This window comes from Mobula hypostoma, chromosome 13 (genome assembly GCF_963921235.1).
Source record: "Mobula hypostoma chromosome 13, sMobHyp1.1, whole genome shotgun sequence".
Classification (NCBI taxonomy): domain Eukaryota; kingdom Metazoa; phylum Chordata; class Chondrichthyes; order Myliobatiformes; family Myliobatidae; genus Mobula; species Mobula hypostoma.
Window position 1 is genome coordinate 26430929 of NC_086109.1, and position 118687 is coordinate 26549615.

Genomic DNA, 118687 nt, shown 5'->3' on the forward strand with positions numbered 1-118687 from the left:
CCTCACTGGAAAATTACCCGCCCCTCCCCAAAACATCAATTCTGAACACTGCTGTAATGTCCTCCCCTGTCAAAAAGGCAACTCCCCCTCATCTCTCACTTGTACTTCTGTCATGCTTGTGTCCTGGAACCAGTTCTGCTTTTCTCTCAGCCCTATTTTTGTTCTGGCTGTTAATTCTCAGTCTCCAGATCTAATCCACATCCTGAAGAGATTCCAAGAACCTGAATCCCTTCTTCCTGCACCAGCACCTCAGCTGTGCAGGTCTATCTTTTTATTTCTGTCCTTACTAGCAATAAATAGGTTTAGCTTCATGTTTACCAAGGTGGGCAGGGACGAGTTGGGTGAACGTGCCTGTTCCCATTCTGTGTTACTCCATGGCTCTGATAACCTAACACACTCTTAATTCATACTTTTTAAAAGAAACCGCACAGCAGTGCCTTAATTTTCTGCTGAAGCTGGTGAATTTCAAAGAATCAGTGCACCAGTGGGTTTCAAGGAAACACAGGCACCAGAGCACCAGTGAAAATCAAGAGAGCAATGGGAATGGGACTTTTTTGCGTTTGTGTGGAACATGGGAAAGTTCAGCTTGTAAACCAGATGCCATGCCACAGGGATTTCCAAATCATAGTACAGCAGAAACAGATTTTTCCAATGAAACTGATCTGTTTCCAAAATATGCTTCATTCATGAAATTTACAGTTAATCTGCACAATATATTAATGATAAACTTGATTGTCTTAAATGAATATCAAGTCTAATCTAAAAGAAGGTATAACTGATGTTTATCGTCAAATCTTTATCAATTACGTATATCTTAAAAGTTTTCTTGAATTAATACAGATTATTGTTCCGCAGGCTTCAACACTATCAGCGATAATTTTGCAGTGCTTGGCTCTGCCAAAACCACTCCTTCCTTGTCTGTTCCTTTTGGAACTCATGCAAATTGTTGGAGACTGATTGGCAGCTGTATCACCACTCCCACTAGTAGTTTCAGAACTATTTCAGCAGTGAACTGTAATGAATTGAATTGGTATACAGTGGGACTGGCGTGCATTGGAGTAATGCTGTAGACTTATAACATGGAGTGTATAATTCTAATTGGAGAAAGGGATTACAGAAAGAAGTTTCATCCTCCAAGGGTTACTGCTGTGTGCTGTTGTATTGTTTTCTTTGCTCTTTTACCGGTGAGTGATGCCTGGAAGCAAAGTAAACCTCGCCTGAAGTTCTCATACAAAGGTAAAAGGCTCATATGTGTCAGATATTTCCAGGTCTTTTTTTAACATCTAGAGTAATATCAACCTCATATTCTTTACTGTTAAACTTGGAAAAACCAGCAAGACACTGTGTTTCTGACATGTAACATGAGAAAGTAATTATTTTGACACAAGATGCATATGGTTATAATTTCAGCTAAAATTTTTCTGAATTGCCATTCAAGCTTTAATTAAACTCTATAAAACTAAAAGATTCACAAAGGTTTTGTGTAAATTTACCTTAGAGATATCAAATAATGATTTAGTAATGGTACTAATTCCAGTCTTGAAGATTCCAGTAAATTCCTCAAAGCAAAATTGTAAGTGCAATTGTATATAAATTTGGACAAGTGACAAAATCTCACTTCCTGGGTAGAAGATTGCAAACTTTACGTTTACCTTTTATAGCATGAAATATCAATTTGGCATAAACAATTCCTGAGCCACTGGAATTATTAGCTTTCTAGTCAATGCTTGTTTCTACATTGTGGGATTAGAGATTGAGCAGATGCTTTGTGAAGAGCAGAAGCAGTAAATGACTAAAATCTATTTCAAGTAGAGAACTGTAATGAATTTGATGAAGGTGCTGAAGGCAAACTGCCTGGAGGTAATTGTAAAAAAGGCAATGGTCTGTCTTAAATATACAAAAAGCCTGGCTTCTTCACATGGAACGTTCATGGTTGATTTCAACTGTTCTTTCCTCACCTTGTCTTCAGCTGCTGCTGAAAACGTGACTGATTTAAATCATATTTATTACTTCTATTTTTTAAATGGATAAAATAAATTCAGAAGTGGCATAACGATCTGCTGACAGCAATAGGTCATAAGGTGTGGGTACATTGTTTTTTTAAACCATGGAAGCAATGTTTCAGTTCCACACCAGAATAAAAGCTCTACTTATACACATCTTGACATGTGTTACCTCATTATATGAACTACTTCTTAAATGTTTAACCTTCATTTTTTAATTTAAAAAAACAAATTATAGCATTATTTGACTTACAACATAGAAGCAAAGAATTTACCTAAACTTTGAATTTTTGCTTTTTCTAAGGAATGGTGACCATTAACATGAAATATTTAGTGTAACCTGACAAGCTAATTTCTGCTATATCTTGTCTTTAAGAAAAAAAATGTAATGCAAGCTGTTCTCAATCTTTAAATTGTAAACCACTTTTATGAGGCTTTTGGGCTATAGATCAGCAGAACAATGATAGAAATTAACTTATAATGTAAATTTCTGCACCCCTTTTAAACCAAAATAAAAATGAATGGGTCTGTAACAATCCTGTCAGGGTTAGGATAGAGTAAACTTTTCCCTTTCTCCTTTTTTATAATTAACTGTCAGCATTCTCTCTCTCTCTCTGTCCGTTGGAATGTATCTCTCTGTCTGTCTGTCTGTCTCTCTCTCATACACACACACACACACACACACACACACACACACACACACACACACACACACACAGATCCCACTTACATTCCCTTTGCTTTTTAAGCCACATTGGGAAATAGATTATTGGGTATTAATTATTGGATTTGCTGCAGTGACCTTCAACTCAACTATAGATGCCATGGCAATAATTATGCAGAAGAAACATTTGCTGCTGTTACTGATGTCACAACTCTCTCTCCCTCTCTCCTCTCCTTTTTCCTCCTCCTCTACCTCTTCCCCATCCCCTCTCCTCCTCTCGCCTTCAACCCTTCTCTCCCTCCCCTGTCCACGCTCCACCAACTCCCTCTTCCCTCCCTTTTCCCCTCCCTCAAAGTCTCTCTTTCTCACGCACACCGTCTCTTCATTCTCACACAGACTCGCTGCCTCTCTTTCTCACGCACTCTGTCTCTCTCTTTGTGTGACTTCACCAGTGTGGCACAAGAGAGGTTTAGTTTTTTTATGAATACCAGATTGTGATTTTGTGCTTTATATTTCCAATTTCTCAATGAAAAAGGTAACATTTAAAGCTCAGTACCTTATATGCAGCCTTACACGAAGCCCAGAGTTGCTGTAATAAATCAAAGTTATGCAGAATTTTCTCCAAATACTTGTTCTCCAGAGCAATGCAATCTATATATCTGACAGATACTAGACATTTGGCATCTGGTATAGGTCTGGAGGAAGGAGGTATGTATGTGAATTTTAATGTAAGGTTGTTACTGACAGAACAGGGGGTACTGTGACCTTTACTGCACAAAGAAATTATTCCGTTTATGCCATGAACTGATACATACATCATAAATATATCCAATAAAAGGAAACCTAGGGATGTCCATGGTATTAGGTATTAGATTAAAGATTGCATTAATTCTGTTTTACATGCTTTAAAAAATCTGTTCCCAAGGAATAAACCGAACTTTCAAAATAAAGACAATTCCTCCAAGTACACACATCTGTAACAAACAGAGTTTGCCGTCATCGCTGTTAGAACTGAGAATGTATTCGGTTCACAGAGCGACAAAATATTTTTCCACTCACACTGTTCCTAAAATAAGTTGGATGTAAAAGTCTGGTTGGTCTTGAGATTTTTATTTACAAACACAATGAGCGCTATGTTGCTGAAGGAGCTGTCAATCACTTATTCATTTATCTTCTGTGGCATATGGAATTTCTTTAGTTGAAAGGATTATGTTAATTGAAGGAACGCAGTTAGTGATCTTCTCATGACAGCATGCTTAGTGCTCGCAGCTGGTCATAAGTTGCCTTTGTCTTTCCCCCATCAAACATCACTGCTACTTTTAATGATTATCCAGGAAATAGCTAATTACCATATGAATCTTCAGTGAACATCTAGCCGCATTGTTTAATTAGTCAGCGATTGATTGCAAGGAGCAGCCATACATAACAGTTATGCTGTTGTCAAGGGAAGAAATTTCAGTTTTATTTTTGTTCCAGTGATTAGCTTTGTGCAGAGTTTGTTTAATAAAAACATAGACGCTGCAGTATCTAATCCGCATTGTTTAATTAATCAGCAATTCATTGCAAGGAGCAGCCATATGTAACAGTTATGCTGTTGTCAGGGGAATACATTTCGGTTCCAGAGATCAGCTTGCTTAATAAAAATTACAACAGCAATCGCAGGAGCAACAAGTGATGGGGAGCAGTAGTATTTTCTAAATCCACCGATTGTTGTATATCGCTTATCACTTGTATAATGGCGCTGGAAATCTTACTGTATTGCAGATGAGATTAACTAAAGATTTTACAGCTGTTCTAAACTCCCATGGAAAATCGTCTTCAGGGACATGCACATCTGCTCCTTATGAACACTCCTGGCATATTTTCTGAAGAATACATGTAGAAGAGAAAAAAAAATTCTATAGCTTTATTCATCATTCGGGATTTTTTTCCATAGAAAAAAGAAACTATATAGATTAACAAAATCTAAACTCTTGACAGGTTAAGGGAACAAATGAATGAGTTGTGTGGGTTGACAAACTTTCAGCAAAACTGGAAGATGCTTGAGATGAATGCTTTGTATTTGAGAACAAAGCCTAGGATGGGAATGGTACTAAGGAAAGAAAAAAATAAAATGTGTGGAAGTAGAACATGGGAATGGGGACCTGGCCAAAAGGATGATTGCTTCAGGAACGTGTAAATGGTTGGAATGGATTATAACTGGTGATTGAGGAGATAAAGGGGTAATGAAAAATCTAAATAAAATATAGTTGGACTCAACGCTTTCAGGATAGGGAAAAGAAAACTGGTTTGGAATGTTTCTTCAAAATCATTTCTGAAGAGAGTTGGCGTGTGCGAGTGTACATACATATAAATACATAAAATAGGAAGAAACATAGAGTAGTCAATAAAACTACGTATTACTGCAAATTAAAGAATGCAGTAATTTTCATTGCATATGTACTATTGAGAGACCAGCATCAGTGAGCAGTTAACAAAACCCAGCAAGAAGTCAGAATCTTCAGCAGTGCTGAAAGGAAACAAGATCATAACAGTAGGAAGTGAAAAGGTGTAGAACTGGAGATGGTGAAAATAAGATATTCTTGGAAATAGAGTTAATCTTTATTTTGATTCAGAGGATGCAGTGGATGCTTTCTCCACCACTGAGCACATTGAGTGAGAGAGAACTTCTTCACTCAGAGGTTGGTGAAAGTGTGGGATGAGCTGCCCGTGCAAAGTGGGGGATGTGCGTTCGCTTTCAACATTTAAGAGAAATTTGGATAGGTACATGGATAGGAGGGATATGGAAGGCAATGGTCCGGGTGCAGATCAATGGGACTAATGGTTTGACATGGACTAGATGGAGCGAAGGGCCTGTTCCTGTGTTGTAGTGTTCTTTGATTTTGTAATTCTTTTTACATAGAGCTTTGCTACAAGAAAAATGAATTCTTCATTAAGGGCCCAACCAACCAGACTATGCTTTCTTCTCACTACTACCAGGAGTACAGCAGGAGGTATGGTTTCTTTAGGTTCAGACAGCCATCAGCTTCCTGAACCGGCAAGAGTAACTTCACTCAACAAAACTCTGAATGGATTCCATAACCTACAAACTGACTTTCAAGCACTCTTCCAACTCATGTCCTTAGTGTAATTTATTTTCTATTTGCACTATTTGTCTTCTCTTCTCAGTCTTTACTTATGTACCATTTTGCGTAAATTCCATATGTTTCCTTATTTTCTTGTAAATACCTGCAAGAAAATGAATCTCAAGTTAGCAACATATATGTACTTAAACAATAAATTTACTTTGCATTTGACTTTGACTTAATGTGCATGATGCATCTGAAAGCTTCTAGGCACCAAAAAGGTGAAATCTTTTAAATATACAGTATATATTTTTAAATGAATAAATTTAATGAGTGATTTGTTCATGATGTCTAAACATCAGAAGCTGAGAAGTTTATGGTAGTAGTCTAAAGTGCCGAGAAGTTCTTTTTTCCTGCTCTCTCTTGAAAAGTGGTACTTCAATCCACTTCAAAATCACTTTTCTGGGATTTATGAACATAACTTTCTGCCTTGACAATCTTGAAATATGAAAATGTTACTGATCACATTGGTATCTTTTTGTGAGCAGATCTATAGAAAATGCTACTTCAGCCATAATCTCACGAAAGCTGGACATCTGAGTAATTAATGTGATGCTCATTACACATGATATTCAGAATAACATTCTAATAGCTATGATGATGAACACTTCAAAGTTGAACAAGAACAAATTGCCCATATGTGAGCTTCGCATATGATACAGTAGAAACATTTGATGGACTTTGAATTGATTATTTTGGACTTGGAACAAGAATGTTAATGCGTGTCCATTTACTTTGGCTAATGGCCTGTAGGACATACAACTCCTTTTGAGGTCCAATTTGTGAGATCCAAGGCAAACATCAGGAATGCAAATTGATTTAAAGAGAAAATCGTTTGGGTCACAGATTTAATAAGTTTTGGCTGAACATGGGACTTTCACGGTTCTTGTATCAGACAGTTGACTTGTTCACTGTTCCTTAAACATTTTAATTCAAGATGTTCCAGCTGTTGACTGTCGCACATCTGAGTTATAGTCATCAATGGTACTTACTCTGTGAAATAAAGAAATGAGTCACCTGTAGTACTTCAGCTGAATCATGATGTTCTTTCTGAGCATGGCACGAGAGAGATTTGTTCACTTATAAGCAAATTACTACATTACTACGGATTCAGATTTATTTATCATACGTACAGGGGAAACTGGTGGAGTGCATCGCTTGCATTGGTATCCAGCACATCTAAGGATGCTAGGGGCCGCCTGCAAAATGTCGCCATGCATTCCAGTGCCAACACAGCTCGGCAGAACAACAGAAAGCACAAAAAAACGGAATACAACAAGCAACAGACCAGCAACAGCAAAAGCAAAACAAGGCACCCACCCACCCACCCACACATACAAGCGGTCCTCCATCTCCAGGACAGGCCTCAGGGCTCCAATCAGCTATAGATCAGCTATCAAGCTTGAAATTCTGGACTTCTGATTTACCATCAGCCTTCGATCTTTGGTATCGACCCCTGGACAAGCCGATGGCAGGACCCCAGCCTCGAACTCCACACTTGCCTATTGACCAGCCCTCGTGCCACCTCTTGCTTCCTGCTTGGACATCTAATACAGGGTCCCATCGACCTGGGACAGCTCCACATCCCTTGATGCCTATCCACGTTGCTAACCTCTAAGTGCAGAGCAAAGGCCTGGACTCCAGATGTCCCATGGCCCATGTCCACATTGCATTCCTTCACACGTAGAGCAGAGCCTAAGCTCTGCATGTCCTTTATCACTCATCCATGTTGTTGACCTTCAAGTGCGGAGCATGGAGCAGAGGCCTAGAACCTGGCCTGATCTCTAACTCCTCCACACCCTTGTCCCTAAAACCTAATCTTACCCTTTATTCCCCTCTCTGTCTCCAAAACCATCCCTACAAACTTAAAAAAAACACTGGCATAAGGCATTGGAAAAAGTAAACTCTGTGGCTCTGATATATTCATCCAATGTCAGATGCTGAAGTATGCTTAATTCCTTGCGCAGTTAGTGCATCCTGCAAGGTCAAGAGTGTTTCATCAAAACGGAGAACAAACACAATAATTTAGTCTTACAACCTTCCTTTGTTTTTTAAAGTTATCAGAGGTCTAACAAATGCTAAATTGTGAAAACAGTCCTGGCCATTTTGCACCCTTCAGCTAAGATCAACACCTCACTTTTTCTGTTCATTACCACCTAATGCAGGGTTTCCTATCTTTTTAGTGCCATGGACCCCTTACCATTAACTAATAGGTCCATGGACCCCAGGTTGCTAAACCCTGATCTAATGCTATGTTGGAATTTGCTCTGCTTGAATTGTCCACATTTCAACAAGTACATTGCAGAAGTATCTTCATTGACTGTAAAGTTACTTAGGACACATAGGTGTGAATACAATTTTCCTTCTTTATGAAAATAGTAAAATAATTTGAGACTTTTGGTTGGACGACCCGTCACAATTGCTGCAAATCAAACAGATGATTAGCTGATTTTACGTTAGTCATGTGGCTTCAATTGTTGATGTTGTTCACTGTAAGTGGCAGGAGCCAGCTCCTGCAGAGCAGGAAAAGAACACAGAGTGCTGATCATCCCCTGAAAAGGATGGAAAATAGTGGAGCATGTTATTATGTGAACTGATCGTATGGGACTGTGCTGTAGAGAGGTTGGGTTGAAATGGTTGCCAAAGCTCAGTTGGTTCACAATTGTGCTCAGAACAGGAATCTTTTTTTTAAATCTTCTTATTGAATAAGTATACAAAAAGGTAAGCCATATAGACACTAATACACTGTTAGAATATAATAAAATTACAGAAGATATTAATACAAAAAAAAATACTACAAACAATGTAATTTAAACATAACATACCAAGGTAACATAATAGTATACTAATTTTATATATATATCAATAGAGAAAAGGAAAAAAAAAACACCAAAAAAAACCCACCGTGCAACTAACTAAAAGCAAAGCAAAGCAATGGGCTAACTTGAAACCAAACAGAGTTAAACTTAAAATCACGTCCTCAATCCCGACCTCCATTAAAAACAGTAAAAAAAAACAAGAAGGGTATATATTACATTAAATGAAAATATTGAATAAAAGATCTCCAAGTCTGTTCAAATTTAAATGAGGAGTCATAAAGATTGCTTCTAATTTTCTCCAGATTCAAGCATAATATCGTCTGAGAAAACCAAAAAAAGGTAGTTGGAGCATTAAGCTCTTTCCAATGTTGTAAGATACATCTTTTCGACATTAAAGTAAGAAATGCAATCATTCTACGGGCTGAAGGGGAAAGATTACTGGAAATTTTAGGTAGTCCAAAGATAGCAGTAATAGGATGAGGAGAGATATCTATATTCAATACCTTGGAGATGATATTAAAAATGTCTCTCCAAAAAGTTTCCAAAGTAGGGCAAGACCAAAACATATGAGTTAAAGAGGCTATCTGCCCCGGACATCTATCACAAAAAGGATTAATATGAGAATAAAAGCACGCTAACTTATCTTTGGACCCATGTGTGCTCTATGAACAACTTTAAATTGAATTAGGGAATGTTTAGCACAGATAGAGGAAGGATTGACTAATTGTAAAATCTGCCCCCAGTCATCCACAGAAATGGTAAACCCCAATTCCTGTTCCCAATCTACCCTAATCTTATCAAATGGAGCTTTCCTAAGTTTCATAATAATATTATAAATCATAGCCGATGCACCTTTCTGACATGGATTAAGGTTGATTATAGTATCTAAAATGTATGTAGGAGGAAGCATTGGAAAGGAAGAAAGTATAGTACTTAGGAAATTTCTAACTTGTAGATATCTAAAAAAATGTATTCTTGATAAGTTATATTTATTAGATAATTGTTCAAAAGACATAAGGGAACCATCTAAAAATAAATCCAAAAACCGTGAAATACCCTTAGTCTTCCAAATTTGAAAAACACGATCCGTAAAAGAGGGAGGAAAAAATATGTTACCTAAAATAGGAATCGCTAACCCAAATTGATTAAGATCAAAAAATTTTCTGAATTGAAACCAAATACGTAAGGTATATTTAACTATCGGGTTAGACACCTGTTTAAGGCGTTTCAAATCAAAAGGAAGAGAGGAACCTAAAATAGAGCCAAGTGTAAAACCCTGAACAGATTGTAATTCCAATGCTACCCATTTAGGAATGGATAGTATATCCTGGTCAAGTAACCAGAATTTCATATGTCGAATATTAATTGCCCAATAATAAAATCTAAAGTTAGGTAATGCTAAGCCTCCATCTCTCTTAGCTTTCTGTAAATGTATTTTACCCAGTCTCGGGTTTTTATTCTGCCAAATAAATGAGGAAATTTTAGAGTCAACTTTGTCAAAAAAAGATTTTGGAACAAAGATTGGTAATGCCTGAAATATATATAAAAATTTTGGCAAAAAAAACATCTTAACTGCATTAATACGACCAATCAAAGTTAAATATAAAGGAAACCATTTAGATGAAAGTTGAATAATATGGTCTATTAATGGTAAAAAGTTAGTCTTAAATAAATCTTTGTATTTACAAGTAATTTTAATCCCAAGATATGAAAAATAATTATTAATCAATTTAAATGGAAATTTATAATATAAGGGAAGTTGTTTATTAATTGGAAAAAGTTCACTCTTACTAAGATTTAACTTATAACCTGAAAAAAGACCAAATTGTGCTAATAGCTCTAAAACAGCCGGGATGGATTTTTGAGGATTAGAAATATATACAAGTAAATCATCAGCATAGAGTGATAATTTATGGGACTTTAAGCCCTGAGTTATCCCAGTAATATTTGGAGATTCTCAAATGGCAATTGCAAGAGGTTCTAAAGAACAGGAATCTTGTCATACTTACCCTTGAGTAGCTCACAGAACTGAGGCAACTCCTCTGAGGCAGAAAGCTGTATCAGACTTGACCATGGACTAACTTTGTCAGTCCATGGCCTCCTCTACTGCCACGATGAGGCCATGCTCAGGATGGAGGCTCAACACCTTAAATTTCGTCTGGGTAGCCTCCACCTGATGGCATGAACATCAATTTTTTTTTAGATTATGAGAACACACTCAGTCCTCTTTTATTGTCATTTAGAAATGCATACATGCATTAAGAAATGATACAATGTTTCTCCGGAGTGATATCACAGAAAACAGGACAAACCAAAGACTAACACTGACAGGACCACATAACTATAACATATAGTTACAGCAGTGCAAAGCAATGCCATAATTTGATGAAGAACAAACCATGGGCACGGTAAATTAAGTCTCAAAAGTACCCGAGTCGATTGACTCCCGAGTCCCCGATAGCAGGCCGCAAAAAGGAGAAAATCCCTGCCATAAACCTCCAGGCACCGTCAACTTGCCGATGCCTTGGAAGCAGCCGACCACAGCCGACATTGAGTCCATCCGTCCGAAAACTTCGAGCTTCCGACCAGCCTCTCCGATGCAGCCTCCCGAGCGCCATCCTCTGCCAAGCGCCTTCGACCTCGCCCCGGCTGCTGAATCACGCAAAGCCGAGGATTTCGGGGCCTTCTGCTCCGGAGATTCCGGTTACCACACAGTAACAGCGGCAGTGAAGCGGGCATTTCAGAAGTTTTCCAGATGTTCCTTCGTGCTCTCACGTCCATCTCCATCAAATCAGAATTGTGCACGGTCCCCTACTTGACAGATAACAGACATCACCACTGAAGTGGCCGCGCGCGCTGCCGTCGCGCCGCCATCTTCTCCTCCTACGAAGTTCCAATTTCATGAACTTCCCACAATTTCTCCCCCTCCTCCCCTTCACCTTTCCCCATTCCTGTTTTCCTCTCTCAGCTTATCTCCTTACCTGCCCTCTGGTGCTCCTCCTCCTCCCTTTTCTTCATGGTCTTCTATCCTCTCCTGTCAGATTCTCCCCTTCCCCAGCCCTTTATCTCTTTCAACCCCTCCCCTACATCCGGTTTCACCTAACACCTTGTACTTCTTCCTCTCCACCCTCCCCCTCCCCACCTTCTCATCTTACTTCTCCTCGATTTTTCCTGATGAAGGTTCTCGGCCTGAAACAGCAACTGTTTACTCTTTTCCACTGATGCAGCCTGGCCTGCTGAGTTCCTCCAGCATGTTTTGTGTGTCGCTTTAAACTTTATTTGAGAGGAAACCCAGTGGCTCCTAATAAGTGTCTGGTGCCATGCGCAGCCGACCGTTGTATCTGCCAGTGATCTCATATCTTCAGAAACAAAAATAAAAGTTCCAAGAAATCTGTGCTAGTTCTAAGAGAGATGAATTTCTTAGTAATATTTGCTGAGAATATATTACACAATGAAATGAACATATTTTTCAAAACATCAGAATTTGGCCTGAACATAAACGGCTGCAGATTGCACAGTTCTGAAATATTTCACACAAGTTTTAACAAGAGACTTGGCCTTTCTAATAAGATGTTCAGTAGTTATTCAGTGATTATTTAATGAAACTATTTTTAATCAAAACATACATTTGACATGTACACTCCTGTCAGAAAATTCAACTTGATTTCTCAAAGTAAAGTTAGTTACTTGTGAAATTATTTTATTACAAATATAGAATTCAAATGTGAGGGCATTTGAAATGCACTTGGGTAAGCAAGCAATGTCAATATCAGGAAGCAGTCTGGTGCAGTCTAGTTTAATGTAACATTTATTTTGTTTCAGTAAATCAAAAACTTACAGAATATCATTTCTAATGTTTTTGAAGAATTTACAGTGTTGATAATTCCAGCAACTTCCTGCTAATTAGAAAGTAAATTCCATCAGGTTGGTAGAAAGTAAAGCTTTGTACATCCAAGTTTGGAACTGTGCTCAAACCTCCATGATTCCTGTGGCCTGAAACCAAAAGAGCTGTCAGCAGTGTATCTTCAGTTTGCCTCTCCCATGCTGGTCCATGGAAACTCTGTTTCTTGGAGCATGACAGTAATTTACATGAAAATGATTAACTGATTTAAGCAATTAACTGACTTAACTAATTATTTCATGGAAAATTAAGTTGAGCTGAAATGGATTGATTGTTCCCTACTTTGATCAATGCTTTATGTCATGCTCTTTTCATTGGTAACATTCTCACTCAGGGGTTCCCAACCTTTTTTATGCCATTGACCAAGGGTCTGTGGATGCCATGTTGGGAAACCTTGGCTCACTTCTGTTCAACCATTTATCCTGTGCATGTTAACAAATTGGAACCTGATAGAGCAAAGCCTAGATCTTAAGAATCCCATCCTTATTTAAAATTTCCTACAAGGCATCACTACTTTCTTATCTTTAATTTTCTGGAGATTTCTGTGCCGCCAATTTAAGCCTCAGTCTTCCACAAACCCGTTCAGCCATGCCTTCAGCAACCTTAATGCAGTCTATCCCTCTCCTCTATTTCCTTTGTCAAGATACTCAATAAAACCTGCCTCCATTATCAAGCTTTTGGTGCTACAATATCCTTTAATGGTTTGCTATCAAATTTTGATTGATAATGCCCCCATAAACTGCTTTAGTGCACTTAGCCATGTTGTTGTTTTTGCTTTCATGATTTTTTTGGATGAGTTTTTAAACAGGGGCACCTCATCTTTCATATACAAAAAAAAACAGAATTTGTAAGAAATTCCCTTAAGTTCTCTCAGCAAGTGCCGTCAAAATTGGGGTACATGATTACTTGTTTCCTTGTTTTTTTTTTTGGAAGGTTATGGTGTCTGAGCTGGCGGCCATGTTTTCTACAGTGATTTAATTTGAAACATCAGACTCAATTGGATCTAAAGCACATTGGAACATATCACGATCTTAAAACGCACTGTTGTAGACTTTTATTAGGATAGGTAGATGATATTAGAAGAGGAAGATGGAAGGGTTATTATACCTTTAAGGGTATGGACCTGCTTTGAAATTGGGCAGCTTCTGAGGCCAAGGGTGTCACGTGTATCTGAATGACACCAATACTTTATGTGGTTGGCCATTGTGCTGAAGGAAGTCTCGGGTGAACCTGACACCAGTTGAAGGATTAAGGCCTCAGGAAGAGTAGATACCAGAGTCTCTTGATCAAGTAACGGGGAGTCAGGGGTGGGAGGGGTAGAAGGGGGGATAACAGGAGATTAGAAAGTTGGAGGGAGTGGTGCAGTTACACACCAGGACCTGAAGGTGTGGGGGAAGCAAGGATGGTAGTACCAGTCTTGAAAATGCATTGCTTAAAGGCAACTATAGTTCAGAATATTGTGATCTAAGATTCAGGTCAACTTTGCAAGCCCTGCAATGAAGCAATTTGACCCTAAGACTACCATAATCACCCTCCTCTCCAGAAATAACCAGCCTTCCTATGCACATGGAAAAACAGAACTTTGAGCTCATTGACTTTATTAACTTTGCCTCCAACTTTCACCCTGCCCTCAAGTTTACCTGGTCCATTTCCGACACCTCCTTCCCCTTTCTAGATCTTTCTGTCTCTGTCTCTGGAGACAGCTTATCCACTGATGTCTACTATAAGGCTACTGACTCTCACAGCTATCTGGACTATTCCTCTTCTCACCCTGTCTCTTGCAAAAATGCCATCCCCTTCTTGCAATTCCTCCGTCTCCGCCGCATCTGCTCTCAGGATGAGGCTGTTCATTCCAGGACGAGGGAGATGTCCTTTTTTAAAGAAAGGGGCTTCCCTTCCTCCACTATCAACTCTGCTCTCAAACGCATCTCCCCCATTTCATGCACATCTGCTCTCACTCCATCCTCCTACCACCCCACTAGGAATAGGGTTCCCCTGGTCCTCACCTACCACCCCACCAGCCTCCGGGTCCAACATATTATTTTCCGTAACTTCTGCCACCTCCAACGGGATCCCACCACTAAGCACATCTTTCTCTCCCCCAACTCTGCTTTCCGCAGGGATCGCTCCCTACGCGACTCCCTTGTCCATTCGTCCCCCCCATCCCTCCCCACTGATCTCCCTCCTGGCACTTATCCATGTAAGCGGAACAAGTGCTACACATGCCCTTACACTTCCTCCCTTACCACCATTCAGGGCCCCAAACAGTCCTTCCAGGTGAGGCGACACTTTACCTGTGAGTCGGCTGGGGTGATATACTGCGTCCGGTGCTCCCGATATGGCCTTCTATATATTGGCGAGACCCGACGCAGACTGGGAGACTGCTTTGCTGAACACCTACGGTCTGTCCGCCAGAGAAAGCAGGATCTCTCAGTGGCCACACATTTTAATTCCACATCCCATTCCCATTCTGACATGTCTGTCCACGGCCTCCTCTACTGTAAAGATGAAGCCACACTCAGGTTGGAGGAACAACACCTTATATTCCGTCTGGGTAGCCTCCAACCTGATGGCATGAACATCGACTTCTCTAACTTCCGCTAATGCCCCACCGCCCCCTCGTACCCCATCCATTATTTATTTTTATACACACATTCTTTCTCTCACTCTCCTTTTTCTCCCTCTGTCCCTCTGACTATGTCCCTTACCCATCCTCTGGGGTCCCCCCCCCTTGTGTTTCTCCGTGGACCTCCTGTCCCATGATCCTCTCATATCCCCTTTGCCAATCACCTGTCCAGCTCTTGGCTCTATCCCTCCCCCTCCTGTCTTCTCCTATCATTTTGGATCTCCCCCTCCCCCTCCCACTTTCAAATCTCTTACTAACTCTTCCTTTAGTTAGTTCTGACAAAGGGTCTCGGCCTGAAACGTTGACTGTACCTCTTCCTAGAGATGCTGCCTGGCCTGCTGCGTTCACCAGCAACTTTGATGTGTGTTACTTTGATTGAATATTTATACACTACTATTCCGTTCTTTATCTCTATGTTCTTATTAAGAAAGTTTATGCAAGTGGAATAAACAGGAAGGTAGTTAGTATATTTTGGAGTTTAGTTATGCCCATTTTAAATGATCAAGATTGGATTTATGATTGTCTCACATATATATACAAGTAATTAGAAGCAATATGTGAACTTGATTCTTCTCCTAATCTTTGGCACCAAAACTGCTGGGAGTTAAGACAGCAGAAACTCAACGAATGATATAACTTTACTGCAAATTTCTAAAACCACACAGCATGAAGAATTTTGAAAGTTCAATCCCAGCTAGAGCACTTATAAGAATTTGACTAAATTCCCTGCAGGTTCTGAACTAGTACTGTGCCTAATATGGTTCCACACGCACACACTACTGTAGGAAATACCTTCCCCACCACATGAATAACATGATCAGAGATTGTTTTTTAATTCTTCCCCATTGGAGAATTTGAAGCAAAGGGCACTTTCTTTGTGGAACAAATCTACATCTTTATTACTTTAGCTCTGTCTGAATTGGACCATATGGGGAAATAATCCTCTGCCTTCCATGGAGATCTTCTCTCATCAATTTTAGTCAGAGGTGTGGTACATCATAGGCTTCAAAGATAGAGTTGCACCAACTAATTGAAAGTTTAGACATCTCTAAATTTTGTGAGAATAGTGATGCAAATTTAACTGTTGAATTCATGCAGCTTCAACCCTGTCTGACTTCTTCAATGCTTATCTTAATGTCAATCTTGTTAAATTTATTTCCTGAAAACTATTTTTGTTTCTACCCAGGTGTGGGTTTTTAAAATCAGTCTGGCACCACTGCCCATGAAAAGCCGGAGATTGCTTTACTGTTGGGACAAGTCTGTGTCAACCAACAGTTCCCTGGCCAGAAAACCTCTGCAGAATCCATGCACAATTTACTAATCCATTTTGCAGCTTACAAAAGAATTGGTGGCAAATGGATAACACTCCATATTGGGTCATGTGCTTGGGGGCTTTGAACATACACTCAATAAATGGATCAGATTACAGCTTTCTATAGCTGATGTTTCAGCATCTTCTTACGTTGATGCAAGGCCTTGCAATTAAAAAATGCATCTAACTTCAGAGTCTATGGCCCTTTCAGACTTTCAATTGATGGATTTATTTTTGAGAATTACATAGTGACACCCATTTGAGCACCTAGCATTTTCATTTCTCCTTCCATCTTCAATACCGGTCCAATCACCACCCCCAACACTTACCCTTCTCCTCACCTACCCCACAGCCTAATTTTGTGTCCATGGAAACCATCCCATCGTATTCATGGAAAAAGACTCAAGCAATGATTACTATGAGGTCACCTCTCATGTCATCCTCTAAAACTGCAGAAAGCATCTTAATTATAAATCAATGTAAAAATGATAACTTCCAGAGTGCAGGTCCTCATTTTTATCCTATATATCTAAGGCTTAAAGGATCAAATGCTAGATTTAGATGATTGGTCCTTGCTGCAAATTTAGATGATTTTTAAATAGATCTTTCAAAATAAACTTCAGCATGATATGTATTAAATGGAGAATTTTAAAAGAGCTCCTCAGTTGCAATGTATTTAAATATATTTTCTAATATATTATTACCAAGCCTATGTTTCATGAGAAAGTGGATGAAAAGATCAGGTCAAGATTTTATTAAAAGTTGAGAAAATTAAAAATAGTGTAATCTTTGAGTCAGGATTGGTAGTGCTTCCAGTGTGAAATCTTTTTCTTTAAATTTCAACTGTAGATTTTTAAAAAAATTCTTTAAACTACATCCTTTCTAAAGCAATACTAGATTCACACTCTTTCTTTTTCTCTGATAAAGAATCATCGTGCGGTTATGAGCTGTGGCACTCCTTAGATCCATAATGAAAATGAAGGCCTGTGGGATTCCAAACTGTTCAACATGACGAGGATGTCACAACCAGGCTTAATCATACACTTGACTAAAATTCAGCTTACTGAGTGCTTTCCCACAGTGGTCAAAGGATAGGACAGAAACCTGAACCACATCCTGTTACTGAGCTGAAACCCCGCACCTCCATCCATTCCTCTTATGACCACGACCTTACCCCCTTCACTGAAGGTTTGGGACCTCCATCTGTCACAAAGGCTGCAATAACATAAGTCAGCATGAACCTTGGATCTGCATGGATCAATTTCACCTCATGTTTGCTTAATAAAATTGGGAAGAAAATCCCGAAATACTTGTCTTTCTGAAAGCATGTAATAAAAAATGTGCAAACTGTGATATTATCCTCACAGCTCCCAAGATGTTTTACAAACAGATTGGCTTTGTACACAGTTTCAACTTTTTATTGGACTTTTCATGCCTTTGCATCCATCACCTAACTTTTCCTAGACAAGTGGATGAAGTAACTGAGACAATGGGTTTCTCAAGGGCTGCAGTACGCTGCTGCTTTCTAACCAGATGAAGAAGGCATTACCAGACAATACTCCAAGGAGTGGCTGCTCCAAATTCCTTTGAATTATCCATTATTTAATTGATAAAATTTTCCCAGTTATATTAAGCGAAAATAAAAAGCCTTTGAAGAAAAGTTTATTAATATCATTCCAGGTCACAAAGTGCTGTTTTTTTGGTTCATTCTTAACAAGGTGGCAACTAGTAGCCTGTCTGATCTGGAAAGGGAACTAGAGATAAGTAATAGTGCTGTTCGGTGTTATTGCTTGCATAGTGCCAGAACATTTGCACGAGCTTAGAGGTGAATAAAACCTAAATGATGCAAAAAAGGCATCCAAGGATTCATTCAGAAGTAAGGACAGAAACTGATTAAGTTATTAATGACTTGACTTCCTCCTATATGGTGGAAAATAATCTATCAAATTTTATAGCAGGATGAAGACCAATATTATGTGGATAATTGAAGTAAGCTATGTTTGGGTTTTGCATCTTTCACTCTTTACTTTGTCATTATTTATGCCACATCCCAGTCATATTTACTTCTTGGGAAAGACCAATGCCAATGTTGAAATACCCTGTCTGTACTGTTGAGTTATGTGATCATCTCATGGGGGAACATGGGAACATAACATTAGTTGTTCATTCAAGTGTAAGACATCCCAGAAGTTTAGACCCTAACCCTAACCCTAATCCACTCCCAGAAAATTGTTAACCCTTGCAATGAAGTGTTGGTTCATGACGTTGACAGTGATTCTTTGAGTCCTTCATGTGTGACCTGGAGCTGTCACTCTTTATTTTAGGTTTCCAGAGTCTGCAGTTTTTTAAAAAATTACATTTACTGTAACGTTCTGACTGATTGCATCTTCCAGTCATTCACATGCTCATGGATACATGCCATGTCCCCTTAAGATAAAGATCACAAGGAAAGACTGGCTGGGTGGCAGGTTACCCCCTGTAGATGTGGGAGCTGCTTGTTATTCTCAGAGCAGATTGATTCTCTCCAACAGTTTGATTGTTCGAATTCAGGGTGATGGATGAAAGTCAGTGTTTCGGATTTTTATAGCTGAAAATTAATGTAGGAGTTTATTTGTGTTCCTACTCCTCCCATGAGTCGCACACTCAGAGTAATACAGTGCAAAAACAGGCCCTTTAGCCCTAATCACCCAAGCTGATTAAGGAGTCGATCTGCGTTAATTCCACTTTCCCATATCCTGCTGTTCCTTTTCTATGCAAGTACCTGCCCAAATGTTATTTTAAATGCTGCGACTGTATTTCCCTTTGGCTCTCCTAGCAGCTTACTGCATATTCCAGCGCCCTTCTGTGTGAAAATCATGCCCTCAGATTTTCTTTAAATATTGCTCCACTCACCTTAAACCTATGTCCCCTGGTTTTAGATCCACCCTGCTTTTGGAAAAGTTCCTTGGCTATCGGTAGATAGCCCTTTAATGCCCTTTATAACTGTATAAATCTCTATAAGATCACCCCTTAGACTCCTGCACTCCAGTGAGAACAATCCCAGCTTAACCAATCTCTCCTTGTAACTGAATCCATCCATCCTAGGCAATGTGCTTGCTAATCTCTTCTGCACTCATTCTAGTTCCACCACATCCTTTCTATAGATTGGTGATCAGAACAGCAGACAATATTCCGAGTGTGACCTAACCATTGCCTTGTGCAGCTGCAACACGATGACTCACCTGTGATACTCAACACCCCTTCCTATGAAGGAAAGCAAGCTAAATCCCTTCTTCCTTATCTTATCCGTCTGTCACCATTTTCAGGGAGCTATGAACTTGCACTACAAGGTCCTAAAATGCATCACTCTTCTATGCTCCTTGTCATTTACTGTAAATGTCTGGCCAGTATTAGTCAACACCAAATGCGTCAATTGTCTGGATTAAATCTCTTCTTCCACTGCTCCAACCAAATTTCCATCTGATCTGTGTTCCTTGGTATCCTGAGCCAAGCATCCTTGCAATCTACAACTCCTCCAATTTTGCGTCATCAGCAAATCTTTGGTATCAAACCACAAATGTTTAAAAGGACCTGAGGAGTAACTTCTTCGTACTCTTCGACCATGTGTTCATCCAGACTTGCTACCACAGCCACAAGTCCTTCCCAGGAACTTGCCCCGGCTGCCATCTTGTGCTACATGGGGGCCAGTCATTTAGTGTGTACTACTCCTGTTTTTCAGCATCTGCAGAATCTCTTGCGTTCTTCACACAAAGCCTGGTTTTGCTTATGCACTGAGCTGCTGGTAAAAGTGGTTGAGGCAGGTAGATTAACAATATTTAAAATTAATTTACAGAGGGACTTGGGATAGGAAAGGTTTAGAGTATGGGTTCCCAACCTTGTTTATGCCATGGACCCTTACCATTAACCGAAGGATCCATGAACAGCAGGTTGGGAACCCCTGATTTAGAGGGATATGAGCCAAATCTGGGCAAATAGGACTAACTTTGATGGATAACTTGGTCAGCATGGACAAGTTGGGCTGAATGGCCTGTTTCTGTGTTGGGCTACTCTATGTCTCTATGACTCCAAGGATTCATTCGCTAACAAAGTACCTGATATACTTTTCCTCCATTTTCCTGGTCAACCTCTCAACTTCCTTCATTAATCAAGTTTCTCTAACATTATCATCTTTCTTTCTTACCCTACAGGTTTTAAGGGTTATGAGTTTTTGATGAATTGGGGAGTATTTATGTATATTCTGATAGAACATGTGCTGCAATATGGAATCATATCTAGTTTTATTGTTAAGCAAATAAACAGGAGAGGTTCCGGAGGATTGGAGGGTTGCGGATGTTGTTCCATAATTCAAGAAAGGGAGTAGAGATAGCCCTGGAAATTATAGACCAGTGAGTCTTACTTCAGTGGTTGGTAAGTTGATGGAAAAGATCCTGAGAGGCAGGATTTATGAACATTTGGAGAGCCATAATATGATTAGGAATAGTCAGCATGGCTTTGTCAAAGGCAGGTTGCTCCTTACAAGCCTGACTGAATTTTTTGAGGATATGACTAAACACATTATGGAAGGTAGAGCAGTAGATGTAGTGCATATGGATTTCAGCAAGGCATTTGACAAGGTACCCCATGCAAGGCTTATTGAGAAAGTAAGGAGGCATGGGATCCAAGGGGACATTGCTTTGTGGATCCAGAACTGGCTTGTCCACAGAAGGCAAAAAGTGGTTGTAGACGAGTCATATTCTGCATGGAGATTGGTCACCAGTGGTGTGCCTCACGGATCTGTTCTGGGACCCCTACTCTTTGTGATTTTTGTAAATGACCTGGATAAGGAAGTGGAGGAATGGGTTAGTAAATTTGCTGATGACATAAAGGTTGGGAGTGTTGTGGATAGTGTGGTGGGCTGTCAGAAGTTACAGCAGGACATTGATAGGATGCAAAACTGGGCTGATAAGTGGCAGATGGAGTTAACCAGATAAGTGTGAGGTGGTTCATTTTGGTCGGTCAAATATGATGACAGGATATAGTATTAATGGCATAACTCTTGACAGTGTGGAGGATCAGAAGGCTCTTGGGGCCCGAGCCCGTAGGACACTCAAAGCTGCTGCGCAGGTTGAGTCTGTGGTTAAGAAAGCATACGGTGCATTGGCCTTCATCAATCGTGGGATTGAGTTTAAGAGCCGAAAGGTAATGTTGCAGCTATATAGGAACGTGGTCAGACCCCACTAGGAGTACTGTGCTCAGTTCTGGTCACCTCACTATAGGAAGGATATAAAAACCATTGGAAGGGTGCAGAGGAGATTTACAAGGATGTTGCCTGAATTGGGGTGCATGTCTTATGAGAATAGGTTGAGTGAACTCGGCCTCTTTTCCTTGGAGTGATGGAGGATGAGAGGTGACCTGACAGAGGTGTATAAGATGATGAGAGGCATTGATCATGTGGATAGTCAGAGGCTTTTTCCCAAGGCTGAAATGGCTAGCACGAGATGGCACAGTTTTAAGGTGCTTGGAAGTAGGTACAGAGGAGATGTCAGGGTTAAGTTTTTTACGCAGAGAGTGATGAGTGCGTGGAATGGGCTGCAAGCGACAGAGGTGGAGGCAGATGCGATAGGGTCTTTTAAGAGACTCCTGGACAGGTACATGGAGTTCAGAAAAATAGAGGGCTATGGGTAACCCTAGGTAATTTCTAAGGTAAGGATGTGTTGGGCACAGCTTTGTGGGCCGAAGGGCCTGTATCGTGCTGTAGGTTTTCTATGTTTCTATGTTAAACACGCATAAACCAGCAGGCACCTTTCAGTCTTCAACTGTTTGCATTTTTGTAAGTTATGATCCCTCCTCACACTGGAGGCACAGCGGCAGAGACTGTGAGTAGTTTCAAACTCCTGGAGGTGCGCCTCTCGCACATGTGCTTATGGTCCCAGAACACATCCTCCATAGTCAAGAAAGCTCACCGCTCCCTCTGTTTTCTGAGTAGCCTGAAGAACTGAATTGAATTGAATTTATTTCTTACATCCTTCACATACATGAGAAGTAAAAATCTTTATGTTACGTCTCCATCTAAATGTGCAATGTGCAATCATAGTAATTTATCATAATTTATTATAAATAGAGCAGTCAATGTAACATAGAGTACACTCAAATCAGCATGAGTTAATCAGTCTGATGAGCCTGTCGGTCCTGCGTTTTATGCTGCGGTACCGTTTCCCAGATGGTAGCTGCTGGGATAGATTAGGGTTGGGGTGACTTAGGTCCCCAGTGATCCTACAGGCCCTTTTTACACACCTGTCCTTAAAACTGTTTATCCTCTCAACCCCAGATCCATTGATGTCAATAGGGGTTAGCTCATCTCCATTTCTCCTGTAGTCCACAACCATCTCCTTTGTTTTTGCAACATTGAGGGAGAGGTTGTTTTCTTGCCACCACTGTGTCAGAGAGATGACTTCTTCCCTGTAGGCCACCTCGTTATTATTTGAGATAAGACAATGTAGTGTTGTCGGCAAATTTAATGAGCAGATTGGAGCTGTGGGTGATGACACAGTCATTGGTATACAGGGAGTAAAGTAGGGGGCTTAGTACACAGCCCAGAGCGGCTCCTGTATTGAGAGTCAGAGGGTTGGAGGTGAGGGAGCCCACTCTTACCACCTGCTGGCCATCTGACAGGAAGACCAGGATCCAGCTGCACAAGGCAGGGTCAAGGTCGAGATCTCTGAGCTTCTTGTCGAGCATGGATGGAATTATGGTGTTGAATGCTGAGCTGTAGTCCAAGAACAGCATTCTCACATAATCACCCTTCTTCTCCAGATGTGTGAAGACGGTGTGCAGAGCAGTGGCTATTGCATCGTCTGTCGAACAGTCGTGTCAGTAGGTGAATTGTAGGGGGTTCAGTTTGGGTGGTAGCAAGCTGCAGATGTAATCCTTGACCAGCCTCTCAAAGTATTTGTTTATTATTGAGGTGAGAGTGACAGGACACCAGTTGTTCAGGTATTTTACCTTGGTCTTTTTTGGTACAGGGACAATGGGGGATAATTTGAAGCAGGAGGGCACTCTACACTGGGAGAGGGAGAGATTAAAAATGTCAGTAAACACACCCGCCAGTTGTGCTGCGCACATCCTGAGTACTCGCCCTGGGATGCCATCTGGTCCCGCAGCCTTGCGACTGTCCACTCATTGGAAACATCTGAGTAACTCAGCCTCAGAGTTGACCAGGTTGCAGGTTGTAGCAGTGGCTTTCCTCGGAGGCTCAGAGTCAGCGACATTGAACCGAGCATAAAAGCGATTGAGCTCATCTGGGAGAGCGGCCGCGATGTTGGCGACCCCACAACGTTTGGCTTTGAAGTCTGCGATGGTATGCAGTCCTCGCCACAAGTCAGTGTGCTATTCATTGCGTATCTTGACTCAATTTTGTCCCTGTATTGTTGTTTCACAGCCATGATAGCTTTGCGCAGATCATAGTGCAAGGAAGGCTGGTCTATACACAGTTATACTCACAACCTTTTACAGATGTACAGTGAAGAGCGTCCTAACATGCTCATCACGGGCACTGCACGATGACAGATACGAGGCCTCTATAATGCGTAATTAAAACAGACCAATGCATCACCAGCACCACCCTGCCCTAGATAGGGTGGCCTAGGAGATAATGATTATGATATAGTTGGGATCACAGAGACATGGCTCCAGGGTGACCAGGGATGGGAGCTCAACGTTCAGGGATATTCAATATTCAGGAGGGATAGACACGAAGGAAGGGGAGGTGGGGTGGCGTTGCTGGTTAAAAAAGAGATTAACGCAATAGAAAGGAAGGACATAAGCCGGGAAGATGTGGAATCGATATGGGTAGAGCTGCGTAACACTAAGGGGCAGAAGACGCTGCTGGGAGTTGTGTACAGGCCACCTAACAGTAGTAGTGAGGTCGGAGATGGTATTAAACAGGAAATTAGAAATGTGTGCAATAAAGGAACAGCAGTTATAATGGGTGACTTCAATCTACATGTAGACTGGGTGAACCAAATTGGTAAAGGTGCTGAGGAAGAGGATTTCTTGGAATGTATGCGGGATGGTTTTTTGAACCAACATGTCGAGGAACCGACTAGAGAGCAGGCTATTCTGGACTGGGTTTTGAGCAATGAGGAAGGGTTAATTAGCGATCTTGTCGTGAGAGGCCCCTTGGGTAAGAGTGACCATAATATGGTGGAATTCTTCATTAACATGGAGAGTGACGTAGTTAATTCAGAAACAAAGGTTCTGAACTTAAAGAGGGGTAACTTTGAAGGTATGAGACATGAATTAGCTAAGATAGACTGGCAAATGACACTTCAAGGATTGACGGTGGATATGCAATGGCAGGCATTTAAAGGTTGCATGGATGAACTACAACAATTGTTCATCCCAGTTTGGCAAAAGAATAAATCAAGGAAGGTAGTGCACCCGTGGCTGACAAGAGAAATTAGGGATAGTATCAATTCCAAAGAAGTAGCATACAAATTAGCCAGAGAAAGTGGCTCACCTGAGGACTGGGAGAAATTCAGAGTTCAGCAGAGGAGGACAAAGGGCTTAATTAGGAAGGGGAAAAAAGATTATGAGAGAAAACTGGCAGAGAACATAAAAACTGACTGTAAAAGCTTTTATAGATATGTAAAAAGGAAAAGACTGATAAAGACAAATGTAGGTCCCCTGCAAACAGAAACAGGTGAATTGATTATGGGGAGCAAGGACATGGCAGACCAATTGAATAATTACTTTGGTTCTGTCTTCACTAAGGAGGACATAAATAATCTTCCAGAAATAGTAAGGGACAGAGGGTCCAGTGAGATGGAGGAACTGAGCGAAATACATGTTAGTAGGGAAGTGGTGTTAGGTAAATTGAAGGGATTGAAGGCAGATAAATCCCCAGGGCCAGATGGTCTGCATCCCAGAGTGCTTAAGGAAGTGGCCCAAGAAATAGTGGATGCATTAGTGATAATTTTTCAAAACTCGTTAGATTCTGGACTAGTTCCTGAGGATTGGAGGGTGGCTAATGTAACCCCACTTTTTAAAAAAGGAGGGAGAGAGAAACTGGGGAATTATAGGCCGGTTAGCCTAACGTCGGTGGTGGGGAAACTGCTGGAGTCAGTTATCAAGGATGTGATAACAGCACATTTGGAAAGCGGTGAAATGATCGGACAAAGTCAGCATGGATTTGTGAAAGGAAAATCATGTCTGACGAATCTCATAGAATTTTTTGAGGATGTAACTAGTAGAGTGGATAGGGGAGAACCAGTGGATGTGGTATATTTGGATTTTCAAAAGGCTTTTGACAAGGTCCCACACAGGAGATTAGTGTGCAAACTTAAAGCACATGGTATTGGGGGTAAGGTATTGGTGTGGGTGGAGAATTGGTTAGCAGACAGGAAGCAAAGAGTGGGAATAAACGGGACCTTTTCAGAATGGCAGGCGGTGACTAGTGGGGTACCGCAAGGCTCAGTGCTGGGACCCCAGTTGTTTACAATATATATTAATGACTTGGATGAGGGAATTAAATGCAGCATCTCCAAGTTTGCGGATGACACGAAGCTGGGTGGCAGTGTTAGCAGTGAGGAGGATGCTAAGAGGATGCAGGGTGACTTGGATAGGTTGGGTGAGTGGGCAAACTCATGGCAGATGCAATTTAATGTGGATAAATGTGAAGTTATCCACTTTGGTGGCAAAAATAGGAAAACAGATTATTATCTGAATGGTGGCCGATTAGGAAAAGGGGAGGTGCAACGAGACCTGGGTGTCATTATACACCAGTCATTGAAAGTGGGCATGCAGGTACAGCAGGCGGTGAAAAAGGCGAACGGTATGCTGGCATTTATAGCGAGAGGATTCGAGTACAGGAGCAGGGAGGTACTACTGCAGTTGTACAAGGCCTTGGTGAGACCACACCTGGAGTATTGTGTGCAGTTTTGGTCCCCTAATCTGAGGAAAGACATCCTTGCCATAGAGGGAGTACAAAGAAGGTTCACCAGATTGATTCCTGGGATGGCAGGTCTTTCATATGAAGAAAGACTGGATGAACTGGGCTTGTACTCGTTGGAATTTAGAAGATTGAGGGGGGATCTGATTGAAACGTATAAGATCCTAAAGGGATTGGACAGGCTAGATGCGGGAAGATTGTTCCCGATGTTGGGGAGGTCTAGAACGAGGGGTCACAGTTTGAGGATAGAGGGGAAGCCTTTTAGGACCGACGTTAGGAAAAACTTCTTCACACAGAGAGTGGTGAATCTGTGGAATTCTCTGCCACAGCAAACTGTTGAGGCCAGTTCATTAGCTATGTTTAAAAGGAAGTTAGATATGGCCCTTGTGGCTACAGGGGTCACGGGGTATGGAGGGAAGGCTGGGTTCTGAGTTGGATGATCAGCCATGATCATAATAAATGGCGGTGCAGGCTCGAAGGGCCGAATGGCCTACTCCTGCACCTATTTTCTATGTTTCTATGTTTCTATAACCTAAAACTAGATATGATACCATTTGCAATACATATTCTATCTGAATATATATAAAGAGACCCCAATTCATCCAGGGCATATGTACAGAAAGGTACTGGAAAAAGGCCAACAATATCACGAAGGATCCAACTCACCCTGTTTACGCACTCTTCGTCCCATTCCCATCAGGAAAGAGGCAACACAGTACCCACACCAGGACCGGTAGACTGAAGAACAGTTACTTCCTCCAAGCTGTAAGGCTGATCAATACTTCCACCCATTAACTGAACCCACCATCCACCATCACCACGACATACACATTGCCCAGTGTCACTTTATGTACGTGTGTCTATGTGTATAACAATTATACATTACATTTCATAGGATTGTTTTTATATTTATATTTATTGTGTTTTTTATTGAGTTCTTTATGCTTATTGCGATTTTGTTTTTATGCTGCATCATAATTAGAGTAATAATCATTTTGTTCTTCCTTACACTTGCATACTGAAGAATGACAATAAACAGTCTTAAATATGAAGCGTGTTTAAAACCAAACTAACTTGAAATATTAGAAGAATGGTAATTTTGCTGTGTTGATCATCATCATCATCACAGTTACAGGTTCCAGAACTGGGGTTATCTTTCTTTGATTCTCTTCCACATGATGGATATTTAATTTAGAAATCTTTACAGATTTCTGTAGGGTACAGGATTGAAATTCTTGCCCACAGTATTCAGTAACTCACCTGCTCTTGAGTCTAAGCCCTCGCATAATACATTTACCGGCATATACAATTGAGTTTTTAATTGTATAAATATATTTTGACATGTCATTAATTATTTGTGCCTGCTCTCACTTTGTAATGTTACAAATCTTCTGGGGTGATACTAGAACTAGGCACAAGTTGGACAAAGCAGAACAAAGCGTTTTGAGCTATTTATCTGAAAAACTGAGAAGCAAGAAAGTATAATGACCCCTTGGTAAAAATGTTTGGTTTACCCAGTGGTTGGAGTGATAATGTCTCCATGAACTATTTTATTATGTTGACAACAAATTTCAAGACATATGCCAGTGATTAAATCTGATTCTGATTGAAACTGCCGAAGCAAAGTAGTTTGTTAATTAACATGGCCACTCGGTCAATATAACCATTGATGTGGAATCATTAGAGTCTGCATTCCGAAAAAAAAATTTCTTTTATATAAACCATGTTTAAGGTAAGTATTTTCTGTTATGTTATTGATTTGTTTGATTAGCCTTTGCTAAACACATAAAGTAAAGAGTTCGATTTGATCTAAGGCATTAAACAAGTGCTGATGTATTGGACTTCTCCTGATCCCTCTTCCTGGTCCTTGTTTTTTCTTCATTATTATATTCAGATAGTTGTTAGAAAGGATTTGAAAACAAAGTTGCCATGAAAGGATTTGAAAACAAAGATAAGAAACTTCTTTGATCTCTAAAAGGCATCCATTAGTCTTGCGAGACCATGGATCTGCGCCTGGAAAGTCTTCTCTCTCCAGGGCGCAGGCCTGGGCAAGGTTGTATGGAAGACCGGCAGTTGCCCATACTGCAAGTCTCCCCTCTCCACGGCACCAATGTTGTCCAAGGGAAGGGCATTAGGACCCATACAGCTTGGCACCAGTGTCGTCGCAGAGCAATGTGTGATTAAGTGCCCAAGGACACAACACGTTCCCTCGGCTGGGGCTCAAACTCACAACCTTCAGGTCGCTAGTCCAATGCCTTAACCACTTGGCCACGTGCCCACTTCTCTATGCTCATCCAATTCATTTTTTAAAATTTTAGAATAATCCAAAATTGAGAAAAAGACATTGCAGTCCCATGTAGTATCCTCAATACTATATAGCACTATACATCAAGGCAACTGTTTGTGAAAGTAAGATTTTCCCATTGGTGTTCCATAGTACAGCATAGTTAATTAGGGGGTTGTACTTGGAATTAACAGTATATTAGGTGGCAGCTCATTAAAGCAGCTCCTTTGTACCTAGTAACATTAGAGGTGAAATACCCAGAGGTTTCCACTGCCATTACAGTTCAGGTTTGGTGTTCATTCAAACATCAGAAACAATAACATTTGAAAATCAACCCAAAGACTATTTTACATCTAAGTAGGCTGAGGTGATTGTGAAATCAAAATGGAAGCACTCTTAGTTTGGAAAGCTGAAACCTCCGGTATCTTCACTTCCGCTCCACAGCTGCAGTTTGCGTTTTATTTTCAGATATTTTTCATAGATCTGCAAGTTATGACAAGCTGAGGGTCAGTCACAAACAGTTTGAATGATATTTTATGTAATGAGGGAATTGACATACTTATTTTTAAATGAAAAAAATCAAACAATATTGTATAAAAGGTCAAACAAAAATCTTAATTATTCTCTTATGTGGATTTGCTAAGGCTATAACTGATACTACTCATGGTGCTTTTAAAAGTTACCATAACTTTCTTACTACACCGTAAAAGTCATTAAAAGTGCATCTATATAAAATTTGTGGAGCAATATATTCCCTGAGAGTATTCTTGACATGACTTTTGTGACTGTTAAAAGAATCAAGTTTAAATTGCAATTATTTTTGCCGTGAAATTGTATACCGATCCCTGCCTGAATTTTTGGCTTAGATTTTTTGATCTTTGTATCATACCTACCATACTAACTTTGTTCCATTCCCATAAATATATTTTAAAAGTTCCCTTGTTGACCTCGTGGCACACAGTTTAGGAACTCATTGTTGGTAAGATGAATAGAGTCATAGCAGTTGGAATTCCATACTGATCAGCGTGAAATGCTGCTCTTTGGGAGGATCGGACATAAACAGTGAATAATGATGCTGGAGGGGGTTTTGAGGAGCAGGGGGACCTAGATGTACAAGTGCAAAGGTTCCTCTAGGTGGCAGCACAAATAGATTGGGTGGTGAGGAAAGCTTCATGGGAATACTTGCCTTCATTAACTGGGGCACAGAATATAAGAGCAGGGAATTTAGGGTGCACCTTTATAAAACAGGTTGGACCTCACTTTGGGTAATATGCATAGTTCTAGTCGCCACACCAGAGGAGGCAAGTGATATCTCTGTAGCGGGTGCAGAGGAGGTTCACCAGGATGTTGACGGGCTGGAACATTACAATTATGTGGAGTTGTTTTACCTGGAGTGGAAGAAGCTGAGTGGGGGCGGAGGGGTGTATATACAATTATGAAGAGCGTAGTTAGGATAGAATGTAAGAAATATATTTAAAAAATGACAAGCAGAGATAGGGTAAATGGGAAACTCTTCCTCTAAAACCAGAGGATGTTGATTGACGGTAAGAATAACATATTTAAAGGGATGTCAGGAAGAAACGCTCACACCAGAGGGTGATTGGAACCTGGAATGCACCAGGGTGATCTCACAACACTGAAGTATCTAGACAAACACTTCAATCACCAAAACATAGACAGCTATGGACCACGTGCTGGTGAAAAGGAATTGTTAAAGATGGGAGAGCATAGTTATAGTGAGTTGAAGGGCCTGTTCTGTGTTGTACGACTCTATTAATCTCTGACTCAGGTGGAACTTCATTGTGCAATGAATTTGTTGAGATTATTCCTGCTAGCTTCCTGCCTCTAGGTCTCCCTTGGGTCCTTGACATGTGGTTAACCCACTAATGTATCATGTGGAATCATGCTGTCATTTTCTTTTTTTCTCTCAGGAACAATTTGCCACAATTTTCCTCAGTGTGACCACATTACAGTTGACTTTTTTAAAATACAACTCAAAGTTTTCATAACAAACTTTCAAGGCTACTTGCTCAGAATTTTGGCAGCAGCTCTAACCTTACTCTGATCATTTATGTGTGTTGAACTGTGTGCTAGTCTTTTGGCAATGATGATTAATATTTGAAATTTATACTGTGCTTCTCTGTCAGATCTGCTGATGAACGACAGTTGTAACCCATTTCAAGGATCAGCTGAGAGTTCAAGTTTCCAGTCTTTATTAATAGATGAAGAAAGAGGGAAACTTCTGGTCGGTGCTAAAGATCTGATTTATGTTTTGAATCTGGAAAACTTGAACAAGGAACCCAAAAAGGTACAAATCATCAACAAAGTAGTTAGATTATGGATATAAAACATTTGATACAAATCTAATTTCAAGAGCATTTATTGTAGATTGAACTTAAATCAGCAAAGTAGCAGATTTTCACTTGTTTTATATGTCAGTAGCAACCCATAAAATAGGGTTCTTGGCTTGCATGTTCTTTTTCAGTGTGGGAAGTAGTTATGCCAAACACTAAGATCATATAGCACTATGTTTTGGTATGTTAAGTGACTGAATAAAATGCTAATGGAAATTAGGACCTACTGTGTGTATCATGTGGTCTGCTGCTTTTATTATTTTCGAAATAATTATGCCGAAGTATAGGACGGGTCTTCAGTTGTAAATTGGAGAAAGGTCAAGTTTGATGACATCACAAAGGATCTGGTAGGTGTGGATTGGGGTTAGTTGTCTTCTGACAAAAAAAATGTTTGGTAAGTGGGAGGCCCTCAGATGTGAAATACTGAGAGTACAGGGTTTGTATGTTCCTGTCAGGAAAAAAAAGGCAAAGCTATCAGGTTTGGAGACCCTTGGTTTTTGAGAGGTATTGAGGCCGTGGTGAAGAAGAAGTTTTGGTGTGTAGCAAGTGTAGGCAACAAGAACAAATGAGATGCTTATGGAGCATAAGAAATACAAAAGAACACTTAAAGAAGGAAATCAGGAAGGCTAAAACGAGGCATGAGGTTGGTCTGGCAGACAAGGTGAAGGAGAATTCCAAGGGCTTCTATAGATATATTAAGAGCAAAAGGACAGAAAGGGACAAAATTGATTCACTTGAAGATCAGTGTGATCATCTATGCATGAAATCAAAAGAGATGGGGGAGATCTTAAATGGATATTTTGCATCTGTATTTACTCCGGAGACAGATGCAGGGTCTAAAATTTGAAGTATCATGTACAGTCCTGGTCATCCACTTGCAGGTAATATGCCAATAAGATTGAAGGAGCACAGAGAAAACTTGCAAGGCTATTGCTGTGAATTGAGGACCTGAGTTACATGGAAAGTTTGAATGACTTAGGATTTTCTTCTCTGAAGTGTAGAAGAATGAGGGTAGATTTGAAAGGGGCACACATGAGGAGTATATACGGGGTAAATGCAAACAACATTTTCCACTGAGGTTGAGTGAGACTAGAATTAGAAGTCATAGATTAAGGGCGAAAAGTGAAATGTTTAAGGGGAACATGAGGGGGACTTCTTCACTCCGAGGGTGGTGAGAGTGTGCAACACACTGCCAGCAGAAGTGGTGGATGCGGCTTGATTACAACAGACTAGGTTAGATGGGCCGAGGGCCCTGTTTCGGTGCTGTAGTGCTCTCTGACTCTGTGACTCTATTCTGCGATCTTCGGTTGGCCTAATGCCCAATGCACACAGTATCTGAAAAGTGTTCAGTGGCAACAAAGAACTTACGATAAAAATGTAAGAACATTAGAAATAGGAGCTATCTGGCCCATTGAACCTGCACCACAATTCACTAAGATATGCGTGATCTGGCCGTGAACTCAGCTCCACCCACCTGCCTTTTCTCCATACCCCTTAATTCCCAGCTATGCAAAAATCTATTTAACTGAGTCTAGAATATACTTAATGAGGCAGCCTCTACGGTTTCCCAGGGCAGTGAATTCCACAGACTTCATATTTAAGTTTACTGTCATTGGCCGAGTCAAAGGTGGGAAGGAGTCAGCATATAGGAGGAAGATTGAAAATCTTGTTGAGTGGTGCCACGCCAACATCAATCACTATCAGCAAGACCAAGGAGCTGATTGTTGACTTCAGAAGGAGGAAAGTGGAGGTCCATGAGTCCATGAGGTCCATGACTCCAGGAGGAGGAAAGTGGAGGTCCATGAGCCAGTTCTTATTGGGGGATCAGATGTGGAGAGGGTCAGCAACTTTAAATTCGAAGGTGTTATAATTTCAGAGGATCCGTCCTGGGTCCAGCACATAAATGTCACCATGAAGAAAGCAAGGCAGCACTTCGACTTCCTTAGAAGTTTGCACCAACCAAAATTCCTTTGGATGAAAATCCTACAAAAAGTAGTGGATATGGCACAGTCCATCACAGGTAGATCCCTCCCCACTGTTAAGCACATCTACTTGGGGTGTTGCCGCAGGAAAGTATCATCAAGGAACCTCACCATCCAGGCCATGATCTCTTCTGGCTGCTGCCATCAGGAAGTAGGTACAGGAGCCACAGAATCCTCACCACCATGTTCAGGGGTAGTTATTGCCCCTCAACCATCAGGCTCTTGAACCAGAGGGGAAAACTTCACTCAACATCACTCGCCCCCTCACTGAACTGTTCCCACAAACTTACAGACTCACTTTCAAGGACTTTTCATCATACGTTCTTAATATTTATTGCCTATTTACTTATCTTTTGTATTTGCACAGTTTGTAGTCTTTTGCACATCGGTTGTTTGTCCATCCTTTTGGGGGCAGACTTTCATCGATTCTATTGTGTTTTTTGTATTTACTGTGTATGCCTGCAAGAAAATGAATCTCAGGGTTGAATACGGTGACATATGTGTACTTCAATAATAAATTTGCTTTCAACATTGAACTTTGAGATTCACTACTTCCTGGGAAAAGCAGTTTCTCCTCTTCTCCGTTCTAATCTGAGTTTGGCACAGCTGGGATTTTTAGTGGTGTGTCAGTACTAACCACTGTTCTCAGGCCAATTATACAGAAGCCATCTTTAAGTGCCCCTGTAGAGAATGCTTCTGTGTAACCTGAAGTATAACTCCTTGACCAATTCTCTGCCTGGCATTGGAAGCCCAGTGTATATAGCACCACCACCCCCCCCAACTTACTTTGCATCAACACAAATGCTCACAGACTAGGGTTAAATTATAGGTGAATGTTCAGTAACTGTGATTATGATTAGACTCCTCTGTGCATTGGATGCATCAACAGTCCAGAATGAAAATGTCAGACTCCGCTGTGACTCCCTGAGCATAATTTCTTTATTAATTCTTCAAAGAAACAAGAAACAATGCAATCCACTTTTTAGATAGATTCTCCCTAATCATTACATAGTGCAGTAAGGTAGAACATGGTAAAGCAATAACAACGCTGAATAAAGTGTAGAGAGTTATCAAAGATTACAACACAATCTCAATCAACGGAGCAAGTGGTCTGCTGACATTCAGATGGAGGTTTCTACAGATCTTTGTTTTATCATAATTAAGTGGGCAGGATAAAGTGTGAAAGATACTTCATACTCTGCAGAATTTCTTTGTAATGTTCTGGGAAAGAATTTCATTTTGCAGTAATCTCAAAGAATGTCAACAGTCTGTTGTGAACATCAGAGCACAGATGTTTAGAAATCTCTACAGGGAAAACTGATGAAAGACAAAACTGACAGAATAAACTGTGTGGCTAATACAACAGTGAAGACAAGAAGGATCAGACTAGAATAAAAATGCTTGCTCTTACTATTTTCATACACACGTTATACACGTTATACACCATACACGTTACCCATTTCACCAATTATACCATTACCATCTCACACCACTCTTGCCCATTCAGATTTACCTGTATATTTCTGTCAGTGAGGAGGGTGGCTCAGAACAGGGGAGCTTCCTACAAAGATGTGGTTGCTACAGGATACTCGTTTGAAATGCTAAGATCGTACAACTGTGAGCAATTTGGGGTGATCCTTGTGTCATCTTCCTTCAGGGTGTGCGGAGTACCAGCCACCTGGTTAATCATCTCCCATGTAATCTCTTATGTCCAGACTTTTACAGTAACTGGCCAAAAGCTTAACATTGAGCCAGCTTATTCTGATCAATCTTCATTCAGATCTTTAAAATATCTTTTTTTTTCCCATCTTGACAGATTTATTGGCCTGCAGCTGAAGAGAGAGTGGAGCTTTGTAAACAGACCGGCAAGAAGGAAGTAAGAAATGGCTCGCACTGTTCCGTAATTTCCACAAGTTCAATTCTATTTCTTAAAAACAGTTTATCATATTTTTTGTCATGTTTATATGTTTTAAAAACTGCTTCCAACTTAATGTATATGAAGTAGTCTGAGTTTTAAAACTGTAAAAATGATTTGTTTTAATCAAGGGAGCCAGGCTTTCTTGGATTATTAGATGTTCCATTTAATATGAAGATGCACTTTTACTTCACATTTCATTAGAGAGTCAATTGAAATATATTTAGTATAGTAATTTTTCTAGCAATCCTGTAATTTTAAAGAGAATACTGTGAGTTTTAGGGGACCATGGAAACAAGAGCCCTGTTGTGTTAAAGGGACCACAAGAACCATGGCCTCAATGCATTTTTAATGCATTAATAAGGAATGCAGGATCTGGGCACCAGACTCTTAGAGAAAATACAGAAATTGGCGTCTGTGCTCAACAAACGTTGTTGACGGCCCTGGCATCTTAAAGAGACCACAAGAAATATGCCTTAAAGCAATAAAGAAGGCAAAAGAACTGGTTCCAAAATGTTTAAGCAAGTACAGGTACTGGCATCAGTGTGTTAAACAGAGCACACTGGTGTATTAAAGGGAGAACAGGATCCCAGTGTCTTAATTGGTGAGCCAGATATAAATATAAATATAAATATTCAATTATCAAATTATTGGAGTTTGATTGTAATAAGCATTAGGAAATAAAGAGTTGTGGAATGGGATTGATAGGATCAATTTCCCTCAGGATCAATGAAGTATGACTATGACTATGACAGCTGACATAGGCATGATGGGCCAAATGGCTCTTTCTGAACTTCAATAACTAACCAGGTAAACCAGTACATAAAAAGTTGATCTTTAACCTGCATCCCCTACTAAATAACATGACTAAGACTAATAATTAATGAGATATGGATAAATGCAAAAACCTTAGCCTGATGTTTAAATGGAAATGTCCAGTGAATTCAAAGATTGGACATGTTATTAACTGGAAGACTAGAGCATGGCTAATGTTGTGCTTTTACTTAAGAAGAGCTATACGGGAAATACAGGCTTGTGAACCCAGTAACAGTGGTGAGAAAGTCACTGGAGGGCATTCTGAGAGATATGATCTACTGATGATTGAAAGGCAGGAACAGATTAGGAATGACTTTTTGTGTGGAAAATCATGTCTCACGAATTTGATGAGTTTTTTGAAGCGGTAACTAAGAGGGGAGTGCGGTGGCAGATGTTTACATGGGCTTCAGCAAGGCCTTTGACAAGGTCCTGCATGGTAGCCTAGTCAAAAAGATGAGATCATGTGGAATCCAATGTGACCAAGCCAATTCTATGCAAAATTGCTGAGATAGAGGGAATCAGAGGATGGTAGTGGAGAGTTGTTTTTCAGAGTAGAGACCTGCAATCAGCAATGGGCAGCAGGGACTGATGCAGGGTCCACTGATGTAACAATTTGGATGAGAATGTAGTTGGCAATCTGAGGATGACACCAGAATTAGTGGCTTAGTGTGGAACTGAAATTGGTTTATTATTGTCACATGTGCCAAGGTACAGTGAAAAGCTTGTCTTGCATACTGTTCTTGGAGAAGAAATCATTTACAGGATTTGAGGTAAGAAAGGATAAAGTGATAACTATGCAGAATGAAGTGTAACAGCTACAGAGTAGGCAGTGGAAACAGTTGTCTAAGATTACAATCAGATCCAGATCAACTGAAAAAGTGGGCCAAGGGATGGCAGATGGAATTTAACTCAGGAAAGTGCCATGTGTTGCATTTAGGTCATTTTAAGCAAGGTGGGACATGCACAGTAAAAGACAAGTCCCTGGAGAGTGTTGTAGAACAGAGAGACTGAGGGTATATGTACATCATTCCATGAAAGTGGCCTCACAGAGAGACACTGGCAGGGAGTTAAAGAAGGTGTTTAGCACACTTGCCTTAATCAGTCAGGATATTGAGTACGGGAGTTGGAAACATCACGTCACAACTGTACAAGATCTTACTAAGACAATTTCAGGAGTGTTACATGTATTTCTGCCATTACACTCGAAAGAGAGAAGGAAAGCTTCTCCAGGATATTTTTGGCACTGGGGGGCTTGAGTTATAAAGAGATTTGATAGGCAGGGCTTTTGTCCATGGAGCTGTGTCACCTGAGGGGTGACATTATAAAGATATATAAAATCATGAAGGGTATATAAATAAAATGAACGGTCTTTTTCCCAGGGTAGAGGAGTCTAAAACTTGAGGGCATAGTTTTAAGGTGAGAGGGGGAAGAGGGAAGATTTAAGGGGAGGTCTGAATGGCATCTTTTGTGGAACATGCTGTCAGAGGAAGTGGAAGATGTGGGTACAATTGCCATGTTTAAAGGGCATTTGGATGGTATATTAATAGTTTAGTGGGATATGGTCCAAGCGCAGGAATATGGGACCGGCTCAGGTAGGCAATTTGGCCAGCATGGACAGTCAAGCTGAAGGGCTTTTATCTGTGTTGCATAAAAGATGACTATATGATGTTAAAACAGATAAAAGAATAATGTTATTATTCAATTCAAGATCTTGTATACCAAGAAAAAAAATTGGAAAAATAATTTTGAACTCTCAAGTTGAATTCTCTTGCTGAAATGTTCAACAATTCTCAAGACAATTAAAAAAAATGTAATAAGGTTAGTATTTAGAGTTGACATGGGACCATTCTTCTGATGATAAGCCAATTGTGATAGCCAATAAACTGAGAGCAAGAACAACTCAACTTCGGTCCAGTTTCATCTGTGGAAAATGAGAGCCTCGGCAGAAAAGAGAGAGAGGGGCAGAAATAAATTGACTCAAGAAGGGTTCTCAGTTATTCTTTTCAAATGGTGCTGTTTGTAAAGAAAATTAGACTTTAGATGAACAAACTTACGTTGCTTCTTGCTTTGTTGTCACGTTTAATACAGTAGCAATGTTTGGCTGCTTTTGTATGACATACAATAGTATGATTGTGTTTCTGCTTCACTGGAAGACCATATATTCCTGTTCATGATATTTATGTTACTATTAGGCAGAATGTGCAAATTTCATTCGAGTGCTGCACAACTTCAACAAGACACATGTCTATGCTTGTGGCACGGGAGCTTTCCACCCTGCGTGCGGATACATTGAACTCGGGCCCCCTGCACAGGTAATGCATTTTGACTCTGTTGAAGGTAATAGTCAACAGCTGTCACTTCAGTTATATCATATTCAAACTTTATAATCACCAGGGCACTTGAGTTCAAGTCTTTTAATGACTATAGCACTGCTGAGGCCAGAGAAGCAGCCTGTTTTCATTATTTGAATTTACAATAACAAAGATTCACAATAAAACATCTTTTCATCACCAGCAACAGATTTCTCTTTGTCTGCCTGTACCTCTTCAAATAAGAATGATCAAATGTATTAATTAAGAAAAAGACTTCTTTACTCAAAGGTGTGCAACAGATATAATGCAGTTACGTATGCTGTAAACTGATGCCTTCAGGATACAGAGAAACTCTATTATCATCCTGCAAAATTATCTACCAGGAGTTTCCCAGCATAAAATATCAACAGGGGAATCAATGCACCGACAAAGGCCCAGAAAGTTTGGATCCCAGCCAGATCTGTGGCACCACTACTACATTGCTACAGAAATTGCAGCTGGAATGCATTGTGAGAGCTGGGAATTTTTGACTTCAGATTGTTTTCTTTGTTATTTTAGTCTTTGTTCAGCCGCCTGGCATGCAACTGTACTAAATACAGTAGGTCCGGATGAAGAGTCCCAGCCTGAAAGGGTCCACTCTTTATTCCTTTCCCTGGATGCTGTGTGACCTGCAGAATTCCCCCAGCATTTTGAGTGTGTCATTCTGGATTTCCAGCATCTGCAGAATCTCTTGCGTTTGCTATATAGGTGAAATCTTTTGAGAAACCAAGTCAACAAGGTCTTGTATGCAACAAGCAGCTTGCTGAGAAATCGAAGGAGAATTCTGCAATGGGTATTTCACATTGGAGATTTTGTTATAAATCGAATGTTGTTGGTGCAGAATCTTGGAATGCTGCCTTAAGTTTATTAACATTTTTGGCCTTCATTTAACCACTAAGTTGTACTGTAAGTTAGCAACAGGAACTGATAATGGGCTGTTGCACTTTTGAACCAACTTGTTTGTTGTGCCACAGTCTCAACTGCAACAGGCACTATTGAAGATTTCATTAATCATAATGAAGAACACTTCAGACACTATTAGATGAGTGACTCCCAAAATCTGTTCAGTGTAGGAATAAATGTAAAGAACCACTTAACCTTTACAAGGGAACATCCATGTAAGTGCAAGCCCTTGCAGTTGATAATACTGCCCACTGTTGAAAGTTTCCAAAACTTTTAGTCATATTGATTTAATTTGCTTTCTGAAATAGTTATTCACGGAATTTTTTTAAAAAGCTATTGAAGGAAAGCATGCCGACAAGGAATAAACTGGCTGCGGAATATTGCGTAAGGCTATTCCCCTGCTGATCTGCAGGGGAATACAAACTTTTATCATACAACCTCGTACAGTCAAGATTTCCTGTGATCTTAACTGCTTACTGCAAGATTAGACTGATCTTGCTTTGAAGTAGTTGGAGGAGCTTCTTACCAGTGCTAACCTCACGTTGTAACATGTTGTCTTCCACATTGTTTAACTTTCCCGTATTGGCGTCTCATTTCCTCTTTCATAACATACAATATTCTTGCCACTTGTGAAACAGTGACTCACAGGGGATGCATAAATTAACAAAGGTGATAAAATATAAAACTCTCAAGTTGCTATCCAGAGGGGGGGGAAGCAATTTTATGTTATTAATTGTTTCATTAGCATGAAGTTATTGACTCTGATTGTACGTGTAAACGTAAGAATGTAGCTGCAGCATTTTGTTCTCTGGGTTGCTCCATTATTCTTCAAGATCATGGCTGATCATTTGCCTCAGAACCACTTACATAGACAAACTCAAATCCCTTTATTTCATTATAAGAACTGTTCATAATTGTTCCTATTGGAGATCTAAAAGAATTCTTATTATAAGACCATAAAATATAGGAAGAATCAGGCCATTTGGCCCATTGAGTCTGCTCTGCCATTTCATCATGGCTGATCCAATTTTCCTCTCAGCCACAATCTCTTGCCTTCTCCCCATCTCCCTTCATGCCCTGACCAATCAAGAACATATCACCTCTTCCTTCAATATATATAAAGACTTAGCCTCCACAGCTGCCTGTGGCAAAGAATTACACAGATTCACCACTCTCTGGCTAAAGAAATACCTTCTCATTTCCGTTCTAAAATGACATCCCTCTATTCTGAAACTGTATTCTCTGGTCTTAGACTCTTCTATCATAGGAAACATTCTTGCCACATCCTCTCTATCAAGGCCTCTCACCTTTGGCTAGGTTTCAATGAGATCACCCCTCATTCTTCTGAATTCTAGTGAATACAGGCCCAGAGCCATTAAACATTTTTCATATGACAAGGCATTCGATCCTGGAATCATTTTCATGAAGCTCCTTTGAACCCTCTCCAGTTTCAGCACATCCTTTCTAAGATAAGGGGCCAAAACTGCTCACAATACTCCAAGTGAGGCCTCACCAGTGCTTTATAAAGTTTCAACATTACATCCTTTGTTTTATATTCTATTCCTCTTGAAGTGAATGCTAACATCACCTTTGCCTTCCTTACCACGAAGTCAACTTGCAAATTAACCTTTAAGGAATCCTACACAAGGACTCCCAAGTCACCTTACACCTCAGATTTTTTTTGTATTTTCTCTGCATTTAGAAAATAGTCAACCTTGACATTTCTTCTACCAAAGGGCATGACTATACACTTCCTGATGCTGTATTCCATCTGCCATTTCTTTGCCTATCTCTCTAATCTGTCTAAGTCCTTCAGTTGCCTCTCTACTTCCTCAAAACTATCTGCCCCTCAACCTATTTTCATATTGTCTGCAAACTTTGCAACAAAGCCATCAATTCCATCATCCAAATCATTGACATATAACGTAAAAAGAATTGGTCCCAATACAGACCCCTATGGTCCACCCCTGACCACTGGCAGCCAACCGGAAAAGGCTCCCTTTATTCCTGCTCTGCACCCTGACAATCAGCCACTGCTTTATCCATGCTAGAATCTTCCCTGTAATACCATGGGCTCGTAGCTTGTTAAGCAGCCTCATGTGTGGCACCTTGCCGAAGGCTTTTTGAAAATCCAAGTACACAGCATCAACCAATTCTCCATTGTCTATCCTGCTTGTTGTTTCTTCAAAGAATTTCAACTGAGTTATTAGGTAAGATTTTCCCTTGAGGAAACCATGCTGACTACGGCTTATTTTATCATGTGCCTCCAAGTACTCTGAGACTTCATCCTTGATAATCAACTCCAACATCTTCTCAATCACTGACGTCAGACTAACTGGCCTCTAGTTTCCTTTCTTCTGCCTGTCTCCCTTCTTGAAGTGTAGAGTGACATATGTAATTTTCCATTCTTTCGGAACTATTCCAGAACCTTGTGATTCTTGAAAGATCATTACTAATGCATCCACAATCTCTTCAGCCACCTCTTTCAGAACTCTTGAATGCATACCATCTGGTCCAGATGACTTACCTACCTTCAGTCTTTTCAGTTTCCCAAGAATCTTCTTTCTAGTAATGGTAACTTCACACACTTCATGACCCCTGACACCTGGAACTTGCACCATACTGCTAGTGTCTTCCACAGTGAAGAAAGATGCAAAATTCTTATTCAGTTCATCTGCCATTTCCTTGTCCCCATTACTACCTCTCTAGCATTGTTTTCCAGTGGTCCAATAAGCACTCTCACCTCTTTTACACTTTATGTATATGAAGAAACTTTTAGTATTATCTTTAATATTATTGGTTAGCTTACGTTTATATTCCATCTTTACCTTCTTAATGACATTTTTAGTTGCCTTCTGTTGGTTTTTAATAGCTTCCCAATGCTCTAACTTCCCACTAATTTTTCCTCTATTATATGTCCTTTCTTTGGCTTTTATGTTGGTTTTGACTTCTCTTGTAAGCCATGGTTGTGTCATCTTTCCTTTAGAATGCTTCTTCCTCTTTGGGAAGTATATATCCTGTGCTTTCTGAATTGCTTCCAGAAATTCCAGCCATTGTTGCTCTGCCATCATCCCTGCCAGTGTTCTTTTCCAATCAATTCTGGCCAACTCCTCTCTCACGCCTCTGTAATTCCCTTTATTCCACTGTATTTCTGATACATCTGACTTTAGCTTCTGCTCAAATTTCAGGGTGAATTTGATAATTTTATGATCACTAGTTCCTTATGGTTCTTCTACCTTATGGTCTCGAATCAATTCCGGTTCATTGCACAACATCCAATTGTTGATCCCCTAGTGGGCTCAACCATGAGCTGCTCTAAAAAGCCATTTCTAAGGCACTCTAGAAACTCCCCCTCCTGGAATCCCACACCAACCTGATTTTCCCAAACTACCTGCATATTGAAATCCCCTCATGACTACTGTGACATTGCCCTTTTGGTATGCGTTTTCTATCTCCCCTTGTAATTTGTAGACAACATCCTTACTACAGTTAGGGGGATCTGTACACAACTCCCATCAGGATCTTTTTACCTTTGCAGTTCCTTAGCTCCATCCATGAAGATTCAGCACCTTCTGACCCTATGTCACCTCTTTCTAATGATTTGATTTCATTTTTTACCAGCAGAGCATGTCGCCCCCTTGGCCTTCCTACCTGCCCTTTCAATACAATGTGTATCTGGACATTAAGCTCCCAGCTATAGTCTTCTTTCAGCCATGATTCAGTGATGCCTACAACATCATACCTGCCAAACTGCAATTGTGCTTCAAGTTCGTCTATCTTATTCAGTATACTGGTTGCATTCAAATATAAAACCTTCCGTCCTGTATTCACCCTTTTCAATTTTGTCCTTTGCAACTCATCCTGTTGACTGCAATTTTGCCCTATCAACTACCTCTCTTCATTATCCATTGCCTCTGTTTGTAAGCCAGCCACCTCGTCTTCAGCACTATCATCCACCTGTCCTATGATACTTATTTCATTGAAATAGACCCAGCTCAGGACACTCGTTGCACCATGCTCAACCTTTCATTTACGAACTTTGTCTGAGGTCTTGCCAACATCTACCTCCACAACATCTGTCACTCTGGTTCCCATCCCCCTGCAGCTCTAGTTTAAACCCCACCGTGCAACATTAACAAGTCTTTCCACTAGGATATTAGTCTCCTTCCAATTCAAGTTCAAACTGTCCCATCTTTACAGGTCCCACCTTCCTTGGAAGAGAGCCCAGTGATCCAAATTCTTATCTCTCCCCCCTACACCAACTCCTTAGCCACATATTAAACTGTATTATCTTCCTAGCTCTGGTCTCACTAGTGCGTGGCACAGGTAGCGATCCTGAGATGACAACTTTGGAGGTCCTGACCTATAATTTAGCAACTAACTCCCTGAACTCTCTTTGCAGAACGTCATCACTCATCCTACCCATGTCATTGGCACTACATGGACCACGACTTCTGGCTGTTCAAACTCCCACATAAGAATGCTAAGGACTCGATCCAAGATATCCTGGAACATGGCTCCTGGGTGGCAACATACCATCGGGAATCTTGTTCTCGTCCACAGAACCTCCTGTCCATTCCCCTAACAAACAAATCCCCTATCACTACAGCATGCCCCTTCTCAACCTTCCCCTTCTGAGTCACAGAGACAGACTCAGTACCAGAGACCTGACCACTGTGACTTTCCTCTATTAAGTCAACACCCCGACAGTATCCAAAGTAATATACAGTACCTGTTGTTGAAGGGGATGGCCACAGGAGTTCTCTGCACTGGTTCCGTAATCCCCTTCCCCTTCCTGACTGTCACCCAGTTTACTGTGTCCTGCAACTTAGGTGTAACTACCTCTCTATATGTCCTATCTATCACCTCTTTGGCCTCCTGGATGATCTGGAGTTCATCCAGTTCCAGCTCCAACTCAATGCCGATTGTCAGAAGCTGCAGCTGGATGCACTTCTCACAACTGTAGTCATTAGGGACACTGGACATCTCCCTGCCTTCCCACAAATCTGCAAGAGCAGCATTCAACTATTCCGCCTTGCAACTCAACTGCCCTACCTAAGCAGATTTAAAGAAGGGAAGGAAAAAAAAAACTTAACTTCGAGCTTTTCTTTCCTTTGGTTTCTCTGACTGAAGTCTAGCAGACGTAAAGTCTCGAGATGGCCGCTGCACTTGCCACTGCCTTCTTTTAATTTGCTCTTGCTAATCAATCCCAATCATCACACATCCTGATAGACCCATTTTTTTTTGGCTACTCAGGCCACTGGTGTTTTCCACGGGCTCTACTCAAACTTGGAAAGAGTTCCTTCAGCCTCCATACAAGCTAACTCACTGGCTACTTTATCACGGATGGTATAAGGAACCAGACAGCCATTGTAAAACTTGGTGTTGCATTTTCACTTAAGACTATTTTACCCTTTATATGTTTCAGTTTTCCAATGCCATCCTTGAACACTGCTGCAGCATCATCCAGCGCCTTTCTAAATTCACTTTCAGTTGACTCCATTGCAGGGGAGGTGGCATGTAAATGGTGGATGAATCTCCAGTCAAGTTATAGTTGTCTCAGCCAATGATGGCCCCCCAATTCTGACCCTCCTGTTTCTACCATATACAAGCCCAATGGAGCTTGTTGGTTGTTGTATTTCATTGTTACGAATGTCATTCCCACAGGAATTATCTTTTCTCCAATATAAGTTCTTAAGTGGAAATCTGCAGGCTTCAGTTCAGTAGCTTTGAAATGCTGTTCAAACTCATTTTGTGGGGTGATCGAAGCAGCTGAGCCAGTGTCTAATTCCGTGGTGGCATAATGACATATGTCATTCATGCACTTCTTACATTTAACCCATAATTAATTATGTAAATAAACAAAGAATGCTTAATCAAACAATATATTTACAATATTACTCTAATATTACTGAAATATTGAATATACTACACCCTCCTCCCTTCTCAAGAGTGAAGTGACATTTGGAACCGTTCCAGAATCAGGTGATCCTTGAAAGATCGTTGCTAATGCCTCCACAGTCTCTTCAACTACCTCTTTCAGAACTCTGGGTTGTAGTCCATCTGGTCCAGGTGACTTCACACCTTTTAGCTCCCCAAGAACGTTCTCCTTTGTAACAGCAACTACACTCACTTCTGTGCCCACCCCAACACTCTCAACACAAGGTGTCGACTGTTAATTTCCCTTCATAGATGCTGCCTGACCTGCTGAGTTCCTTCGACATTTAGTTAGTTGCAAGGGAATAGATTTGAGTTGAGATGGTTAGCTTTCTGTTGTTAAGTGCTACATGGCAACTTCCGTGATCCAGGAAATTTTCTGTATTAGAGACAGTCGAATACATAACGTCAAGCCTCCTTCCATTGATGTTTCTTTTGTCTTGTGTGGTCAGCAGTTAGAGTGCCAGATGCTTATCTCCGTGTATCATCAGTATTAACGTGCATTTTACCTAGCTCCAGTTATTCTTCTCAATTTTTCAAAGTTATTTTTCTCAACCTGACAAAATTTGTGAAATGTTGCTTTTGCCAATATCAAAGTGGCATAATTAATGTGATTTATGTAAAAAGCGATAGGAAGTCATGCATGGAGTTTGTTTCTGAACCTCAAAAGACTTAATAATGTATGCCATGAATTGAAACATTTCACCATTTAGACTGCTGCCTATTGAGTCGGTCCTTGGATGGGTTTCAACTAATACCTTTCCTGTAACTCACTTTGTCAGCTATACAATATTAGTGTCAGGAAACAAAAAATGTTGCATCATGAAATTTAATGAAGATACAATATAATAGGTGATGAGTTGGTGAATTATCATAACTGTTATTGGCTATGAAATTGATTAATATTGTGTTTAAAAAGCCTACCTCTGAATACCTACTTCTATCTATCAACTAGCTAGCCTTAAAATAATCTGACATGTTATTCTTCTCTTATAACTCTTACTCGTGTATCTTCTAACTCCAAATCCGATTTCTAGCATAAAATATGTTTTAATACTATATTGTACAAGCAACAAGAGATTGGAATATTGACTATTAGTTTTTCGTTAATTCTGATCTCTATTTTCACTTCACTGACAGGAGCTTTCGTTGAAGTTTGACCTAAAAACCCTGGAATCTGGAAAACTGAAATGCCCTTATGACCCCAACCAACCTTTCACATCAGCTCTCATTGGTAAGCGATGTTGCAGATGTGAATAGTTAATGAACACATGAAAGAATTGATGCACTGATTTTAATGTGGCCCAACAATTAAAGTGTGCAGATAACTGGTAGCTTTTGAAAATTATGTGCTTTAGATATTATGCAAAATAAATTTCACTTTGAAAACTATTACATGGATGTTCCACACAAAGGATAGTGGTGGCACAGTAGTGTAGCTCATAGTGCAATTGTTTCATAGCGCCCGCAGTTACTGATAGGGGTTTGATTCCCGCTGCTGTCTTGTAAGGGGATTGTACGTTCTCCCCATGATCGCATGGGCTTCCTCCAGGTGCTCCAGTGTCCTTCCACATTCCAAAGAAGTATGGTTAGAGATAGGGAGCTGTGGGCATGCTGCGTTGGTACTGGAAATGAGGCAACATTCGCAGGCTGCCCTCAGTATAATCTTTGGACTGTGGTGGTCATTGACTTAAAACAATGCATTTCACTGTGTGTTTCAATGTTTCGATGCACATGTTACAAATAAAGCTAAGCTAATCTAATCAAAACTGACCTCTTACATTATGATAACAGACACTTTAGATTATTTCCATCTACAGGTCCGTAGACATCTGCTTGCATCTTTCCATAACTTCTCAACCTCTGAGACAGCATAATATTCAGCCATTTGCAGTGGAGTGTCTCACAGACTGAATGCTACATTACAGACCGAAGTCCCAATGCTAAATATCAGCTCAGTAATTTATCATAGATTTGCCATAAGGGCAGGACAACACGTGGCTCTAATTAGTCATATACGATGACCACAGTTGAACCTTGTTTAATCTTTTCACCCCATATATGAACTGTGTTTCCCTGTAAAGCTATGGCATTAATTACTGCAGGGTATTAAAATAATTGTTTTGTAACACACAGAATTTAAAAATAATGCACAAGGGAATGTTAACGTTTCTAACATACTTCTTCTGAATCACTATGAATTCCCCATTGAGCTATCTGATAAGTTATTATGTTTTCTTATACTCTCATAGCATACCTTTCATGCTAATAGCAATATCAAACTGGTTTCAAGTTCCTGCTCAATTGCACCATTTACTTCAGTGATTTTCCCCCCAGTTTGTGTAATCAGCACAAAAATTAGTAAAATTTTGAACACAAGTTCCATTCAGTAATATTTGCTCAAATTCTGCTGACTAGTTTTATGCTGGAAGTAGGTTTTAATTACAAAAGCACTTTGGGCTCAGGGTGAGTATACTGTACCATTGTTGGGTGTTTCTACTTTAGGTCCATTTATCAATGTATCCCAGTGTGACCAGAAAATAATTTAGCATATTTTAAAAATGTCATCTTCAGTAAATTAAATTTGGATGGTGATTGACAGTGAGTTCACATGCTTAAGTCATGAAAACTTACCTCTCTTAAAATTTCACATAATCTTTTTGCACTACTTTTTATTTAATTTAATTTGTTTAAACATTTATTATTGCAATTTGTAGTGTTTTTTATGTATTGCACTGTACTGCTGCAGCGAAACAAAAAAATTCAAGACAAATGTCAGTAATATTAAATGCGATTCTGATTATATTTTGTGGAGTAGATAATTTCTTTTTAACATGATGCCTGGTTATTCTGGCTCATGAAAGGTCTTGCATTTGGTATTATACAAATGAATTTGACTGGAAATGTACGGGAAAGTGAACCACTTTTCATAGCAGACTAAATTTTGGACATAGTTTGCATGCATACAAGACAAAAATACAACTCTGCTGTCTTTTCCATTGATTTTTGTTTAAGGCAGGGTTTCCCAACCTTTTTTATACCATGGACCTCTACCATTGATCGAGGGTCTGTGCACACCAGGTTGGGAACCCCTGGTTTAAGGGATAGTATATAGCATAGAAATTCCTTTGGGTGATTCCTCTATATCACTTTAAACCGTGAATGTTTGTAACATATTTGTAAAGCAGTTCTCTGCCTATATTATTTGATGGTGAAATTCACTTCTTTCATTTTATCATTAAGAGTCAGTCAGGAAAAGTTAGTTGAATGCATTTGAAATAGGATTATAGGCACTACAAATCTGATAAGCCTTGGTGAGTCAAAGCATATGATTTCCATTTTAAATAAAGCTGGGGTAATTGTACATCTTGACGTGCATAGATCTCCTTGGATCCAGATGGACTTCAAGGAAGCATGTGGCTAAAATGGGAAGGAAATTCCTCACGGGAAAGAAACAAATAATTGAAACCTTCTGTCTGTGGGTTTAAGCTTTATTAAATCTGGGAGCAAAGGGATAAAGAAATCTGTGAAACTTCTGCTGATGGCATGGTGGTGGATTCATTGGAACTGGGCAGCAGATTTCTGCTTGCAGAACTCCACGTTCCAATTCTAAAGTGAGAATAGATTTCTGTGTTGCCTTTTTGGACTTTCATCCCACTGCATGCTGCTGCAGTTAATGAGTTTTTGGCCAGCATATTGATGGATTGTTACCTTGCTACTTGAACCTAACAGTTTCCTGCCAGTAATGGAAATAACTTAACTAAGTGAATAGATTTGCTATCATTCTGCACCTACCATCTCACTCAAGTGGCCCATTCTTCATGCGTAACCTGGACATTTTGTCAGCTGGTTATTTAATTGTGTGTGAAGAGGGTGGATATCACAAGCAAGCCTGCTTTTTGTCACAGATTTACAACAATCAGCAGACTCCATTTATACGGTGCCATTAATGTTGTAAGATGCTTCAGGGAGCTTCCCAGGAGCAATAATCAAACAAAATCCGACACCAAACCACACAAACATATTAGGACATGCGATCAAATGCGGCGTCAATGAGCTGGATCTATAGAAAGTCCTAAATGAAAAAAGAGCAACTGAGAGACAAAGAAGCTTAGGGAATGAATTGCACTTCTTAGTGTCCAGAGGTCGTTGAAGGAAGAATTGTAATAATTCAGTGTTCAAATTCCTTTGAGGAGGAGTGCAGCTTAAAGGAAGGCTACTTGCCACACTTCACCACATTGGCTCTTTTATCTAATTTCTCCCACTCCAAATTGAGAAACAGCAATGATTTTCGTATCTGTATTTCCAAGTTATTTATCAGGTGTCAAACAAAACTTAACACTGGATTGCAGAAGGATGACATAAAATATTCTGCTCAGGAGCACTCCGTAAATCCCAGTCACAATAATGATTAAGTTCTATTTGTGCCTGCTGTCTGTCTGAATATAAATCAGCCAGCATATCCCACAACTTCCCTGTCATTCATGTCTTTGTTCACCCTCTTCTTAAATGTGTCTACGTTGCTCTTTTCAACCATCAGCAATGTTACAGCAAGTTCTACAACTCAGCCCCTTCGAGTACAAAAGTTTCTTCTGAATTTCCTTCGGGATTTCTTGGTGACTATCTTAAACCGTGATCTCTAATATCCTCTTCCCCATGTAACAATATTATCTCCAAACCCACTTTATCCAAACCCTTTGGTATTGATTTGGTTTTATCATTGTCACGTGTGCCAAAATATAGTGAAATCTTGTTTTGCAATACTTTTTATACGGATCAAGTCATTACACACAGCATTGAGTTACAATAAGAGAAAGCAATATTAATACAGAATAAAGTGTAAAAGCTATGAAAAGGTGCAGTGCAGGTAAGCGATAAAGTGCAAGATCACAACGAGGAGATGGTGAGGCCAAGAGTCCAGTTTACTGTACACGAGGTCTGTTCAAAAGTCTGATGACTGTAAGATAGAATCTGTCCGTAAGCTTGGTGGTAGCTGCTTTCAGGCTTTTGTGTTTTCTGCTCAATAGCAGAGGAGAGAACAGAGAATATCCAGGCTGGGTGAGGTCTTCGATTGTGCTGGCTCGTTTATTGAGGTAGTGAAAAGTACAGACCGAGTCCACAAAGGAGAGGCTGGTCCACAATTCTCTATAGTTTCTTGCATCCATATGAAGAGCAGTTACCATACCAGGCCATTATGTATTCAGACAGAATGCTTTCTGTGGCGGTCTATATTAGTTTATCCCTCAGCCTGATTTTCATGTATAATATGGTGATCATACCTGTACACACTGTAAACAAACCGGGTTCAGTTCAGATTTAACATAAATTCACTTCCTTTCAGTTCCATTCATCTGGAAATAAACTTTAGTGTTTGGCATGGTTTATTTTTACGGCTTAACCTGAGGTGAATCTGTGTTTTATTATTTATTTATTGAAATACAGTGTGAAATCGGCCCTTTTGGCACTTCGAGCCCTATCACCCTGAAACGCCCAATTTAAAACTATTCTAATTACGAGACAATTTACAATGACCAATTAACCTACCAACCAATACACCTTCGGACTGAGTGAGGAAACTGGAGCACCGAAAGGAAACCCACGTGGTTGTGAGGAGAACGTACAAACTCCTTAATTTTTAGACCATAAGATGGAGCAGAATTAGGCCATTTGGCTCATCGAGTCTGCTCCATCATTTCATTATGGCAAATCCAATTTTCCTCTCAGCCCCAGTCTCTTGCCTTCTCCCTGTATCCCTTCATGCCCTGACCAATCAAGAATCTATCAACCTCTGCCTTAGATATACATAAAGACTTGACCTTCATAGCTGCCTGTGGCAAAGAATTCCACAGATTCACCACTCTCTCGCTAAAGAAATTCCTCCTAGTCTTTGTTCTAAAAGGACACCCCTCTATTCCAAGTCTGTGTCCTCTGGTCTTATGTCCACACTACGCCGGACAATTTTGAAAACGAAGCTTCTTCTCTTCGTTTTGCCCTCCCGTCCATACTGAGCCGGCGTTTTCAGCCCCCGAAAACGGAGATTTTCGAAAACACTCTCCAAAGTGAATAAATCTGAAAACGCTTAATATCTGGCGTAGTGTGTACGGGATAACCGGAGAGATTTAAAAACATTGTCATGACAACACAACAACAATGCTTTTTCTGCTTATGCTTGGTACTGCGCAAGCACTGCCGTACTGCTGTTATAACGCGCAGTCGATGTGAACGGCGTGAGTGTTAAATTGTAAAGTGAGCTTTTTTGACTATTTAAAAACGCTGTCATGATGTGCCGGAACAGATATTCGTTGTTTTAACAACGAAGCGAAGAAGTGAATAAGTATGCTCACTTCGCCCTGTTTTCTGACCTTGCTTGTATGAAGGTGGTTTACCTATTTATGCAAGTACTTCTCTGACAACAGATGTGTAACAGCCTAATGTAACATTGTATGGAAATACAAGATAACGCTGATGCAGACATGTTTTATACATTTAACAAGGTGCTTTATTAATGTAACAGAGTTAGTCAGTTTTTCAATGTTCGTCGTCAGCTGGGTCATACTGTCCGTGAACTCCCTGTCGGTTGCCTCCATACGCTCCAGCATTTGTTTTTTTAAAGTTTTAAGTCCTCCTGTGCGAGAGCCAAGAGCAATTTCTTTGAAGTTTTTCTACTGTGTAACTGTACAAACGCGCACTAAGTATATCGTTTCCTCTTCGCTTGTTTTCTGTGTGTCCTGCGCATGCCCAGGAGGAGATTCGCCCAAATATCCGCCTAATGTGGACGGAGATATTTTGAAAAACGCTTAGTGTGGACGCCTGTCGTTTTTACTCGAAACCGGTGTTTTCAAAATTATCCGGCATAGTGTGGACATAGCCTTAGACTCTCCCACCATAGGAAATATTCTTTCCACGTTCAGCCTATCAAGGCCTTTCACTATTCAATAGGTTTCAATCAGGTCACCCCTCATTCCTCTGAATTCCAGCGAATACAGGCCCAGAGCCATCAACGCTCTTCATACGACGAGCCATACAACTCTAGAATCATTTTTGTGTACCTTCTTTGAACCCTCTCCAATTTCAGCACACCCTTTCGAAGATAAGGGGCCAAAACTGCTCACAACACTCTATTTCAGTCCTCATTAGTGCTTTATAAAGTCTCAGCATTACATCCTTGCTTTTTTTAAATTCAAATTTTTATTATTTTTTTTTATTTTATTAAGCAGCACAGCATATCACAGAGCAGATACAGTGCAGCATACTTACACAGCCATCCCATGACAGGAAAACAAATAAAACAAATAAGACAGAAAGAAGTTCTAATTTAAGTTTAAATTAACATACAACCAAAATTGATCCCACGCATCTTGCACTTTTCCCTTACTGTTAATTCTTCCCAACATGTGTTCATATGATGAAATCTTAATCATTTCCTCAGTCCATTCCTTCACATCCTTGCTTTTATGTTCTAGTCCTCTTGAAGTGAATGCTAACATTGCATTTGCTTTCCTCACAACAGATTCAACTAGCAAATTAACCTTTAAGGAATCCTGCTCAAGGACTCCCAAGTCCCTTTGCACCTCAGTGTTTTTGTATTTTCTCTCCATTTAGAAAACAGTCAACTCTCTCATTTCTTGTACAAAGTACATACTATGCACTTCCTGACACTATTCCATTTGCCATTTTTTGCCCATTTTCTTAATCTTTCTGTAGTCAACTTCCTCAAAACTACCTGCCCCTCCACCTATCTTCATATTGTCTGCAAACTTTGCAAAAATCCACCAATTCCATTACCCAAATCACTGACATATAATGTAAAAAGAATCCGTCCCAACACAGACCCCTCTGGAACACCACTAGTAACCGGCAGCCAACCAGAAAAGGGACCCTTTATTCCCACTCTTTGCCTTCTGCCAATTAGCCACTGCTTTATCCATGCTGGAATCTTTTCCAAAATATTTCACCTTTTACCCTTAACCTATGATCTCTAGTTCCAGCCTCACCCAACCTCAGCAGGAAAAAAAACCTGCTTGCACTTATGTAATCTATAGGCCTCATAATTTTGTACATCTTAAAATACTTCCCATTCTTTTCACAAGATCTTGCTCCTCTACAACTTTAGGCTTTTAATCCATTGATTTCGGCACTTCTTTTGCATCTTCTCCATTCTCTTCACCTTATCTCTGTAGGTGATTCTTCAACTCACTAACCCCAGTCGCCAGATATCCAGCTCTGTATTGTTTCACCTCTCTTTCTCTGCCCTCCTCACATTTAACTTGCTCTTTTTAACAAGCTTTGGATTACCTGTCATAATTTTCCATAATACTGAGGAAGACTGCAAAAAAACTGTGAAGGATAACATTCATAATCTTACTCAAATGTACAAATAACACTCAACACAAATGCAGTACATGTGAAATAATAAATTCTGGTTGGAAGAATGTGTAAGTCATTCTTTACTTTGAAGGTTCAAGTCTATGGAGGTATAGAAATCAAGGGATTTTGAAGTACAAATCCTGTAATCATGAACTTGTGGGGGAACTTCTTCACTCAGGGGGTAGTGAGAGTGTGGAAAGAGCTGCCAGCAGAAGTGGTGGATGTGGATTCAATTTCAACACTGAAGAGAAGTTTGGATAAGTACATGGATGGGAGGGGTACGGAGGGTATGGTCTAGGTGTAGGTCGATGGGATTATGCAGAATAATAGTTTGGCACAGACTAGATGGGCTGAAGGGCCTCTTTCTATACTGTGGTACTCTATGACTCCTTGACCCCGAAATGTAATCAAACTAGGAGGACATAGAGCACAACGTCGATAGGTGAATGGGTCTTATTGTACGAATAGTAGATTGGGATGAGCTCAGGTTTGTAGAGGGTAAAAGATAGGAGTTTGCAGAGGGTAAAAGATAGGAGTGCTCACAGTTAAAGATAATAAAAGGATTGACAAATTTCCTGCTACAAGATAGGTTGAGACAGCAAGGCAATACTGCAGAGATGGTGAAGAGGATATCGGGTCAGAATCAGCACTCTGGATCAAACAGATATTGATGAGTCTGGTTTGGTCTTTTTATTTGAATTATCCAATTACCAACTGGAAGCTACTATAGAACCTGTCTCCACTGCTGTTATGCAATCAACGTCAAATGTCGAAAGTGGTTTCTTAACTTCCATTTTGTTATTCTGCAAATTTTCTTAAATCTTCGCCCCCCTGGTTCCTAAATCTCCTGCCAAAAATAGTTTGATTTTCCTCATCTGATTCACATGTGGGCTCACTTTCCAGCAGAAATTAAAAATTGAAGCACTGTCTGATTTTTCTCCCTCAGTATCCCACCCCCACCAGCGCAGAAAAATTTGCCAATTATAGCACCCCTGCAGCTGAGATCAATTAACCAAACACAGTTAAGGGACTGAACCAGTTAATTTTCTCATCTGTGTGGTTCATTTCTACAAAGGTTATGCACTTGCTAACTGAACCAAAGGTGAAGTGGTTACACACACATTTCTATTTCATAAGGAATATATACAATATAGTTATATATGTTTTTTGTACATACAGGAGGTACGCCCTTTGATTTCAATTGAACCACCCTTGCTCCCAGTTCACACGAAAGAGCTTTAGCAGCAACACAACCTCCAGCATTACGGCTCCATCTTTGACCCCTATAGTGAGAATAGTTGTATTCACACCTGGCAATGGTTAACAAGCAATATGCTAATTGCAATGTAAACCATAACTGACACCTTTTTTTATTGCCATACGAATTTAATCTTGGTTTGATATATTTGTAGAATTTGACAGACTGACTTTGGTAATCCATAATAATTTCTCATACAGCTATAATACAATTCACATTGTAGCAGATAGAGTGAATATCATGTATGATATAATGTATGAGTGATAGTGTTTGCTGCTTATGTTCCAGGACTAGTAAACCAGAAACACAGGCTAAAGATCTGGTGACTTGATTTCAAGTCATGTTAGATGGGGAATTTAAATTTATTTTACTAAATCAGCAAAAAGTTCAACGTGGTGGCTATCGGGCTACTGTTCTGTTATTAAAAACCTGTTCGATTTGCTGGTGTTCTTTTGGGAAATTGACCCTGCAATATACAATATTTGGCTTCAGACCCACTACAGTGAAATATTATTTTAATTTCTCATCCAGCTATCACTTTCCAGCTTCTTACTCTTGTCCTCTTCCTCCCCACACACACCCTCCTTCTCCCTCAGCTGTTTTCACCTATCACCTTTTGCTATATGGTTATATAGGTCAGTGGGACTAGGTAAGCGTAAGAGTTCGGCACGGACTAGAAGGGCCGAGATGGCCTGTTTCTGCGCTGCAATTGTTATATGGTTACATGCTGACTTGTACTCCTTTCCCTCCCTCTGCCTTCTTATTCTGACTTCCTCCCCCTTCCTTTCCAGTACTGATGAAGCACCTTGGCCTGAAATGTCGACTGGTTATTCCCCGCTTCAGATTTGATGAGCTCCTCCAACATTTTCTGTGTGTTACTTTCAACTTGTCTAAACTAGCCTTGGAAAGCACTTCATTTAAGGGAAATCAGGGAAGTCAATAAATATTGAATTTTTTCATGACACCACCAAGTATAAAGAAAATAAAAGCCCAATAAAGAGTGATTAGATCTGTAAAATTATTGGAATTTCATTTATTGGTTTAATTGTATTTCCCACAATTCCATTGCTAGAGAAATATTTCAGTTTGGCAGCAGAACCACAAATATTCGCTGGGTCTGAAGTAGAAAAATATAAAAGCTTTTGCAGCTCTGCAAGAGAATCCACCCACTGTTGGAACTCTAATCCTTTAATATTTATATGATGAACAATAACAGGTCAATGCTCAAGCTCCCTAGAATGATTTTCTAAACCAAATATTTCTTTAAGATTAATATGTTGACGAAACTTCTTGAATGCCAGAAATTGATTCAGGGTGGAGTTTGTTAGATAACCTTTGAGGTTTTCCCACAATCCCACAAGTCTTTTTTTTTAAAGAAATAATTACTTTTAAATAGGCATAGCTAGCATCCATTGCTTACAGCTTGTTATACTTGATAAGGTGCTCTGAGTCACCTTCCTGAACTTCCGCACTTTGTCTTTGAAAAATCGGTTTCCACAATGCTGTTAAGCTGGGAATTCTAGGATTTTGGCCCTGATACATCAGAAGAACAGTAATGTATATCTAAAATTGGGTACATGAGTCACTCAGAAAGGAACTTATAGACAATGCTGTCCTGTTTGCCAACTGCTGTTGCTGCTCAAGGTTAGTAATTCTTAAACAATTTTCTATAGTGGGTTGCACAGTCCTCCCAGTCCATCTTATGTTTGATGAATCCATGCAATTTATTCCAGCGTACGGTATGCATTTAAAAAACGCGTATGGGTTTTCATAATCAGAATCAGGTTTAATATCACTGGCATATGTTGTGAAATTTGTGAAATAGCAGCAGCAGCAGTGCAATGCAATATGCATGATAAATATAGGCAAAAACACCAAATGAGTTACATTAAGTATATATATGTATATTAAACACATATTAAAAATAGTAGTGCAAAAACAGAAATAATTTAAAAAGTGAGGTAATGTTCATGGGTTCAATATCCATTCAGACAATATATGGCAGAGAGGAAGAAGCTGTTCCTGAATTCCTGAGTGTGTGCCTTCAGGCTTCTGTACCTCTGTCCTGATGGTAACAATGGGAAGAGGGCATGACCTGGGTGATGGGGGTCCTTAATAATGGACGCCGCTTTTCTGAGGCACCACTCTTTGAAGATGACTTGGATACTATGGAGGCTAGTACCCTAATGGGGCTGACTAATCTTACAACCTTCTGTAGCTTCTTTTGATTTGTGTAGTCGCTCCTCCAACCCCGATACCAGACGGTGATGCAGCCTCTCAGAATGCTCTCCATGGCACATCTCTAGAAGTTTTCGAGTGTTTTTGGTGATGACCCAAATCTTCCCAAACTTCTAATGAAATATAATCGCTGCCTTACCTACCTTATAGCTGCACCGATATGTTGGGGCCAGGTTAGGTCCTCAGTGATATTGACACCCAGGAATGTGAACTTGAAATTCCTCACTCTGACAGTAATGCAAGGCATATCAATATGTGTAAGATCTCTCATTTATAAACTATTCAAGTGTCTACAAAGTGCAAATGTAGTATAAGTTTATTGACCATTAAAATGAATCTGGGTTGACTTTACATCATATTGAACAGAACACTGTGATATCAGACCAAGAGCTGAAGTTCGAAGTTAGAACACAGAACAGTACAGGGCCTTTAGCCACATTGTTGTGCCGAGCTTTTAAACTATTCAAGGATCAAACTAACCCTCCCATCCTACACAATCTGCAATTTTTCTATCATCCATGTGCTTATCTAAGAGTTTCCTAAATTTCCTTAATGTATCTGCATCTACCAGGACCTCTGGCAGGGTGTTTCAGGAACCCACTACTTTCAGTGTAAAAAAGAAACATGCCTCTAACATTCTCTCTATACTTTCTTCCAATCACCTTAAAATTGTGCCTCCTTAAAATCATGCCCCTCTAGTTCTTGGAGTTAGAGTTTGTAGATCTAGTAAATGCAACCAAAGAAACCTTTGTGGTGTCATTTGAATAGATGGTAGGCAGCATGTTGAATACTGCTAAAAGAGCAATCTTCAGAGAGGACTCCTGACTCCTGATTTGAGAGGGAAAACAAATCAGCCATGATTGAAAGGTGGTGCTGACTCAATGGGCCAGACGGCCCAATTCTGCGCTTACACCTTATGGTTTTGTACTTTACGGGAGAGTACACAGGATTTTTTTTACATTATAAATAACAATTGGTATTATTTATTACCAGGCTAGCCCCTATTGACATCAATGGATCTTGGGATGAGAGGGTGAACAGCTTTAAGTTCCTCGGCATAAACATCACTGAGGATCTCACGTGGTCTGTACACACTGGCTGTGTGGTAAAAGAAAAAGGCACAACAGCGCCGCTTTCACCTTAGACAGTTGAAGAAGTTTGGTGTGGGCCCAAGATCCTAAGAACTTTCTATAGGGGCACAATTGAGAGCATTCTGACTGGCTGCATCACTGCCTGATATGGGAACTGTACTTCCCTCTATTACAGGACTCTGCAGAGAGTGGTGCAGACAGCCCAGCACATCTGTAGATGTGAACTTCCCACTATTCAGGACATGTACAAAGACAGGTGTGTAAAAAGGACCCAAAGGATCATTGGGACCCGAGTCTCCCCAACCACAAACTATTTCAGCTGCTATCATCCAGGAAACAGTACCGCAACATAAAAGACAGGACCAACAGGCTCCAGGGCAGCTCCTTCCACCAGGCCACCAGACTGATTAACTCATGCTGACACAGTTGTATTTCTGTGCTATATTGACTGTCCTGTTGTACATACTATTTATTATAAATTGCACATTGCACATTTAGATGGAGACGCAACATAAAGATTTTTACTCCTCATGTATATGAAGGATGTAAGTAATAAAGTCAATTCAATGTTTGTTTGCTGCGTTTGGCTCTTCTACCACATTGAGGTTTGGATGTAGAAATTGGAGAATGTGCAACCAGTTCCCAGACTATTCTGATGCTACAGTTATCTCAGCTGTAAGGAATCAACAGAGCCTTTTTGGTGCTAATTGAGCCCTCTAATTTCCTCTACCTCTCAAATATACCTTCCTTGAGTTCCTGGAACTCTCTTCGTCAAAGCAGAAACTTTGGTGCTTGATAACTGAGGCAGGTAAATACTGGATAAGCAAGGAAGATGGGGTGGGGTTGAAGGATGAAAAATTGCCGGATGAGGAGGAAGTGCCAAGTTGAAATCACAGTCATATCAACCCTGATCTTATTAAATGGTGGAAAAAATTTGAGGGGCCGAGTGGCCTACCCTAACCTTTTAATTAATTTGATGACATACATGTTGAGGATTATATTGTTGAATGCACAACCATTCCTGCAGGCTCCAAATGAGCACTCTTGATCATGTCTGTCCAAGTACTTAATCCGTTTAGCCATTTATTTTTCAAACATCTGTACAGAGAAAGATGTCCTGCTGAGTAAGGTGAGGAAATAGTTATGGGGAAAAAAGTGTCTATTGGCATTGCACCCCAGCCAAAACATGCATTAAAACACCTTTTAACCTGAATGTCCCAAAACACAGTCTGCATATTTTTTTTTCTTTCTCTCATCTGAGACAGAAAACAAAACAAAAAGGGATTTCTTACACTTTGCTTTTATGTCCTTAGATTTCCCCAGGGGACTTCACCAGTGCACAGTTTTTAAAAGTTTATATCTCCATTATAACCCAGTAGGAAACTGACAAGATCAGATTGAAATTGGGTTGTTATTGCTAAAATTGTTATTGCCAGTATATTATAAGGAATAGTTTGGGACAATAAACTCTCTTTTTAGCATTAATAACTATGGCTAGTGTTCAATTCTATTTCAGCATATTGAGCAGCTATTTTTTTTATGTGATCCCAAGAATTTAGCAAAATTCATCAAAGGTTGCTGGGGTTTCTTGATCTTTCACCGAAATACTTCAGCTCAAGTGTCTGATGGAAGAGTTGTTGTTGAAATTGTGTAACAGAAGTGTTTCAGAAAAGACATTGAAAGATGGCAAGTAAAATCTGTTAAATGATAAAGTAGGCAGTTAATCCTGTCCAGTAAGCTTCATGCTTTTTTATCCCCAGTACAATATGAAGAAGACTGGTATCTATCTTAAAGACATTTAAAGTACATTTATTATCAAAGTATGTGAGCAGTATACAACCTTGAGATTTGTCCTCCCGCAGACAGCCACGAAACAAAGAAACCCGTTCAAAGAAAAGGACCGAGCTCCCTCAACACACAAAAAAGAAACAAAACACGCAAATGGCAAAAAAGATTAAAAATGAGCAAAAAAACCCCAGAATATAAAATACAAAATTGAAAGAGTCCAGGCTTACTTAGTTCAGCTCAGTTCATTTCACTCGAACCCTGTGTTATTTTTTTACCCACAGTATTGTCCCTCTAGCATTTATAAATCTATCTAGTATTTATCCCTCGATCAGCATCACAAAGCAGAGATTAGCCTGTCTTTTATGTCTCTCTTACTTATGCGAACTCATGGCCACTTTTATTTAGGACACAGAGGATCTCAGAAAACATCCGAAATCCAAAACAATTCTGACCCCAAGCATTTGGGATAAGGGGTACTCTACCTGTATAAAGCACTCTTCTCTTTATATTCATGCTTCATTCTCCCTACCAGCCTTTAACCACAGGAACTGAAAAAAAAGATTAAAGCAGCCACATTAACCTTTTCCATTTTCTCTCATTTTGCTCTCCCCGTCTATTTTAATGTGACTCCCCACCATCATCATCCAATATTAATGCCAACAGAGCTTTGAGTGTATTTGATTATCTATATTTGCTTTATTTACTTATGCAATACAAGTTGCATTAGCTATCTACATTGTTAACCTATAAGTACAGTTTTCAGTGTTTTTTCTGTGTCAGTATATCGACCTGCCTTTTGTTCTGTAAGTGACAAGTATTCATCAACAATTTCTCAGATTTCATTAATCCTTCAACAGAATACTTCAACTCCAGTGTTTGATGGAAGTGTTGTTGTTAAAATTGTATTGCCAGTATATTATAAGGAATAGTTTGGGACAATAAACTCTCTTTTTAGCATTAATAAGCCTGACAAACACTTCCCCCTTTGGGACAATGCAAAGGGGCAATGCGTTGAAGAATTGGTTGGGTAAATAAGCTCACAAATATTTCCTCCGAGCACTAATGATTTTTGCTCGCTTTGAAATTCCTTTTCATGATTTCAGTTGAAAGGTCAGCTGAGGAAAATGTTCAACAAATGTTGTGCTGCTCCCAAACAACCAGGGGGGATTTGGTGGAAAAGTAAAATGGATTATGTTTCAGATCTATAAATCATGTGCACTACTCAAGATTCAAGATTTGTTAAACCTATAACCTGCATCAACTCCAAATATAGCAAGTTTGCCTTCTTTCTGTAATCCCACCTTTACAAAGTACGAAGTCCAAATAAATCATGAGAAGAAAACTTATGGATTTTACTTAGAGATAGAGCATGGAGTAGGCCCTTCTGGCCTTCGAGCCATGTTGCCCTAGCAACCCCACCATTCAACTCTAGCCTTATCAAGGGACAATTCACAATGACCGTTACCCTACCAATTGGAACTTCTTAGGATGGTAGGAGGAAACTGGAGCATCCAGAGAAAACCCACATGTTTCATGAGGAAGATGTACAGATTATGTCGGAATTGAACTCCAATCTCTGAAGCCCTGAGCTGTAATAGCATCGCACTGTATGCTACTGTGGCACCCGTTTTTGTCTTTGCTACTCTCTAATATCCTCTTATACAGGTTGAGTATCCGTTATCCAAAATTCCAAAATCCGGAGGTACCCAAAATCTGAATTTTTTTTGAGCGCTGATGTGATGTCACAAATGGAAAATTCCTCAAGACGCTGGAAAGGTTCCCAGGTGATGTGCAGGCCTCTGTGCACCCTACAGACAGTTCTGAGATGTGCCCTCACATATCTAATGAACACAAATCAGTGAAAAATTGCAAAGTACAGCATAAAGCAAAAAATGAAGATTTGAATCTTGTGTCATCAGTGTTGGAGTGAACATACGCTGATTAATGGTATTCTAACCATGAAACAAGCAAAGATCTATCACAACAAACTGAAAATTGAAGGTAATTGTGAATATACAGCAGGCTGGTTAAAGAGATTTCAGAAAAGGCACGGCATTAAATTTTTAAAGTATCTGCTGATCATGAAAATCTAGCACCAGAACAAGTCTACAATGTTGGTTGTTTTTATACCTTATAAAACCTTAAAAAAAGTAAAATACAAATACAGTGTCCTGTAATATTTTAATCAAAACTCGGCATCGTAGGTGGAAACTGAAAGCCTGCCGTTGTTTGTAGCACATAAATTCAGAGTTGGAAATGATGGATATCCCAAGCTATCCAAAATCCAAAAAGCCCAACATCCAAAACATTTCTGACCCCAAGCATTTTGGATAAAGGATTCTCAACCTGTACTTTATATTCCTGAACCTTAGACAGCGCAGCGCTGTTTAGGAAGTTTCCTGTGTGCAGGGGGCCAGTGCTGACTTGCATTTCCATTTCTTCATACCTCAATGAACCAGAAGGGAATCAGAAAAACGTCACAAGATGTATCCTATAAAATGAACTATTTATTTTCTCACCACAGTTATACTGGTCCCTCTGGGGTTCTGAAGAGTGTACACTTGTTTCAAGATGATCAGAGGCAGAGTATAACACAGGAATAGGCAACATAGAAACATAGAAACATAGAAAATAGGTGCAGGAGTAGGCCATTCGGCCCTTCGAGCCTGCACCGCCATTTATTATGATCATGGCTGATCATCCAACTCAGAACCCTGCCCCAGCCTTCCCTCCATACCCCCTGACCCCCATAGCCACAAGGGCCATATCTAACTCCCTCTTAAATATAGCCAATGAACTGGCCTCAACTGTTTCCTGTGGCATAGAATTCCACAGATTCACCACTCTCTGTGTGAAGAAGTTTTTCCTAATCTCGGTCCTAAAAGTCTTCCCCTCTATCCTCAAACTGTGGCCCCTCATTTTGGCCTTCCCCAACATCGGGAACAATCTTCCTGCATCTAGCCTGTCCAATCCCTTTAGGATTTTATACGTTTCAATCAGATCCCCCCTCAATCTTCTAAATTCCAACGAGTACAAGCCCAGTTCATCCAGTCTTTCTTCATATGAAAGTCCTGCCATCCCAGGAATCAATCTGGTGAACCTTCGTTGTACTCCCTCTATGGCAAGGATGTCTTTCCTCAGATTAGGGGACCAAAACTGCACACAATACTCCAGGTGTGGTCTCACCAAGGCCTTGTACAACTGCAGTAGTACCTCCCTGCTCCTGTACTTGAATCCTCTCGCTGTAAATGCCAGCATACCATTCGCCTTTTTCACCACCTGCTGTATCTGCATGCCCACTTTCAATGACTGGTGTATAATGACACCCAGGTCTCGTTGCACCTCCCCTTTTCCTAATCGGCCACCATTCAGATAATAATCTGTTTTCCTATTTTTGCCCCCAAAGTGGATAACTTCACATTTATCCACATTAAATTGCATCTGCCATGAATTTGCCCACTCACCCAACCTATCCAAGTCACCCTGCATCCTCTTAGCATCCTCCTCACTGCTAACACTGCCACCCAGCTTCGTGTCATCCGCAAACTTGGAGATGCTGCATTTAATTCCCTCATCCAAGTCATTAATATATATTGTAAACAACTGGGGTCCCAGCACTGAGCCTTGCGGTACCCCACTAGTCACCGCCTGCCATTCTGAAAAGGTCCCGTTTATTCCCACTCTTTGCTTCCTGTCTGCTAACCAATTCTCCACCCACACCAATACCTTACCCCCAATACTGTGTGCTTTAAGTTTGCACACTAATCTCCTGTGTGGGACCTTGTCAAAAGCCTTTTGAAAATCCAAATATACCACATCCACTGGTTCTCCCCTATCCACTCTACTAGTTACATCCTCAAAAAATTCTATGAGATTCGTCAGACATGATTTTCCTTTCACAAATCCATGCTGACTTTGTCCGATGATCTCACTGCTTTCCAAATGTGCTGTTTTCACATCCTTGATAACTGACTCCAGCAGTTTCCCCACCACCGACGTTAGGCTAACCGGTCAATAATTCCCCGGTTTCTCTATCCCTCCTTTTTTAAAAAGTGGGGTTACATTAGCCACCCTCCAATCCTCAGGAACTAGTCCAGAATCTAACGAGTTTTGAAAAATTATCACTAATGCATCCACTATTTCCTTAAGCACAAATGATTTTCTAGCATGCGTTCATCATTAATTTGAGGCAAAACATAACTAGGTGTATTTAAATGGATAATTCCCGTATTTCAAGTTTTTTATGGCATTTATCTGGCCCACCATCCGCTCATTAATACGCGATCTGGCCCACAGAGGCGAAAAGGTTGCCCCTGGTATAACAGATGATTCCACAAATTGCCTTCATTGAAAAGTGTGCATATACATGAGAAAACATTGTAAAATAAATGCAAATGAAATTATGTTAGTCATAGTTTTCTCCTTTTGCTTGTTCTTTCTTTCCTCTCTTTTCTATAGGTGTATACCTCAGATAAATATTATGTGGAGATTTGTGGAAATATAAATATATGATATATATGTACAATATCTGAAATACATCTTATGGAAATGTTTGTTTGATGATGAATTTCAATAAAAAATAAATTACAAAAAAAAAGAGATTATGTTATTCTTCCAGTTAGGAATACCTATAAAAGACCTATTTCTGTAAAAATAATCAGTCCTATTCAATGCACTCTAGAGGCTTTGCAAAAAATGGATTTACTGTAAATACAGTTGTTTGCAGAGCCCTTTATGCAAAATTAGCTTACATATTATAAAGTAGCTGAATGGAAAAAGATAACTCGTCCTCACGTTCAATATTTCTAAGAGTCTTCTGTAAAAAGGAAATTATGGTGTAGAGATGCACCAAGCTATTGTCATGCAGGTACACCAAATAAATTGGAAGGCTAATTAAATGCTGGTCTTTTGTGCAAAGGGTGACAGGCCATTAAAGCAGAGTTTTGATGCATATTTACAGCACACTGGTATGACAACATCTTAAATATTGTGTTCAGCTTTGATCTTCATGGTTAAAGAAGGATGTACTTTAAAATTCACTGGATTGATTGTTTGGATGAAGGCGTTGACATATGAAAAGAAGCTGAGTATGTTCGACCTCTACTCATTACAGTTTAGAAGAATGAAGAGTGATCTTATTGGAACGTGATGCTAAAAAGATGTTCCCAGACTGGGGTTACCTACAAAATTTCAGATGAAGGGGACACCCATTTAAGATGTTGATGAGGAGAAATGATTTAATTCTCACAGTATTTTGACAGTTAAGTGTTCTCTATTCAAGGAGCTGGTGATAAAGTCTTTTACTCTTGACAAGTAAGGCTTTCATTTTAACAAGATGCTGGTGAATCTCAGCAACTTCTGACTGGTGATCAATGAAACCAACAGAACAACTAAATACTTTGTTAATCACTCTTTTTCTGGGAAATGATTGTCGCCAACACTAGCCTGTAACTTCCCTTTGGACTTGGAGGCAATTTGATGTAGTCGAACCAAGGTGAGGCAGTGGGTCTGTCACTGAGAGCGAGGAAGACCCGGGGTTCGATTGATTTATGCCGAATTGGAATGGTTGGGTAAAGGCCAAATCGAGGCAGTGATGTCCGGGCCCCAGAACGTACAAACGCAACTGAACCTGATGTTTGGATGCCGATTTAAGCACTGAGCCAAATCAGAAAGGTCGGTATAGGCCAAATCGAGGTGGCAGGGTCTAAGCTCCAGAGCATATTGAAGTAACTGAACCTGATGTTTGGATGCTGAATAAAGCACTGAGCCAAATCAGAAAGGTTGGTACAGGCGAAATCAAGGTGGCAGGGTCCAAAGCATATCGAAGTAACTGAACCTGATGTTTGGATAACAATTTAAGCACCAGGCCAGACTGAAGGGCCTGTACTGTGCTGTACTGTTCTATGAAAAGGTCAGGGCTTCAAGGCTTGAGGCAAAGAACAGACCGGTTCGACTCACTGCTCCGCTCCGCACTGAATTAAGGGTCTGTGGACAGACTCTTGCTGTGGACTTCAGCTCAGAATGCTATTTTTTGTTTGCGTGATTTGTTTTTTTTCTCTGCATATTAGGTGTTCGATGGTCTTTTTAAGGGATTCTTATGGGTTTCTTTGTTTTGTGGCTGCCTGTTAGGAGACGAATCTCAAGGTTATAGAATATATACATACTTTGATAACAAATGCACTTGGAACTTTGAACTTTGCACAAATATCTGAACCACAGTGGATATGGGGAGTGTGTGGGAAAGTGGTGCTGAGGCCAAAACTGGATAAGCCATAAACTTATTGAATAGCAGAACATGTAAAGAAGCTAATTGGCATACACCTGCTCCTCTTTATTAGATTATTAAGTTCCCGTTGGTGGATTTGATGACTATGCTGCTTTGTAATCACTAACAAGGAGCTCCAGTGAGCTCTGGTGGATGCAGAACCTACACTTGTCTCTAATTTTTGTGGTGATTACATTGATAAACAGTGAGAAAGATAAAATGAGCTGATAGATTCTTATGATTTTTTTGAATATTGAAGCTGAGTCATAGAGCATTGCAGCACAAAAACAGGCTATTCAGCCTATCTAGTCCATGCCTGTCTGGTCTACTTCTCAGTCCCACCCACCTGCACCCAGACCATAGCCCTCCATACCTCTCTCATCCATATACCTTTCCAAACTTCTCTTAAATGTTATAATTGAATTCGCATCCACCACTTCTGCTGGCAGCTCATTTTACTGCTTTCTAAGTAAAGAAGATCCCTCTCAGATTCCTCTTAAATATTTCATAGCTGAGAAACTGAACTACGCCATTTTTAAATCTCCAGATGGATATCTCTTCGCTGGGACATCATCCGACTTCCTTGGGAGAGACACAGCTCTATTTCGTTCCCCTATACATCATCTGGAAAATCAGCGTATCCGCACTGAACACAATAACTTGCTTTGGCTAAGTGGTAAGTGAGAATAAGGTTTGCTGCAAATGAACAATATCAGCGTGATAGACATTAAAATTTTTTAATTTTAACAATTACATAGACTGCAGAATCAGTTTTTGCATTGTGGAATTAACAAACTTGCATGCAAAAGTCTTGTCTGTACCATGCCTTGAAGCAGTCACCAAACTGGCAATTTATTGGCATAGAAAATTCTGCAGGTGCTGAAAATTTAGAGCAACACACTCAAGATGCTGGAGGAAGTGAGCAAGTCAGGCAATACCTATGATGGGGCATAAACGGTCAATGTTTTGGGCTGAGATTCCGGCTCTTTCCTTTCCATGAAGGACCTTGGCCCAAAACATTGCCTGTTTATTTCCCTCCGTAGAAGCTGCCTGACTTGCTGAATTCTTCCAGCATTTTGTGTGTGCTGGCAATCTATTCACCTCTGGGGTAAATAGGTGCAGAACTTCACTGATTTTACACACCAACAGTAATTGGTCTATGTTTCTCTCCTAAACAATCCTTGCGGCACAAGATTTGCTTCCACTCTGGTTCTTTGGATTCTGAGGTGAAAATTGGTGGTCAACAAGAGGACCTACAAACTTTACAACAGATGGGGCAGGCAGGTTGGGAGTTTGTGAGGTGGTGGACTCCTTCTGACCATTATGCAGGCCTTTTGTGTGACCATGATGTATGCACTTCAACTTTTCGATACCATTGCAATTCCTCCTTCTCCTTTTTGGCTTATTAAAAGGTGTACTTATTAGGTTTACTGATTATCCTAAGAAAATAAACCCAAAAGGTAGTTTGCACCTAAGCTTCCCTTCATTTCTTTTCTTCTTTTCCCTTTCTGTCTTCACTTCTCCTTACTTCTTCTCTTTCGTTCATACTTATTTGCTCTTTCTTTCTTTCCTTGTCTCTCCTTCTGTCTATCTTTCCCTTTTTTATGTCTCACATTCTTGACACTTTTCTCTCACCTGCCAAGAGGTTTTGGCAAGGGATCGTGTTATTAGCCTCCATGTAGCATAAATCATTTTGCTTCCCTCTAATTATAGAGTTCGAGCTCAGCATATGTGGTGAAAATTGGGTGGGAAAGTGGAGGGGAGGATCATGTGGCTCAGCTCAGACCGAGTGGGAGCAGAGCCTCAGCCAGGAGCTGGCAATGTTAGACAGGAAATAGGGATTAGGATGAATTGGAATCTGTGAAATACTGGGGCATCGACCTGGAGAGGCCATAATCTGTAACCTTGACCCAGGGAAGGAAGCTGGACTGGATTCCATGGCTGGGTGCCAGCTAACTCTATAAAGATCAGTGATCAGTGCTGGAAAGACACAAGTCTGATAAGGTTAATGATTAATGAGGAAATATTTATCATGGCGTGTCAGGCACTGCCTGCTTAGAAAAAATGAAGAGAGTCCGATAAAGATGGGTTCATGTTCTACCATGTGGAAGATTGAACTGGGTTGGACTTGAATGAAAAGAATTTTAATGGATCAGGAGTATAAGAGTCTGTCTTCTTAGACTTCGTGTTCAATTATATTTTAATAGTCCCAGCATTGCTTTTCTGATCACTGAAAGCTGATAGAAGCTCACAGTTGTTTTGACAATCTCGTCCTGCCATTTTGCATTAAAGTTTTAAAGTTAACTTCTAGCAGAACTAATTTGAGTCATGGTATTTGCCACATATTTTTCTCTTCAGATGCCAAGTTTATTGGGATGTACCCAATTTCTGATACTTCCAATGACGACGATGATAAAGTATACATATTTTTAAGAGAGACAGCCGTGGATGCAGCAGACTTCGAAAGAGCCATTTACTCCAGAGTGGCCAGAGTTTGTAAGGTTGGTTTCTGAAAATTGGGTTCTGTCAATATTTCTTAGTGATCTTATTTTTTTTAATTGTTGAGGGATGGTATTATTCTTACTAATATTATTATTATGTATTTTTGAAGCCTTTGCAAGATTAGTTACTTTATATGATAATCTGATCTGGTAGAAAACTTTTTATTTATGAATAGTAAACCAACCTTTAATCGAGAGGAATACCTCAATTTCCCACTCCAACCATTTTAAACCCTCTGTGTGTCAGCGCCTCGGGTATGAGTGTATGAGTGCAATGAGAATTCCGCTAGTTTTGCAAAGAATTTTACATTAATTGGTCTTCCATTCACCTGTCTAAGCTGAGCAGGTAAAGATTACAATGTCAAACCACCTCCCCTAGGTGTGATATCGTAGTGATGTGTGAAGATTAGATAAATCCACCACAGGGGGGAAAAAAAAGCAAAATTGATCATTGTAATTCAAAGGAAGACATGGGAGTCCAAAACGTGAGTCTAACTTCGGGTTTACTTTTAGCGAGGCATGCATATGTCACGTGCTAGAGAGATGACATAAGACGTCACGTATTTTTACATATAACCTGTAATGAATTATTTTAACGAACAAGAACGCTTAATCAAACAATATATATATACAAGGTTTCTCAAATATTACTGAAATATTAAATACACAGCAATCATGGCTCACTATAACGTCAAATCATGCTCTCAGCGTGAATTTTAGTTGAATAGAAATAATATAACTCTCCTCCCAAAAGATGCAAAAGTGGGAGAAGGGAACTTTGGTGGAAGTTTCTACATGCTGCAAAGCATAGTCCTGGCTCTAATTATTTCTGTAGAGCCATCTGCTCATACTTGCACCAGATATATCTCTGTTCTTTATTATTTTCTCAGACTGGATCATATCAATAGACACTAGAGAAGAAATAATGAGAGAGAGCGAGAGCAGAGTTGAAAGAAAACATTAAAGCTAAGAATATAAACAAGAGAAAAATAAATTGCGTTGGGAATAAAGCAACAGGGGAAAAGAATACAGAGTGAAATTTAAATAATACTTCATTAGAAACACTCTAAAACATATCAAAGACAGTGACTTATTTTGAGATTCATAAACACAAGAGACTCGCAGATGCTTGAAATATTTGGCCACACACAAAATGCTGGAGGAACTCAGTAAGTCAGACAGCATCTATGGAGGGGAGTAAGCATCTGGCGTTTCAGGCCGAGATCTTGCATCAGTCCTGTTTGTTACATACGCACGGAGTAGAAGGATCAAGCATTTTCAGTGAGTCATACCAGCCACTGTACTTGCCGGGCAGTTTACGGTGCAGGAGCTACGAACGGGGCTTGCTGAGACGAAAACATACACACTTGAAAGCCTGCACTGAAAGGGTGCGCCTCCCGCAAGTAGAAGGCCGAATCGATTCACTGGGCAATAAATCAGCCACATGAACGCTTGCCCGGTGAATCTCACAATCAATCTGAAACCTGGATAAATTTCAACTTTTTCTCAGACTGTACTTTAGGAATTTTAGCATCCACCTGAACCACAAGATATAATGTGTCACCTGAATAGGGTCAACTTTGATGACACAGTCATCCTTCCATGCTGTGCTGAAACATGTAGCTCGTATGAGATTTGTACTGATAACTTCTTGGCTTAGAGAAATCAATCCCGTCCACTGAGAGAAGAACCAACAGGGAGCCGTACTAAAACACTATAGGAGATTAAAAGCAGCAGGGAAACGAAGCAGAAAGCAAGAAACAGCAAGTAAATGAGAGCAAAATGTAAAAATAGAATATTTTGCCAATCTCTCCATGTTTAACCAATAGGAAGTAATTTAATCCATAATATTCAGTTCTAAAATTGCCTTGTCTGCTATTCCAATGCCAACAGAGTATCCCTAACACTTCAAGAAAAGCAATAAACTTGAGTATTGGAGGGACAGTTGACTTATAGCCATTTTCACATACAACACTTCACCAAATGGAATTGTTTTCTGAGGCTGCCTTCAATGTTTAAACTTGACTATGGCAGTTGTAACTCACTTGAGCTTAACACCAATGGCTCAACTGGTAAAAGTGGGCAAGTGAAATCCTAGTTTGCCATTAGTTCTCGAGGGTGCTAGAGAAACAGGAGAAATGTTTTCATCCAGGTCATGCTCTCTTCTTGCTGCTGCCATCAGGAAGGAGCTAAAGGAGCCTTAGGTCCCACCCCACTTGATTCAGGAACAGTTATTACCCCTCAACCAGCAGTTCTTCGTTGATCTCTATTATGTTTCTTCGTATTCACTGTGAATGCCCACAAGAAAATGAATCTCAGGGTGGTATATGGAGACATATATGTACTTTGATAATAAAACTTACTTTGCACTTTAAACTTTATCTGCACAACATTAAACTTGAAAACTAATTTACTTTCCCTTGTCATGATGACATGTTAGTTCACTCCCTTAAAGACTGAGCGACAGGGTCCTAAAACCTACTTCCCTGCGGCTATCCGTTGGCAGGTTATAAAGTTGGTTTATGGTACTCATTAGTCAACAAGGACCCTTATAATTGTTTTGGCTTGCTGCCTAAATGTCTGAAAGATGGTCTAATGTTACACAGGATCAGCAATCTTTCTGATGTCCTCGAGGAATAGAAGTTTGGCCTGACATTTATCTTCATTGACTTTTTTGTACATCACTAAATAAACTTATACTCTATCTAATACTGAAGCTGGGCATCAATAGATACAAAAATATCAATATAAATTTTGCATTTGAATACACAGTCCCAAAATAGCCTGCAAAATAGTATGACATATTGTTTCATAGAAAACAATGTTGAAACTTGGTATTTTTCAAAGCAGGGTCATACTGAAGGTATGAAAGCAAATTTCTAACAAGAAAGGAACTTTGCAAGTCAGTCAGCATCTTTGGAAAAACATAAACAGTTGATATTTTGGGCTGAACCCTTCTCAGCTCGAAGCATCAACTGCTTATTCCCCTTTTAGATGCTGTCTGACTTGTTGAGTTCCTCCAGCATTTTGCGTGTGCTGCTTAAGATGTCCAGAATCTGCAGATTTTTCTTTTGTGTTTATGACTTTCTAACAAATGAACCAAGAATTCTGGATGAACACATTGCACAACGAGCAGACAGGGAGAGGTTGGAAAAAATGCCTTTACATCTCTTCACCTCTGATAAGAACAGAAGAGAAGCACATTTAGTGCTCGCTGTGTCCTCCTGTTGACCCTGCACACAGACAAAAGTAAATCAGAAAGGCACCAGTGGACAGCAAATTGGCTAAACCATTAGGAATATAGTCAGCAGCATTTCCTAGCTGTTCCTGCTGCCATCACTTGACAGAAACCCAGTTTATATGTTGAAACAAGGTGACTACCACCCCAGCAGCATAGTAATATTCCAGAGTGGCAGCAGCTCAGGGCAATTTCTTGGACAAGGTATTTTTTAAAATGCATGGTTCCTAACCAGGTGAAATAGTATTGCAGGTAGAACAGCTCAGGGTTATATAGAACACCACAACCACTCCCCCACCCCCACCCCCACACACACACACACATTAAATTTCAAATTTTGTGAAACAATCCTGCACAGACAGCATCCTGAACATTTTAAAATTTGAGATTTTCCCTCTAAAATAAGATTTCCCCTCCACATTTTATCATCCTTAATTGAAGTTCCTTTTGATTTTTTTTTAACTGACTTCTGTTGGATCAAACTAACCAGTTTGGCAGTCTAGTAATAAACATTCAACCTTTGCAATAATTATTCTCTGATAATTATGCTCAATTTCTTCAAAGTTCCATTATTACCATTTTCAGAGTAATGAAAATAAATTCACAGTTTAAGAATAACATTGGAATCCAAAGCCACTCTAAATGTTAAACGCACAAGCTTATCCTCCCTTTGTTGCTTTTTCCCTTAGAAGTCCACTGCCTTTTAGAAGCTGCTATAATTATGGTTGTTCCGTGACAGATATATTTTTTCAGTAGTATGTCATGGACAAACAGATACCAATATGGACAGATTTATGGACTAAACTTGGAACTGCACCAGAGGCTAGTAAAGGGTCACTGCCATACCATGTAAGTTATTTGTGATGCCTTAAAGTGTTTCCACATGTCAGCGGAACCTTGCAGAATCCTGATGGGAAAAGACAGAATCCTACCATAGTTCAAATACCAAACTGCATAAAACAATGACCTTCTTGGAAAATAGTTGTGGACTGCAAAGCATAATAAAATCTAGTCTCAATTTTTCTAATACCTAAACAACTGGGCCTGTCCTGGATAATTGTGGAAGAACTTCTTCAATCATTAACATTTGTGGATTATAGAGACAATGAGAGTATGTACAGTAGGAAGTTAATTTTGACCCATGACCTCCTTTGTTTGATCAGGTTTAAAGCGCACAATGTTAAGTTGGTTTAGTTCAAAGTTCCCAGTAGATTTACTATCAAAGTACATATATGTCACCATATCCAACCCTGAGATTCATTTTCTTCCAGGCATACTCAGTAAATCCAAGAAACACAATAGAGTCAATGAATGACTGCACCAACGGGGCGGATGAACAACCAAAGTGCATAAGGCAACAAACTGCGCAAATACAAAAGAAGAAAAAAAGAAGTAATAATAATAATAAATAAACAAGCAATAAATATTGAAAACATGAGATGAAAAGTCAGCTACTGTGACAATGATTAAGCAAGTAAATTGCCATCGTGATTTATTACTGATTTTAACTGTTAAAATTTTTCGACAAGAAATATTCCTGAAATTTAAAAAAAGAACTTGTAAGATTAGGTTTTAAATTTTACTTTAAGGATGTTAAAATATCTATTTTGGCATCGTCCATGACACACAGCAATGTGATCATGCCTAAATAATCTGTTTTATTAACTGGTGCAGATGAAGGCTCTCTACCTGAAATGTCGACTTTCCGTTTCCGTACCTCCACAGACGCTGCCTCAGCTGTTGAGTTCCTCCAATACCTTGCTTGCTGCTTCAGATTACAGCACCTGCAGTCTTTTGTGTCTCCTTGCTGCTCTTTTTTAAATTATTTTGAGAATACCAGGGATCACTCTCCCACTTTCCATTAAAGTAGATGCATTGGAGCTTTAATATCCACCTGTGTGAACTATCAGGGTGGATACAAGGGAATGCAGATGCTGGAACATGAGGCAGGTTGATCATCGTCTGTGATGTAGCTCTGATGAAGGGCTTCAATCTGAAATGTCAACAGTTCCTTTCCTCCACAGATGCTGCTCGACCCTCTGTGTTCCTCTAGCAGGTCATTACTCCTGAGTAATCAAGTTCTTAATTTAGTATCTCATTTGAAATTCAGCTGTCTAGAAGTTCATCCTCAGTTGGCTGGCCTAAATGTACTATACTGTCTCAAGTCTTTGTATTCCGTCTCCAAGGTTCATTATGTTGAAGTCAATGGAATTAATTTTGGAGGTAGAATTCAATAATGTGAGACAATTACATGACACGAATTGTCAACGTATTTCGTGTTGAGTACCTCTGACATTATGATAATCTTATGGGAGCATGAACCTAGATTTTTATGTGTATAAGTTTTGGAGAGAAACTTGAAGTCAGAATTGCAGACCCACATTTGAAAAGGGTCTAAAGGATTTAATTCCCTCCTCTTTCTGGAAAAACCAAGCTGTTGTCAATACAAATAATTTTCTTTTTATTTGCTTCAAATTTATTCCCATAACTTTCTTCTGCTGTATGATTTGATGCTTTGGAAAGAGGACCTAGAGCCAGAAAGTCATAAAATAAATAGAAATATTCAGTGGCCTATGATGCATTCCAACTATCCAGTCCCTTGTGTGAGGAGCTTCATAAGTTACTGTATCTCTGTCTTTTCAGGCTCAGAGGTATAGATCTTGCATAGTTCCGAAGCAGTTAGATGTTAATATAACAAATGCTGATTTTGGGAAATCGAAGAATATACTTTCTATAATTATAACAGGATTAACTATCGGTATTTACCTTATACATTTGTAGCAACGGTTACATTATGGCTTCAGTCAGCTAAAAGGTGATGAATATCTAGATCACAGTGTTACTAATTACTAAAAGATATCTGGGTCAATTACCACATTTGAAACTCCTTAGTTATGATGCAACATAGTAACTTCTGTGGATGCCATTATTTTCTCAACTTAGCGGCTGAGGTATAACAATCCTTCATAAGATTATTCTGCATTGAGTATGAATACATATTTCTAGGTAGCTCTGAGAAATGAGATCTCTTGCCCAGGTTATGACATCATCTGAAATCCTTCATCTGATGATTGCCTCAGCTTACAAAAATCTGTCCTAGTGATATGAATCTCTCAAAGATACCACACACAGCCATTGTACTTGAGATTCTTCAGGACAATTTTGGGTACATATATAACCTCATTCAGAGACTGATAGAACTAACCTCCTCCCATCACTGCAAAATCTCTTCTCTAATCCAAGATTAAAGTTCTTTCCAGCTCTTTTTCTGAGCAATATAGTTGGTCTCCTGCCTGAATGAAAGAGGGAAGTTGGTAAAAACAAAAGCTGATAGAATTTATAAACTACTATCCAGGGAGCTGTAAAGTTCTTGTAAACCAAGAACTGATTTTACACTTGTGTCTTAATTCCCATTTGCACTCAGCTGACTGATGAAACGTGACACAAACTTGATATACTTGAAAACATGAGAGCAACTGATTCCGATGCCAGCTTTCACTATTCCATTTTACAATGCAAGGAACAACATGGGAACTGCAAAAAAAAACAAATAATAGGTGTTAAAATATGGATTACTTGGATTTGGTTTTACCTCCTGCATAGTATCTAAAAATAGTCAAAGAGAAAAAGCTGATCATTGGTTGTAGTGGTTTCATTTACTCCACCTTAAGATGGTACCGGCATACATTGGCAGCTCTCTACGGGCTGCAGAAAATTGTTCCGTTTGACTTATTTTGCTCTCTACCTTCTTACCTCACGTTCCTACTATAAAAAGAAATTCTTCGATCATAATCATAAAACATTTATGGCGCATTATGGGGTAATTTCGCCTAAGATGTTCATATTGACTCTCTGTAGAATAATCCATTCAGTTCCAATTCCCCTGCTCTTTACATAAAGCCCTATAAAGTGTTTATTCAACTCCCTTCAACAGACTTGGTTGACTTTGTTTTCACCATCCTTACTCATAGTGAGTTCCAGATGATGACATTTGCTGTCATTTTGCCACTCAAAAACCCTTACTTCTTTTATCATTAAAAGATAGAGCATTTATGTTCAGAGTCCTCTGGCGATTCTGATGCCAAACGGATTTATTGAAGATAATTTACAAGACTCCTGACTAAACTGCCCATGTGATCTAACATAAGCAAAAAAGCCCTGCATATCTTAAAGATTTCTGGCAAATTGGACCAATGATTGAGCCAGCAGGTTTATAGAGAGGATAAAAGTTGGGATGAGGAATGTTGACTGTATTATTGTGCCCTGAAATTTTGGGACAAGTGGCTCTGGCAACAATTTATTTTGTTGGTGCCATCAAAGAATGATAGTTATATCGCAGATCATAGCAGTAGACCCCTCAGCATTTGCTACCATTTATAACATGTCCAGAGTTCAAGACAATTATCTATTTTTGCTCAATGTCTCCTAATTCTTGGAAAAACAAATTTTTATTCTTTCACCCAAATTGATAATAAATATTCTGAAAAATTTCCCGAATAGATTGCTGGAGAATATTATTCTTCATAAATTCTCAAAAGGAGAACATTGTCTTTCAACGTACTGCCACAAGGTTACATTTAATACTGTGCACTATGAATACTAATGTTTTCCTGGCAACATTTTACTAAATGATTTTTAGATGGTCACAGAGATGACATTCATAAATACTTTTATACGTATCATGAGGTGGTGGGAGTTGGGGGTGGAAGAAACAACTGACAGTATTGCTGTGTTAGAAGCTGGCATGAACCCGATATGCCATATAGCACTTTTCTGTGTCATGATACGTAGGTACACAGGCATGATCTATGCTTCCCCACACAATGCTAATTACTCCTTACCAAATCATTCTTGTCCACATTTTCAGTCACTCTATCCCAATTCTCTCTGATGATAGATTCCAGTAACTTTCCAAAAATAATCTTAAACTTCTTCCCTTCTTTCCCCTACTCATTAAGAGTTTACAATCCAGGGATACAATCTAGTGAGTCTGCAAAATCATATCTAATGTCTTGGAATCTTTTCAATTATTTTAGAAATCCATCATCTGCTGCAGATATATCTAACTTAAGCCTTATTGCTTTCTTCTTTGCTTGCACGAAGCTTTCCATATGAAATTCTCTGGAGAGCCTATCATTTGTGGAACATTTGACAAGTGGAAGGAGGAGTAAATTTGGAAATGTTTGCTTCCTGTCATCATTGGAATTTTAGATTATGAAGACACGCAGTCCTCTTTTATTGTCATTTAGTAATGCATGCATTAAGAAATGATACAATATTTCCTCCGGTGTGATATCACAAAATACGGGACAGACCAAGACTGAAAAAACTGACAAAACCACATAATTATAACATATAATTACAACAGTGCAACAATATCATAACTTGATGAAGAAGTCCATGAGCACAGTAAAAGTTCAAAGTCTCTCAAATGTCCCACATCCCACGCAGACGGGAGAAGGAAGAAGAACTCTCCCTGCCATGCCCGACCACAATCCGTCTCTGAGTCATCCGAAAACTTTGAGCCTCCGAATCAGCTCTCCGACACTGAGTACTGAGTGCCATCTCTGTCTGAAATATTTGACCTCAATTTCAGTCACCAACAGCAGGCAAAGCTGGGGATTTTGAGGCCTTCCCTCCGGAAGATTCCCGACTGCGCAGTAACGACAGCAGCGAATGAGAGTTTCAGGAATTTCTCCAGATGTTCCTCTGTGCTTTCACGTCCGTCTTCATCAAATCAGAATTGTCCACGACCCCTATTTAACGGAGACAATATCATTTTTCACCGGAGGGCAGCGCGCACGGCACGCTGCTCTCTCTCCTCCCGCTGTTAAACAAGGAAAGTGACATAAGAAAAGTTCCTTTGCTTCCAAACAAACATTCTATGGCCTTCACTGCTGCTATTCATTCCATCTTCATCCTTGGCTCCAAGCTTATTGCTTCCACATCAGCACTAATATTGAATTACCCTTTCATTCAAATATTCTGCCACTTGAGGTCTGAGGTGCTTGGTTTCATTGGCTAAATTTCTGCTTTCTCATAAGTAAAGTATACTTTAAGGTACTGAGAAAATTTTAAATCTTACATGTCTTCTACAGACTCCTGTATCCTAGTTTCTTACACTATAAGATCAGATATGTATAATATGGCATGTTTGTAAATACTGGGGAAAAGTATATATTTTCATTAATGCATATCATACCATTGGAGCAGATCTATTATACCATTTGTCCAGAATTAGTTACAGGACCATGACAGTCTTATCTGCAAATCTATGTCCATATGAAGCTTCTTGATCTGAAATGTATAGTGCCCAATTTCCTCCATAGACTCTGCCTGACTCATTGAGTTCCTCCAGCATCTGCAATCTCTTATGTCTCCAGTGTATGTATGAGGAGTTGCCCGTGATTTTACCTTTAGCATTCTTTTGTTGACTTTGCTGATTAGCTAATGCCAAATTAGTTGAAGAAAGTACACTTCTGGTAATGATTCCTGCTTTTGAAAAGGGCCAGCAAATAGTTCTGGCATATTATCATTCTGCCTAAAGGGCATCTTTTCAGTTGAATGCTTGTCCAACATCGTGCATGGTACATTTTCCATTTGGAATAGATTTGACGGTGACCTTTTGAATGGAGGAAGATCTCAGCAGTGAGAAAGGTCTTGAAGATTATTATGCTTTATGCCACAGCAGGAGAGGCTTGAATTTAATTGCATAACTGAAACATTCTGGATATTTTAACATCAGTTTGCTGGAAATCAAACCCGTTGAAATAAATGAAAGGTGTTGTTAAGATTTATAACGTAAATCATAAATGAAGTAGCTTGTTCAATGTGCCTCAGGACACAAAGCAATTTAATTCTTCCAGTTTGGGTTCCATTTTCCCAACAGTAGAAGGAAAAATTGTTGTGCAGTCCCCCTAATCCATTTACTGAGCACTAACAGGGTAATTTAAGGTCATAAGCTAATTTGAATCCTTTGATTCATCTTAATTTATCTCAAATTATCATAGAGAAGAAAATCAATTTCTGTCATGAATTAAGATGCAGTTATTTCAAAGAAAAAGATTCACCTTCTATTTGGATTCATTTTCTATTGTACGATACATATCTTTCTCTTCAAAGGTTCAATGATTCATTTATGATCAAATTATATATCTATATGCAATTCTGAAGTTTGTCCTCCTGATAGCCACAAAACAAAAAAAAAGAACATGAAAGTCTTATTGTCTTATTTAGCAGTGTAATTAATTTACCAGCATCAAATAAGTGCTTCAACATTTGCTTTAGAAAGTGGAATGTGATGAAGTGCATTCACTGTCCCCAAATTAACCCCCCACCCAAAAGCCCCTATTGGCTCTCATCATATTGGCAATTGCAAACAGGACTTCTGTGGCTGCTTCAAGCCTTCATCATGAAAGTTGCTATTGACAGACTACAATATGTGCCACATATGGCTGTAACTATCCTTAGGCATTTGGCAGCAAAACTAACAGTCCCCAGCAAGGCAGTCAGAAAGTCCCTCTTGAAGAAAAGTCATCCTATTTTTTTCAGCTCTGCCTGGTTGTGGAACTTAGAGCAGATCTCTGCAAGGATCATTCCCCCCAACCACACCCCAAAGCAAAATACCATCCCATCACTTCCTCTCTGAGATCGTGTACAACTTCAGCTGTTGACCAGACAATAGCTTTCTGCAAGGCCCGTGATTGAATGCTCATCACAGCAGTTCACTAATAGTAAATAAACAAACCCAGCACACTGATTACCCATGGATGTAAGAGATGCTGGAAATTTAGAGTAACACTCACAAAATGCTGGAGATATTCAGCATGCAGGCAGCATTTATGGAGAGGAATAAACAGCCAACGTTTTAGGCCAAGGCCCAGTTCTAATAAAGGGTCTCAGCCTGAAATGTTGACTGTCTATTCCTCTCCATAGATTCTACCTGACTTGCAGATTTCCTCCAGCATTTTGTATGTGTTACTCTGGATTGCCCATGGATCTGCCTTTTTGGTCTCAAAAAGTATATAAGGATCATCCTGCACTGATCCAACACAATCCAATTTCCACACCATTAATTTTTTTTTTAAATTCTGAATTAAACAAAAATAGTGAATCACATCATTCATCTTCGAGCAAAACCCTCATGGATCAAAATAATGCGTCTTGGCAAGGAAAAAGCGGATAAGTAGTCCAGGTCTGAATGAATTAGTTCACTATGAATGCTCAGCAAAAAGATAAGTGGTGGATTCAAGAGTGCAATTTATGACAATTAAATCTATGAATATGGAATACATACATGGTTGAGGAGAACGGAGTCTAAGGCAGGCAATTGTATGGTTAATCAGACCTGACATTCTTGTAGCTATGTAGGAAGAGTCTAAGAGTGTGCAATGACACAAATGTGATAACTAAAAGGAGGGATCCCTTAATACGAGAAACATAGAAAACCTACAGCGCAATACAGGCCCTTTGGCCCACATAGCTGTGCCGAACATGTCCTTACCTTAGAAATTACCGAGGGTTACCCAAAGCCCTCTATTTTTCTAAGCTCTATGTACCTATCCAGGAGTGTCTTAAAAGAGGAGGAGGAGAAGATGGCGGCGAAACGCAGCGTGCGCGGCCACGCCGGTGAATGATATCTGTAATATGTCAAGTAGGGTACCGTGCACAATTCTGATTTGATGGAGACAGACGTGAGAGTACGGAGGAGCATCTGGAGAAACTTCTGTAATGCCCGCTTCGCTGCCGCTGCTACTATGTGGTCCGGAATCTCAGGACGAGAAGGCCCCGAATCCTCGGCTTTGCTTGTTTTAGCAGCCAGGGTGAGGTCAAAGATGCTCGGCAGAGGATGGTGCTTGGGAGGCTGTATCGGAGGGCCTGGTCGGAGGCTCGAAGTTTTCGGATGGACGGACTCAGTGTCGGCTGTTGGCGGGTGCTTCCAATGCATCGGCAGTTGTCGGTGCCTGGAGGTTTATGGCAGTGAGTTTCTCTCTTTTGCCACCTGCTATCGGGGACTCGGGAGTCAATCGGGACTTTGAGACTTTTTTTTAGCATGCCCATGGTCTGCTCTTCATCAAATTATGGCACTGCTGTAACTATATGTTATAATTATATGGTCCTGTTAGTCTTTGGTTTGTCCTGTTCTTCTGTGATAGCACTCTGGATCATTGTATCATTTCTTAATGCATGCATGCATTTCTAAATGACAATAAACGAGGACTGAGTGTTCTCATAATCTAATCTAATCTAAAAAAAAAGACTCTATCATATCTGCCTCCACCACCGTCACCGGCACTCCATGCACTCACAACTCTCTGTAAAAAACTTACCCCTGACATCTCCTCTGTACCTACTTCAAGCACCTTAAAACTGGGCCCTCTCGTGCTAGTCATTCCAGCCCTGGGAAAATGCCTCTGACTATCCACACGATCAATGCCTCTCATCATCTTGTACACCTCTATCAGGTCACCTCTCATTCTCCGTCGCTCCAAGGAAAAAAGGCTGGGTTCACTCAACCTATTCTCATAAGGCATGCTCCCCAATCCAGGCAACATCCTTGTAAATCTCCTCTGCACCCTTTCTGTGGTGTCCACATCCTTCCTGTAGTGAGGTGACCAGAACTGGACACAGTACTCCAAGTGGGGTCTGACCAGAGTCCTACTGCAGAGGTATACAAACTAAGTTGAAGTTTACGAAACAACATCTGATACATTCAGGCAAATACCAGGAGTTAGTAGAGCAGTGCCAGACAGGGGTGGAGGGCACGATGCGAGCCTATACAGGTGGAGTGTAGAGGTTTGCTGGCGGCTTGCTCTGCAGAACCTACTCTCCTTGGCATTATGAGGGCTGCAAAGCAAAGAGCCACATCAGGACCATCACAGAGGTTGCTGAGCGAGGCTCCAGATGGCTGTGGATCAGGAGGTGTGACCCATGGAACAATGCTACTGGGACAAGCCAGGGCCTGATGAACCCTGATGGGGACTCCTGGGCCAAAACACCCTATGACCCCAGGTCACATCACTGAAGATGAGTCCCAGTGCATTCTAGGATGTATCTCAGCATCAGTATTAATGTCACAAAATGCAATCAAACACAGCTCAAAGTATGTCAGGGTGTGTGTAAAAGTAATCTGTGAGACCAGGAAAGTAAATCATAATATTTGCTGAACACAGAAGATATGAAATTAATTAAGATAAATCAAAATATAAAAAAATTGCAGAGGATGGAAATCTGAAATAAAAACAACAGTACAGAAAGGAAAAGGTGAGGAATAAATTAACAAAAAAAAACTGGTGGTGATGCTGATTGAAGAAGCAGGTGAAGACTCGTTAACAGTTAAGTTCTCTCGATAAAATATAAATAGCAGGAGATGACTAAGGGATGGTAACAAGATGGAAAAAAAACAGTGCTAGAACTGAGAACAGTGCATTTAAAACACTAAGTACTAAATTACTGCTTCTCACTTCAACCCTCCTCTTCCACACCGCACCCCCCCCCCCGGACTGGCTTCACCTATCACCTTCTAGTTTGCACTCCTTTCCCTCCCCCACCTTCTTGATCTGACCTCTTCCCCCTTCCTTTCCAGTCCTGATGAAGAGTCAGCCTGAAACGTCAACTCTTTATTCCTTTCCACAGTTGCTGCCTGATCTGCTGAGTTCCTCCAGCATTTTGCGTGAGTTGCTCTGCATTTCCAGCAGTTGTAGAATCTCTTGTGGTTACACTAAATTACAGGAGCTTCTTGTTACACTGTAATTCCACATCTGAACGTCATGTGCAGTTGCTATTAATGCTTAATGGAATACTTAATGAAAATGTCAATAAGCCAATGAGTTGGACGTGGAGCCTATGATTCACCATACAGTGCTGCTGAGCAGTCAATCAACTCTGAAAATAAAACCTGTTGAAAGAGTGGAGGAAACATTACCAGCAGTAATTCTCCCAATAAAAGCATGGTACCTTGTCCAAAATAATCCAGTCAGCAAAGGGTTATTAGATATGAATGGTGTAATTAAATCCACTTCAACCACTTGCGGCACTGTGGGTCACCAGGCTTGAGTTACAGAATTGCTCAATCACCTTCATTCTGCCTCACCTCGTTATCTAGCCAATTAGTTGTAGTCGATGCCATGCTACCCTCAATATTGTCCAAATGTGTGAGAATCCTTTACTTCCAGGTCTCCTGACCAAAACTCTGTTCCCTTTCCTACCCATTATCTCTGCACATCGCCTTTGTCCCATCTTTCTGCTGGGTCTGCATCATAGAAACATAGAAACATAGAAAATAGGTGCAGGAGTAGGCCATTCAGCCCTTCGAGCTTGCACCGCCATTCAATATGATCATGGCTGATCATCCAACTCAGAACCCTGTACCTGCCTTCTCTCCATACCCTCTGATCCCGTTCTATATCTAACTCCCTCTTAAATATAGCCAATGAACTGGCCTCAACTGTTTCCTGTGGCAGAGAATGCCACAGATTCACCACTCTCTGTGTGAAGAAGTTTTTCCTCACCTCGGTCCTAAAAGGCTTCCCCTTTATCCTTAAACTGCGACCCCTCATTCTGGACTTCCCCAACATCGGGAACAATCTTCCTACACCTACCCTGTCCAATCCCTTTAAAATTTTATACGTTTCAATAAGATCCCCCCCTCAATCTTCTAAATTCCAGAGAGTATAAGCCTAGTCGATCCAGTCTTTCATCATATGAAAGTCCTGCCATCCCAGGAATCGATCTGGTGAACCTTCTTTGTACTCCCTGTATGGCAAGAATGTCTTTCCTCAGATTAGGGGACCAAAACTGCACACAATATTCCAGGTGTGGTCTCACCAAGGCCTTGTACAACTGCAGTAGTACCTCCCTGCTCCTGTACTCGAACCCTCTTGCTATGAATGCCAGCATACCATTCGCCTTTTTCACCGCCTGCTGTACCTGTGTGCCCACTTTCAATGACTGGTGTACAATGACACCCAGGTCTCGTTGCACCTCCCCTTTTCCTAATCGGCCACCATTCAGATCATAATCTGTTTCCCTGTTTTTGCCACCAAAGTGGATAACTTCACAATTATCCACATTAAATTGCATCTGCCATGAACTTGCCCACTCACCTAACCTATCCAAGTCACCCTGCATCCTCTTAGCATCCTCCTCACAGCTAACACTGCCACCCAGCTTTGTGTCATCCGCAAACTTGGAGATGCTGCATTTAATTCCCTCATCCAAGTCATTAATATATATTGTAAACAACTGAGGTCCCAGCACTGAGCCTTGCGGTACCCCACTAGTCACTGCCTGCCATTCTGAAAAGGTCCCGTTTATTCCCACTCTTTGCTTCCTGTCTGCCAACCAATTCTCTATCCGCATCAATACCATACCCCCAATACCGTGTGCTTTAAGTTTGCACACTAATCTCCTGTGTGGGACCTTGTCAAAAGCCTTTTGAAAATCCAAATATACCACATCCACTGGTTCTCCCCTATGCACTCTACTAGTTACATCCTCAAAAAATTCTATGAGATTCGTCAGACATGATTTTCCTTTCACAAATCCATGTTGACTTTGTCCGATGATTTCACCGCTTTCCAAATGTGCTGTTATCACATCCTTGATAACTGACTCTAGCATTTTCTCCACCACCGATGTCAGGCTTACCGGTCTATAATTCCCCGGTTTCTCTCTCCCTCCTTTTTTAAAAAGCGGGGTTATATTAGCCACCCTCTAATCCTCAGGAACTAATCCAGAATATAAAGAGTTTTGAAAAATTATCATTAATGCATCTACTATTTCTTGGGCTACTTCCTTGAGCACTCTGGGATGCAGACCACCTGGCCCTGGGGATTTACCTGCCTTTAATCCCTTCAATTTACCTAACACCACTTCCCTACTAACATGTATTTCCCTCAGTTCCTCCATCTCACTAGACCCTCGGTCCCCTACTATTTCCGGAAGATTATTTATGTCCTCCTTAGTAGTTATTCAATTGGTCTGCCATGTCCTTGTTCCGCATGATCAACACACAAAGCTCTTGTTTCTGATTAACTGTCTTACTAAGGACAACAAACAAAAACTGGGAAGAACCCCATGGATCAGGCAGCACCTTTAGTGCATTAAGTAACATCTCCATCCCTTCTCCTTACCTCTTTATATTGGCATTCTCACCTCTCCAGTCCAGATAGAAGGTTCATTTTTTTCCACAGATTCTGACTGACCTCCTGAATTCCTACAACTTCATGCGTGTTGCTTCACGCTCCAGCATCCAACATTTATAACTGTATCATGATCAGCAACTTTTGATGTTACTTTTAAAGGGACATATTTTTGGATGAGTTTGGTGTAAATTGTGGCTGGCGTTGGATAACCCCTCCTTTCCGATAATGTGATGTCAGTGTTCCAAACTAACACAAGCTAATTCTTTGCAGAAAGATATTGGAGGTCAGCGGAGTTTGATCAACAAGTGGACTACCTTTCTGAAGGCTCGTCTAGTTTGTTCAGTCCCAGGGCCTGACGGTTATCAGACTTACTTTGATGAATTGCGTAAGTAAGGTCATTTTCTATTCAGAGCTGTGAAAGTAAAAGGCACAGTTAACAGTGGCCAAACATTTTAGTTCCAATTCCCATTCCTGTTCCAACTTGAAAGTCCATGGCCTCCTCTTGTGTCATGATGAGGCCACCCTCAGGGCAAAGAAGGAGGAGCACCTTAAATTCCACCTGGATAGCCTCCAACTTGATGGCATGAATATTGATTTCTCCTTCTGGTAAAAGAAAACTACTCCCCCTCCCCTCTTCTTCTAATCCCCAGTCTGACCTCCTATCATCTCCTCCTAGGTCTCTGCTATCCACCTGGCTTCACCCACCACCTTCTAGCTATCCTTATCCCCACATTTTTATTCTGGCTTTTTTCCTCTCTGTCTCCACTCCTGACGAAGGGACTCGGCCAGCAATGTCATCTGTTTATTCATTTCCATAGATGTTGCCTGACCTGCTGAGTTCCTCCAGCATTTTGTGTGTGTTGCTTTCGATTCTGCTTCTGCAGAATTTCTCATGTTTATTAAAAATGTTGTGTCTCCTAAATCCTAATGGTGGGCACAATTTCATTTTTAATACTGAACAATAGCAGAATAAGGCATGGAATTCGTATGATTTTGACAAATACACCTTTAGAAAACTTGAAAGGTTTATCCTGCCTTCATTGTCAGATGATATTCCTGTGATTTCAAAACTATGTTACACTAACATGTTTTCCAAATGGATGGAAAGATTTTTAAAAGTATGGTATTAACTGCTTTTACTATTGAGTTGGAAATGAAAGTTATTGTAGGTGCACTATTATATAGAGTAGAAATAATACAGCTGTATTAGGCTTTCTTAGTGGTGACTGAGCTGGGGCTATTGCACCATAATGACACCAAGTGATAAGGTCAAATTAGTTGCCACATTCTTTAACTTATCATGTGTGGAAGTCGTTCATATGGCAAAGGAGAGCTAGTGAGTAGAGGTGAATAACTTGGGTGAGCTTCATCAGAAGATTTTAGGTGCAATGGTATATCCTCTAGTAACTGTTCTTCTGAATGCTGGGTATGGCAAACAACCAATTTCATTTCTTTCATTGGAATATTTTATGGTAGAACTAAAAGGAAAAAAACTCTGGAGAGAAAGACATGTCTAAGGAATAAAAATTATTTTTTCTGTATATCTTTATTCTGAAATTTATGATTTAGCTTAGTTAACATAAATGTATTATGACTGATGCTTTGGACAAAACTCCTTACTTTGTGTTACTGTTTTCCCTTTTCAAAGAGGATGTTTACCTGCTCAACACCAATGACAAATCACCTGTGTTTTATGGGGTCTTCACATCTTCCAGGTAAAGGCAAATATTTGTGTTCATAAATAGCAATTTTGATTATTAATACATGTGTAGCCCCCCTGGCCAACCTCAGGGTCGCTCGGCTCGCTGTCGCCTAGGGAAACAGCCCTCGGCCTTGCCAAACTGGGTAATTAGTTTGTGTGGATGCTGTGTGGTGTACCCCACCCCGCCCAAATAACAGACAATACACCAGATACAATTAAATGATTTACAGTTTATAGATATTACTGGAACTATATAATTAATAGCGAATAAAATATAACAGGAAAATAAAAGGGCCACACTTATCAAAGTTCAATCTCTTCATGCACAAACAGTTGGACCTCAGGACCCTTCTTCTTCACCCTGCGACCCCTCGGACCACCTCAACCGGCTGCCTGGGACCAACAACGGTGGTCGACCAGACGCTCCACACGTATCCGTCTCCGTCTCCTCGCCGAACGCCCCCCTCGGGGTCCAACCCCGTTAGCGGACATCACAGCACTTGGTCGATACTCTGTCTCTCTCTCCCGCCTTCTGCCCCCAAGCCCCGCGCATACAAATCTTCCAGATACACCAAAATCATAACAACTATCCCAATTGGTTCGTAACATCTTCTTATCACCGCCTAACCCAAAACAAGCTGCTAGGGCAAAAACTTTCTCAGCGTTTAACATAACGAAGAAGCATTCCCAAGTGTAACATAACAAAGAAGCCATTTTAATTAGCCTACGCAGTAACATAAGAGACAAACCCCCCTTACATATGGGATTGATAAAATTTGGTCCACCCACGGACATTAATTAAATATAACATTATTGTTGAATATAAAATCCAGAATTTTATTTAAAATTGTTCATTCATTTGTACTTTCTGTGCATCATTTATTTGTCTTTTTATTCTTATACTGAAAAATCCTAACACAACATTTCAGTAGATCAATATCTGGATATTGCATTTCTTCAAAAGAAATATCAGCATTCACATTCTGTTCATTACCTCTTTCACTGTACAAGACATCAAAAATGAACAGCTGAGATAAAATGACAACCATCGAACTTTGTTAGTTAACTTTTGGAGGTTGTAATTGAAAGTGTTACTTCAAGAACCTTTATTTCTCTCTCAGTTCTGTTTTCAGTGGCTCGGCTGTTTGTGCATACAGCTTAGCTGACATTCGTGCTGCATTTAATGGACCTTTCACACATAAAGACAGTCCTGACCACCACTGGGTGGAATACCAGGGGAAGATTCCTTATCCCAGACCTGGGACAGTAAGTATGATTCACTTACCGTTAGAGCAGGGAATAGATAACACATTGATTATGTTCCAAAAACAAAAAAAAACTGCTAAAATCATAACGCTGAAATCATAAAAGGAAACTACTTAGCAGGTCAGGCAGCACTTGTGGAGGGAGAAAAAGCATTAACATTTCTTGTCAAAGAACAATTGTCTGTACCTTTCAATGGTTCACTGTCTGAACCAGTAGATGGCTTTCTTAGCCAGATCCAGGAGCAGTCCCTTGACCTTCCCATCCACCTTTGCACTGCATGTTCAAAGGTCAAGAGTGTGGGACTAGAATCGAGCCAGAAATTGAGGAGCTGCCCCTTCAGCTATGGAAGGCTACAGAGCATTGGTTAGTATATTGCTGTTATAGTGCCAGTGACCTGCGTTCAGCTCCATCACTGTCTCTAAGGACTTTGTACATTTTCCCCATGACCATGTGGATTTCCTCTGGGTGCTTTGGTTTCCTCCCGCATTCGAGTTAGTACATTGTTTGGGTGTAATTAGGTGGTGTAGGGTAACTGAGATAGAAAGGCCTGTCAGAGTGCTGTATCTCTAATTAAATTAAATTTTAAAATAGATCTCAAAACAGTTGACAATGTATACAGTAAATACAATTGGTGTGCATCTTTTTCTACATTCATTGTGCATCATTTCAATGCATTCTCTTACAATGCACCAATACCACTCATCCTTCCTCCTCACCAATGCACCTGTGCAGTGTTTGGTGTTACAAGCCCACAGGTCTTGTTTACTGTGGACTGTTGCTTTAAGCGCCTGAGTGAGGCAGGACTATGACGTCAGTCAAAGGCTGCTGCAAACTTAAACTCATATACAGAGAGCGACCTTCAGTTGAGAGAGAGAGAGAGAGACTGGGGAAGCCAGTAGCTTCAGCTTGTTGCAGCTGGGACTTGGAACCCTCTTATGTCCACAAGGGTGGGTTAAACATCAGCAAGCAGTGCATAACGAATGTGTGACTGTCACTTCGTACAATCCATAGGAGTGGATTTTAGGTTATCTTGTGGGACCACTTTTGTAGCCCTTGCCTGGATATGTTGTGTGGTAACCACTGGAAGATGATATTCCCGTGACAGGTCTCTTTCGGTGATAATTCGTATGTGGATTTGGAACGGCACGACAGACAAGATCTAGGCGATTGTTATTTCCTTTTACCATCGTGGAATCTGTAGAATACTTCATATCTACCTTTCCTCTACATCTTACCTTGGATTACAAAAATCTCTCTTCCATCATTTATCTTGTGGATTGCTGAACTTTCCTACTTTACCACGTCAAGACTCTAAGCCTTATTCCCCCAAGCTCAATAGTTTGGGAGTTATATTTACAGACATATAAACACATAATACTGTTAGCTTTTGTTTATCTTGGTTGAGTTACTATATTATAAGTAGATACTAATATAGATAGTGGTTTTAATATCAAAACCAGACTCCATGTGTAATCTGTTGCTGCTGGTTCATTTCTGAAACTTCACATTTCATGACATTGGACTCAGCCCCTCAACGTACAGTGGCAATGGAACATTTGACTCTGATCCTACCCCACAAAACCTGTGCAGAAGGTTAGGATGGTCAAATTGGACCAGCTGGTCCAAAGAGCCTGCCTCCATGTTATACAGCACTATGACTCTCTGACAAAGGGTGGACCAAGCTTTGAACACATCCCTGAGCACACATTCTTATGTCTTTGAATTTGCCAGTTAGCAGCAGTCACTTGTGAATGTTGTACATCGGAAGACCAAGTTTTGGGAAGAAGCAATGGACATAAACTATTCTAAGATGAAAAAATTACGATAAATACTAGATATGCAAGGATGTTTGACATTTGTTCACAATGGATACTCATTGTAATATATAGCTAGGTTTGGTAAATAGAACTGAAATAATAATCTGTATACAATGGAAAAGTAATCCGTGCTCTCAGTAAACGTAGTGGCATTTAAATTTATTTTTATTTTTTAATTGTATAAAATATTGTTGCTTGCTTTTTTAGTGTCCCAGTAAAACATTTGACTCCACAATTGAGTCTACCAAGGATTTTTCAGATGATGTCATCAGCTTCATTAAGAATCACCCAATGATGTACAAGGCTGTTTATCCAATAAACAAGAGGCCTGTTTTCATTCAAGTAAACACTGGTTACAGAATTACACAGCTTGTGGTTGACCGTGTCAATGCAAAGGATGGACAATATGCTGTTCTATTTTTGGGCACAGGTACATACGATCCTCATTTCATATGAAAACCATTTAAAATATATGCAATTATATAATACACAGTCTTCATATGTTTCCAGATGTGGGGTCAGTAATAAAAGCTTTGAGTATTACGAAGGATAACTTGAATGTAGAAGAAATTGCTCTGGAAGAATTGCAGGTGTTCGAGGTACAGAAAATTATGTTCTATAATCTGATTTGGAACTGAAAAAAGTTATCTTTTTGAAGTTGACCTCGCGAGTGCGTATTTACACTATAATCGTTCACATTGATATTAATCATATTAATTTTGCAACATTAAACATCTTTATGTTTATGAATTCATGTAAAATAATATTCATTGATATCATATCAGACAAGCTCTGAATCAGACAATGCATGTCAGAGGTGAGTAAAAAATGACGATCGAGATTTTACAGGTAGAGTTTCGCTGCAGTTTCCCTGAGTTGAGGACCAGCCAATCAGGGAGAGGGATTCAGTAGAAAGGGCCAATAAAAATAATTCAAGTGCAAGCAGAGCAACCGTTCTTGTGAGTGTGCCAGTGTTTAGCGTGACTGGCACATCAGGCTTAAGCGAGATCAGGATTGGGCGAGTTAAAGTATCTTGGAAGTTACTCTCTCTGTGTTCTTATTTGTTCATTCCTCATCTATTAGGGCACAGTAGTTCAGTAAGAATGGCTGCAGGGGCAGTGTTTTTTACTCTGTGTGAGATGTGGGAAGTCTCCATTCTCCCAGATAAACACATCTGCACCAAGAGCGCCAAGGTGCACCTCCTGAGAGAACATATTAAGGAACGAGCTGCAGCTCAGTAACCTTTGACTCATACAGAAGAACGAGGAAGTGATGGATGGGCGTTACAGGGAGGTAGTCACCGCTAGATTGCAGGAGACAGGTAACTGGGTGCCTGTCAGGAGAAGAAGGGGACATCAGCCAGTGCAGAGTACACTTGTGGCCATTCCCCTCAATAATAGGTATACAATTTTAGATACTATTGAACAGGACAAGCTACGGCGGGTGGGGGGGGGGAAGTCACAGAGGGTCTCTGACACTGAGTCTGGTGCTCTGGCTCAGAAGAGGAGAAATGTGAAGAGGAATGAAGTGTTGACAGGAGATTCTTTAGTCAGCGGAATGGAGACGAGGTACTGTGGGCATAGCAGAGACAACTGGATGGTTTTTTGCCTCCCTGATGCCAAGATCAGGAATGTCTCGGATTGTGGTGAGGGTTTTGCAGCTAGAAGTCTTGGTACACGTTGGCACCAATGACATAGGTAGACAAGGAGAGGAGGTCCTGAAGATTTTAGGGGACTAGGTGGAAAGCTGAGAAACAGGATCTCCAGAATAGTAAGCTCTGGTTTGCTGCCTGTGCCACGTGCCAGTGAGAGTAAGATAAGGATGATTGGCAGGTGAATGCGTGGCTGAGGAACTGGTGCAGGGGGCAGGGGTTCAGATTTATGGATCATTGGGATCTCTTCTGGGGAAGGTATGACTCGTACAAAAGGGACGGGTTACACCTGAACCTGAGGGGTCCAATATCCTTGTGGGCAGGTTGACTAGAGTTATTCAGGTGGGTTTAAACTAATTTGGCAGGGGGATCGGAACAAGAGTGACAGTGCTGAAGATAAGGTGGTTGGTTTACAAACAATGTGTAGCGAGACTCCTAGCAAGGAGAGGCTGATGATAGAGCAAAATTGCAGTCAACAAGATGAGTTGCAACGTAAAAGGTGGACAAAATTTTAAAAGGGTTTCTACAGGACTGAAGGTGTTATATTTGAATGCGCAGAGTATGCAGAACAATGTTATTTAACTTGTAGCACAGTTATAGATGTATGATATTCTAGTCATCACTGAATCATGGCTGAAAGACGATTATAGCAGGGAGCTTAATGTCCGAGGATGCACATTGTATCGAAAGGACAGGCAGGAAAGAGAGGGGGTGGTATTGCTTTGTTAGGAGAAAATGAAATCAAATCATTAGAGAGAAGTGACAAAGGGTCAGAAGGTGTTGATTCTTTGTGGATAAAGCTAAGAAACTGCAAGGATAAAAAGACCCTGATGGGAGTTATATACAGACCCTCAGGCAGCAGTAAAGATGTGATCTACAAGTTACAATGGGAGATAGAAAATGCATGCTGAAAGGACAATATTACAATAGTCATGGGGGATTTCAATATGTAGGTAGTTTGGGAAAATTAGATTGGTGCTAGATTCCAAGAGGGGGAATTTCTAGAGTGCCTATGAAGTGGTTTTTTAGAGCAGCTTGTGGTTGAGTCCACTAGAGAATCAACTATTCTGGATTGAGTGTTGTGCAATGAACCAAAATTGATTAGAGAGCTTAAGGTAAAAGAACTCTTAGGAGTAGTGATCATAATATGATTGAATTCACCCTGAAATTTGAGAAGGAGAAGCTAAAGTTAGATGTATCAGCATGAGAGAGGAGTTAGCCAGAATTGATTGGAAAAGAACACTGGCAGGGATGATGGCAAAGCAGCAATTGATGGATTTTCTGGAAGCAATACAGAAAGCACAGGATACATACATCCCAAAGAGGAAGAAGTATTCTAAAGGAAAGTTGAGACAACTGTAGCTAACAGGAGAAGTCAAAGCCAACATAAAAGCCCAAGTGAGGGCAAAAATTAGAGTATTGGGAAGCTTTTAAATACCAACAGAAGGCAACTAAAACAGTCATTAAGAAGGTAAACATAGAATGTGAAAGTAAGCTAGCCAATAGTATTAAATAGGGTACCAAAATTTCTTCAGATACATAACATGTGAAAAAGAGGCGAGAGTGGAGATTGGGCCACTGGAAAATGATGCTGGAGAGGTAGTAATGGGGGACAAGAAAATGGCCAATGAACTAAATAAGTACTTTTCATCAGTCTTCACTGTGGAAGACATTAGCAGTATGGTGGAAGTTCCAGGTGTCAAGATTCATGAAATGTGTGAAGTTACCTTTACTAGGGAGAAGGTTCTTGGGAAACTGATAGGTCTGAAGGTAGATAAGTCACCTGGACCAGATGGTGAACACCCCAGGATTCTGAATGAGAAGGCTGAAGAGGTTGTGGAGGCATTAGAGATTATCTTTCAAGAATCTCTAGATTCTGGAATGGTTCTGGAAGACAGGAAAATTACAAATGCCATTCCACTCTTCAAGAAGGCAGAGAGACAGATGGAAACTATAGGGCAGTTAGTCTGACCGCAGTGGTTGGGAAGATGCCACAGCTGATTGTTAAGGGCATAGTTTTAGGGGTACTTGGAGACAGACGATAAAAAAGTCCGTAGTCAACATGGTTTCCTCAAAGGAACATCTTGCCTGACAAATTTGTTAGAATTCTTTGAGGAAATAACAAACAGGATTGATAAAGGAGAATTGATTGATGTTGTGTACTTGGATTTTCAGGAGACGTTTGACAGGGTGCCACATACGAGGCTGCTTAACAGACTACAACCCCATAGTATTACAGTAAGGATTCTAGTATGGATAAAGCAGTGGCTGATTGGCAGGAGGCAAAGAGTGAGAATAAAGGGAGCCTTTTCTGACAGACTGCCAGTAACTTGAGGTGTTCCACAGAGGTCTGTGTTGGGACTGATTCTTTTTACATTATATGTCAATGATTTGGAAGATGGAATTGATGGTTTTGTTGCAAAGTTTGCAGATAATACGAAGATAGATGGAGGGGTAGGTAGTTTTGAGGAAGTAGACAGGCTACAGAAGGATTTAGACAGATTAGGAGAATGGGCAAAGAAATGGCAGATGGAATACAGTGTCAGTAAGTTTATGGTCTTGCCCTTTGGTAGAAGAAATGAAAGGGTTGACTATTTTCTAAATGGGGAGAAAATACAATAAACTGAGTTGCAAAGGGACTTGGGAGTCCTTGTGCATGATTCCCTAAAGGTTGAGTCTGTGGTAAGGAAGGCAAATGCGATGTTAGCATTCAATTCAAGAAGGCTGAATATAAAAGCAAGGATGTAATATTAAGACTTTATAAAGCACTGATGAGGCCTCACTGAGTATTGTGAGCAGTTTTGGGCTCCTTATCATAGAAGGATGTACTGAAACTGGAGAGGGTTCAAAGGAGGTTTACAAAAATGACTCCAGGATTGAATGGTTTGTTACATAAAGAGTGTTTGATGGCTCTGGGCCTGTATTCACTAGAATTCAGAAAAATGAGGGATAACCTTATTGAAGCCTTACAAATGGTGAAAAGCCTTGATAGAGTGGATGTGGAGAGGAAGTTTCCCATGGTGGGAGTGTCTAAGACCAGAGGACATAACCTCAGAATACAGGGGCGTCCTTTTAGAACAGAGATGAGGAACAATTTCTTTAGCCCAAAAGTGGTGAATCTCTGGAATTCTTTGTCATGCAGCTGTGGAGGCCACGTCTTTATGTGCATTTAAGATAGAGGTTAATAGATTCCTGATTAGTCAGGGCATGAAGGAATATGGAGGAAGGCAGGAAATTGGGGCTGAGAGGAAAAATGGATCAGCCATAATGAAATGGTACAGCAGACTTGATGGGCCAAATGGCAGAATTCTGCTCCTATATCTAATGGTCTATGGTCTTCTATTCAATAAGTATAATGATAATTCATTGAATATTGATCCAATGAATATTACATTGTAATTGTTAAAAAAGAAACACATTTCCAAACAATTTGTTACTTGATTACTTCTATAGACCAATGAAACTTGCCATGCATGTTGAAAAGGTGTAGACAATCATGTTGCAAGATAAGAGGTCCATCATTTATAACTGAAATGAAGAAAGATTAATCTTTTATTCAAAACATTGTAAATCTAAGGAATTCTTGACCCCAGGAGAAACTATGGCTGCTCAATTTTAAGACTTCAATCAAAACTGAAATTGTTAGATTTTTTGGTTATTGGTGCTTTTTTGGGAAAATGGCAAGTTGGACCAGACATGTAGGGACACTCACAATCTTAGTTAGTGATAGAGGAGCCTTGAAGGGCTTCCTGAACTACTTCTGTTTCTGTACCATTCTGTCATAACCTCCTCTTGCTTCTTGTCATTTAAAAATGGATGTTTGCCAATAAATTGCTTCAAAGTGGCTTTAATCAACACAGTTTTAAAAAAGCACCCTATGATTTCCAACTCAGATATCTAAATCTCGAAAGTTAAATGATAAGAAGTTAGCGGACTTTGGAACCTATATAGAATAAAATAAATGTGCAGCAATTGAGGAGGTGACATCTACTGCTGAGTTACTCATCATCAAGCAAATCGAAAGCTGGCTTTAAAACAAATGAAGATATTTTAACAGCATTAATACAGCATTGGTTGGATGATGATATCCATTCTTCTAGCATTTTCTGTAGCAAGAGTTTAGAATTCCCAGGCTCTACTGCAGATGAAAACTGGATTTCCTGATTAAGGAATAATCATTCTGAAGTAAATCAGTCATAAAGTACAATCCTGCGGTGACTTACCTTGAATAACGTTGATAAATTATTAATCCGTTCAGAGTGAGGTGGTGAATTTTGTGAAGTCAAATAGGAGAGAACATATACTACAAAATCATAGGGTACTGGAGAATATTGATAAACTGAGGGATCTCAGCTCCCTAAAAGTGACAACAGAGGTTGATAGGGTGGTAAAGAAGCAATATGGTAAGTCAGGACATAAAATATAAAAGTTGGTATGTTACATTGCCACTTTACAAAATACTGCTTAGGTCACTACTGTGTGCACTTTTGGTCACCACACTATAGGAGAACATGGTTAGGCAGGAGAGATTTTAGAAGAGGTTCACAATGGTAACACCAGTATTGGAGAATTTGGGTTATGACCAGAGTTTGGATGGGCTGGATTTGTTTACAGGCAGGGGGTTCCCAACCTGGGGTCCACATTTAATGGTATTGGTCCATGGTATAACAAACTTTGGGAAGCCCTGCCCTAGAGCAAGGAAGGTGAAGGGTCACCTAGTAAGAACAAGACCATAAGATATAGGAGCAGAATTAGGCCATTTGGCCCGTTGTACCTGCTCTACCATTTCATCATGGATGATCCAATTTTTCTCTCAGACCGAGTCTCCTGCCTTCTCCCTTTATCCCTCATTCCCTGACCAATCAAGAATCTATCCACCTCTGCCTTAAATATACATGAAGACTTTGTGTCCACAGCTACCTGTGGCAAAGAATTCCACAAATTCACCACTCTCTGACTAAAGAAAGACCTTCTCATCTCCATTTTAAAAGTATGCCCCACTATTCTGAGGCTGTGTCCTCCCACCATAGGAAACATCCTCTCCACATCCACTTTATCAAAGCCTTTCAGCATTCAATACGTTCCAATGAGGTCACTCTTCATTCTTCTGAATTCTAGTGAATACAGGCCCAGAGCCATCAAATGCTCTTCGTAACACAAGCCATTCAATCCTGGAATCACTCAATCTTGGAATCATAATAGTGGTATATAAAATGATGAGAAGCATATATTGGGAATAAATGGTCAGAATATCTTTCCGTGGTGGGGTATCTAAAATAAGGGGGCATGGATTTAATGTGAGAGGCATGAGTTACAAAGGGGATCAGACGAGAAAGTTTTTTTTACACAGAGAGGAGATGATAACTGAAACATACTGACAGAGAAGCTGATAGAAGCAAAGATATATTACTGCACCTAAGAGGCATCCAGACAAGATCTTGAATAGGATTGCAAAGAAGAATATTGATCTAATAGAGGCAAGTTGGATTAATGGAGTCAGCCTAAGTGTGGTGGGTTAAAGGATGACTTTTTGCTCCAAGGCAATGAGTCTATGACTTCATGGCTCTAGTAGGTAAGGTTTTGTCAAAAAAGTACAGAACATTGTTCAGTTCTGGAATTTCATGACAGATAGCTATCTGAAATCTTAACATAAGTCTGCAGGCACTGAATATCTAAAATCAAATTAGAAAATATTAAAAAATGCTCACCAGTTCCAGCTGGAGAGAGAAATAGGGCTAACTTTTTGGGTTGATAAACTTTCATCAGAACTGGCAAAAGTTAGGGCTAAAATGTTGTAAGTGGCAGGGAATATGAATGTTAGAAACAATGAGGTGTGGAGAGAAGCAAAGGGGATGTCTTTGGTCGGATGGATAACGCAAGTGGTGGTATTCCCAGCTGAAGGAAAATGGTGAAAAGAATTGTCTGTCAGAAGCAAAGTTTGACTTGGTGACCAGTTAAATATGCACCCTTAAGATTATAAACAATGAATATGGAACAGAGCTATATTTGATGGCAATTTACACTTTTTTATTTTGCTGACATACTGGTAATTAAATATTTAACAATAATCACAATCATTGGAAAGCGATAAATAAAGTAATCATTGAGTTATTGACACCAAATTTCTTCCTTTGTTTCATGTTTGTGCAATGAGTTACTAAAATGTCATAACTTATACTGTTTTTATTTTATTAGGAATCAACTCCAATATTAACAATGGAACTTTCTTCAAAGCAGGTAAACAATCTGAACATAACTTATCTAACCATTGGAACCAAATTATATTTAGTCATATAAACATGTGTGATTTCAAAAGTCACTCCAGTTAATTGGAAATTGGTGTTTCTAATCAGGTTTTGTGAGCCCTGTAAAGCTTATGATTTTATATGCACTTTAGGAAATAATCATTTATATTCCCTTCAAAAAGCTGGCTTAAGACTGTCATCATGAGCACTAGCCACCAGAGTAACCAGGACATCTTCAAGGAACAATGCTTCAAAAAGGTGGCATCCAACATTAAGGACCCCCATCGCTCATTTCATGCCTTGTTCTCATTGCTGCCATCAGGAAGGAGGTACAGGAGTCTGAAGGCACTCACTCAATGATTCAGGATCAGCTTCTTCCCATCTGCCATCATATTTCTGAATGGACATTGAACCCACGAACACTACCTCTACTTTTTATTTCTATTTTTGCACTACTTATGTTTGTCACTATTCTGTAATGAGAGACCATGAGTCCAGAAATGTGGAAAAGGAGCATTGACCTTTCCATTGCAACACCTCTGAAAATTGCTTGTTTACCGAGTTGGTCATAATTGCACCCATTTCTGGACTGAATTACGCCACTTTGGAAAATCACTAGGAAACCTCTGATTGTGTTGTATCCTCGGGTGCCTAATGTAATTTCCACATTAGCTTCTACCTTTGGTCCCAGCTCATTGAGAATGATTTCCACGCTAGATTACTCTCTGGTGACCCCTGGTGGAAGCACCTTGTGAAACTTGTAACTGGCTTCCAGTGAATACAATTGCTGAATTTTAGAGAGAAAAAAATCCCTTAAAAGTGCTTAAGCAACATACATCAAAGTTGCTGGTGAACGCAGCAGGCCAAGCAGCATCTCTAGGAAGAGGTACAGTCGACGTTTCAGGCCGAGACCCTTCGTCAGGACTAACTGAAGGAAGAGTGAGTAAGGGATTTGAAAGTTGGAGGGGGAGGGGGAGATCCAAAATGATAGGAGAAGACAGGAGGGGGAGGGATAGAGCCAAGAGCTGGACAGGTGATAGGCAAAAGGGGATACGAGAGGATCATGGGACAGGAGGTCCGGGAAGAAAGACAAGTGGGGGGGTGACCCAGAGGATGGGCAAGGAGTATATTCAGAGGGACAGAGGAAGAAAAAGGAGAGTGAGAGAAAGAATGTGTGCATAAAAATGAGTAACAGATGGGGTACGAGGGGGAGGTGGGGCCTTAGCGGAAGTTAGAGAAGTCGATGTTCATGCCATCAGGTTGGAGGCTACCCAGACGGAATATAAGGTGTTGTTCCTCCAACCTGAGTGTGGAGTCATCTTTACAGTAGAGGAGGCTGTGGATAGACATGTCAGAATGGGAATGGGACGTGGAATTAAAATGTGTGGCCACTGGGAGATCCTGCTTTCTCTGGCGGACAGAGCTTAGATGTTCAGCAAAGCGGTCTCCCAGTCTGCGTCGGATCTCGCCAATATATAAAAGGCCACATCGGGAGCACCGGACGCAGTATATCACCCCAGTCGACTCACAGGTGAAGTGATGCCTCACCTGGAAGGACTGTTTGGGGCCCTGAATGGTGGTAAGGGAGGAAGTGTAAGGGCATGTGTAGCACTTGTTCCGCTTACACGGATAAGTGCCAGGAGGGAGATCAGTGGGGAGGGATGGGGGGGATGAATGGACAAGGGAGTTGTGTAGGGAGCGATCCCTGCGGAATGCAGAGGGGGGGGAGGGAAAGATGTGCTTAGTGGTGGGATCCCGTTGGAGGTGGCGGAAGTTATGGAGAATAATATGTTGGACACGGAGGCTGGTGGGGTGGTAGGTGAGGACCAGGGGAACCCTATTCCTAGTGGGGTGGTGGGAGGATGGAGTGAGAGCAGATGTACGTGAAATGGGGGAGATGCGTTTAAGAGCAGAGTCGATAGTGGAGGAAGGGAAGCCCCTTTCTTTAAAAAAGGAAGACATCTCCCTCGTCCTAGAATGAAAAGCCTCATCCTGAGAGCAGATGCGGCGGAGACGGAGGAATTGCGAGAAGGGGATGGCGTTTTTGCAAGAGACAGGGTGAGAAGAGGAATAGTCCAGATAGCTGTGAGACTCAGTAGGCTTATAGTAGACATCAGTGGATAAGCTGTCTCCAGAGACAGAGACAGAAAGATCTAGAAAGGGGAGGGAGGTGTCGGAAATGGACCAGGTAAACCTGAGGGCAGGGTGAAAGTTGGAGGCAAAGTTAATAAAGACAACGAGTTCTGCATGCGTGCAGGAAGCAGCGCCAATGCAGTCGTCGATGTAGCGAAGGAAAAGTGGGGGACAGATACCAGAATAGGCACGGAACATAGATTGTTCCACAAACCCAGCAAAAAGGCAGGCATAGCTAGGACCCATACGGGTGCCCATAGCTACACCTTTAGTTAGGAGGAAGTGGGAGGAACCAAAGGAGAAATTATTAAGAGTAAGGACTAATTCCGCTAGACAGAGCAGAGTGGTGGTAGAGGGGAACTGATTAGGTCTGGAATCCAAAAAGAAGCGTAGAGCTTTGAGACCTTCCTGATGGGGGATGGAAGTATATAAGGACTGGACATCCATGGTGAAAATAAAGCGTTGGGGGCCAGGGAACTTAAAATCATCGAAAAGTTTAAGAGCGTGAAAAGTGTCACGAACATAGGTCGGAAGGGATTGAACAAGGGGTGATAAAACAGTGTCGAGGTATGCAGAAATGAGTTTGGTGGAGCAGGAGCAAGCTGAGACAATAGGTCGGCCAGGACAGGCAGGTTTGTGGATCTTGGGTAGGAGGTAGAAACAGGAAGTGCGGGGTGTGGGAACTATAAGGTTGGTAGCAGTGGATGGGAGATCCCCTGAGCAGATAAAGTCGGTGATCGTGTGGGAGACAATGGCCTGGTGCTCCTTAGTGGGGTCACGATCGAGGGGTAAATAAGAGGAGGTATCCGCGAGTTGTCGCTGTGCCTCGGCAAGGTAGAGGTCAGTACGCCAGACTACAACAGCACCCCTCTTATCGGCGGGTTTAATAATAAGGTTAGGATTAGTGCGGAGGGAGTGGAGAGCAGAGCGTTCCGAAGGAGTGAGGTTGGAATGGGGACAAGGTGTGGTGAAGTCGAGACGGTTGATGTCCCATCGGCAGCAATAAAGAAATCCAGAGCAGGCAGAAGACCAGAGCAGGGTGTCCATGAAGAAGAGGAGGGTTGAAGACGGGAGAAGGGGTCATCGGTGGGGGTGGAAGAGTCCTTGCCGAAGAAGTAGGCTCGGAGATGGAGACGGTGGAAGAAAAGTTCCGCATCGTGGCGAACACGGAACTCGCTGAGGTGTGGGTGCTTAATGCCTTACTTATGGAATTCTAGCACAATGTGAGTCAACTGAATTTGAAAAAGAGGAATGAACAAGAATAAATAATAAAGTGGAATAATAAATCTTGGAGGTGAGGAAATGATCATTTTGGACCAATTCATTTAGGTAAAATATTGAAATGATTGCATCAGCTTTAAATATCCTGTCGAAAGTAAGGCAATGTAATTTCATCTGTCTGCAGTAAATGAAAGATAGAGGAAAAATTAATAAGACACGGTAATGCTATTTTTCATATCCTTCATTATGATTTCAAAATGATAAGATGCAGTAAAACGCAAACATGAGGAAATCTGCAGCTGCTGGAAATTCAAGCTACACACATAAAAAATGCTGGTGAACGCAGCAGGCCAGGCAGCATCTATAGGAAGAGGTACAGTCGACGTTTCGGGCCAAGACCCTTCATCAGGACTAACTGAAAGAAGAGATAGAAAGAGCTTTTTTAAAAAAATTGCAGAGTGGTGGTGGGGGAAGAGGCGACGAGAGTCACAGTAGCAGCACGTGAAGACCCGGCCTGGAATTCAAGGCTGGAGTCACAGCTGGTGGTTGCGCAATCGCTTTGAAGGTGTCCAGGTCGTTGGAGCCTGTATTGATGGTGCTAGAGTACAGGTTTTGAATATGCCCTGGGTTGCTGGAGCCGCCGAGACCAATGGCGGGGGCCGCAATCCGAAGTTCATGCCTGCTAGCGTCGGAGCCAGCAGGCTCTGGGGTCTGCAGATGTAAGATCTTGCAATCCTTGCCTAACATGGCAAAGTCAGTTAGTCCTGACGAAGAGTCTCGGCCCGAAACCTTGACTGTACTTCTTCCTATAGATGCTGCCTGGCCTGCTGCGTTAACCAGCATTTTTTATGTGAGATGCAGGAAAATTTGAGCTCATATTAAACAACTCAAGTAGTTGTACAAGCAATTTATGCAAAGTGCAGGACTTCAAAGCAAGAGAGTTACTTCTCTGTGTGTGTGTGTGTGTATATATATAAGACCCCTATAAAGAAGGTGGGGGGAGGGTGGGAAGGAGAAGGCACCTGGAACCTACCAGCCTTCTCCTTCCCACCCCCCCACCTTCTTTATAAGGCCTCTGCCCCTTCCTCCTACAGTCCTGATGAAGGGTCCAGCCCAAAACGTCGTCCGATCTTTTCCACGGATGCTGCCCGACCTGCTGAGTTCCTCCAGCGTGTTGTGAAGGTTCAATGTGTTGTGCATTCAGAGATGCTCTTCTGCACAGCAATGTTGTACTATGTGGTTATCTGAGTTACAGTTGCCTTCCAATCTGGCCATTAGCAAGGCATTTTTGTCCACAGAAATGCGGTTTACTAGATTTTTTCTTTTTTTTTTGTATTGTTGTTCTACGAGTCTGTGGTGGCCAGTGCGATCATGTTTGATGTTGTGTGCTGGGGCAGCAGGCTGAGGGTAGCAGACACCAACAGAATCAACAAACTCATTCGTAAGGCCAGTGATGTTGTGGGGATGGAACTGGATTCTCTGACGGTGGTGTCTGAAAAGAGGATGCTGTCCAAGTCGCATGCCATCTTGGACAATGTCTCCCATCCACTACATAATGTACTGGTTGGGCACAGGAGTACATTCAGCCAGAGACTCATTCCACCGAGATGCAACACAGAGCGTCATAGGAAGTCATTCCTGCCTGTGGCCATCAAACTTTACAACTCCTCCCTTGGAGGGTCAGACACCCTGAGCCAATAGGCTGGTCCTGGACTTATTTCCTGAAATAATTTACATATTACTATTTAACTATTTATGGTTTTATTACTATTTAATTATTTATGGTGCAACTGTAACGAAAACCAATTTCCCCCGGGATCAATAAAGTATAACTATGACTATGACTATTATTCTCTGTAACCTCTGGAGACTGTGATGAGAGAAAACCCCAGGAGATCAGCCCTTTCTGAGATACTCAAACCACCCTGTCAGGCACCAACAACCATTCCACAATCAAGGTCACTTCGATCACATTTCTTCCCATTCTGATATTTGGTCTGAACGACAGCTGAACCTCCTGACCATGCCTGCATGCTTTTATGCATTGCGTTGCTGCCACATGATTGGCTGATGAGATATTTGCATTAACAAGCGGGTGTACAGGTGCGCCTAACAAAGTGGCCACAGAGTGTATATTTATGGAGTTTCTATGTCGCTTACAGAAGCAGATTTATATTGGATCGAAAGATGGTCTAGTGCAGCTTGCTCTACAGAGATGTGGTGCTTATGGTGCAACCTGCTCGGAATGCTGCCTTGCTAGAGATCCCTACTGTGCATGGAATGGAACCTCATGCTGCAAATATGTGCCAGCACTGAAAAGGTAAGAGGCCAATCCCTGTCAGCTTTAGGCTCTGAATTTTCTTCGTAGTTTTCCAGATGAATTTTTCTGCACTGTGCTTCAAACAACTGAGTAAGTTTTATTCTCTAAATTACTAATTCTGATTGTGATGAAGTAGAATGGGAAGCGGTCAGCTTGAAGATTAAGGCGGAAGATTTATTATGCTTTGAGCAGCAACATCCTAAACATGTTCATGCAGATTCCATTTGCTCGGTATTCCAGTCAAATTATAAATCCTCTCCTTTTCAATGTTGAAAATCTGACGCAGACACAGACCAGGCGAGGTATAGTGTAGCTTAATGTTTAATCATTACTAAGAATGCTTTCTATTCTCATTCCCTCCTCCCCCACCATCACTGAAGCAGCCCACTGGAGCAAAATGAAAGGGTACAAATGCTGGAAATCTAAAATGAAAATAAGGGATGATGGGAAAGTTGGTCAGGGCTTCAAAGAGAACCCTGATTTTCTTCTCTTTTTCATGTCACTTTTCTATTGATATTGCACTTCTTTGATAACTTCTGTTAGTTTGGTGGATCCAAAAATGTCAGATGAGGTTTCACCAGCTGAACCAAGCAAATTTAAGTCATAGTAAGCTTTGACCCAAACATCCGAAGTTCCTTGGTGTAGCATTGATCCAGCAAACGAAAATTGAGTCACAGACTCAGTTAGCATGGAAACAGACCATTCACCTCACCAAATCCTTGTTCAACATCTATTACTCAATTAGACTAAAAAGTTTAGAAGTTCAAAGTAACTTTTATTATCAGAGTACATTTGTGTCACCAAATACAACCCTAAGATTCATTTTTCTGTGGGCATATTCAGCAAAACTATAGAATAGTATTTATAACAAGATCAATGGAAGTTCAACCAGAAGACAATAAAACTGTGCAAATGCAAATATAAATACATAGCAATAAATACTGAGAACATGAACTAACAAGATAATGAGTCCTTAAAGTGAGATCATTGGTTGTGAGAACATCTCAATGGATGGGCAAGTGAGAGCAGTCATCCTCTTTTGTTCAAGAGCCTAATGTTTGAGGGATAGTAACTATTCCGGAACCTGCTGATTCGAGTCCTGATGCTCATGTACCTTCTACCTGATGGCAGCAGTGAGAAAAAGTGATGACTTGGCTGGTGGGGATCTCTGTTGATGAATGCTGCTTTCCTTCGACAGTTTTTCATGTAGATGTGCTCAATGGTTGGAAGGGCTTTACCTGTGATGTCCTGGGCCAAATCTACTACCTTTTGTAGGATATTCCATTCAACGACATTGGTGTTTCCAAACCAGGCTATAATGTAGCCAGTCAATACACTTTCCACTACGTATCTATGGAAGTTCGTCAAGAGTTTTGATGACATGCCGAATCTCTGAAGACTCCTAACAAAGTAAAGGTGCTGCCTTGCTTTTTTAGCAATTACATTTACATGCTGGGTCCAGGACAAGTCCTCTGAAATAGTAACACCCAGGTATTTAAAGCTGATAACCCTCTGTATCTCAGATCTTCCAATAATGATTAGTTCATGGACCTCTGGTTTTCCTCTCCTGAAGTATACAATCAGTTCCATTGAGTGAGAGGTTGTAGTTATGACACTCGAATTCTTCACATATCATTTTATTCTTCCCACATTTCCATCAATTCTCCAGAGACCCTCCAACCTACACATTAGGGGCAATTGACAGTGACCAATTCACCTACCCAAATGGAGCAGAGAATTTGGGTGTAGTAGTTCTCTTGTTGTGCCCTGACTACAAGCATACCCCATCTCGGTAGCCCTGGAGCTGAATCTTGTCCTCCCATCCCAATTCCCACAAGATTTTGATAATGTTTTTGCCTCTCTATTGCTCTGTTAGATCACTGATACAGTAAAGGTAGCGATACCTGGTCTAGAAAATTTGTTACAAGCAAAAGAATGGTGAAGAGGGATCCCATCAGCTAAGAAGCACTTATATTTAGACTGAATAAACTCTGAAATTTAAAATACATCAAAGCTACTGAGATTTTATGTGAGGAATGCACAGAGAAAATTTCTCTCTGGTGATTCCATTGTTTCTGCCAGTTTAGGAGGTGGCCTCCGTAAATCAAAATATTCAGTACAAGAGGTAGGATGTTGAACAAGATGCTGGTGAGGTCATATTTGGAGTACTGTGTGCAGTTCTTGGAGGATGGTACAAGTGTGGAATAAGCTGCCAGAGGAAGTGGTGGTTGAGGGTTCAATTGCAACATTTAAGAGAAGTGTGGATAAATACGTGGATGGGAGGGATATGGAGGGCTATGGCAGAGTATAGTCCAGCATGAGCTAGATAGCCCAACAGGCTTGCTTCTTTTCTGTAGTGTTCTATGACTCTGAGGAAGACATAGAAGAGGACAGACTGGGAGAGAGAAGAGTGTGTTACCCTGTAGTACATAGCTCTATCACAGTGCTTGCAAGTTATTTGGATTGAAAAACATCATTCAATGATGTCAGTATTGCACATCGTTAACTATGACTAAAATGCATGTTTACCGGGTCATTTCAGAGGTTAATGACAGGTTAACCACATTGAAATGATAGGATCTCTCTGGTGATTCCATTGTTTCTGCCTGTTTAGAAGGAGGCCTTCATAAATCGAAGTATTCAGTACAGGAATTAGGATGTTATGATGAACTGAAAGAAGCTGCAGAAAGTTGTAAAGTTAGTCACCTCCATCTTCAGTACGAGCCTCCATCGTATCCAAGACATCTTCAAGGAGCGGTACCTCAGAAAGGCGGCATCCATTATTAAGGACCCCCATCACCCAGGACATGCCCTCTTCTCATTGTTACCATTGGGAAAGAGGTACAGAAGCCTGAAGGCACACACTCAGCAATTTGGGAACAGCTTCTTCCCCTCTGCCATCAGATTTCTGAATGGGCATTGAACCCATAAACACTACCTCACTTTTTTAAATAACATTTCTGTTTTGCACTGTTTTTACTCTAACAATTTCATAAATATATATATATATTTACTGTAAATTATTTACTAATTTTTTCTTTCCATATGATTATGTATTGCATTGAAGTGCTGCTGCTAAGTTAACAAATTTCCTGACACATACCAATGATAGTAAACCTGATTCTGATTGTGTGATGACAGCAAGGTTTCTTCGGTGAAGAACATCACTCAACAACAATTTTGCAGTATGCAGTAATCATTACCAATATTTTTAAAGGTAATTTAAATCCCCCAGGTTCTGTGTTGAGATCAGTAATCCTCTCCCTAGATCTGTAATTCTGGCCTTTGGAAGCTAGCACATTGAGTTAACTACCAAGCTTTCAAACCCCACTAGTGGTGTCGCAGAAAGTTTGATGGGGGCATATGATATTGTTGTACTAACAATGATGGAATAGCATGTCACACATAGTTTGGTTTCTAAAAATATCCACCCACCTGGAGTTGTATATAGGCTTGTGTTTTACTTTTTAAGGCTCATGCTTAAGAATTAGGATAGTCATCTTTCATAGATTCTATTCCGGATTTATTGAGTATGCCCACAAGAAAATGAATCTCAGGTTTGTATATGGTGACATAGAGTCATAGACTCATAGAAGAGCACAGCACAGAAACAGGCCCTTCGGTCTATCTAGTCCATGCCAAACCATTTAAACAGCCTTGTCCCATTGACCTGTACCCGGACCATATCCCTCCATACCCCTGCCTTCCATATATCCAATTGTGCTGACAGATTATTCCAAACTTCTGCGACCCTCTGAGTGAAGAAGTTTCCCCTCATGTTCCCCTTTTCACCTTTCACCCTTAATATATGGCTTCTAGTTGTAGTTCCACCCAACCTCGGTGGAAAAAGCCTGCTTTGATTTACCCTAACTATAACCCTCATAATTTTGTATACCTCTATATGCACATATATATACTATGCTGATAAATTTAATTTGTAATCTGAAATGACCAATATCCAAAACAATATAAGACACCTACTTGCATTAGCACAATGTCAATGTCTTGACTTTCCTGATTGGAAGGGTTTCTCTTATTTAAAACCAATGCTTTCTTCTTCTATCAGACAAACTAGACGTCAAGATGTAAACACTGGAGACCCAATAATTCAATGCTGGGATCAAGAGGACTGTGAGTGCATCTAGTTAAATCCATCAATTACTGCCTTACACTTGTGTATTTATGAGTGATGGTGATACTGTAGTTGCTGTTGATGGTAATGATCATCTTACAGCATACAGGACATTTTCCTACCTCAGAAGGAGTGTGGGGAGGGAGGTAAAATGCAAAGACATCTGGCCTGGATGCAGAATGTTGAAAGAGCAAATATGATCCCCTTGCACTATTGGTCAATGTATCCATTCAATACATTCTATTGCTCTATTGTAGTGCTCTTTGACTCTAGGAGGAAGACATAGAGAAGGACAGGCTGGAAGGCAGAAGACTGCGTTACCATACAAAGCTTTTTTTTTATTTCTCATAGTCAATGGGGATAATCCCAGTTTTTCAATCGGAATGAAGGTGTTTTATGGTTGTGCATTTTGATTATCTTTATTTTGGAAACCTTTGTCATTTCACATGATTATGGTAACAGTTACAAGTTTCTCCGGTTACTTGACAGGGGAACTGTATTTCATGCAGACCCATAAATCCAGTTTAACGGATTGGGATCTTACTGGTGCACATTGGGCTTCGGTATGGAATCACTTAAAATATCCCTTGCCAAAACCAAAAGCTTGGAACATCAGAGCTTAACTAGATTTTATGACAGCTGTTCTCATTTTGTGACTGGAAACATAGTAATCATTTGCTGTAAAATTCCTTCTACTTTCTTCAAAGGTTGCCAGTAGGAAACAATTATTATACATTTTTAACATCAACATTAATATTCCCTATTATGTAGATTCAGCAAATGTGCTAACTGAGAAGAAGTTAATTTTTGGAGTTCAGCACAATTCCACGTTCCTGGAATGCAGTCCAAGATCACAGCAAACATCAGTCATTTGGTCTGTTCAACGATCATTGGATGGCCAGCAGGAGGAGGTAATTACTGTAGTCTAAGTGATTCATTCCAGAACCCTAAAATCATTAGATGCAAGAAGCACAGTAAACTTCCAAATTTATGATTCCAGAGGGGATATGTATATGTATATATATATGTGTGTGTGTGTATGTATATATATATATATATCTTTTCACATCTCCTCTTCAATTAATATTATACCACTATGCCGGCTAGTTGGAGGAAGATAATACAGTGCAGATGTATTTTTATTCTGACATTTCTATGGTTTGTTAACTGCTGAAAAATAAATCATGCCCTGGGCATCTTTGCACTGACAAAATAGACAGCAGACTATCAAGTTACAGTAGTACACGCAAAATGCTGGAAGAACTCAGTAGGTCAGGCAGCATCTACGGAAAAGAATAAAGAGTCGAAACTGAGAGAAAGGAAGGGTATCCTTGCAGAAGGCAGGATGGAAGGATGTACCATCAAGATAATTCTAGATTTGTAGTCAGTGGGTTTATAAAAGATGTTAATTCAGAATCAGAACCAGAATCAGATTCACTGGCATATGTCATGCAAAAACAGATTTTTTAAAAAAAAGTAGTGAGATAGTGTTCATGGGTTCAATGTCCATTTAGAAATCGGATGACAGAGGGAAAGAAGCTGTTCCTTCAGGCTTCTGTACCTCATTCCTGATGGCAACAATGAGAAGAGGGCATGTCCTGGGTGGTGGGGTTCCTTGATGATGGAGGCTGCTCAGTGCTTTTCTGAGGCACTGCTCCTTGAAGTTGCTTATCTCGTGGAATGGAGTCAAAGAGATCCAGAAGGGTGAAGGGAAGTGGTAGGGAATGCCCATGTAAATGTGATCCCTCTTTCTACAGGTGCAGCTTGACTGGCTTAGTTTATATCTTAGCCTCAGGTTCTAGCATCTGCAGTTTTATTTGCTTTCCCGCCCTTGTTAGATATTTAACTGAGTAATTATGCCTTTAAAGTCATAAGAAGGTTAATCATTAACTACGGCTTGATCTCACCACCATTCAGGGCCCCAGACAGTCCTTCCAGGTGAGGCGACACTTCACCTGTGAGTCGGCTGGAGTGATATACTGCGTCCAGTGCTCCCGATGCGGCCTTCTATATATTGACAAGACCCAGCGCAGACTGGGAGACCATTTCACTGAACACCTACGCTCTGTCCACCAGAGAAAGCAGGACCTCCCAGTGGCCACACATTTTAATTCCACGTCCCATTCCCATTCTGATATGTCTATCCACGGCCTCCTCTACTGTAAAGATGAAGCCACAATCAGGTTGGAGGAACAACACCTTATATTCCGTCTGGGTAGCCTCCAACCTGATGGCATGAACATAGACTTCTCAAACTTCCGCTAATGCCCCACCTCCCCCTCGCACCCCGTCCAGTATTTATTTATTTATATACACACATTCTTTTTCTTTCTCTCCTTTTTCTCCCTCTGTCCCTCTCAGTACACCCCTTGCCCATCTTCTGGGCTCCCCCCCCCCTTTTCTTTCTCCCATGGCCTCCTGTCCCATGATCCTCTCATAGCCCTTTTGCCAGTCAACTGTCCAGCTCTTGGCTCCATTCCACCCCGCCCTCCTATCTTCTTCTATCATTTTGGATCTCCCCCTCCCCCTCCCACTTTCAAATCTCTTACTAGCTCTTCTTTCAGTTAGTCCTGACGAAGGGTCTCGGCCCGAAACGTCCACTGTACCTCTTCCTAAAGATGCTGCCTGGCCTGCTGCATTCACCAGCAATTTTTATATGTGTTACTTGATCTTAAAATCCATTCTGTACATTCTCCTCAGAAAGATGTATATGGCATATATTTTATTAGAGGCTGTAAAGGCCATGAAGCACCTGAATTATGTAATTTCTGATGGGATACATTAAAATCAATCAGGTCCCTGGTTAACAAATTTAAGAGATGTAATGGTTATTTCAGGCAAAGGAAGCTCAACAGATTTTGTAGCAAGAACAATGCTTGTGCAGATTGTACAGTTAATAAAATAATATCCATTGCTTCATATTATAACTAAAAATAAGTGCATGATACTGACTGCCATTGACCAACTGATTCTAGTTGATCATAAAAGTTTCCAGCATTTATTATAATTAATTTATTTAAAGTTCTCCCAGGAATTAATTTTCCAAGATGAAAAACAGCTGTACCCTTTTGGGACCAAAATAATCTCTTAATGTGATCTTCATCAGATAAGCTCTTCCAAGAACCAGCTCAGTCGATTAATGACATATAGTTTGGATAACTGTTATCTTAAATCCAATAAATGATATTGTAAAAAGCATTTTGCTCAAATTAGCAAATTTGCTTGTCTCTGGCAGTGCCAAATGGTAAAGTTAGTCTATTGAAAGAATCTTAAAAATATTACTATTTAATATGCATTTGGCAATAAAATCTGTTTGAAAATTCCATGGCACAGATACCATTTAGATTACAATTTGAAAGGAGGATAGGAGCCCCATTACCCAGGACATGCCCTCTTCTCAGTGCCATCATTAAGCAGGAGGTAAGGAGCTTAAAGACACACACTCAACATTTCAGGAACTGTTTCTTTCCCTCTGTCATCAGATTTCTGAATAGACAATGAACCCATGAACACTTCCACTGGATTTTCCTGGACATGCCAGTGATATTATACCTGGTTCTGATTCTGAACTGGCGGTTATAACAATTTTCATTCTTTGGCTGTGCTTTCATACTTGTCCTAAGTAATGACATCCAGTATATCTCTTTCCATTTAATGTAACATCTTCAAGTTAAATGGATTACATTGACTGGGGTTCCTGCAGGAGTGAGTCAATAAACAGAAATCAATCCATAATTATTCTACTGTGGCAACCTAAGAGAAAATATGAAGGTTGGTGGAAATGGAGGCACCATATCAATGTAACAGACATTGAAATCAGACAGTGATCTTCCATTTTATGCACTCAGTAGCCACTTTATTAGGTACCTCCTGTGCCTAATAATGTGGCCATTGGGTGCATGTTTGTGGTCTTCTGCTGCTGTAGCCCTTTCACTACAAGGTTCAACATGTTGAGTGTTCGGAGTTGGTCTTTTGCACATCACTGTTGTAACGCATGGTTATAAGAGTTGCTCTCTCCTTCCTGTCAGCTTGAACCAGTCTAGCCTTTCTCCTCTGACTTCTCTCATTAACAGGGCATTTCACCCACTGACCTAGAAAAAAACATAGAAACATAGAAAATAGGTGCAGGAGTAGGCCATTCGGCCCTTCGAGCCTGCACCGCCATTTATTATGATCATGGCTGATCATCCAACTCAGAACCCAGCCTTCCCTCCATACCCCCTGACCCCTGTAGCCACAAGGGCCATATCTAACTCCCTCTTAAACATAGCCAATGAACTGGCCTCAACAGTTTGCTGTGGCAGAGAATTCCACAGATTCACCACCCTCTGTGTGAAGAAGTTTTTCCTAATCTCGGTCCTAAAAGGCTTCCCCTCTATCCTCAAACTGTGACCCCTCGTTCTAGACCTCCCCAACATCGGGAACAATCTTCCCGCATCTAGCCTGTCCAATCCCTTTAGGATCTTATACATTTCAATCAGATCCCCCCTCAATCTTCTAAATTCCAACGAGTACAAGCCCAGTTCATCCAGTCTTTCTTCATATGAAAGACCTGCCATCCCAGGAATCAATCTGGTGAACCTTCTTTGTACTCCCTCTATGGCAAAGATGTCTTTCCTCAGATTAGGGGACCAAAACTGCACACAATACTCCAGGTGTGGTCTCACCAAGGCCTTGTACAACTGCAGTAGTACCTTCCTGCTCCTGTACTCGAATCCTCTCGCTATAAATGCCAGCATACCGTTCGCCTTTTTCACCGCCTGCTGTACCTGCATGCCCACTTTCAATGACTGGTGTATAATGACACCCAGGTCCCGTTGCACCTCCCCTTTTCCTAATCGGCCACCATTCAGATAATAATCTGTTTTCCTATTTTTGCCACCAAAGTGGATAACTTCACATTTATCCACATTAAATTGCATCTGCCATGAGTTTGCCCACTCACCCAACCTATCCAAGTCACCCTGCATCCTCTTAGCATCCTCCTCACTGCTAACACTGCCACCCAGCTTCATGTCATCCGCAAACTTGGAGATGCTGCATTTAATTCCCTCATCCAAGTCATTAATATATATTGTAAACAACTGGGGTCCCAGCACTGAGCCTTGCTGTACCCCACTAGTCACCGCCTGCCATTCTGGATTTTTTCTTTGTACCATTCTTTATAAACTCTAGGCACTATTGTGCTTGAAAATCCCAAGAGATCAGCTGTTTCTGAGATACTCCGTCTGGCATCAACAATTATTCCATGGTCAATGTCAATTTGATCACAATTCTTCCCCATTCTGATGTTTGGTCTCAACATCAACTGAACCTGTTGACCATGTCAGCATGCTTTTATGCATTGACTTACTGCCATATGATTGTCTGGTTAGATATCTGCATTAGCGAGGGCATGCGATTATACACTTGTCATACTGGCATTGGTGCAGGAATGGAGAAATATAAAGATGTAGGGAAAGAATTGAATACTTTTTTCTTTTCTGGTGTTAGCTTTCCTTCTGCAAATTCAACAAAATTAGATGAGACTATAGGAACCTGCAATTTAAACCACTGTTCTTCATTAGATCAACTCTGTGTTGTTTAAGAAACTACAGGAGCATGCTGCTTTATACTACCTTGTCATTTTTGTTTTAATTTATATTTAGATAAAATATGGTTCCAGAATCATCAAAACGAGGCTTGGGCTCCTCATACGTCATTTGCAGGAAGACGATGCTGGGATTTACTATTGCAGAGCCGTGGAGAACACATTCACACAAGTCATCACTAAGTTTCACCTTAAGGTTATTCTGAGTGACTTCATGACAGCTCCGTCAAAAACAAGGCACAACGATGGAAAGAGTAAAGACACTCGGAACAGGGCAAGGCTACGTTACAAGGATTTTCTGCAACTTCTGAATCAGCCGGGCATCACTGTAAACGAATATTGCCAGCAAGTGTGGCGCTCTGGGAAACGCGGACAAATGAGTAAAACAGCGGCAAAGTGGAAAAAAGCACCAGCATTTAAGCGGTTTTAGATATTGGAAAATATCAGATGATCTGTGGTCCTTTCGAGTGAAGACACAGTAACAAAAGTTATTCATGGACTTGTTTCAGTTATTAATGCACAATCTGGAATACCGTGAAGTCTGAATGAGTGTCAGTGGAAGAAATGTTACCACACAAATTCAAAAGTATAGCAAGAGGTATTATACTTCAGTGTACTCTTGTTTGTTAATTTAAAAACATTTGCTTTAAAAGAAAACATTACTCTGAAGTCAATTTTATAATATAGCCTTGGGAATTCAATTTTGAAGACTTCACAGATAAGTCTGCATATAGTTGGATCTTATTGAGCCAACATGTAATGAAGTCCACTAACGTCAGAACCTATTGTCGAAAACTCGATTCCATGTAGGTCCTGATTAGCATTTACAATGTGTGACCTTCCATAACGGGGTTGATAGTGACAAAGGAGCTTCATTTGCTCTGATGAAGTGTCTCTGACTAAAACGTTGACTGTTTATTCTTCTGCATAGGTACTGCCCAACTTGCTGAGTTCCTCCTGCATTTTGTGTGTGCTGTTCATCGTTTGTGAAGAGTAGGTTATTTGTGATGGCACCTCATGGATTTTTCCTTCTCAACTGCACAGCTGCACTGAAGGTTACTATTAAATCTGCATCGTTAAAACCATGCTTGACAGCAGTCTCATTATTAATATCAGAGCAATAAATAGGCTAATATCTTCATCCACTGGTTGATCTAAAAGGTAGAAGAGACAAAATAAAATACTAAAATTATTATTTTACTTTTACTTGTACCATTGTAATACCATAAGAATAGAGCCTCAGAATAGAGGAGCATCCTTTTAGAATGGAGGTGAGGAGGAATTTCTTCAGCCAGAGAATGGTGAATCTGTGGAATTTGTTGCCACAGGCAACTGTGGACGCCAGGTCATTGTGTATATTTAAGGCAGAGGTTGATAGATTCCTGATTAGCCAGAGCATGAAGTAATCTGGGGAGAATGCAGGAGATTGGGGCTGAGAGAGAAAATGGATCAGCCATGATGAAATGGTGGAGCAGACTTGAAGGGTCAAATGGCCTAATTCTGCTCCTGTATCTTATGGTCTTTTAAGAACAGGCATGCTTTGTATAACAGTTTCAAACCATTAAGTGATGAGATATACCTTCACTGAATTTTAAATATTATCCCGAACTAATCTATATAGACATATTTTTTAAAATTTCACATATGCACACTAGTCAAAATTTTAATCTCAGATAGGGAGAGAAACTTCCAATGTTTCCAAGAAATTATGAACAATTACGTTACCCTTTTTCTCTGTCAATTCTTGAAGAGTTTTGAACTTAAGGATTTCAGTCTGCTGACTGATGTATGGACAGTTATAGTAAACATTCCAGAAATGCTTATATTCAATTTCCTGATTGAAAAAGCTGTACAACTTTGTATGAACATGTGTTAAATAGCTGCATCTCTTCCATTAATCAAATATACTGGTGTGGTTCAGTGACTACATTGCTAATATACAAGATATTCTCAACTGGGAAAGCTGTGACTAACAGGGTGCAAGGACTCCAGTTATTCAGAATGTATGTCAATGATTTGGCTGAAGGGCAAAACATCAGGTTTCTATGGTTGTTGGAGGTGAGATTACGAGTATGAACGTTTCAAGAGCATGCAGGCAAACTGAGTGAGAGGCAAAGAACAAGAATGGAATAAAATGTAGAAAAATGTGAGGTTATCCACTTTGTTAAATGATGAAGGCTTGGGTAGTGTTGATGTCCAAAGGAACCTAGATGTGCTTGTACAGAAGTTACTGAAGACTTATGTGAAGATGTAGTCAGCGATTCAAAGGGCATGTTTTATATTATCCTTTATTACTAGGGGTTTGAAGACAGGAATAGGAAAGACGTATTGCAATTGTGTATGGTCTTGTTAATACCACACCTCAAGTATTGCGCACAGTTCTGATCTCTTTATAACGATAAAATGTTAAACACAAGAGATTCTGTAGATTCTGGAAATCCAGAGCAACACATTAACAAGCAACAAAAGATAATGTACCTGCTATAGAGAGTGTGCAGCAAAGATTTACGAGACAGGTTTCATGGATAGCGGGCTTGATCTGTGTGGAGAAATTGAGTAGATGGGAACTGTATTCTTCAAAGTTTAGAAAAATGAGAGGCGATCTCACCAAAACTATCAAAACCCTTAATGGTGCAGGGAGGATGTCTCTGCTGGTTGAGGTATCTAAGGGGTACAATTTGAGAATAAGAAGCAGGTGACTGCAGACTGAGATGAAGAGAAACTTTCTCACTTAAAGGATGGTGAACCTTTGGAATTTTCTACCACACAAGCTGTGGAAAGCCAGTTGTTCTGTTCCTTCAGAATAGAAACCTGTAGACTTCTGGATATGAAAGAAATTGCGCATATTTAGGTGTTGTTGAAAAATGTCCAGGAGCAGACACAAAGGGCCACCTGGTCTATTCCTGCCCCTATTTCCAATGTTCTTACTGCTGCTGATCCCTTGCAATTGTTTCTCCACAGCACAAATTGTGCTGGTTGGTTCATACTAATCCGTGGTTGCATGTGAAAGGGCTTTGCATCATGTAAAAGATCCTGCATCCTGCATCCTGCAACTTGTTAAATGAGTATTGTTTGTTTTTTGTTTCTCTCTTTGAGCACTAATGTAATTCAGTATGAAGAGAGAAGCTGGCAGACCTCATGCCTAGAGCTCTCAGCCAAATATAACTCACTGGTAAAAAACCACCACAAAGTTTCAAAACTAGAAACAATTTATTAAATCAGCTCATAAATATGCTTTGTGCATTTTGTTTGTGTACTGCATTAGGAGTGGTGATTGGTTGAATGCAAAGAGACCCCTTCCCTCCCAAAAGTGATCTTTGTGAATAGGTATAAGAATCGATTCTGACTCTGACTGGGACACTGTTGCTCCAAAGAAAAATACATTGAGCTTTGGCTTGAAGTGAAAATAACTATCTTATGAAAGTAAGTTTGATTAGTTAATACTATTGCCTACTCATATCTTTAACTACCACAGTTGTTTTTGAGGAAACACTGAGATAATAAAAATCCATGCTTTATCATCAATGATTGAGTTTCATATACAGTTTTTCAAAATATATTCTCTGATCAATCATCAATGCATGGATATTTGTTATAAAGTTCATAAAATGATATAAAATGTTACTAATTAGAAGTTAAATGTCAGTGTATTCACTTGACAATAATGCCATTTTATTACTAATAAATAATGCATTGCTTTAGCACTCTCAATAATGTAATAAAAATTGAAAGTTCCAATCTTGTCATTTAATCAAAATATAAATATTTTAATCATAAAAATGTATAATATTTTAACATGTTTTACTTCTAAAAGGGGCTGCTGGCCTGTGGTCCACGAACCCCCTTGCACAATGATAGGGGTGTATGGCATAAAAAGGGTTGCGAACCTCTTAATGGTAACTAGAAATCATGAACAGAAACCATGCTAGGTTTTCTTTCAGTGAGCCCAGGCTACAAATATAGAACCTCTACTACCATGTGGACTGGGAGCAGCTAACTCCAACAGAGGAAGAACCAAACTTGTAACCTCTTTCCGTAGCTCTCCACAACTCAGTCTTATGTTCAATAAGCTAGAATGCAATCAGAGCTCTCCTTTTCTTGGAACTATTCCATGGGATCCATTGCACCAATCCTGACAGAGATTGGCATTCTTCTGAGAAATAGCATTTAGACCATGGTGCGTCAGCTCATTTGCTCAAATGATGGACCTAAAGCATTGACGTAAGAGAAAATAAACACCATCAACTCTGTACATAGTACCAAAGTGGCTTGCTTTGTAAATACTTTCCAATTTAAGGTTGTATTATACAAGTTTGTTTTTATCTTTTATCAATTTAACTTTAATTTACCTTGGCATATTTGGATTTCTTTTAAATAAATATACGATGGGCTGAAATATGAATTACCTCAGAAGACAGATCATAAATTGGTCTTCTATAACAATACAGAATGCAACTTGGATTAATTGTAAAACTAAGATCTTGTTTGCTGATGTAACATGGTAATTACTGTTACAGACTTCCATTACTGGATGTGTAATACGAACATTACCTTTGAAACGAATATATTTTCATTGTTCACACAATGTTTTCAACTGCTGATAATTTCAAAGCATATGAATGCAGATCTCAGCACCACAATACATTGACAATTTACTATTTTCATGTATTAAAATTCTGAGATTAAACTGTTTGAACTAGTTATTTCTTAAAATAAATCTTGCAATAAAGGGTTTGAGAATTGCATCAGGTTTATTCACACGCTATTTGGTCTGAAGACTTGAGGATTTTTTCAATGTTTCTTCTCTCTATCTTGATAGCTTTCTCTAGTTGTACGACCACTTCCCTTGCCTGGCTCTGTATCACTTTTACTCTCTGGTGTGTGTATTTCTTTGTCACACATTTTTTTCCCTTCACAACCTCGGTCAGAACGTAGAATATACGAGGAAAAATAAATTATCAGGCCATTAAGCCCAATCCAATGTCAGTACTCAGCTTCTTCCATCCTTTCTCATCCAACTGTCAGCAAAATTTGTTATTGTATGTGTAAGCTTTCCTTCAAAAGCATATCTAAGTCTAATGCTTTTGCCCTGCTACTCCCCATGGTAGAGAGTTCCACATTCTCTCCATTTTTATGGTAAAGAAGTTTCTTTGTAATTCCCTATTTGAATTCTTGGTGATTATCATATTTTTCATATCACTCCACTCTACAAATGGAAAGATTCTCTAGCTGACCATCTCATAATGTTAATGACTTTCTCAGTCTTCTCTTTTTGAGAGAAGGAACACCACCAACTGATTTTGTCCTGACTATTCTAACATAATGGTTCTGGTATAATTCTGGTAAATATCTTTTTCAAATTTACAGGGTTTTTTTAATATGACATTGAATTTGTACATAATATGCTATGTGGCAATCTTCTTAAAATTAAGAATTACAAATCGCATTTACCTATGCTAAAATTTATTTGCTAATGGTTTGCCTTTTCTGTATGTTTGCTAATATCATGCAACTTGCTGCAGTTCCTGTCCTTATTATGCTAGAGGAACTCAGCAGGCCAGGCAGCTTCTATAGTGGAAAAGAGACCCTTCATCTTCTTACTCTCCCTCCCCCCACATCCCCCACCTTCTTACTCTGACTCCTCACCTTTTTTTCCAGTTCCAATGAAGGGTCTCGGCCCAAAACACCAACTGTTTACTCTTTTCCATAGATGCTTCCTGGCCTCTGAGTTCCTCCAGCATTTGTGTGTGTGTGTGTGTGTGTGTGTGTGTGTGTGTGTGTGTGTGTGTTGCTTTGGTT

The 118687-nt window shown here is 40.3% G+C and overlaps 1 protein-coding gene across 3 annotated transcripts; it reads left to right on the top strand.

Annotated features, from left to right (window-relative positions):
• Window positions 1-1022: 1022 nt before the first annotated feature.
• LOC134355509 (semaphorin-3D-like) lies at window positions 1023-117614 on the top strand. 3 transcript variants are annotated; one of them, XR_010020100.1, is made up of 18 exons: window positions 1023-1236; window positions 30810-30970; window positions 34815-34874; window positions 37922-38041; window positions 46061-46154; window positions 66475-66603; window positions 68286-68428; window positions 85082-85196; window positions 86460-86526; window positions 87635-87779; window positions 89804-90026; window positions 90107-90195; window positions 97443-97484; window positions 103009-103166; window positions 107233-107297; window positions 108070-108209; window positions 112947-113486; window positions 113820-117614. XR_010020100.1 is itself a non-coding variant. In XM_063065487.1 (17 exons), exons 1-17 carry the CDS (start codon window positions 1080-1082, stop codon window positions 113316-113318), a joined length of 2280 nt encoding a protein of 759 aa, XP_062921557.1. In that variant the 5' UTR covers window positions 1023-1079; the 3' UTR covers window positions 113319-117614. The 3 variants fall into 3 exon arrangements, 2 of the variants coding, with proteins under 2 accessions (XP_062921557.1, XP_062921558.1); XM_063065487.1 differs by having other exon boundaries at window positions 112947-117614; XM_063065488.1 differs by having other exon boundaries at window positions 1049-1184; window positions 112947-117614.
• The last annotated feature ends 1073 nt before the right edge of the window (window positions 117615-118687 follow it).

Excerpts from the sequence above, each read along its gene's own strand:
- LOC134355509 (XM_063065487.1), top strand. The coding sequence starts at position 1,080 with ATGGAGTGTATAATTCTAATTGGAGAAAGGGATTACAGAAAGAAGTTT. Across the intron at positions 34,875-37,921 it reads AACAGACCGGCAAGAAGGAA|GCAGAATGTGCAAATTTCAT; the intron begins GTAAGAAATGGC and ends TGTTACTATTAG. Across the intron at positions 108,210-112,946 it reads TGGATGGCCAGCAGGAGGAG|ATAAAATATGGTTCCAGAAT; the intron begins GTAATTACTGTA and ends ATTTATATTTAG.